The 144179-nt window shown below is 32.2% G+C and overlaps 11 protein-coding genes and 1 long non-coding RNA gene across 32 annotated transcripts; 6 read left to right on the plus strand and 6 right to left on the minus strand.

Moving 5' to 3' along the window:
• Positions 1–2475: 2475 nt before the first annotated feature.
• Positions 2476–3793, plus strand: LOC148601011 (complement C1q subcomponent subunit A-like). Its single transcript, XM_088555424.1, has 2 exons — positions 2476–2752; positions 3065–3793. Exons 1-2 carry the CDS (start codon positions 2536–2538, stop codon positions 3544–3546), a joined length of 699 nt encoding a protein of 232 aa, XP_088411550.1. The 5' UTR covers positions 2476–2535; the 3' UTR covers positions 3547–3793.
• Positions 3794–5196: 1403 nt separating this feature from the next.
• Positions 5197–8876, plus strand: LOC148601012 (uncharacterized). The gene is made up of 3 exons (XM_088555431.1): positions 5197–6200; positions 6958–7066; positions 8431–8876. The coding sequence occupies exons 1-3, from the start codon at positions 6066–6068 to the stop codon at positions 8544–8546; spliced, it is 360 nt and encodes a 119-aa protein (XP_088411557.1). The 5' UTR covers positions 5197–6065; the 3' UTR covers positions 8547–8876.
• LOC148601013 (eukaryotic translation initiation factor 4 gamma 3-like) lies at positions 8487–30806 on the minus strand. 7 transcript variants are annotated; one of them, XM_088555421.1, is made up of 14 exons: positions 22922–23151; positions 19589–20210; positions 17735–17819; positions 16411–16469; positions 15903–16011; positions 15446–15570; positions 14383–14457; positions 13675–13815; positions 13446–13505; positions 12286–12396; positions 10693–10745; positions 9998–10142; positions 9249–9363; positions 8487–8851 (listed from the first exon to the last, which is right to left on the minus strand). In XM_088555421.1, the coding sequence occupies exons 2-13, from the start codon at positions 19691–19693 to the stop codon at positions 9256–9258; spliced, it is 1176 nt and encodes a 391-aa protein (XP_088411547.1). In that variant the 5' UTR covers positions 19694–20210; positions 22922–23151; the 3' UTR covers positions 8487–8851; positions 9249–9255. The 7 variants fall into 7 exon arrangements, with proteins under 7 accessions (XP_088411547.1, XP_088411544.1, XP_088411546.1 ...); XM_088555418.1 differs by lacking the exon at positions 8487–8851 and adding an exon at positions 30700–30806 and having other exon boundaries at positions 9148–9363; positions 22922–23031; XM_088555420.1 differs by lacking the exon at positions 8487–8851 and adding an exon at positions 30700–30718 and having other exon boundaries at positions 9148–9363; positions 22922–23012.
• LOC148601014 (uncharacterized) lies at positions 27004–29064 on the plus strand. Its single transcript, XR_015917146.1, has 3 exons — positions 27004–27139; positions 27685–27780; positions 28840–29064. It is a non-coding gene; the product is annotated as an uncharacterized LOC148601014 (long non-coding RNA).
• On the plus strand, positions 30611–47639 carry LOC148601015 (uncharacterized). 4 transcript variants are annotated; one of them, XM_088555413.1, is made up of 17 exons: positions 30611–30859; positions 31757–31824; positions 33593–33818; positions 34377–34905; positions 36659–36743; positions 37736–38179; positions 39266–39769; positions 40470–40578; positions 40912–41036; positions 41672–41713; positions 42312–42386; positions 42976–43116; positions 43286–43345; positions 44376–44486; positions 46030–46061; positions 46611–46755; positions 47427–47639. In XM_088555413.1, exons 3-17 carry the CDS (start codon positions 33611–33613, stop codon positions 47532–47534), a joined length of 2718 nt encoding a protein of 905 aa, XP_088411539.1. In that variant the 5' UTR covers positions 30611–30859; positions 31757–31824; positions 33593–33610; the 3' UTR covers positions 47535–47639. The 4 variants fall into 4 exon arrangements, with proteins under 4 accessions (XP_088411539.1, XP_088411538.1, XP_088411540.1 ...); XM_088555412.1 differs by lacking the exon at positions 31757–31824; XM_088555414.1 differs by lacking the exons at positions 31757–31824; positions 41672–41713 and having other exon boundaries at positions 30710–30859.
• Positions 47640–47863: 224 nt separating this feature from the next.
• On the minus strand, positions 47864–52791 carry LOC148601016 (complement C1q tumor necrosis factor-related protein 3-like). Its single transcript, XM_088555425.1, has 4 exons — positions 52529–52791; positions 50855–50951; positions 49800–49908; positions 47864–48365 (listed from the first exon to the last, which is right to left on the minus strand). Exons 1-4 carry the CDS (start codon positions 52558–52560, stop codon positions 47944–47946), a joined length of 660 nt encoding a protein of 219 aa, XP_088411551.1. The 5' UTR covers positions 52561–52791; the 3' UTR covers positions 47864–47943.
• A 4206-nt stretch (positions 52792–56997) lies between these two features.
• Positions 56998–67435, minus strand: LOC148601017 (uncharacterized). Of its 4 annotated transcripts, XM_088555430.1 has the most exons (12): positions 67303–67435; positions 63291–63458; positions 62930–63060; positions 62580–62709; positions 61815–61983; positions 61248–61291; positions 60854–60899; positions 60416–60483; positions 59771–59822; positions 59279–59364; positions 57982–58640; positions 56998–57010 (listed from the first exon to the last, which is right to left on the minus strand). In XM_088555430.1, the coding sequence occupies exons 5-11, from the start codon at positions 61820–61822 to the stop codon at positions 58591–58593; spliced, it is 354 nt and encodes a 117-aa protein (XP_088411556.1). In that variant the 5' UTR covers positions 61823–61983; positions 62580–62709; positions 62930–63060; positions 63291–63458; positions 67303–67435; the 3' UTR covers positions 56998–57010; positions 57982–58590. The 4 variants fall into 4 exon arrangements, with proteins under 4 accessions (XP_088411556.1, XP_088411553.1, XP_088411554.1 ...); XM_088555427.1 differs by lacking the exons at positions 56998–57010; positions 57982–58640 and having other exon boundaries at positions 58647–59364; XM_088555428.1 differs by lacking the exons at positions 56998–57010; positions 57982–58640; positions 63291–63458 and having other exon boundaries at positions 58647–59364.
• A 2083-nt stretch (positions 67436–69518) lies between these two features.
• Positions 69519–83865, minus strand: LOC148601018 (uncharacterized). 6 transcript variants are annotated; one of them, XM_088554153.1, is made up of 12 exons: positions 83628–83861; positions 83408–83475; positions 79767–79938; positions 79388–79519; positions 78956–79121; positions 78409–78485; positions 77631–77670; positions 76571–76629; positions 74743–74800; positions 74325–74416; positions 72987–73190; positions 69521–72375 (listed from the first exon to the last, which is right to left on the minus strand). In XM_088554153.1, the coding sequence occupies exons 2-12, from the start codon at positions 83408–83410 to the stop codon at positions 72278–72280; spliced, it is 1101 nt and encodes a 366-aa protein (XP_088410279.1). In that variant the 5' UTR covers positions 83411–83475; positions 83628–83861; the 3' UTR covers positions 69521–72277. The 6 variants fall into 6 exon arrangements, with proteins under 6 accessions (XP_088410284.1, XP_088410283.1, XP_088410279.1 ...); XM_088554156.1 differs by lacking the exon at positions 83408–83475 and having other exon boundaries at positions 83628–83860; XM_088554152.1 differs by having other exon boundaries at positions 83408–83860.
• A 579-nt stretch (positions 83866–84444) lies between these two features.
• Positions 84445–99864, plus strand: LOC148601019 (uncharacterized). 2 transcript variants are annotated; one of them, XM_088554159.1, is made up of 19 exons: positions 84446–84592; positions 85166–85379; positions 85666–85837; positions 86765–86877; positions 87296–87508; positions 87759–87886; positions 88711–88821; positions 89353–89457; positions 89902–90112; positions 90405–90553; positions 91128–91279; positions 92809–92965; positions 93984–94144; positions 94588–94711; positions 95375–95477; positions 96336–96409; positions 96818–96969; positions 97986–98213; positions 98738–99864. In XM_088554159.1, the coding sequence occupies exons 1-19, from the start codon at positions 84590–84592 to the stop codon at positions 99150–99152; spliced, it is 2985 nt and encodes a 994-aa protein (XP_088410285.1). In that variant the 5' UTR covers positions 84446–84589; the 3' UTR covers positions 99153–99864. The 2 variants fall into 2 exon arrangements, 1 of the variants encoding a protein (XP_088410285.1); XR_015916955.1 differs by lacking the exons at positions 96818–96969; positions 97986–98213; positions 98738–99864 and having other exon boundaries at positions 84445–84592; positions 95375–95563.
• Positions 99865–100581: 717 nt separating this feature from the next.
• Positions 100582–111535, minus strand: LOC148601020 (uncharacterized). Its single transcript, XM_088554160.1, has 8 exons — positions 111461–111535; positions 110609–110692; positions 109183–109319; positions 108607–108773; positions 106258–106451; positions 104378–104422; positions 103544–103690; positions 100582–102360 (listed from the first exon to the last, which is right to left on the minus strand). Exons 1-8 carry the CDS (start codon positions 111474–111476, stop codon positions 102200–102202), a joined length of 951 nt encoding a protein of 316 aa, XP_088410286.1. The 5' UTR covers positions 111477–111535; the 3' UTR covers positions 100582–102199.
• A 3777-nt stretch (positions 111536–115312) lies between these two features.
• LOC148601021 (histone-lysine N-methyltransferase PRDM9-like) lies at positions 115313–134893 on the plus strand. 3 transcript variants are annotated; one of them, XM_088556128.1, is made up of 9 exons: positions 115313–115421; positions 121093–121152; positions 121385–121546; positions 123700–123767; positions 124099–124290; positions 124661–124964; positions 126396–126581; positions 128603–128782; positions 134622–134893. In XM_088556128.1, the coding sequence occupies exons 3-8, from the start codon at positions 121486–121488 to the stop codon at positions 128746–128748; spliced, it is 957 nt and encodes a 318-aa protein (XP_088412254.1). In that variant the 5' UTR covers positions 115313–115421; positions 121093–121152; positions 121385–121485; the 3' UTR covers positions 128749–128782; positions 134622–134893. The 3 variants fall into 3 exon arrangements, with proteins under 3 accessions (XP_088412254.1, XP_088412253.1, XP_088412255.1); XM_088556127.1 differs by lacking the exon at positions 134622–134893 and having other exon boundaries at positions 128603–128785; XM_088556129.1 differs by lacking the exons at positions 121093–121152; positions 134622–134893 and having other exon boundaries at positions 128603–128785.
• Positions 134894–136729: 1836 nt separating this feature from the next.
• On the minus strand, positions 136730–138687 carry LOC148601022 (D-serine dehydratase-like). Its single transcript, XM_088556339.1, has 4 exons — positions 138530–138687; positions 138079–138216; positions 137358–137482; positions 136730–136911 (listed from the first exon to the last, which is right to left on the minus strand). Exons 1-4 carry the CDS (start codon positions 138685–138687, stop codon positions 136730–136732), a joined length of 603 nt encoding a protein of 200 aa, XP_088412465.1.
• Positions 138688–144179: the final 5492 nt, after the last annotated feature.

Raw genomic sequence — 144179 nt, forward strand, 5'->3', positions numbered from 1 at the left:
TGTGTTATACAGAAAGAAAATAACAAACAAGTCGGAAATAAACACCTCGGGTTCCACTCATTAAATTGTTACAATATTGGTAAGTGAATGTGGCATGAGAGATCGTTTCGGCATGTATATTTATCCTCTCTTTCTTTCTTCAGTGCACGAGAATTGTGCTGAATTATAACAAATTACCAAATACCTTTGTTATCAACGACAACAACGAAAAAGAAAAGATTAACTAATACCTCATATTTATAGCTACATGTGGATCGGCCATAGTTTTGAAGATCCGATTTACGATTTCAGATGAGATTTTTTTCAAAGTAATCAGACGATCTAGATAACAGGACAGGCGACAACAGAAGCCACGTAATTGCATTACATGAAATGGACCTCTGAGCCTTGTAGTGATTTAGAACAATGTGTTCGGTCTCATTACCAAGTCATTTCAAACGTTGGTTTGTACTGTATAGGACTACCCGAAGATTCTTCGGTGCACATTGATTCGATATAATGATACATATGTAGGTGAAAGGATACCTAAATATCATAATTTTGTTGACTATAAGGAGAACACAGTTGATCTTCCAAGATCATGGGCTACTTGAAAGGAATGTTGTTATCCAGATCAATCCTGTACGTGCTTCACATAATGAGAATTCAATGTCAGTGTCGCATATAGAGAAGATATATTTATATCGTAGTATTTTAATAGTCAGTCTTTCCTCCGAAGAATATTCTTCGGTGGGATTGCGTCAAATGGAATTGTAATCAAGTCGAGTTGTTTTAGATCTTCCGGGGCTCCTTGTTTTTTAGTCACGGTAACAGACAGTAGTTTGCAGAGCTGCAGTAACCGTTCGTTTGTTATATTTGAGATGTGTACTGGTTTTGTGTCTCGCTGATTCAAATCGGAGATTGTTTGTGATGTAACAATGTCAAGGTCGGTAGGACAGAATAGTTGATTGAGTGTAATATGGCAACTGTTGTTGGATATTGGGGAATCTTATCTGTCAATCCTATGATGACCACTTCAAAGTTAGCAGGGATTGGTAACGGTTAAGTTTCTGTTTACTTCGGTTATGTTGTCTCTGTAGTTCCTTATCACGAAGAGCAATACATTTGAAGGCAAGATAGAATGGAGTCTTCAGGCAAACATCTCGTAGAAATTTATGACCTTACTCTTTCATAATTTCCTCTAGAATGTTGGTACCAGTCAGTAGTGAAACATGTTTATGGTATTCACTCTCTGATATTTCAAAGAATATACAAGGTTACGCTTTGTAGAATTATGTACTGGCTAACTGCAGGTCTGCTTCTATGCAGTTTAGATATGGTAACAGTTTCCGTCTGACAAATGGTGGTTAATTGTAGAAGCTCTCGCTGATAGTTGATACTGTGGAACCTGTTTATATAGCCAATGACTTTGCTTTTCAGCTGTAAGGCCTAATAAAACTAGTTTCACCCCCACCACAGACAAGCGCCTGTCTATAGCCAGATGTTGGCCATTAATGTGTCTTTGTTTTGTTATATTACTTTTTAGTTTAATTTTGAGGAATTGTCATCGTTCTGTTACCTAGGATTTTAATACATTTGTTATCTACTTAAAGGTGTGTTTACACTTGTTGAAGGTCTTTTGTTCTGTAATCTCTGAAAGTATTTACTATTATGTATCTAGGTTATAAGTTGGTGCATTTGTTACCATATGGGTTTTTATGTGGTATTTTACCTATTCAGATATATAAAGACAGGTTCATGGCTGCCTCAAACGAAAGTTTAAAGGGACTGAAGCAAAGTTCATATTGATTTTATTATCGACCGAGGCAATAGTGCTGTACTATCATTTCACGTTATTTTCTTCCGATTCTCATTGGCTTTTCAAAGCTCATATGTTTTGTGGGGTTTATAAACTTTTTTCTGTGGGTAATATTAATACTTTTTGTGTTACTCGATTTGTTCAACGTCAATTTTCTATTTCTAATTTAAGGTTTTAGTATGATGAAGTCAACCACATAAAAAAAACGTATAACGTAAAATAGAATTGGGAAGAGTAAACAGTCATATTATCTGATCGTAAACAATAATCAAACAAAGATAATCTAAAACTTATTTTCCAGTTAAATTGTCGTATTTTGACCACATGAAGGGGGCAGGCATAATGCCAAATATTTGTTCTTTGGTTGAACTTTTACTGATATCCTCATAGTCGATATTGGTTGATATTAAACATAGTGTTTATGTGTGTGTAAATATAAGTTTCAGTTGAACAACAAAGTAGAAATTAATGGGATATTTATTCCAGAAAAAATATAAAAATACAAGTTTTTACGTTTGTTTGGTTTTTTTTTCATTTAATTGAACGAAATATGAAGTTGATTTTTTTGTAAGTCCTGATTTTAAACTTGATTGGAATATCAATTTTGTCGCCAGATAATAATCACTTAGAATTGATGGACACATTTTGCGAAAAGGAACGAGTTGTTATCAAAGACAAGGTATGATAAGGATTGATTCTATGTCAGGTAACGATTTCAACGTAACCATCCATATAATATGTACACAAAAACAATTTCAATTCTTTTGTGTCTCTTTTATATGACGCAAAGTTCGGGTGACGAAATTAAGATATTACGCGCGACGGTGAACGCACTTGTAAATGAAAACGAATGGTACCGCTCTGAGCTTGGTCGTCTTAGTTCAAAGCTAGAAGATTTTGAAGCCAGATTTGAAACAGAACTTTCTAAGTTACGTCATCTGGATGAAACAAGCAGTAAGTTAAATCTTTTTATCAACAAGTAAGCTTTACTTTTTCTCGGACAACACAATTACTAAATTTTATAGTACATTTTCGCATAAAATTAAGTTTCCTTGTTTCATTTTTGTTTTGTTTTGGTAAATCTACATTTGTATCAGATATATGTCATATTTTATTTATAGTTGTTGAGAAAAAGAATATTATCCATCATAAAGATAGTATTGACAATGAATACATTTATTTACTGGCATCACAGCGAAACCAATCTTTTCTAGCAATTTAGTTTTTGTCCCTGCAAACAATGATACTTTTTTTCTTTCTGAACAGGCAGGAAACGTTTGCTAATGACAGATCAACCTGGACAGCCAGTCAACACAGGATATCATGTTGCCTTCAATACTCAACTGAACAAAAACCTACAACATCTGACAACAAACCAAATTGTTGTTTTTGACAGCATACATCTGAACCATGGTAATTCATACAGCTCGCTCGATGGTGAATTCGTTTGTACAATGCAGGGAACTTATTTCATGACTTGGACAATTACTTGCTCAGACAACACCGCAATAGAAACCGAACTCGTTGTTAACGGCAATGTTAAAGGACATGTTTTCACAGACGCCGGAAATCATGCGGATTACGAAACTAACTCTGGGAGCGTTGTTCTTGAACTTAATGTCGGGGACCGTGTCTGGATCAGGATAGGGAGACCTTACCACGGCCAAATAATTGGCACTGGATTAGGATCATCCACCTTTTCGGGTTTTCTTGTCAGGCCGGAAAATTATTCAAACATCAAAATCTAAAATAAAATTCATACTATGCAATTCCATGTTATTTTTAAAATCCTTATAATAATAGAAATAGAATTGTTTTTAAACCTTGAAATTGTAGGTATTTATACTAAGGAGGACGATATTCAAATAATTCAACATTCTCTTTTTCCTTTTTTCATAGTTTCTATTTTTATGCAGGTTTTCAATTTGTCAAAATTTGTACCATTGGTATGTGTTCCTAGCAAATATATTTATGATAATAAAGTTTACTTTAACAGTCTTGTTTGTACATCAGCAAAATCGATACATATGATATCAATATTTAGGGATATAAAATTTGAACTAATTTCAGAGGCTAGTCAATTGTAGACTGCGGATGTGGGTAGTTACTCATCGTTGAAGGTTCAAAGGTTTTTAGTCTTATCTAATTCAAACTTAACGTTTTTTGCCTTCAATGTTGAAAAGAGAACATCGATATAAGATCTAACTAATTTTATCTGAAATAAAGATATATTTTTTTACAAATCCTTGGTATATACGGAATGAATGTCTTTTTGTTTGTTTTCGTTTTTGTTTTTTGTTATTGTTGTTGTTATGTGTTTGTGTGAGAGATAGAAAGGGGGGGCTTTTTTCGTTGTCTTGACACACAGCGCTTATCATTCATTGATTTACGTCACGTGATCACCCCTTGTCTCTCCACAATGTACAAGTGGAAATCACAATTCAGGTCTTTCTCCTATGAGGCAATTTATTGTTATTTTATTTCTCCTGTCAATTCTTCAAATCACTAAAGCAAGGAAAGTATATGACACAGACTCCATGTTAAAACATTTCAACAAATTGATTTACATCACTGGAACTATACTTTGAGTTTTATGGGCCATCGGCACATAAACGTCATTTGAATGTTTTACTCTTAACTCTGATCTTTCCTTTTCTTATTGAACAAAGTCATCAGAGATGGGAAGGTGCATAATGTGTGCCTATATATTTGTAAAAAAGTAGAATCGTATGTCGAAGGGAACTAACTATTCTCATTATGAGATATCTTACTTCGACGAAAATCATACTCTGTTTCTTATCATCTTATAAAAACCGTAAGTCACAAGAACATAATACTTACTTTGGCAACATCCCGTCCGCACCTGCGTATGGAGTGTTCATATCACAACTCATACGTTATGCCAGAGCTTGCCGAAACTAAGCAGACTTTCTGTATCGGGCTAGAATTCTAACAAATAGGCTTCTAGAACAGGGTTATGTTGCTACAAGATTGAAATCATCACTACAGAAGTTTTATGGTCGTCATCATGAACTCGTGGATCGTTATGGTGTATCCATCTGCACCTGGTCCTAGTTTTTTGTGGAGTCCGAGTTGCCCATTTGTTTTTGTTACTTTGTATGTATAATTTTAGTTACTTCATGTTCTTTGTTGTGTATTTCTGTTTTCCATGTCTGGTCTTTGTCCCTGGATTACATTCTTTTGATAACCGCTATAATCTTGGTTCCCTTGATTATTTTTTGGGATGAACTACATTTTTAAAACTTAACTATGCTGCAATTACAGGTAGAATAAATACAGACAGAATTGTGAATGGATTTTTCAATGGTTTGGTTTCATGTAATATAGGTTAGGCATTGCCTAAATCAGCGAGCACGGTTAGCTTTACCATACATGAAAAGTCTGTGCGAGACTTGTAAAAATAAAGGACGTTACAAAAGGGGAAGGAGTCGACCCGGATGAATTTTTGCCTTGCAAGTGCAATATTATTTTATTTACATCTTAGCAGCAAGCAAAATCAATATTTCTATTTGAAAAGCTGTCTTGTTATTAATAGGGGAGTTTTTTTTTAATTAATTAATAACTTGAACAATTTCTCCTCAAAATTCCAACCCCATCCCCCTCTTCCCCTCGCTCTCAAAATGGTCAATAACTTTATAGCACTTCGCACTACTTAACATATTGTATCCTTTAAGGACATCTCTATCAACAATATATTTCAGTTTTGGCCTATCAGATCAATCTGTACAGATATCGTAAATATTACAGTTCTCCACGGATGGTGAGAATATTTTATACATATCATGTGGCGTAAACAAAATTCAGACGATAGCTGCAAATTCCAATGAAGAAAACGATTGGCTTTCCTACCTTAAAAAAGCTATGCTTCGATTTTGATAATTTAATCGGAGTTTATCTTAACCTATATTTTTTTATTTGTTTGATTGAAGGGAATGATGAATTTTCACCTTAAGGACAGTCACTTTTTTTCACTTCCGGGACATGACTTTTTTCGTCCATATATTGGGGAAATTAGAAAGTACACTTAATAACTGTAGAGTTCAAACCGCTTCGCGGCGCTCGCTATTAACATTTGTGTCTCGTTAAATGTCCAAATCGTGATGTCTATAACTGTGCCACCACTGATAACTTCCAACCAATACCATTCAATTTCCGTGTTCTTTAACCTGCAGATTTTCCTTAAAGGTGCAATCATTCTATTTATGCACATTCCTCAGATTTAGTCCAAAGAATACGTATAATCAACATGCTTATATACCTTTCAATTTTTCTTCTCTATTTCACTTTTCTGAACGGCGAGGATAGCAATGAAAGCAAAATAAATGATTTGAATGAAAGACTTTTCAGGGTTGAAGAGGAGAACAAATATTTTCGTGATGAGGTAAGCCATGCATTTCCTTTGTTGCGATGTCAAACAATTCTGAGGCCACATCTATCTAATACGACGTTACGTGTTGTTAGTTGGTTTAGACAGACCTCTAACAAATGTACATGTGTTCCCTGTTTCCACTCTATATTGATATGTTTATGAATTTTGATATCAAACTGCTAATTTATAAATTCGTTCGGGGGGCGGGGGGTCCGATTTGGAATTTTCATAATTAGATTCCTGATGAAATTTTTGAAAGATCTTTCAGCAGAATTTTTTCTCTGTTTATTTTTTGCTATATTGTGTCCAAACCAGTTGTGTCTGTAATAACTGTAATTCTCTATGCTCAAGAGTGTCAAATTCTAATATTGTGTCACCGCTTGCTCAATGTCAACATGTTGCGGTCGTATCATGGTGCGCACCTTGGAACTCTTTATTCAAGTTGTTGTACAATGTAGAGGAAAAAAAGTTTTTTTTTTTCAATGTTTTATTGTATATATAGCATGACATCAAATTGGCTTCAGAAATATAACTTTTTACTCAACCCCCTTCCCGAAATGATTTATTGGTATAAACATTAAAATGTGTCAGCTCTGATTAACTTAGAGTTATGGGGATATACATAATTATATATATCAAATAATAGACCTTGTTGAACACCGCAAATTGTTTGGTTCCTTCAGAAAGATTTGACATTAGGCTTATGTGAAAAATCTAAGATAAAATATAATATCATATTGGCGGAAATCTGCGCTTTTCTAAATTGCAGAATAATCTATATCGAGACGAAATAAAATCATCAAAGTCAAAGATTGACAAACTAGAACAGATGTGTGTTACAAGCAACGACCACAATCAGACGTTTGGAGATATTCAAAGTAAGCCTTTCATGTAACAAGGTAAAACAATTACCTATATGAATGGGACAATAACGTTTTCTCGGTACATTGTTTTTTTTTTTTTTTTTTTTTTGGGGGGGGGGGGCATCTTTGATAATTCTTTATTGAAAGTAGTCCAATATGGGAATGTTTTGCATGCGTACTTTTGGTTGCATTTTGTGGTAAATACTTAAGTTCTGAGTTCAGTACTACAAGATCACATTATGGTTTTCTCTTGCATTTTACAATTTTCGTTTTATAATAATTTAATATTATTATTGAACGTACAATCCAGTCACCTTTTCCCAAATATAAAAAAAAATGTTCAAAATATTTTCCATACTGAAGCCATTTAACCAAACTACCAGTCAAAAATAAAATAAGTAACATCATTTTTGTTACAATTCGTGTTTTCAACTGATTTCAGGAAACCGTTTTTTTTTTGTGCTATACAAATAATAAGATGCCTAACTACGCACAGCTTGACTCGACCGCAGATGTTGAACTCTATTAAATTGTGGCGCTTAAAAAAGCATCATCCAATCTAGACGCAGTTTTGCATTAAAAGTTTAAGTGGTCCAATAACTTTAAAAAATATTAAAAATGACCCTTACCTATAATAGTCCAATAGTCCAAACATATAAACACGGTTAACTAGATCCACCATACTGACAATCTTAGCTTTGTTTTGAGTGTTGAAGTCGAACAAACAAGTCCGAAGTAGAACCTTTTGTACCATCGTGTTTACCAAAATTAAATTGGGATCCTGATTTAAAATCTGAGTTCATAATTAATTTAAACTTATTCAATTATTTTTTTTAGCAAATTTTGGTACCAGTTTAGCCTCCTTATGGACAAAAATCATGATAGATCTAAGAACGTTTTTTTTTCTTTGTACATTTTGTTGTGGTTATTTCTTGTTTTTGTTATGTGTGTCTGTTTTACTGTAAAATATTTATTCTTGATATATATAATCTTTTGATATCCGCTCAAATCTTGATTACACATTCTTAATACGTGGCAAAAAACCCCGAAAATAAGGTTTATTGAAAATAATTGAATTTTAAGCCCTTTTGGCTTAACGTTTATAATGTGAACTCTATTTATAATTTGCTAAATGAAACCATCCAACTCTTTTAAAATGTGCACTTAAACTTTAAGTAAGCAAGAAAAACGAGTGACATCGTAGTGTAAAAGATTAGAATATTATAGACAAAATGATTCTTGGAAACCAAATTTGGAAGAAATTGCCATTCAACATAGCTATGCCTAAGTTAATAAATAAAGCTAATTAGATGTTTCCCAAAGAACCAAATCAAAACAAACTTTCAACATGTTTATATATTACATTTTTTTAATTGTAGGAAGTAGACGTGGGACAAATCTAGCAGCATTTTATGCTCAATTAACAGTAGATCTCGGCAGATCATCAAAATATCGTCTTTACTACCGTTCACGTGGACCATGGCCACTTGTATAGTGCTAATAGTGGTGAATTTCTTGCTCCAATCGCCGGGACTTATTTCATGTCTAAGACAATATCTACTCCTGAGTATAATGTTGTAACAACAGAACTTGTAGTAAATGGTGTTGTTAAGGCACATTATATTACAGATTCTGGATCCTATGATGATGTCGAAACTAACACTGCGAACATTATTGTGGATCTCCAAAGTTTTGATCGCGTGTGGGTGCGACTCGGTTCACCAGCATTTCAACGTACAGTATTAGGTACTGGATGGGGGTTTTCATCATTTTCCGGCCAGCTTTTGCACTGAATTACATCTGAGGAAAATATTGAATATTTGAATCCACTGGAGCGATGATACTTGCTTATATTTTTAATTAATGTAAAAGGTACATACGAGCCAACAATACAGGAAACACCAAAGGAACAAATATACAGTTGAGCCGAAAACGTGTCCAAATATATATACGTTTTAACACTCAATCATATCAGATCAAATGTATTTTTAATCTAGATATACCGGCACTTGCTTGATCCAAACAAAGTAGACATTCCAAATGGGGTTTTGTGTAGACAAGTTTCATTGTATAATGCAGTCAGTTGAACATAACTATTATATCACGACCAGTGTAAATTTATTTGTTATATGATCAATCTGTACAAAATATAATCAAGAATAACACAAAGAGTTAAAAAAAAAAACCATTTTCTTACAGTGGAATCATCTTCGCTTATTCTTTAGTTGAAGAAGTTTGTATTTAAGCGAAGTTGGATGGTCATTGCTACTGAGTTCAGCGTCAATCACACCATAGTAAAAATCTATATAATCCTGAAAAACACAAGAATTTGCTAGTAAAAAAATCATAAACCTAAAACAAATTCCATCAATTTATCGATGTGCTCATAAACCAATGAATTGTGATTTCGTCACTTCTACTACTAAAATATCCTATCAATCAATGTTTACATTTATTAATTATAAATCCCTATGTCTGCGACGTTCTTGAAAGAATCAAATTAAGAAGTTTATATCACGTTTTGTACGACTGACACCACGAATTCGTTGATCGTAAGTGTATAACAATCTAAATTAAAAGAACGGATTTGTTTCCTTCTTTCATTTGACTAGGTGGGTGATAATAAAAAGCAAAGTACGGTTACACAATCGGTTCATCTAGTACATACTCTACGTTTTAGTGGTCCGTGATGTAAATTTGTTCTTAGTTTCTTTGTGTCTTTTTCTGGAGAATGTGTGTTATTTATGATATTCGTCTGTTTTCTCTATTAAGGTTTTGTCCATGGATTATAGACATTTTTTTTAGTTCTGATCGCTCATTGTTTTCCTTACATTAACATGCAAGCTCCGGTAAAAGTCGAATTTCAATTTCGATTCTTCTGATTGACTTACGATAGAAATATGAAATACGGATTTCAAATTAACATAGTGAAAAAAATAATCTTACCTCAGATTTGTATTTTTCCATACGATTCCGAACATCAGTTAGAAGTATGCAAAAACTCTCAAGATTGCTTTGCGAAAGTTTCATCAAAATATCATGGATATCAGCGTTCTTCAGAAGCGTGTGACGGGCTATTGACCCCGTAAACCTAAATAGTAAAAAACATATACAACTGAAAAGCTCTAATTAAAATTTCTCCCGACTAGAAAACAACAAAAATCTTAATAACTTCACTAAAGCTTTCTTTAAGAAAGCGGGATTAGGTATTGGTCCGATTAATCTACAAATTCATTAAAGAACTGACTGACTCCTACATTGTAGCGTTTGTCAGAAAATCCTGACTGTGTCAAAATCCGATCAATCTTGAAATATATCAAACAGCTGTTAAAAATGAAAGCGTTGTTTAGAAGAGTTTGTTTCGCTATAGACCCCGTAAGCTTACATATATATCACACAATTGTTTTACTATGTATACATATTCAAAACAGTAAATAAAATGCGAAGCAGTAAAAGAAGAATGCTTATTGTGTAGGTCAAAGTAAATATTGTGCCAAACACCTTTAGCAGGGAACTTCTATCTGATGACACCACTTTAAAAAGTTTGGCAGAATATTTGTAAATAAAAAAACAACAATGCCAAACACATACATTTTGCAACTTTCGTTATGCTTTAATGTGTTAACATATTTAACACTTACCTTGCAATCTCTTCTACACGTTTTCTGTAGCTCTGCAAAAATACTCTAAATAACTAAAAATCAATGCAACAAAATAGAGATATCTTTAAAAAAACTATAAAATTGTCATGCTGTTCGAGAGTTGTTTTCAATAGTTTTTTTTCGTGGCGCACATTTTTGTATAATAGAATATTCTATATTTGTAACTTTGTTGACATTGGTTTGATGCTACATTGCAAGTCTAGTAAATAAATAAAGAAATCAGTATATATATAGTTTTTACACTAGCAAAAAGTGTACACGAAAATTCGTGTGACTCGAGCATCATGTGAAATTCATGTATTTATATGAAATTCAGTGACTAAACGTTTAATTCATAGATCATGAACTTCGATTGAAATATTCAAGTGAAATCTGTGGCAATGTTCATGTGTTCAATTAGGTGAAAATCACATTGAATGTGAATTCACAATGTGGAAAGTATGTATAGGATATTGGATGTTTTTTGTCATATGAACAGTTTATTTTTATTTTTATTGAAATATATATTAGAATTCAAAATCCGTTGAATATGTACTTCTAATCTATAACTTACTTAAATGCCCCCATTCATATAAAGTGGTATAGGACACAAGGTATTGACATACAACTCAGACAAAATAGCGGTAAACAAATATTAGAAATCACTTTTAAAATGTGCATTATATTGCAACTTCGAATTAATTCGTAGGCGTATGAGATATAAATCATTCAGAATAATACAACACATACTGCCGAATATATATTGTAGGGTTCAACGGCTAAAACCTCCCTCAAAAAAGGACATTTTAATCCCATATTTACTGATGTGGTAAACAAGTGTAAAAGCTGTATGTGAAATTCTACATATACATCAAAGGTAAATGGCAAATCATGATTTAAAACAGTAATCAAGGGAACCAAGGTTCTAGCGGAAATCAAAAGAAAGCAATCCAGGGACAAAGACAAATATGGAAAACAGACATACACAACAAAGAACATGAAGTAACAGAAATAATACATACAAAGTAACAAAAGCAAATGAGCAAATCGGACTCCACTAAAGATTGGGAGCATGGACCAGGTGCACCGATAGGGTAAGCGTCCTCTGCTTTTCTAGAAACACCTACCGAGTTGCTCATAAAAAATCAAGTCCGGGGTAGACGACAGAGGAAAAAAAACTATGAAAAAATTCGGTAGAGTTAAGTTTAAACATATTCGAAAATCTAACACAGAATCACAAACACGAGTCACTCAGATAAAAACAATGAACAACATAAAAAAAAAAAAACAAAGTTAAAGAAAAAAAAAAACAAATTTCAAAAAGACTTTCAGGAATGTACAAGTCAACAAAACCCATTGAGGAGATGAACCACCAGAATAAATTAGTGTTTATATTCAAACGAGTACAGTTCTTTATATATATTAGCAAACTACTCAGTTGTTGATCCTAAAATGCCAATGGGGGAGAGGACCCACTGACTGTCCTCAATAGAAAGTTGCCTTAGTGCCTAATGAATTCCATTGATTTTCACTATGAACGAGCAAGGTTTTCGGGTAATGCTCCTTCCATTCTGAATCCGTTTATATACTTGCCTCTGTTGGTCTGCTCATAATTCCATATTCAATTTCTCTTTCAGACTTCTCTCCATAAACAGACGAAAATGTTACAAGTTGATTACTATCATCCCCTTTTGGAAGTTTAATCTAATTTGAACAACAACTTATTAACATATGGATTATTCTTCTATAAAGTACCAGTCCATATAAAATTCAGACACTGTCCATAATAAAGTGATTGGTGAAGAAAAACCCACCAAAAGAATAGTGTTTTTTTTTTCGGTCTACATGTGCTATATATTTACTTAACAGTTATCCTTCTTTTCAAATTCAGATCAGTACAATTGAGAAAATCATACTTTTGTCTCCCACAAAAAAAAAAAAAAAAAAACAACCAAATCGAATAACATCAGGAATGATAACGTTTGCAAAGTGTTAATTTTTATGTACAATCCATATAATTTTTATCTCAAAAGCGCAACACCCAAATGAAAACTACGACTGGTTGTGTGGGATGTAATTGATTCTGAATAAGAAATAAAAGTAAATTCGATGGGTTATTGCACGAATCACCTCTTGTCTAACTTGTACTTAATAAAATATCCCGATATTTTTGTCATGATTCAGGAAGATATTAACAAAATCCATCTTATTTTTGTATTATTGTCAAACATGTCATTAAGTTTTCAACTTTTTTTTACCCAAAATATCTTATATTTGTCTATTTGTACTATTTGTCTGAAATGTCACTAGGTTGTCTTCAAATAATGTAAATGTTAATCTGACTGATTTTTTGTTGTTTTTTTTTAACGTCTTATTTTATAATTGTCTTTATTATAAATGTTTGTTTTTTATTATACATAATTAAGAAGTACATTTGCCACATATTATATTTTTACACCCAGACTGAAAACTTATGATAAAGATAAGGAACGAAAATACAGTAAAATCGTTTTATCTAAACAATTAAGAACAATACAAGAACCTTATACTGCATGTAATCATTTCCTGCATGCAAAACTGAAATAAAAACATTCATTATATTGAAGTAGGAAATGTGCGGATACAATTCGATATTTTGAAGAAACAAGTCCACTGGCCTCATCGGAAAATTCTGACGCCAAATACTTGACCTTATTCATTAAACGTATTCTATATTCTAAAATCACTCTATTTCAGCGCAGTAACAAACTTACCCGTGCTAGGACACGACAAATATTACAACAAGTAGACGTCAGGCTGGGATCTTCAGCAACCTGGTAAGACAAAAAATGTTAAAGTCAATTGAAAGTAACAACATAAGTATCTTTTTCATAAATAAGAAGACTGTCACATACCGTATCAACAACCAAACTAAATCATAGTCAGACTGACACTTACTGAGTCAACACATTAAATAACAAACCTGATTGGACTTATACTAACCGTATCAACAACCAAACTAACCATCCTGGTTAAACTATCCTCAGTATTTATAGGTAGGTCTGATATTTCATCAACGACCATTTTTGTGTCACCACCATGTTTCAACGTGTTGATAGCGCTGATAACCCTTTTCATAACATCCTGTAAACAAATAAACAATATAATAAAACACCACACATGCACCAGCGTAAAACTTAGTCCAAAGCAGTAAGTTAGAGAGATTACATAAGTTTGTGTAACTAAAAGAAACCAAGTACGTTCTTATTATAAGTATACAATGATTAGGGGCTATCGCAAAGGACGATTTTTGTTCTTAAATATTGGTAAATAAAATGGCGAACCATCAGCTGTGGGATGAATAACCTGGGCGGGAGCCGACGTCCCAGCCAGGATTTGCATCTTTCATGGCTTACAAAAAACCTACTAGGCTGGTGGTATCTAAAAGATATCGATTTCTGGTAATACACAAGCCTTTTTGTGGATATATCCATAAGACAGCGATTATACAGAAAATAACAGATGCCTAAAATACGTTCAAGGGAATTGACACAGAGAAAGACTTAAACTAACCGACAATTTAGCAATATTGTTGTCAATTATAAATTATTTTAGCTTTATAAAATCAAGTGGAGGTTTTTTTATATAAATGTATAAATGTTTTGTTGTCAGTTGTAGAAAACTTAAATCAGTATTTATGTTATGCCATACCTCTGTACTCATAATTTCACTTGGAACAGATTCAGGTTTTTCGTCCTCAATGGTTTTTCCAGGAGTAGTCTTTTTCTGAAAAGCAGAAGTAATAGAACATTATATTTACCCGGATTTATTGGTTCTCACCTTTACAGTGAGTCTAACTTATACGGATAACATAAACGTGCCAGTTACAAAACAAATAAAAAAAAAGTTTTTGTGCAGTAAGGATCAAATCAACTACCTTTATGTAGTTTATCTAAACTTTTCTGCATTCATTCCAATTATGATCAAGTTACTGTTTACTGAATAGCAATCATTCTTCTTCCATGCTTCTATTTTGCAGATTTGCAAAAGGCAAACTATTGTTTAAGTTCAATCGAATATAATATTCAATTTTATGAATACTTGTAACCTAATTTTCCATTCTTCTAATCGACAATACCCATCCGTACAGCATAATCCTTCCTTATTCCCAATACATCAACTCCTAAACCTTGCATCCCCGTATACTGATAGAATGTAAAGATTATCCATTTCAAAGACGCAAATACTGTGGTACGATATATTCATTTTACTTATAATTTCAATATAAGAATAACTGTAAATACTCAAGAGTTAATTTTAAAACACATGGAACCAAAATGGAAAATGATATCGTCTATACTTCAGATAGGTCCAACAAAATAAAATCGCGTACGTTTCAAAGCATAGATATTTCTAATATTTTAAGCAATGAAGGTTCGTACCTAGATGTAGTCCACGAAGAACAAAACATCGGAGCTCTAGCCAATTTCATTAGTGAACGTATGGACATATACTACAGTGTTGTGTTTCTGTTTATTAATTTGATTGTGTTTTTTTTTCATTGTTTACTTTCGTTTACAACTACTGCTTTTCTTGTCTTTTGGTTCCATGTGTTTTAAAATTGTTCATCGTGGTTATTCTTGAAATACCTCTAACACAATAATTTCATATTATCTTGATTTGAAAAAAATGAATAAATGTTAATTATTATTATTATTATTATTATTATTATTATTATTATCCTATTATTGATAGAAATAAAATTGAGACTTACATCATTTGAAGAAGTGATAATGTCAGGTATGTCAGGGAGATTCCTTGGAGTCTTTTGTGAAAATTTAGATTTTTGGAGAAACAATAAAAATCTGCCGCTGTAAACTTCCCTCTGTTTTATTATGCCTGAAATACGTTTTAATTGAAACATTGTTTTATCTTAAATGGCATTGAGATTATCAAAAACGTTTAAACTGGTTAAGTCCTTACATATGTGCATTCAGAAAAGGACAGGTAACCAAGGTTACCTAAGCAGCTTGTAGCAATGGCGAGGTTTTTTGCACACCGAGTTTGCACGATATGCAATAGGAGGCTAGAATGAAAAATCGAGTGTTATTGGTTTAGTCAATGGCTTTTTCTCTTAAAATTAGTTTCCGAATAAGTTTACCATCTGAACATTGTTACATTTTTTTTTCTTTTCTTTCTATTTTTCACATTACATAGACTTATATTAATACCTGTTCCTGGCGTTTCTAAAGGACGAATGGCTATTTCTTTTTGAGTATTAATTTCCTCAAATTCATCATTCAGTATTTTTAAATTACCATATGCATCACTTTTATTGCTCTATAAAGAAAGAAAATAATGTAAATTTGTTACTTCCGTTATCAGTTTACTCAGTATCACATAGTTCATTTTTTATGTGTATTATTTGCTTTTCCTTATTTAAGTTATTTACGTAAATTAATTTTTTTATATTAATAATGGAAAAAAGTTACGGTTTGATTAAGTAGCAATCAAGATAAAATTTAGACATTGCCTAGATATGATTAATGATTTAGGAAATGCCTCCGAACAACCTTTTTTTCTGTCTACACATGTCATGTTTTGACATTACGGTTATTGTCCTTTCTATAATCAGACTCTGACTTCTTAATCTTATCTCTCATCTCGTGATTTTCCTGTGATATCGTAAAGTATAAGAATGTGTAAAACGAACATAGCCTTGAGTAATATAGTACTTGCATGGGGTAAACTTCCTATTCTTTGGTATATTGGGGGGTCAGGAATAAGAATTGTGTGTGCTGAAGAAATAAAAACAATAAAACTCATATTTATAATGTGAATATTAGATAGAAAATCAATGGGGGAATAAATGGGCGACGATGAAATTTTCTGTTTGGAAATGGGAATGGGGGTGCTTTATAATATATTCTGTGAATTAGGAGTGAATATTATTCAATGGATGTAACAAGACGATGAACAGGTCAGACGTTACGGAAATCAGCAATACGAACGCAATATAATTCATTGGGTGCTCTTGAATGATTACAAGATCTTGTTATTTGCAGGGTACCAGATAGACGTGCAAACAACTGAATGTTAGCAGTTATGAAAGCATACCGTATGTTAATATTTTAGACATTTGTTATACTTTTGTCTATTTCTTGCTAATTTGTTATGTCGGTTAACTGTTTTTACCTAATTTGTTTAGTTATACAATTCATAATTTTCTACTGTAACATCAAATGATGATTGAGCAAATGTCCATTTTTACTTTTTTTTTCAACACCTCTATAAGATTTAACTAAATTACCAATGACATTATTTGTTATTTTATATTTTTGAGACGAAGACTAAAGGATTACATTGAAATTAACATTTTTCTAATACAAGAAATAGTTTTGTAATCATTTTAAAGAGAAATATGCTCCACAAAGGAGAAATGTACATGATTTAAATGGAGCTTTGTAAGAATCACAATATCCCTTCACCTTTCTACTTTATCAAATTGTTCATCAATCATCATGGCTCACTGACTTCTGTACAACGTAAATTCTAATTCGAAATTATTTTTAAATTATTGTATAAAAATTATTGCCCTGATGTATATAAGTTTCTCAACATCCTGATGGTCACGATTCAACGCCCAAGGCTACTGTAAAAAAATCCCATCAAAAATAAATAGGAAAATGGCTATATATTTATTAGTCGATCATGATAACAAATGGTCCACTTTCAATGATTTTTCAACGAATAAATTTCCTTTGCCGTTTCCGCCTTTTTTATGTATAAAAATTCATTACAAGGAAACGAAAAATCTTAAATTTATATCAATCGAAAGGGAGCTTATGTCAATAGATATGTACAATTCACCGAAGTTTCATAAAAGTAGGAGAAAGTGTTTTTGAGTTATTGCTCGAAGTGTAGGCAGGCGGACAACGGTATACCATAATACGTCCGGCCTAAGGCGGGCGTATAAAAATCAATATATTATTTTCTTTTCAACAATGCAACCGCATTTGTAATGTATTTTTTTATAAATACTATATAAATACGAATGACCTACCTTTGTTTTCCTGCTCACATTTGTTTTCTCGTAAGAAGCCAGGGTTAATAGAAAGGCAATCACATGTTGACAACAACCATTGTCTCTGAATTCAAAATAAAGTATTAATTTTGTTAAATAAATTGTTGATGTTCCTATATTCGTGGGTTAATTTTCGAAGAGTGTCACAGTTTTGAATTTGTGAATTTCAATTCCCGACTCAAAACAATTATAAATCGCTGTTTCTCCAAAAAAGATGGTACGCCTAGATACAAATACATAGTTCTTGGTAGAGGTTCCTCATTCTTTGTAAAAGAAATAATTCCAAATCATCTTCCAAATATACAGAAAAGATGTTTCCAAAATGCTGGGATTTTTGATCGACAAAATATTTGTCCAGTATGGTGGACGGGTTTTTTCAACAAACCGTCGGCATTCCAATGGGAAGAAATTGAGTCTTCTACTTCCTGACCTATCCCTTCACTTTTATGAGGCTGACTTTATAGCTGATCTGATCCGAAACAAAATCGTGTAGATAGATCCTTTAATATCAGTTTCTGCTGTATAGAGGACGTATTATCGTTAAACAATCCTAGTTTGGGGGATTTGATATATCGCATCTACCCCAAAGAACTTGAGATAAAGGATACTACAGACACTGTGAAGTCAACTTCGTATATTGACCTACACTTAGAGATCGATGGTAAATGAAAACTTAACCAAACTTTACAGCAAACGTGATGACTTTCATTCAAAATTGTCAATTTGCTTTTCATCTGTGGCAATATCCCTTCAGCACTTATGGAGTTTTCATATCACAAGTCATGCCAGAGTTTACCGTAACTACGCAGACTTTTTGTATCGCGCTAGACATCATACAATTAGGCTTCTGGAACAGACGTATGTTGTTACAAGATTGAAGTCATCACTACAGAAGTTTTATGGTCGTCACCATGAACTCGTGGATCGTAGCGGTGTATCCATATACACCATGAAAACTGATTTGTTCAAAGTGTCATAGTTTTTCTATCCTCTTTCGTCTACTCCGGACTTGACTTTTTATGAGCAACTCGGCGGGTGTTTCTAGAAATCAGAGGACGCTTATCCTACCGGTGCATCTGGTCCATGCCCAAAGTTTTTAGTGGAGTCCGAGTTGATCATTTACTTTTGTTACTTTGTATGTATTATTTTAGCTACTTCATTTTGTTTGTTGTTTTTGTCTGTTTTCCATGTCTGGTCTTTGTCCCTGGATTACATTCTTTAGATTCCCACCAGAATCTTGTTCCCTTAATTACTCTTAAAACAAAGCTTTCACCTAACCACACACACACACACACACACACACACACACACACACACATATACACACTTTAGAGCTGGCACTATACGATAAAAAGTTAATTATTTGTAAATGCCAAAACATGTAAAACAATGTAAAACAGTAAATGCCCGGTTAGCATAAAAATGAATAATATATTTTATACTTTAAAATTTGCTCGAATATGCTCACGGTAATACGTGTGCATAACTAAAAGATAAAAAAATAATGAAAAGAGCATAATCTGTTATTTAGAAAATTTTAAACCTATCAATACTTATTGTTTTTATCTTTGGTGCTCTTTATACGTGCTGCTTAAATAAATTTTGGATATACGTTATCAAAAGGATTTTGCAACCAACTGCTTGAAGCTTGAATCTTGATTCTTGTAAAAGGTACCCTGCGCAAAATTTAGTTCAATCTTAATATAAAATAATTTTGCCTATTGTATATAAATTTAAGTAATCAAGGTTTTGTCTTTTTCTATTGGGAAATGGGAATGATCTGCTTTATGATATATGCTGTATATGTTGGCATTCTATAGGGATTTCAAATACCTTGAACAGGAGCATCCAGCTGATTTTAGTCCTTCTATTTCGTGTAAAAGCAGCCATACTGTTTCTATATTCTTCCAATTGCTGCAGCTCGTGGAACACGAGCATGCGACATAGTAATAGTTATTTCCAAGACAATGTTGTTTTATTGAATCTATGCATTTGTCTTTATATAGTACAAAACCTGAAATCCATGTGACTGGATTGCACCTATGGGTCTATTAGGTCAAGTACCAAAACAAGGCACCTTCAATACATATAATTGAATCTGAAATTAAAAAAAAAAGAAAACAAACATCGATAAGATTTTGAAATAATTAATGTTTTGTGATATAAAATCCGAATAGAGCATTTGATTTTGTAGTTTTCGAAGCCTTCATTAAAAAGATAATTGCAACTGACTTGCGTAGGCAGATGAGCTTTGCATGGAAGAAAGCTCGGCCTCAGTCTGTTTTACTTTGGCCAGTATCTCTTTTTGCTTTCTTTTCTGTATTTGTTCTTTTTTCTCCTGTAATGTTTGAAGTCTCTGCTCTAATGCCTCTAGCGATATTTCTTCATCATCCAGGCCAACAAAATCACTACCATCAATCTCTTCCTCATTTGCCATTTCTAAAAATCTTTCAGCCTGCAAAAATTGTATAAGTCAAGACAAAAATAGTACATGTGTTTCAGCTTACGTTCTCTTAAAACTAGGGTCCATAGGTAGGTAAAACATTTCATTTTTTTTTAAAGTTATTTAAGTTTTTTCATACAGTTGTAGTCCTAATGATAGTATCAGTCCTATCAAGACCATATCATGTTAAAGAGAATTAGTTAATAAAATACTGGCCCATTAATGAAACTTTCAAAGGCCTACTGATAATTTTGCCAGCCTTTGGCTTCTAAATACTTGTTTATCGTCAAACATTTTTGCGCGTGTAGATGCTTAAAGGTTAAGTTTTTGTTAATGAAATTTTCATATGTGTCTTAATAATCATTTAGAACAAAACATAAAAAAGATATAGCATTTTATACTATTACAAATAATGCATGCAGTTTTACAATTAGTTGATTACTGACTACACCAACAAATGGAAGATCTTGACGATTATACAAAAACAAACATTAGAAATTTCCTATCAACTGCACAGTTGTGAATGGGAAATCAATTGCGATCATGACTTGAGCTAAATCCGAATCCCTATAAACAAAGGAACAAAAATGGAGAAAAGAAAGTCAGAAAAGGACAATGAACAACATAAAGAATCAAGATTAAAAAATACATACAAACGTTAAGTAATATTTGTAAAGTAAATATGAATTATAATATATCAAGTGTTTGTAATGTTGTAAGCAGTACATTTAACTTAATCAGAGTACCTTTTCGTGGTATTTTATTCATTTATCTACATATTTTACAACTAAACCGACCAAAATAATAAATTAAAAAAAAAAGAAAAGGAAACAAAATGGAAAAGAAGAAGTTATTGATGAAATAAGTAATAAGTACTCCTAAAAGTATCATTGATTGTAGAATGCAACATGTTGGAAAATGCAACAACTCCAATGTTACAATATAGTTATTACAAAATCAAGTATTGAAAATCTCACTAAACTACTTGTTTGGTGGAATGTATTAAATTAGTCAATATATATATAATGAAAGGTAGAAAATGTACATATAAAATATTAAAAAAGAATGATACATCAGTACTGGTCTCTGCGAACATTGTGCAAAATTTTGATTTAGCGATTTATTTAAAAAAAAAAAGGTCGCATATAGTTACTACTTACGTAAGTTACCTAAACGCATCATTTGATACAATGGACAATGTTTTCATATGGAGCACGCTAGAAAAGTTATAGTTATAAGGTATAAGGGTATATTTGCAATATATGAATAATTTCCCTTGAAGATAAAATGCCTTTTTTCCGCCACTGGAAGACATACCATACATTTCAATATTCTAAACATAACGAGAACGTAAATTTCGAATTCGTCGAAGAGATAACTAACGCACCGGTATAACAAATCAGCTAAATGCATTGGTCTTCAATGAAAGACGAGGAAACCCTCATACCACAAGAAAAACAGGCTCCCAAATTAACATTATACACGGGTACAGTAAAAAAGTTGCCACTACATACTCCAGCAACATAAAGGTCAACTGAAAATGAAAACGTAACAATACAAACAAAGGCCATAAATTGCTCAATTCTGGGGGGGGGGGGAAATCGCAATACAATGCAGAGTGGTTTAAGTACTTTGGCATAATCACAACCCTCCTCATTTTAAATCTGGCCACTGCGGATTTAGCAATACAAGAAACATAAAAGGTATATAATGTTTTTAAAACTATAAATCACCTCCTATATGATTCTACGAAAACATATTTTTGAAACTCTTCTTCCTTTTAATGCCTTGTAACAATAACCTTGAATAATTAATGAAGAACGTATTGATGTACTACCTAGCATACTGTGATATTTAAAGAAAATATCTTACTTGTTAAACGTAAAATCATGCCTAGCAAGATAAAGGCGATATCAATAATATTTCAAGGGAAATATACCCGAATAAAGAAAGAAGAGACAGAAACCAGTACAAGTAAATAAGCCAAGAGTCAAGTGGCAAATCTCCTGTGGTGCACAAATGGGCAAAACCCTCTGAATCAGACCCCCTTGATGCAAACGTGTGTATTCGCGCCTTGATCCAACTACAACTGAAAATTTAGTGGTAAGATAAACAATATTGCAGCATTACCATGTCTAGCAAGAGATGCTGTGTTCATCATGGCATGTTCGTCATAATACAGAAGACAAAACAGGCGCGTAGCTGCCGTTAGGCAAAAAAGCTTTTGCCTGCACTTAATTTTGATATTTTTTTTGAGATAAAAAACATCCAGGAGAGGCACAAATGATGCTCTAAAACGCTATCTCCGCGGAACTTCGCCCCCTGGACCCCCTACCAGACCCCCTGTCGGAATTTTGCCTACACTTCAATTTGGCCTCAGCAACGCGCCTGCAAAAACTTGTTTACGATATACTACCTGTCATTTAATTGACACGACTTATTTCTGTGTTGGTTCTTATATTACCTACGATAAAGTAATGTACACGGAATACAATTCTTCCTTATTACAATACTAATCCAAGATTCATAACTGAATCACATTTACATCACCTTTAACAAAAGACTTCTCGAAGTGATGAAAAAGGTGGTATGTGTTAATGATATCTAAATTCACTTCGTAAAAACCTGTATTATCGTCTGTTCGTAAATACGTGTTGCATATATATTATCGCGAACAATTTAATTGAGAAACAATAACATTTACAATGCTACTATAACCTTACCCTTCCTATTCATTCCAAATTGTGATGTGTATGAAATGAATTACATCCGTCAAGCACCATTTAAAATTCTACTTTCGTTTTGGAAATGTGACTTCCAGAAAATATAAATCCTTTGTGTATTGATGAATTGATTAATTCAATTAACAAATGAATTAATTGACACAATTTCAATCGAATTTTCACTACTTTGAAACATATCTTACATTTGCAATATTTTGAATTGTATGATTATCTTATTTCAGGTTTGATTTGTTATTTTTATGATTAATCACTTGTGTGATTACTGTACTGTCATAATTTTCTTACATATATTTTCGGTTATATTCATCTATTGTTGAAACAGGTAATAACCATGCATTGAGAATGATTTATCATTATTAATATATTTGTAGTATATTAGTAATTGTTGTTTTTTTTTCATAAACTCTCTCAAGAAATTTGTACTAGGTACACTTAACTTCATCCCGTTATCCCCAGGAAAGCATATGACACTCCTGTCGTCATCCAGAGAGACAAAGGGCTTGGTTTACTTCTGTTATCACCTAGGGGGGCATGGGGCTTGACGTACCCTATAATCCTCTTGATGAACATGGGGTTCAACTTTCTTTTCTCAAGCCCTGGAGGGACATTAAGCTTGACTTACTCCTGTTACCCATTCGATGGATAAAGAACTTGACTCACTTTTTTATTTCCTAAAGGGGCACAAGGCAACCAAACCTCAATTTGTTTGTTTTCTGGTTGTTAATTTTTAATTTTGTTTCACCCCATGATAGCCTGCACGTCATTTGCCCAGCATCTTCAGATAATTTTATTTGTGGTTGTTGAAAATTTTGTCGTTGTTTACTTTTTTCTTGTCATTGATAGTTTAAGATGTAGTAAACCTTGTAAACAATGTACTTATATAAGTATAAAAATAAAAATATCAATATTTCAATCACTGTTGTCGTTATCTAGATCTCTGATTCATGGTATGGATACTTGTACTGTTACGAACCATTACACATTTTAAACATCTTAAATGTGGTATGTCTAACCCTGATGTTGATCACTAGTACAGTTGTGAATTCAACATTTTTTTGAAGAACTCGTCGTACTGTAATCTCACTTTTTAAAGTTATTTTTTATTAAATGAATTTGCTATTGTACATCGGGCAAATTTTACCAAATATTAAAACAACTATTTAATGCTTTTCTACACTTTCAAAAAGTAGTTGACGTTTACTCTACCGGTGAATTTCTGGTCCATGCTTCCGTTTTTTTTTGTTTTTGTTTTTACAAGGTAAATGAGTACATTATTTTGATTACCTTTCGAATTTTTGTTCCCTTGATAAATCTGTCATTACAAGTTGTTATTTTTTATGCCCTATAACTAGATATGACTTATGCTTTCTACTAATTAAAATTTTCTACAAGTACTCATATATTTGAAATTTAAATAAAACATTTAATAAATATCATCGTTTATTAAAACAATAACAATATGATAAAGTATGAAGTTACGACAATTCCAATTATATCAAATAACGTTATATTTGCCCTTTTTACACAGGTAGCGATTTGAAAACGAACATTAAACCTTAAAACAAACAAGAAATAACTGTTTTTACAGGAGCATTAAAAACCGACAACTTTAGATCAAAAGTTTTATAAATTAAAGATAGTCTGTGGCTGTGTCTTATTATTTAGTAATTGGTTGTACATACACAATGACATAAACTGAAATACATGTATCAAACATTGGCTTAAATACATGTATCAAACATAGGATTAAAAACATGTATCAAACATAGGATTAAAAACATGTATCAAACATAAGATTAAATAACACGTGATAGGATATGATTAATTATTTTGTGCAGTATTAGGCTTCCATGGTCAAAAAGCAACAAATATAACGGATACTTTGCTTTAAGGAAAGTATACGAAATAGCACTATTGAATACTTATACAAAATCTTGACCAAAGAAAACTAAAACTATTTAAAAATCCACAAAATGTCCGAAATCTGTTAAAAGGATATTTATGTAATCATCCTATTTTGAAGTTAAACTGATATGCAAAATCATTGCATATCATAGTTATCAAAATTATTTTCGCAATTATTGTCGCAATGAGAAAAAAAAAACCTTATTTAAAGGTAATTGTTTAGAGTTACGAACAAGACAAACAGATAAGGCACATTCCTCACTTACAAGATACATCAAGTACTTTACTATACGTCGGGTAATACATGTGTCATGTAAAGTTTAAAATTATATAACTGTGATTCTGCAGCTAGCATAGAAATAATGCACACATACATCAAAGCAACTTTAAGATATGCGTGTCAAACCATTGTGGTAAATACACAATTAAGGTCAATAATATCACTCTTGGTCATTTACTTTTAACTCAGTAATAACCAGTAGTATTTGAGGATATGATAAAAAGCGACCAGTTCTATTTACATATACCAGGTTTCGATTTTTAAAATTTGACCTAAAAGTCGACAATTTTTCTACGTGTAAAAGACTGACACCTTTCGGCCGAATATTTCTATATGAGTACCTTCTGCCGAGTTCCGATTTTTCAGATACACAGCATAAGACAAGATACTTATCCGTGTTTGGGTTTTGTTTAAGGACATAACCCATGTCCACAACATCGAACTATAAAAACCATTCAAGCCATTGAAGAATACATATAATGGATACTAGACCTATATATATATACGCGTTTGCGTTTTACATATCGGACATTCAACTCAGCAGTAACCGATTTGTTGCAGTTGTACTGGGGTATGTCTGTAATAGTATGCATGTATGTATGAAACACAACTTTGGATCAATACTTTTATCAGAAACATTTGTCAATTGCTGCTACAAAAGAAAGTTTTATCTCTAACCCCTACCAAGCATGTGTCTTAAAGCATTTACTATAAGATTTTCATCAAATTTATGATACATGTACATGTTAGGAATGTCTTGAAACCATCAGTGACCACGGCTACGTACTTTAAAACTATCTGTTGATTCCCTTTACTAATCTGATATTATTTCACATCAATGTATTTTTAAACTTACCACTGCCAACAGGAACTAGTGAGCCATATCTTCCGAGAATGTGCTCACTCTGATTCGATGATAATCCCCGAAAAGCTTTCCCTTTTCCCTCATGGACTGGAAAGCAACACGTTTTCCTCTGCTTGAAGTCTATTCCCAGTTTGAATATGTGTGCTGAACACACTGGTAAAGATTGATTAGTAGTAAAGAGTCCAAGAGTCCAGCTCTTCTGCAGATCAAGTCTGCTTCAGTATAAATGTCATAAGTAGATGAAGTGAAGCCTGTAATTTCATCATCGCCAACCACCAGATTAAGGCTTCTCACTCCTATTCACTCAATGTAATTAATTCCACACTTTGACACCGTCCACATGTATGTTTACATGGTATATGGGAAGAATATGCATAAAAAGTGCACCGAATGCCGTCTGTTGGGTTTTGAGACATTTGATGATATATTTTATATATATCTTAACAAAAATGGTTAAGTAAAAAATACGAAAATTCAATACAAAATTTTATTATTTTAATGCTTGTTTCTTTTTTTATAGACCGATTTGTGTTCCAGCAATAGTTGTCTGTGTTTTACTTATCATATGCTACAGAAGGAGACTAAAAGCCGAAAAAAGTGAGGATTTTATGATATTTTCTTGAGAATCAAATTGAATAACGTTTAAGATAAATTGAATTTACTGCAAAGCATTGGTATGTGTTAGTTTCGACTACACATATGAGATAGCTTTTTAATGTTTATTTAACAAATTTCCAAGAGTATTCTTAACAACAGAATTTAATATCTCAAATTATAATTTCCCTTTCACAATATTCCTAATACACTGGAATCACCATACATATTTTATTATTTGCAAAATTACTATTGTTTCGACAATGCAGTTTACACATACAGTATTTACGTTACTACGCCTTGTCATCAAATATGTTGCAGAACACTTGAAGAAAAAAAGTTACAAAAAGTTACCTCTTTGTATATTTTTGCCTTTACTTGGTCTGTGGTTATAAGCACTTCACGATACGACCGGTAAGTCAAGTTACCTTTCCACGTTGTAATTTTACAGAAAACACTTCGAATGAAGTAAGAGAACCAAGTAAGAGTATTTTTCGACAAGGTGATAATGACAATGAAGCGCTATTGTTAGAGAGGCAAGACAATATAGAAGGTACGAAAATGTAGTTTTGTATTTTAAATAACAGAATAACATTAATATACATATCCGTATTATCTTATACAAGTGATTTGATATGTTGTAAGATACTATATTTTCTTTAGCTTTGATTTCAAATTTGCAAATATATTTAAGTGTCCTCCCTTTTGCTGAAATTCTTTTGTTTTTCCTATATACGCACATAGTTAAATGCAGTAAATCATTTGTGACAAGGATATGTTCAGCTTTTGTTGTTATCCGCCTTACAGTAGTTTAATGGTCAATTCATAGAGTTAGTAGTTAATTTTTCTTATCTTTACTTTGTATATGTTAGTGTATTGCAATATATATTTATAACATCAAAAGATCACATTAACATCATAACATAACATCACATTAACTTAGAAATAACTGTTTATAATCTATTTTGCTTTAATCCTACCTTTAACTACCAAAAAAGCAATCACTCACTAAATGTATCGGTCCTCATTAACACGATTGTAATTGCAGATACATATTTTTAACAACTCATGTTATGTAATATTCATATACCACAACAGTTATAGGTACGGATGATTTAGCGGATGAGCATCAGGAATTGTTACAAGTACGAACCAAACCTGTCGGCCTAGCTACACGTTTCAAGAGAATTGACGGTAGGAATCTCATTTAAAAATATGTATAATATACGGTAATGGTGTAGTAGCGCTTAGAATATTTACGAATAATATTCGTAGAGCGCAGCTTTACGTGACTGTGGCGGTCGAACCTAAAATGTAAAATATGGGCACAACATTTAAATTTAACAAAACTCTAGATTTGGATTGTGACTCAACAAATAAACTCAATAAATTTGGTAAAAAGATCGAAATTTAGAATACAGAGACGTATTCAGCATATCAAAGCTCACCAAAATATCAAAGTTGGGCAATGATATTTACCATATAGCTGAAGGGCCAAAACTAAGTACAGCTCTGCCTTAAAAACCAGGCAGATGCTTATAAAAGGTGATTCATGCATTTCATAATACCTGCAAATCTTCTGTTGGCCCTGTATTAGGATATATAAATGCTAATAAAAGTAGTCCACTATAGATATTAAAAATCAAAATTTGGTTATGTTCTACTACAGAAAAAGTACGGGAAAATTTCCCACCAGAATTTGTACACTATAACCAGTCAACAAATATATCAAGATACATAGGAAAACCAAAAGAAAATTTTTATTGGTCTTCAGTAGACCTCATAGAAAATGTACTCAAAAATAAAAGTGCAATTGAAATTGCCCACTGGAGATATTAAAACTTAAATTTTGGTTATGTTTAACTACAGAAAAAGTACAGACAAAACCTCTTGCCAGATGTTTTACACCAAAACCAGTTAAAAAAATATTGCGCGATAAGAAGCAGATCCAAAGACATGAACATAGGAAGAGTTGTTTTTAGGACCTAACAAATATATTTATAGTTCTATTGTTTATCTTAATATATGAATCCCCCTGCCTGGTTTTTAGGCAGAATCATACTTAATACTTGTTGCACACAATCAAAAACGAAATATTCACGATTGAATTAATTGGTCAAGAAATTAACAAATAGTTCAAAGTAATGAAATAGTCATATTTAAGGTACATTTTGTCCATTATTTCTTAATTCTTTTGGTGAAATTAATTTGGTTCATAATAATTTTTTTCAGAATTATATTTATCATTTTCAGAAGAAACCACAACTGTTCCAGAAACAGTGACAGAAAGAGAAGAACCAGATCTTCCAGCATTTCTCCCTTCCGGTTCGAGGAATGAATATAGAATTAATGAATGAGATCACTACAATCCGCTGTTTATTTGGATGATAAATACGCATACACGAGAATGTTTATACGACTTCAGCAGTCGTATAATGTTATACGATAATGTTAAATTAATGTGAAGTTTTTAACCAGATTTCGTACTACATATATATATTTCCTACTTATTGTTTATTTTCAGCTGCCATTTTTTCAAAGCAATTCAAATAGTTTTGATTTTTAAAGTTTATCTGGGTCTTTAATGGACAAAGACAAACTTTAATAGCTTGTTTTTTAAATGGTGGATTTATCATCGTTATAGCGTACATCAGTTGCTATGTTTTATCTTCAGTTGAATGCTTTTTTTTGTCTTGTCGTACCAGGATCCAAATCCATTATATGCTAAACAAAATGAACTCATGTGAATGAATAAGAGTTGAAACAAGTATCTGTTGTAGGTATTTTTTGTGAAAGAAAAACAATTAGTGCTTCACTGTTGATTTAACAGTATGTTTATGTAATGTGTAATATATCAAGATTGAAGTAAGTTTCAGAGGAAAGATGCTTGCACAGCGTGTAGGATATTATATCAATTAACAGTAATTGGTATTTAAAGTATCCATAATAGACACGTGGAATACGTCGATCCACCTGGTGGCCTGTAATAACCTTTAAACAGATAATAAAACAGGTCGGATATTACGAAAGAAAAAAATAGAAAATGGGTCAAAAACTGAAATGGCCAGGTTGCCCGAAAATATTGAAAACTCAGTACACAGGAAGTAGAAGTGCAAAACACCTGAATTCGTACCCCACTATATGGGACCTAATACGTAATCTAATGGTTGTGTTTCATAGTTACTTACACGCTTTATGTTTTATGGAAAACTAAAGAAAGAAACTGTCACATAATATTTCCGTGAACAAACGAAAAGCAACGCCTATCCGACTAATTACTTTTTTTTAAAGTATAAAGAAAAGCCACCAGCTGGAGGTTGGCTTGTTCGAAAACATCTTGCAAGGAAACCGGGTAGTTGTGATTATATATTAAAGACATTTTCAGGGGCGAGTTTCAGTATAATTTATCCCACGCAAATAAACTGTTAAATAAATAAAATTATCTGAAGATGCTGGGCAAATGACGTGCAGGCTATCATGTGGTGAAACAAAATTAAAAATTAACAACCAGAAAACAAACAAATTGGGATTTGGTTGCCTTGTGCCCCTTTAGGAAATAAAAAAAGTGAGTCAAGTTCTTTATCCATCGAATGGGTAACAGGAGTAAGTCAAGCTTAATGTCCCTCCAGGACTTGAGAAAAGAAAGTTGAGCCCCATGTTCATCAAGAGGATTATAGGGTACGTCAAGCCCCATGCCCCCCTGGGTGATAACAGAAGTAAGCCAAGCCCTTTGTCTCTCTGGATGACGACAGGCGTGTCATATGCTTTCCTGAAGATAACGGGATGAAGTTAAGTGTACCTAGTACAAATTTCTTGAGAGAGTTTATGAAAAAAAACAACAATTGCTAATATACTACAAATATATTAATAATGATAAATCATTCTCAATGCATGGTTATTACCTGTTTCAACAATAGATGAATATAACCGAAAATATATGTAAGAAAATTATGACAGTACAGTAATCACACAAGTGATTAATCATAAAAACAACAAATCAAACCTGAAATAAGATAATCATACAATTCAAAATATTGCAAATGTATGATATGTTTCAAAGTAGAGAAAATCCGATTGAAATTGTATCAATTAATTCATTTGTTCCATATTTACCTTTGCTCTAGATTTAAATACTTGTGAAAAATCAATACACAAAGGATTTATCGGTATATTTTCCGGAAGTCACATTTACAAAACGAAAGTAGAATTTTAAATGGTGGTTGACGGATGTAATTCATTTCCTACATATCACAATTTGGAATGAATAGGAAGGGTAAGGTTATAGTATCATCGTAAATGTTATTGTTTCTCAATTAAATTGTTCGTGATAATATATATGCAACACGTATTTACGAACAGACGATAATACAGGTTTTTACGAAGTGAATTTAAATATCATTAACACATACCACCTTTTTCATCACTTCGAGAAGTCTTTTGTTAAAGGTGATGTAAATGTGATTCAGTTATGAATCTTGGATTAGTATTGTAATAAGGAAGAATTGTATTCCGTGTACAATACTTTATCGTATGTATTATAAGAACCAACACAGAAATAAGTCGTATCAATTAAATGACAGGTAATATATCGTAAACTAGTTTTTGCAGGTGCGTTGCTGAGGCCAAATTGAAGTGTAGGCAAAATTACGGCAGGGGGTCTGGTAGGGGGTCCAGGGGGCGAAGCTCCGCGAAGATAGCGTTTTAGAGCATCATTTATGCCTCTCCTGGATGTTTTTTAACCTAAAAAAAATTATCAAAATTAAGTGCTACGCGCCTGTTTTGTCTTCTGTATTATGACGAACATGCCATGATGAACACAGCATCTCTTGCTAGACATGGTAATGCTGCAATATTGTTTATCTTACCACTAAATTTTCAGTTGTATTTGGATCAAGGGGCGAATACATACGTTTGCATCAAGGGAGTCTGATTCAGAGGGTTTTGCCCATTTGTGCATCAGAGGAGATTTGCCACTTGAATCTTGCTTTATTTACTTGTACTGGTTTCTGTCTCTTCTTTCTTTATTTGGGTATATTTCCCTTGAAATATTATTGATATCGCCTTTATCTTGCTAGGCATGATTTTACGTTTAACAAGTAAGATATTATTTTCTTTAAATATCACAGTATGCTAGGTAGTGCATCAATACGTTTTTCATTAATTATTCAAGGTTATTGTTACAAGGCATTAAAAGGAAGAAGAGTTTCGAAAATATGTTTTCTTAGAATCATATAGGAGGTAATTTATAGTTTAAAAAAAAATTATATACCTTTTATGTTTCCTGTATTGCTTTACAAAAAATTATATACCTTTTATTTTTCCGATATTGCTAAATCCGCAGTGGCCAGATTTCAAATGAGGAGGGTTGTGATTATGCCAAAGTACTTAAACCACTCTGCATTGTATTGCGATTCCCCCCCCCCAGAATTCAGCAATTTATTGCCTTTGTTTGTGTTGTTTCGTTTTCATTTTCAGTTGACCTTTATGTTGCTGGAGTATGTAGTGGCAACTTTTTTACTGTACCCGTGTATAATGTTAATTTGGGGGCCTGTTTGTCTTGTGGTACGAGGGTTTCCTCGTCTTTTATTGAAGACCAATACATTTAGCTGATTTGTTATACCGGTGCGTTAGTTATCTCTTCGACGAATTCGAAATTTACGTTCTCGTTATGTTTAGAATATTGAAATGTATGGTATGTCTTCCAGTGGCGGAAAAAAGGCATTTTTATCTTCAAGGGAAATTATTCATATATTGCAAATATACCCTTATACCTTATAACTATAACTTTTCTAGCATGCCCCATATGAAAACATTGTCCATTGTATCAAATGATGCGTTTAGGTAACTTACGTAAGTAGTAACTATATGCGACCTTTTTTTTTAAATAAATTGCTAAATCAAAATTTTGCACAATGTTCGCAGAGACCAGTACTGACGTATCATTCTTATTTATTTTTTCATATGTACATTTTCTACCTTTCATTATATATATATATATTGACTAATTTAATACATTCCACCTTCCACCAAACAAGTAGTTTAGTGAGATTTTAATACTTGATTATGTAATAACTATATTGTAACATTGGAGTTGTTGCATTTTCCAACATGTTGCATTCTACAATCAATGATACTTTTAGGAGTACTTATTACTTATTTCATCAATAACTTCTTCTTTTCCATTTTGTTTTATTTTCTTTTTTTTAATTTATTATTTTGGTCGGTTTAGTTGTAAAATATGTAGATAAATGAATAAAATACCACGAAAAGTTACTCTGATTAAGTTAAATGTACTGCTTACAACATTACAAACACTTGATATATTATAATTCATATTTACTTTACAAATATTACTTAACGTTTGTATGTATTTTTTAATCTGGTTTCTTTATGTTGTTCATTGTCCTTTTTCTGACTTTCTTTTCTCCATTTTTGTTCCTTTGTTTATAGGGATTCGGATTTAGCTCAAGTCATGATCGCAATTGATTTCCCATTCACAACTGTGCAGTTGATAGGAAATTTCTAATGTTTGTTTTTATATAATCGTCAAGATCTTCCATTTGTTGGTGTAGTCAGTAATCAACTAATTGTAAAACTGCATGCATTATTTGTAATAGTATGAAATGCTATATCTTTTTTATGTTTTGTTCTAAATGATTATTAAGACACATATGAACATTTCATTAACAAAAACTTAACCTTTAAGCATCTACACGCGCAAAAATGTTTGACAATAAACAAGTATTTAGAAGCCAAAGGCTGGCAAAATTATCAGTAGGCCTTTGAAAGTTTCATTAATGGGCCAGTATTTTATTAACTAATTCTCTTTAACATGATATGGTCTTGATAGGACTGATACTATCATTAGGACTAAAACTGTATGAAAAAACTTAAATAACTTTAAAAAAAAAATGAAATGTTTTACCTACCTATGGACCCTAGTTTTAAGAGAACGTAAGCTGAAACACATGTACTATTTTTGTCTTGACTTACACAATCTTTGCAGGCTGAAAGATTTTTAGAAATGGCAAATGAGGAAGAGATTGATGGTAGTGATTTTGTTGGCCTGGATGATGAAGAAATATCGCTAGAGGCATTAGAGCAGAGACTTCAAACATTACAGGAGAAAAAAGAACAAATACAGAAAAGAAAGCAAAAAGAAGAGATACTGGCCAAAATAAAACAGGCTGAGGCCGAGCTTTCTTCCATGCAAAGCTCATCTGCCTACGCAAGTCAGTTGCATTTATCTTTTTAATGAAGGCTTCGAAAACTACAAAATCAAATGCTCTATTCGGATTTTATATCACAAAACATTAATTATTTCAAAATTTTATCGATGTTTGTTTTCTTTTTTTTTAATTTCAGATTCAATTATATGTATTGAAGTTGCCTTGTTTTGGTACTTGACCTAATAGACCCATAGGTGCAATCCAGTCACATGGATTTCAGATTCATGCATTATGATTTTTTTCTTCAAATCATGGCTGATGTCAGTGCTACGACAACTTTTCATCGTTGAACAACATTTGTATGCTAGTTTACATGTTCTTGAACTCGTGAGGATATGGATTCTGACATTAATATAAAAATTGATATAAGCTTATGAAATTGCTAGAAATATTTTTCATTATTGAGATAGCTTTATCAAAAACTAAGATTCCACACCAGTTTACATATGTAGGTACATATAAGTGTATATAAATTGACGTCAATGCTAATATTATTTAATAGATGATCCAATGTTTAAGCATTGAATGAGATAGGTTTGATAAGAACGATTTCAATTTCAGAAAATGAAATAGACCAATGGGACCAGCAGAAACTAGAGGAATTTTTCAAAACGAAGGGAATCCGTGTCAAGAAAAAATCTCTTAATGAACTGAAATCGTTGGCAAAATCAATTTCGGAAAGTAAAATTTCGGATTATGAAGTGTCCATACCTTCTGAAGCGGAACGCCGAACTGTACAAATTGGGGAAAGTGACCAAACATTCAAAAGTGTGAATGACATTCAGACTTGGTCTAAAGATTTGACAGTATTTTCAATAGTACAACATTTCCAAGTGTATGCTTACATTCTAACGTCTTTTGAATTCTCCGATGACGTCAATCGTCTCATGAATCTTCAAAATGAGGACGGTTTTGTACTATATAAAGACAAATGCATAGATTCAATAAAACAACATTGTCTTGGAAATAACTATTACTATGTCGCATGCTCGTGTTCCACGAGCTGCAGCAATTGGAAGAATATAGAAACAGTATGGCTGCTTTTACACGAAATAGAAGGACTAAAATCAGCTGGATGCTCCTGTTCAAGGTATTTGAAATCCCTATAGAATGCCAACATATACAGCATATATCATAAAGCAGATCATTCCCATTTCCCAATAGAAAAAGACAAAACCTTGATTACTTAAATTTATATACAATAGGCAAAATTATTTTGTATTAAGATTGAACTAAATTTTGCGCAGGTTACCTTTTACAAGATTCAAGATTCAAGCTTCAAGCAGTTGGTTGCAAAATCCTTTTGATAACGTATATCCAAAATGTATTTAAGCAGCACGTATAAAGAGCACCAAAGATAAAAACAATAAGTATTGGTAGGTTTAAAATTTTCTAAATAACAGATTATGCTGTTTTCATTATTTTTTTTTTATCTTTTAGTTATGTACACGTATTACCGTGAGCATATTCGAGCAAATTTTAAAGTATAATATATATTATTCATTTTTATGCTTACCGGGCATTTACTGTTTTACATTGTTTTACATGTTCTGGCATTTACAAATATTAACTTTTTATCGTATAGTGCCAGCTCTAAAGTGTGTATGTGTGTGTGTGTGTGGTTAGGTGAAAGCTTTGTTTTAAGAGTAATTAAGGGAACAAGATTCTGGTGGGAATCTAAAGAATGTAATCCAGGGACAAAGACCAGACATGGAAAACAGACAAAAACAACAAACAAAATGAAGTAGCTAAAATAATACATACAAAGTAACAAAAGTAAATGATCAACTCGGACTCCACTAAAAACTTTGGGCATGGACCAGATGCACCGGTAGGATAAGCGTCCTCTGATTTTCTAGAAATACCCGCCGAGTTGCTCATAAAAAGTCAAGTCCGGAGTAGACGAAAGAGGATAGGAAAACTATGACACGTTGAACAAATCAGTTTTCATGGTGCATATTGATAAACCGCTACGATCCACGAGTTCATGGTGACGACCATAAAACTTCTGCAGTGATGACTTCAATCTTGTAGCAACATAAGTCTGTTCCAGAAGCGTAATTGTATGATGTCTAGCGCGATACAAAAAGTCTGCGTAGTTACGGTAAACTCTGGCATAGCGTATGACTTGTGATATGAAAACTCCATAAGTGCTGAAGGGATATTGCCACAGATGAAAAGCAAATTGACAATTCTGAATGAAAGTCATCACGTTTGTTGTAAAGTTTGGTTAAGTTTTCATTTACCATCGATCTCTAAGTGTAGGTCAATATACGAGGTTGACTTCACAGTGTCTGTAGTATCCTTTATCTCAAGTTCTTTGGGGTAGATGCAATATATCAAATCCCCCAAACTAGGATTGTTTAACGATAATACGTCATCTACACAGCGGAAACTGAGATTAAAGGATCTATCTACACGATTTTCCTTCGGATCAGATCAGCTATAAAGTCAGCATCATAAGAGTGAAGGGATAGGTCAGCAAGTAGAAGACTCAATTTCTTCCCATCGGAATGCCGACGGTTTGTTGAAAAAACCCATCCACCATACTGGACAAATATTTTGTCGATCAAAAATCCCAGCATTTTGGAAACATCTTTTCTGTATATTTGGAAGATGATTTGGAATTAATTCTTTTACAAAGAATGAGGAACCTCTACCAAGAACTATGTATTTGTATCTAGGCGTACCATCTTTTTTGGAGAGACAGCGATGTATAATTGTTTTGAGTCGGGAATTGAAATTCACAAATTCAAAACTGTGACACTCTTCGAAAATTAACCCACGAATATAGGAACATCAACAACTTATTTAACAAAATTAATACTTTATTTTGAATTCAGAGACAATGGTTGTTGTCGACATGTGATTGCCTTTCTATTAACCCTGGCTTCTTTCGAGAAAACAAATGTGAGCAGGAAAACAAGGGTAGGACATTCGTATTTATTTAGTATTTATCAAAAAATACATTACAAATGCGGTTGCATTGTTGAAAAGAAAATAATATATTGATTTTTATACGCCCGCCTTAGGCCGGACGTATTATAGTATACCGTTGTCCGTCCGCCTACACTTCGGACAATAACTCAAAAACACTTTCACCTGCTTTTATGAAACTTCGGTGAATTGTACATATCTATTGACATAAGCTCCCTTTCGATTGATATAAATTACAGATTTTTCGTTTCCTTGTAATGAATTTTTATACATAAAATAGGCGGAAACGGCAAAGGAAATTTATTCGTTGAAAAATCATTGAAAATGGACCATTTGTTATGATGATCGACTAATAAATATATAAAAGGTACTTGGTAACCTTGACAAAAATGTGTTTTGAACAAGATAGAAATAAATTGGTGAAAATCAAGACAACAAACTTATTTAAATTTGAGGTGGCCTTGATGGTGCCAATTTTTGTGCAAGTTTTATTTACTTTTTTTGAAGGGGGGATTTGACAGGGCTCACAGTATTTCTAGTTGATTGTATAAATACTTTGAAAGCATAAGGACAAGTTAAAAGGGCAACGGGTGTATCATTCGCTTAAAGCGCAGTTCTTTATTGTTTTTATTTTTTTTTTTATAGTTTTAAGCTTTATTTTGTACAAAAGTACATACAAACAGAGAAAAATTTATATACAGGCATTGTTTGTTAAACTCTAAATGTTTATATGCTCGGTGTGGACATCTCTGATTGACATTTATCTACAAGTTTGTTTTCACGAAACAAGCATAAATGATCTTCATAACGTTGTGCAGTAAAGGAAAAGTATCATTTACTGATACAATACACGTTCAAATAAACATAGGTTTGTTCAATGAAATACACCGGGATTATCTCCCCTTTACCTAAAATAATAAGCATTTTATATTCGGTGGGTAAGCAATAAACGATTATTGTCTATAAAGATATGTCTTATTTAGAAAGAAACAAGGGATCAAGGGACCCAAATTTATTCCGCTCGAGGGTCAGCCGCTTACAAAGAGAGCAATGGTCAGGTCAGTTCTGATGAAAATACGGTGAAGGTATCTACGATCTACACAGAGAAAAGTGATGACAAGGAGGACACGCATATTGATGTATGGACTCCTCCATCATTCTTAAGTAAAACCAAAGAAAACAAAATTCAGCTACCTACTGACGGCACAGATCCTGGATCCTTTCAAAGCAAAGTTTTGAAAGAAAATATTTCTCATTTGAAACCGATTGAGCAGGTCCACGACGTAACTGCTGCAGATGATCCTTTCAAACAATTACGTCAGCCATTTACGGAAAAGCTTGATACAGATACAACAAAAGGTCAGGGGGCATCTAATGATTTTCCAAAACGGCAAACAAAACAGATTATTGTTCCATTTCCGTCCTTGGTACGTATTGGATTTAATTATGACATGTCAACAGCGATTTTCCTATTTTTATGGGATTTTTTTTACAGTAGCTTTGGGCGTTGAATCGTGACCATCAGGATGTTGAGAAACTTATATACATCAGGGCAATAATTTTTATAGAATAATTTAAAAATAATTTCGAATTAGAATTTACATTGTACAGAAGTCAGTGAGCCATGATGATTGATGAACAATTTGATAAAGTAGAAAGGAGAAGGGATATTGTGATTCTTACAAAGCTCCATTTAAATCATGTACAACTCTCGAAATTAATGTACAATAGGGAATTTCAATGCTGAAATTTTAAAGATATGGAGCATATTTCTCTTTAAAATGATTACAAAACTATTTCTTGTATTAGAGAAATGTTAATTTCAATATAATCCTTTAGTCTTCGTCTCAAAAATGTAAAATAACAAATAATGTCATTGGTAATTTAGTTAAATCTTATAGAGGTGTTGAAAAAAAAAGTAAAAATGGACATTTGCTCAATCATCATTTGATGTTACAGTAGAAAATTATGAATTGTATAACTAAACAAATTAGGTAAAAACAGTTAACGGGCATAACAAATTAGCAAGAAATAGACAAAAGTATAACAAATGTCTAAAATGTTAACATACGGTATGCTTTCATAACTGCTAACATTCAGTTGTTTGCACGTCTATCTGGTACCCTGCAAATAACAAGATTTTATAATTATTTAAGAGCATCCAATGAATTATATTGCGTTCGTATTGCTCGTTTCCGTAACGTCTAACCTGTTCATTGTCTTGTTACATCCCTTGAATAATATTCACTCCCAATTTACAGAATATATTATAAAGCACCCCCATTCCCATTTCCAAACAGAAAATTTCATCGTCGCCCATTTGTTCCCCTATTGATCTTTTATCTAATATTCACACTATAAATATGAGTTTTATTGTTTTTATTTCTTCAGCACACCCAATTCTTATTCCTGACCCCCCAATATACCAAAGAATAGGAAGTTTACCCCATGCAAGTACTATATTACTCAAGGCTATGTTCGTTTTACACATTCTTATACTTTACTTTACACAGGAAAATCACGAGATGAGAGATAAGATTAAGAAGTCAGAGTCGGGAATGAATGTTACACAAACTCCATATTCTACGGAGATTGGTGTTCCAATATTACCTGAAACAAAGCCTTTGAAGCCAAACCCTGCACCATTTAGTTCAAATTATTTACAAGATATTATGAGAACAATTGAAAGTAATAATGCATCTGCTAACATTATCGGAAACTCCGTGGGACCGCTCATGTATCCAACGACGCAAGTATTTACTCCTGTGCAACCGCTTGTTTATCCTGGACAGACATTTGCAAAACCACTGATACCAGCTAAACCCGCTTCGATTTCACAGCCAGCATATATGCCTATCTTACCATATCCTGGAACTACAAATACAGTACCACCCAGAGTAATGCAGACTTCTGTACCAATTGCCAAGAGTAATGTGCAAGGTCATATTCATGCAAATTACAATCCTTCTCCTTCCATTGCTAATGCAACAGAATTAACAAAACCAACAGTACCTGTGGTATGAAATATATCATTGTAGTATGTGTACATGAAATGCTCAGTACATTACATTTCTTTAAAAATTAACGCATTTTGATAAAAGGAAGAATGGTGAAAAAATCATCTGTGTTTGAATATTTTAGTATCAGTCATTTAAAAAACAGAAAGGCCTAAGGTCGTCATTAGGTTGTTGCACTTCAATTTTCTGGATACAAAATGTACATATTGTGAATTGTCAGTATATATACGTTATTTTTCTATCTTCGGTTGATTTATGTTGGCGATGCATGCATGGTTTTCTTAAAAATACGAATCTAGGTCCAGTTTCATAAAACATCTGAAATTGAGATTATACTGAAATCCTTCCTCAACTCAAATTTCGACAAATCAGATCGCTTAATTTTTTTTTATGAAATCCAGGTCTGATTATAGAAAGGACAATAACCGTAATGTCAAAACATGACATGTGTAGACAGAAAAAAAGTTTGTTCTGAGGCATTTCCTAAATCGTTAATCATATCTAGGCAATGTCTAAATTTTATCTTGATTGCTACTTGATTAAACCGTAACTTTTTTCCATTATTAATATAAAAAAATCAATTTACGTAAATAACTTAAATAAGGAAAAGCATATAATACACATAAAAAAATGAACTATGTGATACTGAGTAAACTGATAACGGAAGTAACGTTATTTACATTACTTTCTTTCTTTATAGAGCAATCAAAGTGATGCATATGGTTTTTTAAAAATACTGAATGATGAATTTGAGGAAATTAATACTCAAAAAGAAATAGCCATTCGTCCTTTAGAAACGTCAGGAACAGGTATTAATATAAGTCTATGTAATGTGAAAAATAGAAAGAAAAGAAAAAAAAAATGTAACAATGTTCAGATGGTAAACTTATTCGGAAACTAATTTTAAGAGAAAAAGCCATTGACTAAACCAATAACACTCGATTTTTCATTCTAGCCTCCTATTGCATATCATGCAAACTCGGCGTGCAAAAAACCTCGCCATTGCTACAAGCTGCTTTGGTAATCTTGGTTACTTGTCTTTTTCTGAATGCATATATGTAAGGATTTTACCAGTTCAAACGTTTTTGATAATCTCAATGCCATTTAAGCTAAAACAATGTTTCAATTAAAACGTATTTCAGGCATTACACAACAGAGGAAAGTTTACAGCCGCAGATTTTTATTGTTTCTCCAAAAATCTAAATTTGCACAAACGACTCCTGGGAATCTCCTTGACATACCTGACATTATCATTTCTTCAAATGATGTAAGTCTCAATTTTATTTTTATCAATAATAGGATAATAATAATAATAATAATAATAATAATAATAATAATTAACATTTATTTATTTTTTCAAATCAAGATTATTGTGTTAGAGGTATTTCAAGAATAACCACGATGAACAATTTAAAACACACGGAACCAAAAGACAAGAAAAGCAGTAGTTGTAAACGAAAGTAAACAATAAAAAAAAAGTAAACAATCAAATTAATAAACAGAAACACAGCACTGTAGTAATTGTCCATACGTTCACTAATGAAATTGGCCAGAGCTCCGATGTTGTGTTCTTCGTGCTATTTTGGACTACATCTAGGTACAAACCTTCATTGCTTAAAATATTAGAAATATCTATGCTTTGAAACGTACGCGATTTTATTTTGTTGGACCTATCTGAAGTATAGACGATATCATTTTCCATAATCACACAAGATTTACAACTCCACGGAATCTTACATAAATGAATCTGTTACTGAAATAATGCAATAACTGAAATCTTGCGTTTATTTAATGAAATTGATGGATAATGCGCTGTTACATATGCATGTGCCTGAAATTGAATAACAACCTGCTATGTTGAATCTTTTCGAACTGAATAATGAGGTTTTATATCTTTTTTAGCATAAATTGGCCACTGGATACTTCAAAAGCGCCCCTTCGAAGGTGAAATATGTATAACGATTTTTTTAATGATTTTAAATCTTCAGTGCCTTTGTTTCTATCTTAGTGATATTAACTCTTGAGTATTTACAGTTATTCTTATATTGAAATTATAAATAAAATGAATATATCGTACCACAGTATTTGCGTCTTTGAAATGGATAATCTTTACATTCTATCAGTATACGGGGATGCAAGGTTTAAGAGTTGATGTATTGGGAATAAGAAAGGATTATGCTGTACGGAGATGGGTATTGTCGATTAGAAGAATAGAAAATTAGGTTACAAGTATTCATAAAATTGAATATTATATTCGATTGAACTTAAACAATAGTTTGCCTTTTGCAAATCTGCAAAATAGAAGCATGGAAAAAAATGATTGCTATTCAGTAAACAGTAACTTGATCATAATTGGTATGGATGCAGAAAAGTTTAGATCAACTACATAAAGGTAGTTGATTTGATCCTTTCTGCAAAAAAACTTTTTTTTATTTGTTTTGTAACTGGCACGTTTATGTTATCCGTATAAGTTAGACTCACTGTAAAGGTGAGAACCAATAAATCTGGGTAAATATAATGTTCTATTACTTCTGCTTTTCAGAAAAAGACTACTCCTAGAAAAACCGTTGAGGACGAAAAACCTGAATCTGTTCCAAATGAAATTATGAGTACAGAGGTATGGCATAACATAAAAACTGATTTAAGTTTTCTACAACTGACAACAAAACATTTATACATTTATATAACAAAAGCTCCACTTGATTTTATAAAGCTAAAATAATTTATAATTGACAACAATATTGCTAAATTGTCGGTTAGTTTAAGTCTTTCTCTGTGTTAAGACTTGTCAATTCCCTTCAACGTATTTTGAGCATCTGTTATTTTCTGTATATTCGCTGTCTTACGGATATATCCACAAAAAGGCTTGTGTATTACCAGAAATCAATATCTTTTAGATAACACCAGCCTAGTAGGTTTTTTGTAAGCCACGAAAGATGCAAATCCTGGCTGGGACGTCACCTCCCGCCCAGGTTATTCATCCCACAGCTGATGGTTCGCCATTTTATTTACCAATATTTAAGAACAAAAATCGTCCTTTGCGATAGCCCCTAATCATTGTATACTTATAATAAGAACGTACTTGCGCATTTATTTGGTTTCTTTTAGTTACACAAACTTATGTAATCTCTCTAACTTACTGCTTTGGACTAAGTTTTACGCTGGTGCATGTGTGGTGTTTTATTATATTGTTTATTTGTTTACAGGATGTTATGAGAAGGGTTATCAGCGCTATCAACATGTTGAAACATGGTGGTGACACAAAAATGGTTGTCAATGTAATATCAGAGCTACCTATAAATAATGAGGATAGTTTAACCAGGGTGGTTAGTTTGGTTGTTGATACAGTAAGTATAAGTCTAATCAGGTTTGTTATTTAATGTGTTGACTCAGTAAGTGTCAGTCTGACTATGGTTTAGTTTGGTTGTTGATACGGTATGTAACAGTCTTCTTATTTATGAAAAAGATATTTATGTTGTTACTTTCAATTGACTTTAACATTTTTTGTCTTACCAGGTTGCTGAAGATCCCAGCCTGACGTCTACTTGTTGTAATATTTGTCGTGTCCTAGCACGGGTAAGTTTGTTACTGCGCTAAAGTAGAGTGATTTTAGAATATAGAATACGTTTAATGAATAAGGTCAAGTATTTGGCGTCAGAATTTTCCTATGAGGCCAGTAGACTTGTTTCTTCAAAATATCGAATTGTATCCGCACATTTCCTACTTCAATATAATGAATGTTTTTATTTCAATTTTGCATGCAGGAAATGATTACATGCAGTATAACGTTCTTGTATTGTTCTTAATTGTTTAGATAAAACGATTTTACTGTGTTTTCGTTCCTTATCTTTATCATAAGTTTTCAGTCTGGGTGTAAAAATATATGTGGCAAATGTACTTATTAATTATGTATAATAAAAAAACAAACATTTATAATAAAGACAATTATAAAATAAGACGAAAAAAAAAAACCAACAAAAAATCAGTCAGATTAACATTTACATTATTTGAAGACAACCTAGTGACATTTCAGACAAATAGTACAAATAGACAAATATAAGATATTTTGGGTAAAAAAAGTTGAAAACTTAATGACATGTTTGACAATAATGCAAAAATAAGATGGGTTTTGTTAATATCTTCCTGAATCATGACAAAAATATCGGGATATTTTATTAAGTAGAAGTCAGACAAGAGGTGATTCGTGCAATAACCCGTCGAATTTACTTTTATTTCTTATTCAGAATCAATTACAGCCCACACAACCAGTTGTAGTTTTTCATTTGGGCGCTTTTGAGATAAAAATTACATAGATTGTACATAAAAATTAACACTTTGCAAGCGTTATCATTCCTGATGTTGTTCGATTTGGTTGGTTTTTTTGTGGGAGACAAAAGTATGATTTTCTCAATTGTACTGATCTGAATTTGAAAAGAAGGATAACTGTTAAGTAAATATATAGCACATGTAGACCAAAAAAAAACACTGTTCTTTTGGTGGTTTTTTTTTTACCAATCACTTTATTATGCACAGTGTCTGAATTTTATATGGACTGGTACTTTATAGAAGAATAATCCATATGTTAATAAGTTGTTGTTCAAATTAGATTAAACTTCCAAAAGGGGATGATAGTAATCAACTAGTAACATTTTCGTCTGTTTATGGAGAGAAGTTTGAAAGGGAAATTGAATATGGAATTATGAGCAGACCAACAGAGGCAAGTATATAAACGGATTCAGAAGGGAAGGAGCATTACCCGAAAACCTTGCTCGTTCATAGTGAAAATCAATGGAATTCACTAGGCACTAAGGCAACTTTCTATTGAGGACAGTCAGTGGGTCCTCTCCCCCATTGGTATTTTAGCATCAACAACTGAGTAGTTTGCTAATATAAATAAAGAACTGTACTCGTTTGAATATGAACACTAATTTATTCTGGTGGTTCATCTACTCAATGGGTTTTGTTGACTTGTACATTCCTGAAAGTCTTTTTGAAATTTGTTTTTTTTTTTTTAACTTTGTTTTTTTTTATGTTATTCATTGTTTTTATCTGAGTGACTCGTGTTTGTGATTCTGTGTTAGACTTTCGAATATGTTTAAACTTAACTCTACCGAATTTTTTCATAGTTTTTTTCCTCTGTCGTCTACCCCGGACTTGATTTTTTATGCGCAACTCGGTAGGTGTTTCTAGAAAAGCAGAGGAGGCTTACCCTACCGGTGCACCTGGTCCATGCTCCCAATGTATTATTTCAGTTACTTCATGTTCTTTGTTGTGTATGTATTATTTCAGTTCCTTCATGTTCTTTGTTGTGTATGTCTGTTTTCCATGTTTGTCTTTGTCCCTGGATTGCTTTCTTTTGATTTCCGCTAGAACCTTGGTTCCCTTGATTACTGTTTTAAATCATGATTTGCCATTTACATTTGATGTATATGTAGAATTTCACATACAGCTTTTACACTTGTTTACCACATCAGTAAATATGGGATTAAAATGTCCTTTTTTGAGGGAGGTTTTAGGCGTTGAACCTTACAATATATATTCGCAGTATGTGTTGTATTATTCTGAATGATTTATATCTCATACGCCGACGAATTAATTCGAAGTTGCAATATAATGCACATTTTAAAAGTGATTTCTAATATTTGTTTACCGCTATTTTGTCTCAGTTGTATGTCAATACCTTGTGTCCTATACCACTTTATATGAATGGGTGGCATTTAAGTAAGATATAGATTAGAAGTACATATTCAACGGATTTTGAATTCTAATATATATTTCAATAAAAATAAAAATAAACTGTTCATATGACAAAAAACATCCAATATCCTATACATACTTTCCACATTGTGAATTCACATTCAATGTGATTTTCACCTAATTGAACACATGAACTTTGCCACAGATTTCACTTGAATATTTCAATCGAAGTTCATGATCTATGAATTAAACGTTTAGTCACTGAATTTCATATAAATACATGAATTTCACATGATGCTCGAGTCACACGAATTTTCGTGTACACTTTTTGCTAGTGTAAAAACTATATATATACTGATTTTTTTATTTACTAGACTTGCAATGTAGCATCAAACCAATGTCAACAAAGGTACAAATATAGAATATTATTTTATTATACAAAAATGTGCGCCACGAAAAAAAACTACTGAAAACAACTCTCGAACAGCATGACAATTTTATAGTTTTTTTTAAAATATCTCTATTTTGTTGCATTGCTTAAGTTATTTAGAGTATTTTTGCAGAGCTACAGAAAACGTGTAGAAGAGATTGCAAGGTAAGTGTTAAATATATTAACACATTAAAGCATAAAGAAAGTTGCAAAATGTATGTGTTTGGCATTGTTGTTTTTTTATTTACAAATATTCTGCCAAACTTTTTAAAGTGGTGTCATCAGATAGAAGTTCCCTGCTAAAAGTGTTTGGCACAATATTTAATTTGACCTACACAATAAGCATTCTTATTTTACTGCTTGGCATTTTATTTACTGTTTTGAATATGTATATATAGTAAAACAACTGTGTGATATATATGTAAGCGTACGGGGTCTATAGCGAAACAAACTCTTCTAAACAACGCTTTCATTTTTAACAGCTGTTTGATATATTTCAAGATTGATCGGATTTTGACACAGTCAGGATCTTCTGACAAACGCTACAATGTAGGTGTCAGTCAGTTCTTTAATGAATTTGTAGGTTAATCGGACCAATACCTAATCCCGCTTTCTTAAAGACAGCTTTAGTGAAGTTATTCAGATTTTTGTTGTTTTCTAGTCGGGAAAAAATTAATTAGAGCTTTTCAGTTGTATATGTGTTTTACTATTTAGGTTTACGGGGTCAATAGCCCGTCACACGCTTCTGAAGAACGCTGATATCCATGATATTTTGATGAAACTTTCGCAAAGCAATCTTGAGAGTTTTTGCATACTTCTAACTGATGTTTGGGATCGTATGGAAAAATGCAAATCTGGGGTAGGATTATTTTTTTCACTATATTAATTTGAAATCCGTATTTCATATTTCTATCGTAAGTCAAGCAGAAGAATCGAAATTGAAATTCGACTTTTACCGGAGCTTGCATGTTAATGTAAGAAAAACAATGAGCGATCAGAACTAAAAACAGAATGTCTATAATCCATGGACAAAACCTTAATAGAGAAAACAGACGAAAATAATAAATAACACACATTCTCCAGACAAAGACACAAAGAAACTAATAAAGAACAAATTTACATCACGGACCACTAAAACGTAGAACATGTACTAGATGGACCGATTGTGTAACCGTACTTTGCTTTTTATTATCACCCACCTAGTCTATTTTGAGTTCAAATGAAAGAAGGAAACAAATCCGTTCTTTTAATTTAGATTGTTATACACTTACGATCAACGAATTTGTGGTGTCAGTCGTACGAAACGTGATATAAACTTCTTAATTTGATTCTTTTAAGAACGTCGCAGACATAGGGATTTATAATTAATAAATGTAAACATTGATTGATAGGATATTTTAGTAGTAGAAGTGACATTTGTTTTCATTTCTGACAAAATCACAATTCATTGGTTTATGAACACATCGATAAATTGATGAAATTTGTTTTAGGTTTATGATTTTTTTACTAGCACATTCTTGTGTTTTTCAGGATTATATAGATCTTTACTATGGTGTGATTGACGCTGAACTCAGTAGCAATGACCAACCAACTTCGCTTAAATACAAACTTCTTCAACTAAAAAATAAGCGAAGATGATTCCACTGTAAGAAAATGGTCGTCTTTTAACTCTTTGTGTCATTCTTGATTATATTTTGTACAGATTGATCATATAACAATAAATTTACACTGGTCATGATATAATAGTTTTGTTTAACTGACTGCATTATACAATGAAACTTGTCTACACAAAACCCCATTTGGAATGTCTACTTTGTTTTGGATCAAGCAAGTGCCGGTATATCTAGATTAAAAATACCTTTGATCTGATATGATTGAGTGTTAAAACGTATATATATTTGGACACGTTTTCGGCTCAACTGTATATTTGTTCTTTTGGTGTTTCCTGTATTGTTGGCTCGTATGTATCTTTTACATTAATTAAAAATATAAGCAAGTATCATCGCTCCAGTGGATTCAAATATTCAATATTTTATTCAAATGTAATTCAGTGCAAAAGATGGCCAGAAAATGATGAAAACCCCCATCCAGTACCTAATACTGTACGTTGAAATGCTGGTGAACCGAGTCGCACCCAAACGCGATCAAAACTTTGGAGATCCACAATAATGTTCGCAGTGTTAGTTTCGACATCATCATGGGATCCAGAATCTGTAATATAATGTGCCATAACAACACCATTTACTACAAGTTCTGTTGTTACAGCATTATACTCAGGGGTAGATATTGTCCAAGACATGAAATAAGTCCCGGCGATTGGAGCAACAAATTCACCACTATTAGCACTATACAAGTGGCCATGGTCCACGTGAATGGTATTAAAGACGATAGTTTGATGATATGCCAAGTTATGTAGATCTACTGTTAATTGAGCATAAAATGCTGCTAGATTTGTCCCACGTCTACTTCCTACAATTAAAAAAATGTAATATATAAACATGTTGAAAGTTTGTTTTGATTTGGTTCTTTGGAAAACATCTTATTAGCTTTATTTATTAACTTAGGCATAGCTATGTTGAATGGCAATTTCTTCCAAATTTGGTTTCCAAGAATCATTTTGTCTATAATATTCTAACTTTTTACACTACGATGTCACTCGTTTTCTTGCTTACTTAAAGTTTAAGTGCACATTTTAAAAGAGTTGGATGGTTTCATTTAGCAAATTAGAAATTAGAGTTCACATTATAAACGTTAAGCCAAAAGGGCTTAAAATTCAATTATTTTCAATAAACCTTATTTTCGGGGTTTTTTTGCCACGTATTAAGAATGTGTAATCAAGATTTGAGCGAATATCAAAAGAATATATACCAAGAATAACTATTTTACAGTAAAACAGACACACATAACAAAAACAAGAAATAACCACAACAAAATGTACAAAGAAAAAAAAACGTACTCGTTCATGAAATTTCAAGTCCAGGGTAGTCTTTGATTCTTAGATCTATCATGATTTTTGTCCATAAGGAGGCTAAACTGGTACCAAAATTTGATAAAATGATAATTAAATAAGTTTAAATTAATTATGAACTCAGATTTTAAATCAGGATCCCAATTTAATTTTGGTAAACACGATGGTACAAAAGGTTCTACTTCGGACTTGTTTGTTCGACTTCAACACTCAAAACAAAACTAAGATTGTCAGTATGGTGGATCTAGTTAACCGTGTTTATATGTTTGGACTATTGGACTATTATAGGTAAGGGTCATTTTTAATATTTTTTAAAGTTATTTGACCACTTAAACAAATTTTAATGCAAAACTGCGTCTAGATTGGATGATGTTTTTTTAAGCGCCACAATTTAATAGAGTTCAACATCTGCGGTCGAGTCAAGCTGTGCGTAGCTAGGCATCTTATTATTTGTATAGCAAATAAAACGGTTTCTTGAAATCAGTTGAAAACACGAATTATAACAAAAATGATGTTACTTATTTTATTTTTGACTTGTAGATTGGTTAAATGGCTTCAGTATGGAAAATGTTTTGAACATTTTTTTTTTATATTTGTGAAAAGGTGACTGGATCGTACGTCAATAATAATATTAAATTATTATAAAACGAAAATTGTAAAATACAAGAGAAAACCAAAATGTGATCTTGTAGTACTGAACTCAGAACTTAAGTATTTACCACAAAAAGCAACCAAAAGTACGCATGCAAAACATTCCCATATTGCACTACTTCCAATAAAGAATTATCAAAGATGCCCCCAAGAAAATAATGAATTTTAATCCAGATATCAAGCTTGCTATGCAATAATACAACATTACACAGTATTGTACCGAGAAAACGTTATTGTCCCATTCATTTAGGTACTTGTTTTACCTTGTTACATGAAAGGCTTACTTTGAATACCTCCAAATGTCTGATTGTGGTCGTTGCTTGTAACACACATCTGTTCTAGTTTGTCAATCTTTGACTTTGCTGATTTTATTTCGTCTCGATATAGATTATTCTGCAATTTAGAAAAGCACAGATTTCCGCCAATATGATGTTTTATTTAATCTTAGATTTTTCACATAAGCCTAATGTCAAATCTTTCTGAAGGAACCAAACAATTTGCGGTGTTCAACAACGTCTATTATTTGATATATATATAATTATGTATATCCCCATAACTCTAAGTTAATCATAGCTGACACATTTTAATGTTTATACCAATAAATCATTTGGGGAAGAGAGTTAAGTGAAAAGTTATATTTCTGAAGCCAATTTGATGTCATGTTATATACATGTATACAATAAAACATTGAAAAATAGCGGTGACACAATATTAGACTTTGACACACTTTAGCATAGGGAATTAAAGTTATTACAGACACAACCGATTTGGACATAATATAGCACAAAATTAAGTGAGAAAAATTTCTGCTCAAAGATCTTTCAAAAATTTGATTAAAAATTTCATCAGGAATCTAATTATGAAAATTCCAAATCGGAACCCCCGCCCTCCCCCCCCCGAAAAATGCGTTTTAATTTAAAATAAAAAATATTCAAAATGAAACATCAAAGTTTTCTTGAAATAGTACCCTAAAATGCTACATTGTATTTCTACCTCTTTAAAACATTGGTCGGTAATACGAAATAGATTAATAACAAATTTGAAATAAACGAATTTCTAAATTAGCAGTTTGATATCAAAATTCATAAACATATCAATATAGAGTGGAAACAGGGAATACATGTACATTTGTGAGAGGTTTAATTTGAATATTAAAAATATAGTTACTTTTATCGCATGTAAGATTATTAATAGAAGACAAAAAGTATCTCGAATTGAACTTATTTTCGGACTGTCCAAACCAACTAACAACACGTAACGTCGTATTAGATAGATGTGGCCACATGAATTGTGGCCCCAGAATTGTTTGACATCGCAACAAAGGAAATGCATGGCTTACCTCATCACGAAAAGATTTGTTCTCCTCTTCAACCCTGAGAAGTCTTTCATTCAAATCATTTATTTTGCTTTCAATGCTCTCCTCGCCGTTCAGAAAGCTGAAACAGAGAAAAAAATTGAAAGGTATATAAGCATGTTGATTATAGGAAATATTGATTTTGCTTGCTGCTTAAATATATATAAAAAAAATGCACTTGCGAGGCAAAAATTTCATCCGGATCGACCCCTCCCCCTTTTGTAACGTCCTTTATTATTTTGTCAAGTCTCGCACAGACTTTACATGCATGGTAAAGCTCACCGTGCTCGCTGATTTAGGCAATGCCTAACCCATATTACATGAAACTAAACCATTGAAAAATCCATTCACAATTTTGTCTGCATTTATTCTACCTATAATTGCAGCATAGTTAAGTTTTAAAAATGTAGTCCATCCCAAAAAATAATCAAGGGAATCAAGGTTATAGCGGTTATCAAAAGAATGTAATCCAGGGGCAAAGACAAGACATGGAAAACAGAAATACACAACAAAGAACATGAAGTAACTACAATCATACATACAAAGTAACAAAAGCAAATGAGCAACTCGGACTCCACTAAAAACTAGGAGCATGGACCAGGTGCAGATGGATACACCATAACGATCCACGCGTTCATGATGACGACCATAAAACTTCTGTAGTGATGATTTCAATCTTGTAGCAACATAACCCTGTTCTAGAAGCCTATTTGTTAGAATTCTAGCGCGATACAGAAAGTCTGCTCAGTTTTGGCAAGCTCTGGCATAACGTATGAGTTGTGATATGAACACTACATACGCAGGTGCTGACGGGATGTTGCCAAAGTAAGTATTATGTTCTTGTGACTTACGGTTTTTATAAGATGATAAGAAACAGAGTATGATTTTCGTCGAAGTAAGATATCTCATGATGAATATAGTTAGATCTCTTCGACATACGATTCTACTTTTTTGCAAATATATAGGCACACATTATGCACCTTCCCATCTCTGCTGACTTTGATCAATAAGAAAAGGAAAGATTAGAGTTAAGAGTAAAACATTCAAATGACGTTTATGTGCCGATGGCCCATAAAACCTCAAAGTATAGTTCCAGTGATGTAAATTAATTTGTTGAAATATTGTAACATGGAGTCTGTGTCATATACTTTCCTTGCTTTACTGATTTGAAGAATTTACAGGAGAAATAAAATAACAATAAATTGCCTCTTAGGAGAAAGACCTCCTGAATTGTGATTTCGACTTGTACATTGTGGAAAGACAAGGGGTGATCACGTGACGTAAATCAATAAATGATAAGCGCTATGTGTCCAGACAACGAAAAAAGCCCTCCCCTCTTTCCCTCTCTCTCTCTCTCCCTCTCTCTCTCTCTCTCTCTCTCTCTCTCTCTCTCTCTCTCTCTCTCTCACACACACACACACACACACACACTCACACACACACACACACACACACAAACACACACACACACACACACACAACAACAACAACAAACAAAGCGAAAACAAATAAAAAGACATGCATTCACTCCGTATATACCAAGGATTTGTTAAAAATATATCTTTATTTCAGATAAAATTAGTTAGATCTTATATCGATGTTCTCTTTTCAACATTCAAGGCAAAAGACGTTTAGTTTGAATTAGGTAAGACTAAAAACCTTTGAACCTTCAACGATGAGTAACTTCCCATATCCACAGTCTACATTTGACTCGCCTCTGAAATTAGTTCAAATTTTATATCCCTAAATATTGATATCATATGTATCGATTTTGCTGATGTACAAACAAGACTGTTAAAGTAAACTTTATTATCATAAATATAATTGACACAATTTCAATCGGATTTTCTCTACTTTGAAACATATCTTACATTTGCAATATTTTGAATTGTATGATTATCTTATTTCAGGTTTGATTTGTTGTTTTTATGATTAATCACTTTTGTGATTACTGTACTGTCATAATTTTCTTACATATATTTTCGGTTATATTCATCTATTGTTGAAACAGGTAATAACCATGCATTGAGAATGAGTTATCATTATTAATATATTTGTAGTATATTAGTAATTGTTGTTTTTTTTCATAAACTCTCTCAAGAAATTTGTACTAGGTACACTTAACTTCATCCCGTTATCTTCAGGAAAGCATATGTCACTCCTGTCGTCATCCAGAGAGACATAGGGCTTGGCTTACTTCTGTTATCACCCAGGGGGGCATGGGGCTTGACGTACCCTATAATCGTCTTGATGAACATGGGGCTCAACTTTCTTTTCTCAAGCCCTGGAGGGACATTAAGCTTGACTTACTCCTGTTACCCATTCGATGGATAAGAAACTTGACTCACTTTTTTTATTTCTTAAAGGGGCACAAGGCAACCAAACCCCAATTTGTTTGTTTTCTGGTTGTTAATTTTTAATTTTGTTTCACCCCATGATAGCCTGCACGTCATTTGCCCAGCATATTCAGATAATTTTATTTGTGGTTGTTGGAAATTTTGTCCTTGTTTATTTTTTCCTTGTCATTTATAGTTTAAGATGTAGTAAACCTTGTAAACAATATACTTATATAAGTATAAAAAATAAAAATATCAGTATTTCAATTACTGTTGTCGTTATCTAGATCTCTGATTCATGGTATGGATACTTGCACTGTTACGAACCATTACACATGTTACACATCTTAAATGTGGTATGTCTAACCCTGATGTAGCTCACTAGTACAGTTGTGAATTCAACATTTTTTTGAAGAACTCGTCGTACTGTAATCTCACTTTTTCATGTTATTTTTTATTAAATGAATTTGCTATTGCACATCGGGCAAATTTTACCAAATATTAAAACAACTATTTAATGCTTTTCTACATTTTCAATAAGTAGTTGACGTTTACTCTACCGGTGAATGCCTGGTCCATGCTTCCGTTTTTTTGTTTTTGTTTTTGTTTTTGTTTTTGTTTTTACAAGGTAAATGAGTACATTATTTTGATTACCTTTCGAATCTTGGTTCCCTTGATAAATCTGTCATTACAAGTTGTTCTTTTTCATGGCCTATAACTAGATATGACTTTTGCTTTTAACTAATTAAAATTTTCTACAAGTAATCATGCATTTGAAATTTAAATAAACTATTTAATAAATATCATCGTTTATTAAAATAATAACAATATGATTAGGTATTGTATGAAGTTACGACAATTCCAATTATATCAAATAACGTTATATTTGCCTTCTTACACAGTAAGCGATTTGAAAACGAACATTAAATCTTAAAACAAACAAAAATAACTGTTTTTACAGCAGCATCAAAAACCGACAACTTTAGATCAAAAGTTTTATACATTAAAGATAGTCTGTGGCTGCGTCTTATTATTTAGTTATTGCTTGTACATACACAATGACATAAACTGAAACACATGTATCAAACATTGGCTTAAATACATGTATCAAACATTGACTTAAATGCATGTATCAAACATTGACTTAAATACATGTATCAAACATTGACTTATTACATGTATCAAATATAGGATTAAATAACACGTGATAGGATATGATTAATTATTGTGTGCAGTATTAGGCTTCCATGGTCAAAAAGCAACACATATAACGAATACTTTGGTTTTAGGAAAGTATACGAAATAGCAGTATTGAATACTTATACAAAATCTTGACAAAAATAAAATATTTAAAAACCCACAAAATATCCGAAATCTGTTAACTGGATATTTATGTAATCATCTTGATTTGAAATTAAACTGATATGCAAAATCATTGTAGTTATAATATTGTAATTATCAATATTATTTTCATTTCTAGTCAAAACAAAAAAAAAAACTTAAAATTACGGTATATGTTTAGAGTTACGCACAAGACAAACACACAAGTCACATTCCTCATTGAAAAGATACATTATTTACTTGTACGATACGTCGGGTATTGCATGCATCATGGTACTTTCCCAATTATGTAACCGTGATTCTGCAGCTAGCATAGAAAAAATGCAGGCAACTTTCGCTAGGTCATTTACTTTTAACTCAGTACTAACCGGTAGTCATTGAGAATATGACAAAAAGTGACCATTTCTATTTACATACACCAGTTTTGGATTTTTCGAACTCAAATGAGACAAGTCTTTTACGTGTAAAAGACTGGCGCTCTGTGGCCGAAAATTTCTATATAAATAGCTTCTGCCATGCTTCACTTTTTCAGTTACACAGCATAACACAAGGATAATCATCCGTGTTTGGGTTTTGTCTAAGGACATAACCCATGTCCACAACATCTAACTATAAAAACCGTTCAAGCCATTGATTTCAATTTTTGAAGTAAAAACATTGTATTTTCTAATTGTTATTTGAATTAAAATAATACATTTAATGGATGAATATATGTCGATTTCTTTATGGAATTTTTTCTTGACAAGAGACAAATTATACATTGTCCAGATGACGAAAACAGTGTTAACAGTATGTGAATATCATCAAGAGAAGTGAATGGCTTTTCGTGGTTTTTTTTAGAAAGATATATATGTGTTGCTTGTGCTAAAAACATCTTGTATTCTACTTTCCGAAAATATTTAACTATAGATAATATAATAATGATTCTACTGGTTTTTGAAAACCAAGTACATACCTTTACACAACTTTAAAAGTATACATAGAGTAATAGGGTCTAGTTACAGCTTCGGCTATTCTAAAAGATATTTTTGTTTAAATTCCTAACATTGTGTAACAATTAGAAATAATTTTGAATCATTAACATAAACCAGAGATATTTAAAAAAAAGTTCTATTTTATTGGGGTAAATTTATAATGATACACCGCTAGTCCTACAATTTCTTTGAAGTATCAAATGACAGCTACTCGGGTATCCTTGCAAGATAAAGTAGACGGAAAATCATATCTTTTACTTTGGACAAATGACACAGCTTTCGGGTGAAAAAAAAGCTATGTTCAAGTGGTCACTACTCTACTTCCCGTACGGTGAAGTAACAGTTCTACATCTAGTTGTATCTTACATAAAATTTATTTTCCACTATATAATGAAACCCTTCGCAATGCATATTTTCTTATTCACTATTGACGCTTCAGTATTGTTTTGCCATTTAATAAGATACTTATTCCGACCTGTTATTATCTGTTTTAACGTAATTACAAGCCACCAGATGGAACAACGAAAAACACGTGTTTATGGATACTCTTATACCAATTTAACTGATATTACATCCTACACGTTTTACAAGTACTTTCTCTCTTATACTTACTTCAACTTTGAAGTATTATGAATTATATACATTTATCATTTAAATGAAAGAGTAATCAAGGGAACCAAGGTTATAGCGGTAATCAAAAGAATGTAATCCAGGGACAAAGACCAGACATGGAAAAAATACTTAATTGCACGTTAATTATATAAGGAGTTTCTGTGAAATATACGAAATATACACCACAACTGAAACCTTATTTGAATCTTTTACATTTTGGACCCAGATGAAGAACACTTATTAAAGTAAGATCAGATAGCATTCCAAGGAACGTCGTATACAGAACCTGATATGCACTATAACGATGACAAATTAATTATTATCAAGCAGCAAGCGTATAAATGTTTTGATCAATAAATACAAAAATACCAATAATATATATCTTGCAAATTTCAGTATGGTTTACTTGTGTTTCAAGGAGTAACCTCTCATCAGCAGCATTATAATCAAATATTTAGAAAGGTTTAGATGGTTAATAAGTTGACAAAATAATAAATATCAAAATTAAATGATATGAATAATTTTGGTGATAAAGTGGCGAGCAATTATAATGTCTAAAAATGGCATATGAAAAAAAATTAGTCCACAAGTCGCAAGAAGAACAGATTAACAATTACACAAATGGAGCTCAAACAACACAAGCAGCAAGACCAACGTTAAAAGCAGGAATTGAAATTTAAGTACTTCTCTTTAGATTCCTGATTGTTCTGGATAATTCAAAATTTTTTGTGTATGTTTTTTTTTTATCCAAATAAAAATGGAATCTCGATCGTCTTATTCGCTAACTCTAAATTCATTTCTCGAACCAGAAGGGGTTAAAGCTGGAGGATATGGCTCTTCTCTTTCAGTCACCGTTTCTGGAACAGTTGTGGTGTCTTCTGTATGTAGTAAAGATAAAAATCCTTATCTAAAAAGCTGAAATTGAGTTATTCCCCTTTGTACCATTTAACACTTAAGAAATTCTACTCAATGTCCTAAACAATCAGAGCTGAGCTTTGAATTCAATTAGAACCCTTAACTTGTGTAAGGTACTCAGTATATAAATTACTGATCCATCTAATGAAGAATTGAAAATAATGTTTACTCGACTCGCATTTGTGGTTATTCTCCAAGGAATTGTTTCGTACATGGCACAAGGTTTATCAAACATTTGTATTTCAAACATTCATTGGAGATAACAATAATGTAGCCCTTTAAGCATATAAGAGGGAAATGCTTAAAATTATTTGAATTAAAAATAAAAAAAAATATATCAATAAAATTTCACCACAAAATTTCGTCTGCAAAATAAAATTTGGATTACCTGTGGGTTATGACTTTTATTGTTTTGAAGTTATGGAGGGATTACAAAATTTTACTTTCTCATTACTTTGTTATAATTTTTTAATTTTGCCAAAATTCATGAATTGAATTTTTTTAATTCTTTAATTCATTGATTCTTTATTCAACCGCGTATCCAACTATGTATTTAGTTTTCTTATATTAAGCAACTAAACTAAGACACTATTGTATGTTTTTTTTTAATACTAATATTTTGTATTATTATTTTAATATTTCGCCCGTGGTCGATTTGATAAATGTTATGGTAAAACATCGAGCTTAATGGATCTTTGAAATGCTGAATCCGATCGTGCATATCTATTTTCAGTATATGACCACATTGATATTTATGTTTGATACTTCGTTGCGTCATATTTCACACGCAGAGTTGTTCTGCTGTTCATATCTGTTCCTTAATCTCTGTGATCGTACCAATCAGCGCTCAATGAATAATATTTAATCATATATATTATTAGCGCAAATTCTTTATTATTTTATGTGATATAAAATATTGATAAAAAATTCCTACCGTCAACTTTCCGGAAACATGCAGGTAGACCAATAGGTCTGATTTGTGCTTGTTACAATATCTCATCGTTTCCAGCCGCTAGAAGTTCCGTAGCTGTACCTGTTGTAGTATATGTGTATTTATGTTATATGAGTTGTTAATATATTAATCTGCAGTTACAACCGTGTTAATGATAACCATTAAGTGAATTTTAATTATAATATTCTTGTGGAAGATATGATTGAAACATTACAGAATAAAGGCGGATATACCAAGACACAAGAAGGACAATTCAATTACATCAGAATTCAAAGATATTACCAAACCATGAAGGGGAAACAGAGACGTTCTACATACATATTGTAGACAACAGAAGAAACTCCACGTACAAAACAAATACGTTATAAAAACAAGACACAACATTTAAAAATCTAAATCTAAATCTAAATCTTTTGATTTATACGTCAGAAAATCCAACAAAAACTGGAGTTACATTAAGGTGCTCCGTGAAGGTAAGTGAGTACTATTGGGTAGCCGTCAATTTCCTTGGAATGCCAGCTTGGTTAGACAAAAACTCTTACTATAGCTATCTAATCTCCTCTCTGAGATAAAATCTTTAAATTGGTCAATTCAATGGTAATAATTGCCATCTAATATTGTAGTGAAGATAGCAAAACTGCCTGAAATTACGAGTCAAAAGTTAATTATTATATTTATTTTTTGTGCATATATGAGGATAATGAATTCTTGTACTAGATAAGACATATTTCAAATTTTATATCTGAAATAATCATTATCTTTTACAGGTTTATCAATCGTTTCGTAAAAAAATACTTCAGTTGTCACGTTGTTCCTTTGCTTCTTTCGAACTACTTTCTGTAAATCACAACAACAAAAAATACGAAAGGAAATAAATTTGACGATTGTATTGTAAAATGTTTTGTTATTTAAAAAGTAAGTTAAACACAGACAAAGAGGCGACTTTATATATTTTTAATTGGCAACAAAGCATGGTGATGCAAGTCATGTAGCTGTAATCAGCAGGTTCAAAAAATTTCTTGCAAATAACTAAAATGTTAGGTGATTGAATGTAATTTTGAAACTTTCTAAAAGGAAAATCATCATTGAATCAATAAAATTATGCTTGAACTAAATTATAAAGTATACATTTAAGAGTTGGTGAAACGAGCAGCAAAATGTTGTAAATAGTATATGTGTAGTTAAGACAAAGGTGTATGAAAGACTTAACAGGTGTTAAAGTTAGTTTTATCTTTATCGTTGTGAAAAAATCTCAACGTTATATGATAAAAATCCTCACTGTTCTTTGTTTTCCGTCTCCTTTTGTAGCATATGGTAAGTATAATGGTAACAAGCAGAACACTGGTTGCTATAATACCTATCGGTCTGGAAAAAAAATCGAATACCAAAAGGACCGTTTTAGCAGTAAATAAATCTTATCAAAATAAAATTATGACATTTAGTGTTATTAACTCAAAATATTTACTAAAATACTATATAGCTGTTGCTCATGTGTTACAATTATTTCCTACAGTTTCTTCAAAACGTTATGCTTTATTGACAATGTTTAGAACCTTACAGCTAAAGGCTGGCTTAAGGTAAATAAAAATAGCCAAATTTCTATTAGTCTGTCTTCACTTTATTTAAAATAGACAACAATTGAAAAAAACTGTTTTGGTGACATCTATAATCAAACTTTGCAGATCACTTTAAACCAAAATAACTATTAATAAAAGGCGATTATTGCTGAGTTGAGTGTTAATAATATAAAGCACAGATATTGTATACTTACATTATTGTTATTTCTATTGAATCATGTCCTTTTCTTACATTTGTCTTTGATGCTTAAATATACATAGATGATTAGTTAAGCACATTTTGGCGTCAATGTGATATTATGACATAAGCATACTTTTAAAATTACATCATATATAATGTATAATTCTAAAAACCAATATCCCATTTCAATCTTTTACAAGAGACATTGCAATTAATCAAGTCTTTCAAATATACCTTTGCTACCACTAGGTATAAAAAGTTGATATTCATGAGTTTTCACCAATGTATGAACGACGATGTTTTCGATCCAGTCCATTTTAAAATTGGGTTCCAGGCTTTCATTTGCTCATTTTTACCCCAACAGGCGAAAGTGGGGGGGGGGTATTTTCTTATCGCTGGAAACCTATGCTACTATCACTGGTGCAAGATCTGTTCCCTTATATATAGTTTTGTATAACGCATAGCTCATGGTGTAAAATTAAACTTCAATACATAGTAACTTTAAAACTGAAACTTAATAATACTTGAAAGTGTAATCAAGGGAACCAACATTCAAACAAATGCTATACTGCTAGTTTCAGATAGCATTCATAATTTTTATTATACTTATGAAATATACATATGTTTTAATCAATTACTGAAAGAAAATGATACCTACTTCCGGTTGATATTCTTTGCTCAGTTTGTACACCTTGCCTGTCTTCTGTTTCTTTCTTTTTAGTTTTGCTTTATTAAAAGAATCTTTTTACACTAAAGTAGTTTTCAAGAAGATCACAAAAAATATTTGTTTTTAATTTAGTGTCAACGAATAAAACACTAACCTTAAAAGTATCTTTTGAAATATAATTTACCCAATCCATACAAATGTGACGTTAAAAATCAAAACAAACACGAGTATCTCCTCAGTCCTGGCGTATCTATAAAAGTACACGTGGCCTTGTTATACATAACAACTTTAATTTAAATTCACAAAATATAAATACATTATTGTAGTGCTGAATGGGTTCTTAAAATAAAGCTTTGTGACATACAATCTTCAATAATAAGCTTACACAGCTTATATCTGTATAGAGACTATTAACTAATGAAAACATACCTTTTTGTAGGAACAAAACCGGTTGTCGGGTGTTTTGCGGTAAATCCTAGCAAAATTTATGAAAATGTTCGGATGAATAAATATGTTTTAAATGGTAAAGAGTGAGATGTCATTTGAAGAATAAATACCGGTTGCTTTTTTCCAAAGCTAACACTTATCTAAGTAAACATTTAGATATTTTTTCTTATTACCTTGGTCGAAAAGTCTTAAGCAATTATGGTATATTAGTAAGAATAGTGACTACTAACTCAGCCTACCTTATATGTACCAACTAAGTAATTTAACCAATATACGAAGGGTAGGCATTTATATCACTGCATATGAAAGGGTAATCTATCATTTCTAAAATTGAAATAGTATCTTATATTTTGTACAACAAAGCGCAGTATCTTACCGAAAGATGAATCTGGACGTCTTGAGTAACTGACATTAAAAATGCTGTAAAATAGAATAAAAACTAAAATTATAATTCTAGAAAAAACACTTGGGAATATAAAGACATTAGTGAAATGACTTAAAATAAACAGGATAAATAGATGAAGCTTAGAAGTAGCGAAATAGTAGGAGGAATTACAAATGCATCGATTGAAGACAAATTGAAATTCTTTGTAACGAGAAAATATCGTTGCGTTTATACTGCAAAAAAATATGAAGAATGTAAACAATTTTGAATTTACAGTCAAAGCTGTCAACAACTCGGCAACTTCATCACAATATTTCGTTTGTGACGCCACAAAAGACAGTAATATGTAGTTACTTGTAAATATATAGCCTATACATGTTTATATTTATCTGACTGAGGCGAAGACTCCAAGCAATGTTGCATTTTTTTCAAACTAAAGATTCTTTAGCATTTATACGGTTAATTACATTGTGGGAAATAGGACTCCGTCGCGGTTATGAATTAAAAAAAAACAATGAAAAAGAGAACAGATCATATTGCACAATTTAACAACGCTACCTGTTCATGCTGTTTTGAAGACACCTGGAATAGAATTTATCCCATGGTTTACATTTGACCAGGATAACTTCACAATTACAGCCGTCATGACCGTAAAATCCTCTATCGTTGTCACATAAACAGGGTTTTTTGCATCCACTCTTAAGAATGTAACCAACATTTTTGCTTCCTTAAAATGGAATATAGGATTATTTAGTTTCATACATGTTTTAAAAAAAAATTGAATTAGTCTTACTTTGACAGATAAGTACATAAAAAGTTTTAAAAAATGAATAGCATTTAATTGAAAGTATATCCGAAACTCAGGCTATACCAAAAATAGGAATATAAGTTCACAGATGTGGTAAGCGCCTTCTACTTACAGTGTGGTTGTAGGGTGTTAAAACAAATAGTTTATTTTTATCTTATATAAGTTCAAATACAACACCTTATAAAGAAATGGAAAGGTGGAATGACAAAAACGAAATACTGGAATGATATCGAATAGGCAAAATGTCTTAACAGACAGACTTGATCAAGTTACTTCGAAATGAAAGGTTATCAACTGAACATCTAGGCATTGGGTTGCACTTGCAATAGTTTGTTTTAAAAACATTTCCATCGTTTGAGGTCGCAAACTCGTGTTTTGTTTTAAACATTGATTCTGTTGGGTAATAAACTAAAAAAACATCGAAAGCACCACACAATTTAAAAAAAGAGAACTAATTCTATGATCCGTTCATAATTCAGTTGATTTTTAAAGAATGTTGAACATATATTCTATACCATCTACTATTGATACAGACAAATCACCGTCCTTCCTGTCATAATAACGAGTTTACATTACTTTGTAACATAAAATCTGGTGGCATTAAATTTATCCTACACCATCCATATAATAGTATCAGCCTGGTCACTATATGGACAGAAAAAATGTATGCTTTTAGAGAATGTTAACTGACATAACCTACGAACTTAACTTAAACATTTTACTATTGTGACAAAAGAGAGACAATTTATTTCATTCAATTAACAATATGTTTCTATAGTTTGTTTTCAAATTAGCTGTATTATTTTTATTGTTGATACGATCTGCGTGGCTTAGTCATTTTTATTATGATCAGAGCGATAAATACCTAAAGGACACGAATACTCCTCGCAGTTTCCGGTATTCGTTGAATTCGTTACATCAAATAACCACGTACCATTTGGACACGGACGAATTGATCCTCACCACAATCTTGTGTACATTTATGTACAAAAAAACCTATAATATAATGTTGACATTGAACATTTTAGAGATCTTGTTGCAATTCAATTTACCAGATACAATAAATATATTCCATTGATTTGTAAGAGTTTTGTCCCTTAACCTAGGTCTACCTCCTTAAATAGAAACAAAACAATTTACACAAAAACGCAATGTGACAAAAAAAATAAGTTGCAATAAAGGAAGATTTTTTTTTCAAATGGATTAGTCAAACAAAATAGTATTACCTGGAGGACAGTTTTTTTTTTTTTTTTTTGCACCATTTACAACAGACAAGGGAACTTCAATATTCTTAAATACCCAGCAAAACATTTTTTGTTTGGTACTACAGCATTGCATGTATTGATCAAAGCATGAAATGCAAAGCCAATAAGTACTGCCGTCCGTGTCCATTTCTGCAAAAAGTAAAAAATGTACTGTAATTAAGAAGTACGCATTCTCCAGTGTCATATAAAACAATGACAAAAAAATGAACAACGGAAAACTCAATTGACAATAAAGGGAAAACATATAGCCGGGAAGGTCATATCGATCACCAGTTATAAATCACCGTGTAGCCGGATGCTCCAAAAGGCTAAGACGTTCATGAACCTTGCAAGACATCCACCATGCTGCTTGGTTGAAGCTTTGGGCAAAAGAATTAAGTGCAGCAAATTGGTTAACCATGAAAAGTTATGTTGGGAGAGCTTTCATAATCAACTTCTATTTTATTGGTTATATAGTCATTTTCTTAAAATGATGTTATTTTATTTGTTTTTTTTTTTTATTTTATAATTGTAAATTGTTTTTTCAAAGCTAACCTAAACGGCATTTTATACATGTCATTTTTAAGAACCAGAATTGGTTAACTTTTGATTTGATAACTTATAAAGAATTTGGAAAATGGAATATTGCAGAATGGTATATGGGACAATTCCGAATGGTACATGGAACACATTGGCATGGACACAAGGAATAAGTAAACAGAAAAAATCGGGTAGACATTGATAATAAATTTATACTTTTTTATGTAAAGTACTGTATGAAATGAAAAATCATAATTTGTTAATTGTTTAGATGTTGTTCATGCAGTGGATGGCACATCACAAGTTGTGTTCTCAAAATATTCATGTTTTAATCATAAATGCATCCTTTCCAAAACTTGAATGTTGGTTTTTGACGAACGACAACAACTAAAGAGAAATACATTATATATATTTTACATTGAAACAAAAAAGTCCTTGGGGTAAAATTGGGGTAATCCTGTGTCATCATTTTCATTCGATCTGCCTGATTTTTACTTGGACAGCCACTCTACAGTGTAATCAGTGTTATAATACAGGAATTGAAAGTTGAGATAGTGTGGTAACGAGTTTCTCCCAAAGAGGGACTGTTTTTATTCAAAATACGGAAATCAGTAATGAATCAAAAACCAAATGTTTTTTTACCGAACCTTTAAACATGCACTTTAACACCGATAAAAAAAACCGTTAGGGTCAATGATTTGAATAAAGATTTCTATATACAAAAATATCTTTCATTTCAATATTACATAATTCGGTATGTGTACACGTTTTTCATTGAGTAATCTCTTATCAGATGCACTTAAACAAAACACTGAGCAATATTAAAATAATAAATTATATACAAGAAGTACGTTATGTGACCTGTTAAGTTACCACTACATCAAAATAAATTAAAACAAAGTGTGCCAGAGTGTGCTTTGCTTATTTAATTACTATTGTTGTACAAGCAGATTGATCATTTTCATTAAGTAGAATGGCAATTGACGCCTATGGTTGGTAATAAGCAAGTTTCATACAGTCTTGATGTTCATATTATGCTGTACCATGGTGCAGGTGTAACCAATGAGAGGCCAAAACTGAATAATTACATTTTTTTTTAAGAATAAGCATGCCTTTTACAATCATACATTAGCTAGAATTTGTTTTTCTTCATAACTTTATAAAATTTAAACGTGTTAGCTATAAACGTTTTGATTTGTTAAAACAGGACTTTATATATACGAAAAATATATACCAATAAAAATACGAAACAAGTAAGATCCTTACTCCACATTACTGGTTGCCGGTTGGAATTTTACTACACGTACTTATTTTATCCATTTAGGTTACATTTTGTACCAGTGTACCAAATCAGACTCTCATTGCTTCCAAGATCAAAGGTTAAATTCGTATAGTTTACCATTATGCTGAATTCGACTTCTATTATTCGTGTTATAATTGCATATTGATGTCTTGATTGGCCAGTAACTTGTGTCATTGTTCTACTTATTTTGGATTTTTCAGGCAGGTGACAGTGATTTTTAGTTATATGTGGTTATGTATTTTCTACAGGTATTTTTACTCGTTGGTCATTTATGTGACATGCCTTTCTTTTGGTTGAAAAATATTTTTGTCTATTGAGCATTTTGTGAGTCGAACCTGTAGACAGAAGACATAATGATTTTTGTTTAAGATTGATAATTGACTCCATTACTTCATTCTATGTCCTGGAATCTTATATTTATTCTATTTTAGGTTTGTTACTTTATTTAAACAGCTCTCACAGCCAAATATGTCGAAACAGCAGGATATTGCAGAAGGCAATACATTTTTTGCTAGGCGTAGTCTCTTGTCTTTATATTCACAAAAAGGAAAGGTATTATATAAGAGACGCTCAAGGACGAGTCATATTACGGCTACGTTACTGGCAATTGTAATTTTGTTCCTACTACTTGTTGCTCCTTCAGAAATTCTGAAGTTTGTTTATTCTTTATACATCGATGGAACGAGAGAAAGTGCCTTTAAGTTGAAAATGATGAAAATGGTGACGAATTTGATGCAAACGATTAATTTTTCTGTCAGTTTTCTTATATATTTTGTATTTCACAAGGCCTTCCGTTTTCCGTGTCTTAAAAGTATCTCCGTGATTTAATGAACTTCAATGCTGTTTCATTCCTTTTTGTGGTCTTCTAAATGAGCAGCTGAAAGAGACAGTTTAAAACTGAATGTGGATTTGATCTCTTTGTTATTTTATTATATTTAGTTCAGTGAGATTACACTCAGTTTTAGGATTATAAATATATCAACCGATAAATAACTTATAGAATAAAATAAACTATGAGAACAGTAATAAGAATGAAAGATATTGCCTTCTATATAAATAAGATAAATAATTATTTCAATGATATGGTATATTTAACTTGGTATTGCACATATTGTAAATAGTATAAGTGTTGACTGTTCGTGTTCTTAATGTCTGTTTTGACCACAACTATGTTCAATTTATAATTTTACACTAGTTTCCCATATAATGATGACCTACTCTATGTAGATATATATCCATATATACTTTGCAAACCTATCCATCGTTTTGAATGGCAAGTAGAGTGTTGAATGTCTAACAGTTTGTTTATAAATGTTTTTTTGTTTGACTAGCCGATTTGCTAGCAAGTGATTTTGCTTTTATTTCTCTTTATCAATACATGTTCTGGTTTGTTAATATGCAACATTTTATTGGTTGTTGCCTAAGATAACTTTGAGGTTTAATTCATACATGTAGTCATGCTAAGTATGTTATAGGAAATATGATTTGTGATAGTTTATGAAGTATTTGATAGAGTGCAGGATATCATGAAAACTTCGCTGAGAATTTTTTTAAATTGCTATTGTTCAAGGGTGAACATAGACTGAAATAAAATCAATCATTTAAAGTAATGAATGATGAAAACAGAAGGACGGATTTCAAACGTTAACAAGTGGAAAACCCATTCCATGTACTAATTTGTCTAGACATTCAAAGAGCAGAATCCCACAAATATATACATATATAATGATTAAAGGATAAACGAGAAAAAAAACATTTCGAATTATATATCATACAGCCTATAAACGGTGATAAGATACAAATAATCTTTAGGGGTTTTCTGATAAGATATTTTTGTCCAATTTATTGGAAATGAAAATGAAAGTAGAAAGACTAAAATAGCATTGCCAAAGATCAATTAATCAGCATATCTAATCTTGACTCTTGTAATGTAAATTGATATAAGAACTTAATGAATAGAAATCAGTTTGCAGTTTGATTTTTATATAGATATAAGGGTCTTAAAAATTCCCAACGATGTTAGAACTGTCAAATTTGGAAAGCAAAGTTCTGGTCGTTCCCTCCGCGGGACTCGAACTTAATAATAGCGATATAATTCGTTCTATCGAATTTTTATTTTCTTCAAAGTAATATATTTTAAATGACACTTACCATTTTGTAAATATTCTCCAAATAAGCGAAAGGTATTCAATGTCAAAACCGCTCCAAGCTAACCTCCACTAATCAGTACTTTCTTGTGTACAAAATCTTGGACTGGAGACATAACTTGGAGTATTGGATCTAAAACGTAAATATAAACAAGGAATACTTTCTATCGATTGTGTGTGAGTGTGTGCTTAAACAATATCTGGTATTTTCATTTCTTAAGATACATACAAGACCTCAGTTAGGCTTACTTAATTAATCTACTTTAATTTTGGTTCATTTTGTAACGATAAGAAATGCAAGACCGTCTTTGAGAACCCGAACTACATGTGCGCGACAACTACCCTAACAAGAATAAACTCAACTAATAGGTCGTGTCAATCCAAAAATCAACAGTGTATCATGGTACACACCGTGTAAAAGCTAAAAGTAGGTGACTGAATATTGATTTTGGTGTTGGAAGACTATAATCATAGAAACCACTCATAAATTGGTAGTTGCGTTCTCTAGTTTTTGAAGAAGTCCAAGTAGCAACATCGACACTTAGACTTTCAATTGCTTCTTATGATATCAAACTAATTGTTAATTCAGAACATTTGCATGCTAACTTGTCTGCGCTTGTAAATCAAGTGTATTGATGCTATTATTTTTTCTTGTTTCGTATTGTACCATTATAGAGTAATCAAATGAGAAAAGAGAGACTTGTTCTTTTAAAAATATGTACATCTACATTTAATAGATTTATGAATAACTATCTCATGTCTATCTAATAGTAAGCCACGTTAGAGGTACTGACTTGTTCAGCAGAAGAATTAATACAAAGTAGTCCTTAGGTGTGAAGAATTATAAATACGAAATTTGAATTCAGTGTAGAGTCTTGGATATTGACAATTAGAGTTACTAGTTTTGATACCGAGTATTGCACACATACATGTGTTAAGTTTAGTCTTCTCGACGTATTGAACAAAATACTCATATAGTTCTACCGTCTTGTATTTATATCTATGGCATTTACCATCATATAAAAAATGTGTTAATATAGCATTATTATCAAGAGCGATATTTTCCCGTTTTGTAGAATATAATGCCGAAAATTAAGACAAAAAGAAATCTTCTACTTGACACAGTATGACAAACGTTTAATACAGTCTCTGGTAGAAACAAGGACGGCTCAAAATAATTATCTGGAATTTTAGTTTGCGAAATTAGATAGGGAAATTAACGCATCGTTCAACTGACCCGACATTTAGTCGTTATGATATTCAAATATTCCTTGTGTGGTATTTTCCGCATTTAATGTGCGGAAGCGCAAGCATAAAACACGAATCCCGCGGTTTTGACGTTACGACGTCTTACTTCGTTTGGGTCATCTATTTTGTCTATTACTATTCAAGGTCAGTAAATCCTAATAGGCATCTATATTCTATTATTATCTCCATTTTTGTGGAGCTTATCCTGAGTATCATTTCTATCATCAATTGTTTTGAGAAATTGGCTTATAGACAAGAACTTGTGTACATTTAAAGGGTCATTACTCTATTAATCTGTCGCTTCTCCTTCAGGTGCAAAACTAAGTACCTATTCTTTTAGTTCGCTGCACTTTTTGTACCAGTCGTTGAAGCTTAGAAAATTTTAATAGAAATCTTAAGCCAAAGACATATTGTCAGCAGTTTGTTTAAGATAATACTGCGGCAGAACCAGTAGACACATTTGGCGACTTAAATGTTATAGAGTTCATAATGAGATGAGTCATAGTTTTCCTTTCCTCGTATGTCTACCAGGGACTTGACTTTTTATGAGCAACTCGGCGGGTGTTTCTAGGAAAGCAGAGGACGATCACCCTACTGGTGCACCTGGTCCATGCTCCCAGTTTTTAGTGGAGTCCGAGTTGCTCATTTGCTTTTGTTACTTTGTATGTACGATTTTTTAGTTACTATATGTTCTTTGTTGTGTATGTCTGTTTTCCTTGTCTGGTCTTTGTCCCTGGATTACATTCTTTTGATTACCGCTATAACCTTGGTTCCCTTGATTATTCCTTTAAAGTTGAATGAATATCGCAAACTGTCAACTAAAGGTATTTAATTTCATCATTATAACAATCGAGATTCGATGAGTTCGTTATGATGTTAAAAAACAAAGCAAGTTGATTTTTTTCAACATTCAAAATAAACGAGTCATAAAACCTTTTTCTCTATGCTTCCTTTTGAATATTGGCTGCTTGACATTCAATATCTTTTAAGACGCAAGTTTTAGCGATTATCTGTCTTAGATATAGACGTCATATGTTGTTACGTAAGAAATGTAACAATGTCGTTTTCGCCCAGTTAGATTGTTATGTTACATGTAAGACATGTGGCGCAATCACACAACATCAAATCGCAACGTCATTTTTTATATTATCTATTTGTTTCACATCATCCCAGGGTGTGATATCAAACATGCTGAAACTGACAATCTGTGCCCACACACTTATAAATAAGGAAAGAAAGTAAGCCACATTATAATCTTCATCATTTTCTACTAGTGATTTGATTTGACGTTCGTCTTCGGTATAAGAAAACCATTTTTTACAACACTTAATTACAATTTATTCGAAGCAGCGTTACAAAGAACTATATCACACGAACTATATCACACGAAGAGACAAATTAATAAGCATAATACGAAATATTAACCTCACCAAAGTAGCAGCAGTGTGTTAAAATGATGAATGTGCTATATTTCTATATTATTTTATACAAAGTATATGGGTATCATATACTTCCATAGACTGAAAAACTCAGAATATATAGACCTTTTTCATGAAATTTAAAATGTTCTATTAATGATCCTTGATTATCTTATTGTTTCTATTTAAAATGATTTAAACATAAAGTGACTTATAAGTTCAAAAAGCCGTGTGTTTGCTACATACATATCTTATATAACATAAATATAATAAAACTATATAAACACAGGTCACTACAATTAAAAAACCTTTTACTTACTTAAATATTCCCCAGTTTGACTTCGATTTTTAAAGGGTATTTCTCCACACCGACAGACTGGCTTATTGTTCGATTAGAGATATTGACAGCATTAGATTTCCAGTTCCAGCTTTGATTTATTAGAACTGTAATTAGTACTTGGGTACTTTAGATAGCATTTTTCAAACAATTTAGGTACTAACCGAAGTGAAAATCATATAATTTAAAAGAAACAAATGTTTCTGTCCTTTACCCCCCAAATGAGACCGCTAACCAGGCTGTCTTGTCATGGTGGGTTATGTCCCTTTGCAAAACTTGCTTAATTGACTTCATCGTTAATATGAAAAAAAGTCTATCTTTCAACATTTCACTAGAAAATAGATATTACAAAAATAACATTGTAGGTAAAACAAGAGATCTAAAAACTTAAAACAATTCAAAGGCATTATTACATAAGTAGGTTTCAATGAGACCAACACTTCTGCAAAACTTCAATTTTGACAAAATTTTGCCGTAAATATATAAAATCACATATACATGGTTTAAAATGGATAAGAAAGTGAAAACAAAAAAAAGCAAAAAAAAAAAGATATATTACATTTATAACAAATATGTATATACATTTATAACAACAAACCAATCTTTTCGATCTGAGAGGTGAATCAGTACACGACAAATCTTTTACATATAAAAGATTGTCGACAAATCCCAAGTTCAGATCCTACAATAGGTTTACCTGTAAAATCTGCTAGACATGGGTTTTTATATTTAAGTATATTAACAAAAACATTATTGAATTAGGTCACATTTTCACTGAGTGAAAGACATTTATATTACAAAAAAAGTCGGTGAAAATTACCTCAAATAAACCCATTTCAATGCCTATTTTAAAAGATCAACCTTTCACGTTGAAAAACTGTCTTGCTTGAATCATCGATATAAAAGGGATCATATGGTTATTGTCTGGGCTTTAAATGCCCTTACATATATTTTGTTTAATTCAAAATATCTATAATATTCACTCTACATAAATATTATTTTTTTAAAATAACTTTCAGATGTATCCCCATCACTTTAGAGCAATATTTCATGCATCTAAAGAATTATTTTATTATCTTGTTTTGTATGAAGCTCAATGCTAGACAGTTTCCAACAAACAACAGTTCCCCTGACAACTTAGTCATACATTTTGTAATTAAAAAAAAGTCGGATTTTATATATAAAACAAAATGATTCCCATTTTATATTGATACGATAAATATTTTTTAAAGTATTGCAACCCGACAATCATTTAATTACGCAACATATTTAAGTAACCTGGTGAACTAATGTAACAAGTATTAATACTTGAGTGTAAGTTAGAAAATGTATGTCGGACATACGATCTAACGATAATACTTTTACTGTGTAGGAGTAAAAATAATACCTCATTGCACATATAAAATTCTGATATTTTACATGGACTTTGACATCTCCTTCCGTACATCATCATAGAATGACTCGTATATTGTATTAACGTAACTTCGTAATATTATAATAGTTGAAATTTGTAAATGTACTTTAAATATACAATTATGTAAAAAAAAATATTTCAATTCCTCAGCTTTCAGAAGTAAACTATATTATATGAGTTACGTAACAGCCTACAACCGATACTCTATATCATTGTCTGTCTCACTTTTAGTTCATCTGTTTGATAGTCAAATATTCGTTACGAAATTTAAAATAAAATTGCTTTAAAATACATAAAATGTTGAATATTTTGATATCTTCCGGTCAGCATGAACATGATAATTCACTATTCTGATTAAATAATAAGTAATATGCTCTGTTAAATACATATACTTTTTTACTAGTCTTAAATGTAAATAATTTTGAAAACTTATTTAAACATCTCTATTAAAAATGACCCTACATATATATCCGAGAATATGATTAGGTTTGCTTTTGCTTATGTGCTTCAACTTAATGACAAATTTAACCAGAAAACGAATTGGGTACTCCATCAGAACAGTTTACATCCTATATTCCTTCCTTGAACCCGAAGGTGCTAAAACTGGTTCTTCTGACTGTACTGGATTAGATACGGTTTCAGCATTACCATTATGCTCCTCTGCAAAAAATGTTGTGAACTTAAACCTTTACAGAAGAATTCAATTTAGATACTACAAACCAGGTGGTTATATTATAACTGCTGGTGTAAATACACACGAAGGTTAGTTTACATGCCTTCCAGTGTATTTACACCGGCAGTTATAAAACATAGTTTACATATAAATTGTTAAGAAATACATATGTGCTTTATGAGAAAAATTGTGACATATTGTATACATGGACAAAACATAAAGATCATACGAAGGAATACGCAAGGCATGAATTGTAGAGCTACTGTACTAAGAATGGTTAGAAAATAAGTATATACTGTAACAGTGTCGTGAGAACATATACACTGACCACTTTTTGTCTAGCTGTCATTGTCCAATAATGTTCTTGTTGATTTGAGAGCATAAATCAGTGTGACTGGTCGTGAGCTTTCAAACGATAAAACATGACATGTAGATATCATGTGAAATTTATGAAGGGAAGTTATATTAAATTGGTTTCATGATAAAGGTCCTAAATGACAATTATTTGTGGGAAAGCGTATCGAAAGAAGTCACCATGAGAAATAAGTATGAGTTATATGATATAAGATATTGAAAGAGTATACATATAACAGAATACCTTCATTTCTGATAAAACATGAAGCACGTCCTACAGGTCTGTCTTCTTTTGGTAATAATGGTTTGAATATAATACCCTCGTTCTGTTCTTCTGGAGCTGTCAATGATATTCCTGAATCCGCCAGCGTTTTCACTTCTGTCAAGGGAATGTCCTTTAATTCTGTATCGTGTTCCAATGGACAATTCTGGTAGCTTATGGTCGTCGCTAAGATAGTGTAAGCATTATGTAATATAATTTTACATTTATGTTTTCTGAAATTAATTTTAGGAGACATAAATCTAATTTGTTTTTGTGAGTTCTGATGAGAATTTTAATTTCGTATTAAATAATTACAACTACTGTTTGTTTCCTACTCAATCATATTATATTTATAGATGTCTTATTGCTCTTTTGCCTTTATCTATCACGACCTAATTGCTCATGCAATGTACGGAATTTGACAAAAAAAAAAAACCAAGGAGTTAAAAAATATTTATCACGGAACATTTAAACCATTTACCATATTTTGTGGTGGACGCGTTTGTCAACAAACGGTCGGCATTCTAATGGGAACAAATTGTGCTCCTCGACTTGCTGATCTATTCCTTCACTCTTATGAGAATTACTGTATAGCTGAACTTGCGATAAAGAATACTACAGACACTGTAAAGTCAGCCTCATATCTTGACCTACACTTAGAGATCGATGTTAAAGGAAAATTTTTAACCAAGCTTTACGACAAACGTAATGACTTTTCATTCAGAATTGTCAACTTTCTTTTCATCTGTGGCAACATCATTTCAGCAACTGCGTATGGACTTTTCATATCACAACTCATACGTTATTCCAGAGCTTGCCGTAACTACGCAGACTTTTTGTATCGCATTAGACGATTAGGCTTCTGGAACAGGATTTTGTTGCTACAAGATTGAAGTCATCACTACAGAAGTTTTGTGATCATGAACTCGTGGATCATTACGGTGTATCCATCTGCACCATGAAAATTGATGTGTTCTATGTGTCGTAGTATTCCTTTGCTCTTTTGTCTACTCCTAACTTGACTTTTTATGCGCAACTTGGCGGGTGTTTATAGAAAAGCAGAAGACACTTACCCTCCCGGTGCACCTGGTCGATGCTCCAAGTTTTTAGTGGAGTGGGAGTACCTCACTTACTTTTGTAAGTTTGTATTAATTTAGTTACTTTATGTTCTTTGTTGTTTTGTCTGTTTTTCATGTCTGGCCTTTGTCCTTGGATTACATTATTTTGATTTCCGCTAGAATCACGGTTCCCTTGATTACTCCTTCTAATGACCGATCTTAATGTTTTTCATATTTGTGTTCATAAAATGAAATAACTTACATGGAAGGGAGTTTTGATTTCTCAAGCGCACACGAATTACAAAGAAACAGGCAGGCACAATCCCAATAATTATAATGATGGTTATGGTGAGTCTTAAAAAAATAATGAAATAATTAATAGATAGTGTAACAAGTTGATTTTTATCTCAACTTTATATAAAATTATTTATTGAAAAGGAATAGTCTATAACACGGAATTTAGTAATGACTGAACTGAAGGAAAAATGTGGATTGCATAAAAAAGAAACCTGCTTTACAGTGCATTTTTAAATTGTTGGTGTGTCCGCTTCTGACACGTATATACTAAATTCACATTAGTATACAACTTAATTATATCGATACGACATGAGCATGTTTTTACTTAATTGTTCTTGTTTAAGATTGTGAACATTAGAAAATGAAAATCAATGCAGTCTTACTTTTCTTCAAACCAGCTGCGTTTTGATAATTTTGGTTTCTGTAGGTCAAAATGTTGTGCTTCAATATAAATAAAAAATAAATATACTAATATATTTTGAAGAGCATTTTTCCCATTTTTTATATCACTGCGAGAGCCCTTGCGTTTAAATACAACCATGATCTGGATTTAAATTAAGAATGACAACTGTAGAGTCCATCCATATATTGTTTGTTTTTTTACTGTACACATCCGGGGTATGACCGATACTTACAAAAATGTATTGGGATGAGTATACCATGTAACCGAACTTTTTTCAAATCATGTGGCGAAAATAGTCTATTTAAAATTCACATTAATTGTACATGAAATTAATGCTATTTTGACATGAATATTTGTCTAATATTATATTTACGCTAAAACTCAGAGGAAATTCCTGTGAAGGCTCTGCACATATTGAGTTAATGTGATCTTATATCATTGTTTTGTTCGCAGAGTTCCGGCCAAAATCATAGGAAATCGTGTGACAATAGTTTTCCTGTGTAAATGTGTGAAAAAAATTTCAGTTTATACCTAAAAGTACGAATTCTGAATTTGTTTTTGCTGCTTCAAACAGTTTAAGTTCATGACAAGAATAACCACAAAATGACTATAACTATAAGTACGCGAATAAATTGAATATTCTGGTCCAAACCAAGTTGTTTCCGAATAAAAATCGAAAATATCTTTGAGTTCAGAAGTTGCAACGATCTTATGAAGTGATAGTATTGCTTCTATGCTATTAAGCATAATTTAACCCCTTATATAAACCCATGTACAATTTGTACATTTAGTTTCTTTGTAATTTTTGAAGATACAAGCAATATGAAGATGTTAACCCTTAGAGACATGCACTTCTAATTGTCTGGCAATAAATGCATTTAAAACATTAACAAGTTGCACAAGAATATTTTTTCAAAGTATTTCGAAGTTACCAAAAAACGAGGTTAGTTTGCTTAAATTGACTTTTTAATTCTTTTAACGCCAGAGTAAAAGTCTTTTAAACGTCTGTTTTTTTTTTTTTTCTAAATTGACGGTCATTTACTAAGGAAAACGTGTGTTGCGTAAATGAATTACTCTGAAATGAACGAAAATTTTACTTATTCTCTTTAACAATATATGCATCTGCTGCTTAAAGGATCAAACTTTTAGAGTTTTCCAGTCTTTAGTGGTACAAATAGCAGATTTGTCAATGATTTGTAAAAAGTGGATGTAAACAATGCATAATGTGTCTCATTTTTTCTCTTTTGCCCATAAACGGATTGTAAGAAATCTCAAATACGTATTAGACACCCGCATAGTCCCCTCTTAGGCGGTAAAATTCTTATATTTCTCATAAATGCTTTCATAATAAGAAAATACCAAATTTCTATTCAACGCCGGTTAGGAGCGGTATCATTTCGAGACCAAAAATTTATATTAAGTAATCAAGAGTAATCAAGGGAACCAGCGGAAATCAAAAGAATGTAATCTAGGGTCAAAGATCAGACATGGAAAACAGACACACACAACAAAGAACACAAGCTAACTAAAATGATACATACAAAGTAACAAAAGTAAATGAGCAACTCGGACTCCACTGAAAACAGACTTGTTTATGTACATGTAAAATGTGTGCTTCATCGAATAAAGACTCACTCGCGAGCAACGATGTCATCAAAACAATTATTATAAATTTGGTAGTGCATTCAATGTTGTTATATGCTAAATCATGTCCTACTAATATGCGATGAATACACTTTCTCCCTTATGTTTTGTCATTATTTCAAGTAAGAATATACTGTTAATGTTATTCCAAATGATAAACTTACTAGTTGAGTTATTCTTGTTAATTGTTAATTGATTGTCTGTTTCTTCGTTTGAAGCGTCTCTACGAAAACAAATAAATTAATGACACTGCACGATTAATACACATTACTGCGTATACGCTCATGTAAGATGTTGTACGATGTCTAAAATTAAAGAATTAAAATCTAGACAATGAAAGATCTTGGGTTCACAATTGCCACAAAAAAGAAACCACAAATTTATAAGGCACATATTTGGGTAATATTATTTTTATAAATCACTTAAAGTCGATAAAACAAATTGTACTTTTTTGCAATGATATTTTATTTTGTATTTAGTTGATTGTTTTATCATTAACTTCCTACATATTCTGTTTTCAGCTGATAAGAAGCAACACCTCGAAAAACGAATGCTGCATACCAGAATTTGCCTTTATTTTCATGATTGGTAATGGTACTTTCTTTAACGTACTATAATAATTTGTTTACTTTATTTGCACATGCTTGTTTAGTTCGCTTAAGTAAAATATATATGACAAAATTCTATAAAAATCTAACCAAAAAAAAAAAGAAAAAAAAACTTGATGATCGAAACCAAACCAACCAATCTAACAAAAAAGTATTAGCTATTTTGTTTTATCAACATTAAAGTTATTTAAGGCTGTTATATTTTTTTTGGTCTAAGAAGAAATAACCTAAACTAATTTGTTTCCAATTGTGTACAAAGGACAAAAAAAATTAACTGCCCTATAATTCAATTTTCATATCAACATTTAAGGAGTAAACCATTAAAAAATGTTGATGACGTCACAGTTACAAAATTTGGTCCATTTAGAAAGTGTGTAACATCTGAAATTATTGTTTTCCCAAAATGTCTATGAAATTGTGGTAATTGAAAAAGTTGTCTGTTTTTTATCTTTAAAACTCTTTCATATGGCAGATTAAGGATCATTTTTTTATTTGAAATTTATTCTGATAATTTGTTAGAAATATCATTTTTTAAACAAACCTTGATGAAATGCATGTATGTGCATTTCAATTCTTTTAAAAGGGAGTTTTAGCAAAAGTAGAAAATATAACATACCCGAAGTTTTCTTCTTTATGTAAAGGAATGTTTACTCCAGCTACAAGGGAGAAATTGAAACATCGACACCTTTTAATTGACTTGAATTAACACTGAAATTTCAATTTGTAAGATAAAGCCTAAAATAGAAATGGTTTCATTTTTTTCCTCACTTACTTTTGTAACTTTTTCTATTCTAAAAAATGAATTACCAGATTACTAGATTTCTCAATCAAGGCATTTAAAGACTGTATTTTCAGCGCGAGAGCTGACATAAGTGTTAAATTACAGCCATTTAATTATTAAAATTTGAGAAATCTTATAATCAACGATTTTAAATGTAAGACACTCTTTCTCAAATTGCAAAGTAAAATTAATTTATGATTGAATTAGAAAAGCTCTATTGCTTAAAGCAAATCAAATTGTTTTGCATGATGCCATTACAGTGGGCTTCATATCGTTCATGTATTCGGAAAAACAAACGCAAATGCTAAATCACTAGTACTTTTACAACAGGTCAAGAGATGAATAAGTTCACTAGAAATTAGACAACATTCAGAGTACAATATGTTAGGATTAAAATGAGGATTTGAATGAAGGAAAACAGTTCCTATTACCTGTTTCTCCAAATGGGCATATATTTTACCAACTGATGTCTTTGAGGTCACAGGCATTGACCACTCAATTTGCAAAACAACAAAATACAACAAAGTTACACTTTTAACCCTTTCAATGCGTACTAAACTCCTATGATACATGTTTTACCCTTCAAAACAACAAAATGTGAATATAACCTTACCATTGGTTTTGTCTTTGATATTAGAATGAAAAGAATTCAGGATCTGAGGCTTGGCATCAATAAAAGGATCTGAAATACTTTAATTATTTTGTTTTTCTTAAAAAGATCAATGTAACAGAATAGTATTGTCCTAAAGTTTGTCAGTATCATGTAAACCCATAAACGCAACATTTTTTGTTAATTCTAAGGTTATTCCAATACTTCAAACTATACGTAGGTTCATTTGAAGAAAAAGTAAGTTTTACTAAGTCCTCCTGTGTCAGTTTTTAAATCATTTCTTTTATTTAAGTTACCTTGTATGACATTTTTCCCATGAAATTTATCGCTAAAAATCTTTAGATGTAAACTGTACATAATTAACCCAGCGGCAAATACAGAAATTCCGAAATAAAGGGACCGCTAACTGGTATAAGGTGCGCTCAATTTGTTTTCTTTGAATTGATTTTTTAGCATAATGAATTTCTAACATAAGGGTATCTCCCGCATTTTTATCCTCCTATAGAACAACATATACGTGACAGCCTCGTACGCTTCCGCTTATTTATACCTGTTATTTATGCAAGAACCATTTAAAGCTAGTTTTGTTCCATTTGGACAATTCTTCGAAACAATTTTGCAGTTGCAACTATCTAAGCCATAGAACCCAATTGATGTATCACAAAGGCAAGGTCTACTACAGCCGAAACGTGGTATGTAGTTGATCATTGTTGAACCTATAAATAAGTTTTAAGGATATCTTTATTCATTGTACATATAAAAGTGTACCAAATTTATATTCATAAGCAAAAAGATATTACCGTATTTCATGGAAGATAAGAGTGATGGTGAAAAAACTTCAAATATATCTATTATTTATAGATATCCATGTCAATTTATTCAAAGAATTAGGTACACTTTAATGGGCAAAAAGATACAGCTTTAGTAAATACCTTATACTGGTGCTCTTAAACTTCATTTATGTGCGAATGTTTGTACAAACCAGATGGACAAGTGTAGTCTATACAGGATGTTGGAAATTCGGAGTTGGTTTCATCAAAGAGCCATTTACCATTTTCACAAGGAGTACATTCATCATTATCATAGTGGCTGGTACATTTCTTCACATAATGCCCTGGAATGAAATAGCACGCCACTTTGATTTCATTAACAGATATATTCTAGGTCTTAACAGTTTCAATCTACAAAAGGAATTTAAAGCAAAAATATTGATCATATTTAACCATCATTCTCTCTCAATCAAAGAAATTAGTGAATCCATGCAGCTTTACTATCTATATGGACTATATATCATATGCCTAAGTTAAATTTAACAAATGCACATTTTTTTAAAATATTTTAAATTTAACCGGTTTCTGTACCTAAAGAGCAATTCTTTTTCACTCCTTTGCAACAAATATTTGCCATTTTATTGCCCTCCTCCCATACAATGCGTTGAATGTAACCATCTTCACAGTGTGTATCCAAAGCCAAAACTGTATATAGAATGTGACTTAGTATGGCATAGGCAAGTACTCTGTTCCTGTTTGCCCGCTGCAAAAATAGTAACAAAAAGTTATTACAAAGGCAAGTACTCTGTTCCTGTTTGCCCGCTCCAAAAATAGTAAAAAAAAGTTATTACAAAGGCAAGTACTCTGTTCCTGTTTGCCCGCTCCAAAAATAGTAAAAAAAAGTTATTACAAAGGCAAGTACTCTGTTCCTGTTTGCCCGCTGCAAAAATAGTAAAAAAAAGTTATTACAAAGGCAAGTACTCTGTTCCTGTTTGCCCGCTGCAAAAATAGTAAAAAAAAAGTTATTACAATAATAATTTGATATTATAGTTTCTTCACCCTCTCTTTGCAAGTAGAAATTAGTCAAATGTGTAGTTAAACTCATAGATACGATCAAAACACCTTAAACACTGGCTTTATTCATTCTTTAGTGCTACAGTAAGTATGCTCTTTTGACATACTATGGTAGAATTCATTGGTGCTGGTTCTCACATTTTTTTTCGATATGTTTTGCTCTTAATACTTCTTGTTTACACCTTATTTTTTTAATCTTGGAACTCTTATATCTGCAAATAAGAGGTTACTCGTTGAAATACGTGTATAGCATACCAAAATTCAAAGTATTGATTAAAACTGTATCTTCATAATTTATCAATTATTTTACATACTTGTTCCTTTAGAAATGATCTCAAGAGTTATCAATGAGTGTATTTATTCAATCTTTGTATACAAATATCTAACATAGAAATAAGGCCAATATATGTACAAGTGTAACCTAAATATAAAAAAAACCTCTTTTTCTACTATAGAATGTTTAAACAAGTTTTGGTTTACCGATGTTACAAATACCTTTAAACTTTAAGAATTTATATCAAGTGTAATAGTATGTGGTCTGAGATACCCCCGTGCACTCCCACCCAACTCATCAACCAAAATATGATTCTCAGGTACCCTTATACCTCCCATTTACGAATCTTTTTGTCGCCAAAAAATAAACTGAAGCATTTTTTTTTATTTTATACTTTGTTGAGGCAAAAATGTATTTTTAAGTATTTTTTATTATACCAACTTTTTTTCTGCAGTATGTAGTAAACTGACATATGTATATATCATCATGTAGCCAAATGTCTCAGCTTTACAACAGTACCAAGAAAGTTACGGTAACACTTAGGGGTTTGCGGTAAAATGAAGAAAGTACCCCTACCCCGCCGAAAAATCGCTTAAATTGACATATTTTTCAATGTCAAAACCCCTAGAGTATTAATTCTTTAGTAAAAAATGATTATTTTATTTTAATTTATATTAATTTTCTATTTATCATTATCACAATGTATACTTTTAAATATGCAAAAGCTTGTCTGAAGTACGGTATTAGAAAGCAATTGCCAATTATAGCTGAAATTGAAGAAAATATGAAATTCTGAAATTCCGCTTTTTATAAAAACCTCATTATTATCACATTAAAACTAAAAAATACGCCCCTGAAATGAGAGAATATGTTGAATACATCGATAATTAAAACAACAGCACCCAACATGCCTATTGTACACCGTTTTTATATTAATTATTAACATTTTAGTTCAAACTGAGGTATTTTTTATCATGGGTAGGGGTGGCAATTTTCCACTTAGCTTGACTTGGAAAAATTCAAATATTTATTACTTGATCTCATTTGGAAACTAAGATATAGTAATGAACCGTTTCATACAAAAGCTTGTTTAAACTACGGTATTCTGAAAAAAAGACAATATATCGGGTGATATAGTAGAAAATTCATAAATTCTGAAAATTCCCATTTTACCGATCTTATAGTCATGTCACTCCAAGAGGAAAATCTAAGCGCTTGAACTAATCAGATATGTTAGGTACACCATTATCTTAATTATGACTAATATATGAGTTCTACAATGTCAGTATGTTGTGAATGAGAATTTCGTTTGATAATGAGACCAATTTTCTAGGGGAACGGGTAATATTTGTAACATTTTTTTTTAAATCCTTTTCTTGAAAAATAGTTTTTCGTGGTTCATGTATGTAGACAATTTTTTGACAAATTCTGACTATGAAAATCGCCAAAATTCATCAAAAGAACTCGAGAAGTATAAACTGTGACAAAACTAAACAGAAAATAATAAATAATAAAGCAATTTTTAACTGAAGCATTAATACTCTAGAGGTTTTGACAATGAAAAATATGTCAATTTAAGCGATATTAGCAAACCCTTGATGTTACCGCAACTTTCTTGGTGCTATTGTAAACCTGAGACAGTGGGCTATACGATGATTCCTGTAGTTGTTCCGTTTATTCACACATATTATTCAAGGAAGGCTAAAACTCTCAAAAAATTGAGTCACAAAAATCTTGGCTTTTTACCCAGGGGTACAAATATAGGCTTATACTGAAAAAGAATCCGAGAATAGTCTTTGGCGACAAATTGATTCGGTAATGGTAGGTATAAATTTACCTAAAAGTCACCATGAAGTTAATGAGTGGGGGAGGGGGTGCACCGTGGACCCTCCCAACCCATGGACTACAAGTGTTTGTAAGAAACAGGCAAAATTGGTGGAAACATGCATGGCAAAACCCCACCGATCCGACAATATGATTTCACTCAAAGATACTTTCTTTATCTGAAAAGACCATTATTTGTTCTCCGCATCATTGGATTTGCTCAGAAATTGTTCAATGCAATCTTAGAAAAATGAGGTATTTGACAGAGTTATCTGCCCTTAAAATGTTCATATTCAGTGCAGTTAAATGAAACTCAATATTAATGTTCCAGCATGATGAAGAAAATCTTGTCTGTTTCCCTTTAATCTAATTGTGAAAATAATCAAATCAAACTATCAAAATGGTTTTTTTTGTATTCCATGTTTCACCCACAGTGGCACTGCCTGATTCTTACAAACACTGACACTTAAAAATGTCTGGCTAAGACGGGTTATCGGTTTATTTAGGTTTCGGTTAAGGCATGCTTTAATGCATACTAGGTTTTATACTATAGTTTAGATTATCAATGCTGCTCTAACATCATTAACCTTTGTCGTCGCATTTGATTTCATTATTTAACTAAATTTAAGTACCTTCTGTGAGAACTAAACGTTTTTATAATATGGATTTGATTATTGATACCAATTAATAACTTTATAAATGTTCTCTTACCATTGTAATAAAAAAGAAATAAAATAGCTGTAATGTGCTTTGTTTACTTTGTTTTCTCTAAATACAGACATATAATTTTCATTCTATATTTAGAAAGGTGTTTCCGATAAATATTTATAACTTGCAAAAATAGAACTCTGCAAAATTTGTTTGTTTTTTTCAACATTTTTTAAACATTTTTGTAAAACTATTCTATTGCATAAAAAAGTAAATGCAATGGAAAACATTTTTTCACAATAAAACAACAAGTCTTTATACAATTTTGTAATTTTTCAAACGACTTTGTGTTTGTTGTTTTTGTTTGTGTGTGTGTTGCTGCTGTTGTTCTTTACTAAATTAGAATACTCACCATTGCTTTTCATAATATTTTATGTAGTTCCTCACTTAGTCACTGTTGTATGCCCTAGGACACAATTCCTTGAATTGAAACAACCCTTTATAAACAATTATCCAAAATCAGATTAGCTTATAAAATTAAAGCCAAACAGTCTCTGTTAGTTTTTTTTACTATAATTACACTCTTTCGTTTATCTTAAAAAATGTCTACAAAGTTTGCATATTAGTCTTACGTAATGAATGGCGGATCGATCCAACTTTTCTACTTGGGAATTCCCCTGATATAGAACGTTTGTCGTAAAGTTTTGTCAATAGTTTTCCTCTACCATCGATTTCTAAGTGTAGGTCAAGATATGAGGTTGACTTCACACTGTGAAGTGGTTGTCATCATGAACTCGTGGATCGTTATTGTGTATCCACCTGCACCATGAAAACTGATTTATTCAACGGGTCATAGTTTACCTTTCCTCATTTGTCTACCCCAGACTTGACTTTATATGAGCAACTCGGCGGAAATGCAGAGCACGCTTATCCTACCGGTGCACCTGGTCCATGCTCCCAGTTTTTAGTGGAGTCCGAGTTGCTCATTTGCTCATTTATTTATTCATTTAATTTTTGTGGGCATAAAATAGATTTGTTTGTATCCATTTTTATTGACATGTTTATATTGTGTCACAAATATTATTTGTTACACCAAACTTAAAACTTTGTCATCCTTATGTTTGTTCGATAGAACATCAACGAATGTTATATATATATGTACGTCCAATAATGAACCCATAGTCGTTTCATAGAGAAGCACATTTTATTGATGTAACATGTGCAACGCCTCTAAGACTTTTGACATAACATATAATGTTTGTTCAATGAAACACGACTAGATTATCTCCCTTTTGTCACAAAAATTAATTTTTAAAATAAATAACGGTAATAATTCAGTAAAATCTAAAACACAGATGTGTTTGATTAATTGCTAATAAACTGCTTCAAATATAGAGTGCCATTGTTACCTCTGTATTTATATTTAAACGTTTCGTAAATGCACTCATGTATTTAACTGTTTATCATTGTATCGACATTATTTAATAACCTTATTTCTATCCCATGATCCTTTGTACTGGTGCTTGTAAATATCATAGTTTTAGTTCCTTGTTTGACCACATAAATTCGGTAATGGCATGGTAATGATAATGAAATGGTACGTAAAACGACATACATTCTTTTGTACGAACCTAACAATAAACGTTGTAAAGCATTTTACTTTCGATTTTCCTTTATTTCCCTTTTAAACTTTTAATGAACCACACATCTATTTTCGTTTTGAATATCCAATGTTTAAGCTAAAATATATACAAGATGTCGAAACCGTTATGGATAAAAAAAAAATAAAACTCGAGAACGGACTCAATTATGTCCTTCATTAAAATAAAACGTATATATGTTTTACATTTTCCGTTGAGTTAGCTATTGAAATATACTCTTTAATCGATCAAATGAAACACTTTCAATCATTTCTTTTTCTTGTTTAGGGTAGGTTTGATGACAAAGATATATAAAATACATCCCAAGAGTGTTTAAAAATGCACTTTATAGATTGCATTAGTTTAGCTGATGACTAGAAAATAAATTAGAAATACATCTTTTTGCAGATTTTGAATGAATTTGTTTACTGACATAAAATAGAAAATTGACATTATTGATTAGTTTTCAAATGTAATATGCATCAACGTGCTTTCAATTGTCCTTTGTTTCACTATGTCTTATATCGTAGATGAAGCCTGGAATTCGTGTTGTACGGGGACCAGATTGGTCTAGCGGCAAACAGGACAGCGGGGAAGGGTTTCTAGGGACTGTGGTCTACGTTCCAAAGTCGGGTTCTGATGACAAGAGTGTAACAGTTATATGGGATACAGGCAGAGAGGTTAGATACAAAGCAGGTCTGAATGGAAAATATGACTTGAGAGTATTTGACAATGCTCAAATAGGTAAGAGCTCAATGCTGCAAAAATACTATGAGTCTACTTCATTATGAAGGCACAGATGCCAAACTGAACATCAAATATTAGTTTTTTTATTAGTGAAATATTAGATTTTCAGCAAAAATTTATACAAGACAACAATAATGTTTTCAAGAATGTATTAACACTTTTAAATGTAAGATTTTAGAAATGATTGTTATGTTGACTAATGACTGTTCTAAGTACGCCCGTTCTACTTATTGCACCAAACGATCATTTTATCAAAAATGACAGATCCGCATATTTATTTTAGGCATTCAACATCTCGGTATTAACTGCAATATATGTAAAGAAAAAGGAATCTGTGGGATGAGATGGGTGTGTTGTAACTGTAAAGATACTAACCTCTGTTCTTCATGTTATATGGCTGATAAGCATGACTTAAACCATCCGTTTGAAAGATATGATACACCTAAGGCAAAAGCGTACGTGAAATTTAGTTGATTTAATAAACACTGTATACAAATTTAAAATAAAATTCAAAAAGAAACAATGATAAAAACATTGACCACTTTTCTAAGACTTTATTTGCAAAATTCAAGTTACACAAAACCGAAAAAGAAAACAAATGGAAGGTTATGTTTGCAAAATAAATTAAAATTCCGCACTATCTTTTCGCCATTTAAACCAAATATAATCCAAAACGGATTTATTTTTTAAAGTTTTGGAAAATGGTGTAACCATAGTCCTTTAATAGAGCATAACCATTTACGTAACTGATGCTTTAAAAACTAACATCTAATGGAAATAAAACACAATTATATTGTCACTCTCTCAGTAAATTATTTTCACCCTAAGAATCAGGTTTTAACCAAAACGGACATTTTGCTAGAAAATAGGTCACAATGATGACAGTGATTTTCTAATAGTCTTGAAACCTTTAAATTGAGATTTGTCATATCATTTTCACCCTTTATATTAAATTTAATCCAAATCATAACATTTGAAATTGAAAACAAAAATCGATTATCATGACAACGCTGACTAAAATTTTCTCGAAACCTAAGAATTCAGATAAAGCATTTCACGTAAAAAGAACGTTTCGGATGACTTATTAAATAAAATGTTTTGTCATATATATTTTTACATGTTCTATTCAGTCACTGCATGTAAGATCTATAAACACTTCATTCTAATTTCTGTTCAGATGACCGTTCTGATCAGCCAATCAGAATTCATCTGTTATGATTTTGAGAACATTATCAAAGGAGAAAAAAACCCAAGGATTCTGAAAAGGTCATCTGAACAGATTCTACATGTAGTGACTGGATGGAACAATTGATAATTTAATTAGATTGAGTTAAAAGATAGATTTAAGTTTTATCTCTGTACTATTTGTTTTTTTTCTTTAGCGTTAATGTTCCACTACGATCAAGAACTAATAAGTCTAAACCAACTGCTCGTGGACTTTTTCCTGGAGCGGAAGTCATGAGAGGTCCACACTGGAAATGGAGAAATGATGACGGTAGGTATTTTATTGTATAGATTTCTGGTTTGTATCGGATTATAATGTTATCGCTTACTAGAATATTAGGTATTCAAAACGCTTTTAACAACTCAATTCATACATAACTGCACTTTATTCTTATTTGTGTGTATTGTGTAGCGTTTTTTTAGGCGGTACACTTTTACTATTATTTGAATATTTCCAGTTTCGAAAAGTATACCCACTCAATGTAATAAAAGAACAGAGGTTGTTGCTATTAAAAAGTGTGTGTGTTTTAATGTGGTAACTTTTGTTCTCTATTTCTTTGCTCTTTGGCTTCATGTGTTCTATAGGTGTGTCGTTGATACTTATTATACAGATACATATTATTTCACAAACATACACACTGTAAACGTTGCAGGGGACAACTACAAGTTTACTATTTTATTTTATTCAGGTGGCGATTCAAACGCAGGAACAATAATTGAGCTTAGCACGTGGGAGTCTAAATCTTTCCGCGGTGCTGTTAAGGTGCTATGGAACGACGGTCCTGACAGATTTGTCAAGCATTACAGAGTTGGGGCTGAGGGTTGTGTTGATGTGATATTTGGTAGAATGATTGAAAACTCTAATGGGGGAACGTATTACGCGGATCACCTACCTTTAGTCAGTAAGAAATCAAAAATAAAAATCAATTTAACATTGTTCTGTATATAGAGTTACTGATGAAAGTTTCACATCGACGTTTTTATTTTAAAATAAATTTTGTAACATGTAGAATTTTCTTTCCATAGTTTTGTACATTTTGGGGGTTATTACGATAATGCCAGAGAACATTTTATTTTACAACAGTTATATATACGTACACTATGAAATTAGTTCATGCGACGATTTGAAAATACTTTAATCCTAATTTGAAGATGTTGTTGAGTCGGAAACGGTCGTCTTAAAAGCTGGAGACAAAGTTACAGTCAATATTCCTTTCGATAAATTTAAGAAACAGCAAGAAGAATCTAACACAGGTGGATGGTTAGATGAAATGAACAAGGTTTGTGTTAACTGATACTCACAGTTTTAAGATAAGAGGAAACGGACGAAGTCCTGATTCCGGTAATTAATACGAGTAAAATCTATGACCTCCGAAGCCTTGAGAGCCTCAGGCCGACAGGAAGTTAACGTGTAACTCAAATGGTAAAGGATTTTACTAGTTTCTTATATGAACAAATAGTCATAGTCATAGCTCATATCTCAAGACAAACAAATCCTATTTACTGTAAAGCTGCAAGAGAATAAAAAAACATCAATGTGTTCAATTTCGTCCCTTTCGGGTAACACGTGCTTCATTAAAAAAACAGATTTTGAAAACAACGGTAAGTTTTATTTTTATGACACTGTGTACAACCGAGATTCATTCAGCATGTTGTACTATTCAATTTCTTGAGGTTATGATGTATAAATACTTAAATAATGCAATAAAATATTTTTACTTCATATGCCACAACTTATACACATTTTGCGTAATTCTTGGACGGAGAAGTACTTAAATTCATCGAATGTTTGATATAATATTTTGCCTTCAAATGGTTAAATCGAGGGAATACACTTTCAACATTTCAAGGAAAGGGACCTCTGAATCCACCAGTACATTTTTAAACTGTTCTCTTCTTAAATATCAGAACAATTATTGGAAGATTGCATATGAAAACCCATTGCAAATTCCCCTAAATCACATTTAAATGAAAATATGTGACTATTTACAATTGAACTTTATTTTGAAATATTCTAAGATGAAAGCAACTTAAATTTACTGTTGCTCATTCAATTTTGGTTTATTGTGTGCTTTCTGTATGTTCTTATTTCTTTGTGTTGCAGTGTCTAACGGAGACTGGCACTATCATTGGGTTCTTAAATAATGGTCAAGCTGTCCGTACACAATACGAAGATGACAGCAGTTTCCTCATAAACAGAAACTCAGTCTATCGGGTAAAACATTTAATTTGAGTTGAAGAAGTGCAGTACTCTACTGATTCGGTGTGTTACAAAAACCACTTTGTACATGATTTATATTTAAAAGTTAATATTAATTTACAGAAAGTACATCACTATCGTTGTTGATACCACTGTCATATTAGTCATAAATTATCATTATGAATACAATGTATAATTCTAGCTTACATTTACAAATCGGCTTTCAAGATACATGTTACCTATGCGGTGAATTCAGTAGTGAATTTCAAGAATACAAAAAGGGGAAGGCTACTTACTGTGCCCGGCACTTTTAATTATTCGTCCAATTTCTTTTTAGCTTCTTGAATGTTTAAAATAGTTCTTTATATGTGTTTCTACTGTAATAATTACAATTGCAGTGGTCTTCAATAGTATCAGATAGTTAAATGTTAATCTGTATCAATATTTGAATGCCATTTTGTTATCAACTAATGTATACTGTAATGTTACAATTAGTTTGGTATTTGTTGTTGTGTTTTATGTGTTAATTCACCACTTTTGCTTAAGGTGCATACTTTCGTTGTGGGTGAGCCAATTAAAGTCTTGAATGACTACGAAAAAGTAAAAAGGTTACAAAGAGGGCATGGAGGTTGGAATGATGAAATGAAACCAGTAAGTGTTTTTGTATTTTTATAACAGGAATCGATGTTCGGTTAACCGTGTTTGTCTGATTTTTTTCCTGGGGCAGTAGGATGTACTTGTGCATATCTCAAAATAATGAAATCATTCAAAAAGTATGGTTTTTCAACTGATTTTTTTTTCAAATTCTGTTATATCGGTGAAGATCAGATTTAAGAAATGGTTGCTCGTAGCACGCAGTATGCAAAAGCCAAATAGATTTAAATGTGTATAAGAAAGATATGATAACATATCTATCGGTAATAATACTAGGCTGAGATAACCACAGACCCCAATCCCTTACCCCACTTCATCAATTCAGTACGATCTGTTCGGGTATTCATGTACCCTTTATACTTTGCATTTACCAATCAATTTGTAACAAGGATAAGAAATGTTTGTATTTACTTACTTATCACTATCAATATGACTCTGCAGTGCATAGGAAAAGCCGGCAACATTATCCGTATTGATGGAGATGGTGATATGAGGGTCAAAGTGGATAATAAAACATGGATATTTAACCCAACATGTCTACAACCAACTACTGGAGAAATTATGTCGAAATCAGGGTTGCAAAATGTAGCTTTCGATAGCAGCAGTGATGAAACGGACGATTCTGATTGGTCATTTGACGAAAGCTATTCAGGTCAGTGAATAGTTGCTGCTAATTATTACAAAATTTATCTTGTTACGTATTGACGATAAAGTAAGGTTGTGCAACTGGCTACTTAAATGAAGAACAAGAAACTTTCATTTGGAGGGAGGATATAAAGAAGTATACCCGCTATCATTTAACTGTAAATATTTTTCAGGTTTTGTTTTGATGGTGGACTTTTATTGCTTTTTGGAAATGGGTGGCTGTTTTTTTAAAACTATCCTAAGGAAAATTTATATCTGACTTATGACCTGTAATTCTTCATTTTGTCTTGTTATTGCAGAGGTGTCTAGAAACATTGCTGATCTTTTTACTGCCAGGAAGAAAACGCCGATACCAACAGAGGACGATATTGGAATGCTCTTGGTAAATGCTGCTGCAGACAACGATCTAGAAGCCATCAAGAATATTGTTCACCTTCATCAATCAATGGTATTATTGCTCATTTAATTTTGTTTCTTTGTAAGTGTTGTTCTTGATATTTCGTTGTCTTTGTTGTGTGTGTCTCTTTTCCCTGTCCAGTCGTCTTATATCGTTCGAGCACTGGTTTTCCTTCCATTTAAAAAGTAAAGACAGTCAATCTTTTTACTTAATTGGTCAGGTGAGCACATGTTTACATAAAGAAATACAACATAAAGTTTTATATGTTTTGAAAAACACCAGAGAAACACATATTTCTCATATTTTTCATCTATATAGGACCACAATGAACAACAAATGTTTAGCACTTACAAATTAATTCATTACAAACAAGTAAATGAAAATCATATGGTAATAATATATCTTTATTAGGAATTTAGTAAGTAAAAATAATTGCTTTCATTTAATTTTGAAAACATTTTTTTCAATGTATTTTAAAGGCAGACAATCATATTTTCCATATTGGTCGTAACATTTTTTTCCATATGTATTGAAACATATGTTAACATATGTTACAACTTTTCATCTGTACATGAAATTTGATTGTTAATTATGCTGTTTCATTGTTTACTCATTTTTATATCAGATTGATGCGAAATACGAGCAAAAAACGGCCCTGCAAGTTGCCTGTTTTGAAGGATATTATGACATTGCTGAGTTCCTTGTTAAGAATGGAGCAGATGTGAACAAACAAAATGATAAAGACGGAGAAGCTCCCATACATTTTGCAGTTACTGGGTAATAATCTGTGCAAAATATTTCATATGGTTTAAACACAAATTTATCGTGATTTTCACCTAGGTTAATGTTGGACAGAAAAACATTTTGACACACCAAATGTCATATTCTGGTGAATCAACCCTTTACCAAATATTCAAGTCAAGTTTTTACACGAAGTCAATGTTAATTGAGTTTCAAGTGAGGCTTAATTTACATGAATTTCACGTGAACAATATCGTCATGTGTAAATAGTGTAATACGCTTAATATCCGGTTTGTACTTGCATTTTCAGGAGCTGAAAAACAGCATAAGGGCAGCTTCATTTGCGTATACTTATAAATATGTGATTGAGAGCCAAACCAGTCTCAGAAAATATTTGCTAGTCTCGATAATTAAATACAAATCGAATCGTAGATTTTCCAAGATAGGGTTGGCATTATAGTCGTATAAATTACGTAATCAATATTACCCATAATTCTCGGGTCATAAAAATTGCGAAACGAAAACGAACGAAAACAAAACGAAAATAATCGACAAAAGAAAGAATCGAAACGAATCAATTCGATAAAATGAACCAAATCGTTATAAAAACATAATGTAACTATACAAAATGAAACAGAGCAAAACTAAATGCAACGAAAGAAATCTTTGAAGACGTTTCGCAAATATAAGAGCCATAATGTTAACCAGTGGCGGACAATTTCGGACCATGACAACCAATGATTCCTTATGAATGCCGGATATTTCGCCCAATAGACATATCAGACCACGACAATCAGTATAATATATCATTACAAAATTTACCATACTTGAAGGTTATAAGTATAAAATATCAAATCAGAGCTGACAAAAATTATCAAAGTTGTTTTTAATTAATGTTTTTTCGGGAGCGTTAAAAGGTTTCACCTTCATCATATTAATGTAAGGCAAAATGGCTAATATCTATATTGAGAAACTCTTGAAATTTTGCATTTTTGTGTGTATTTCTGTTGTTATCATAAAATGGTTCACAATCTTAAGCATGTCATACATAAAATACAGCCGATGTTGATAAAGCGCATATTCGAGGTCTATTGCTTATGTTCCAGAATATGTAAGAATCAGGCAGTGGATGAAACATGGAATCAGATGTTTTTTTTTTGTTTTGTTTTTTGTTTTTTGTTTTTTTTTTGTATAAATTCTATCTTTTGTAATGGCTGTTAATGAAATTTTCAAGGGCAGATAACTTAAAAAAAAACTCAATTTCCTTACATTGTAATATAAAAGTTGTATAGATATCCAGTAATACAGAGATCAATAGTATTAAATTCATCGTGTTCATAATGAGTTTATTTCTTCGAGTAAAATAATATTGTCATGTCGGTGGGTTTTTGACATGTATGTTTCAATTTAAGTTTTCCCATTTTGTCTGATTCTTGAATAAAGACATGTATTTATTTCTTATGAAATACTTTAAAAGCTTTCCAAATAGAAGTTCAAAGTATGTTTAGCATCAAACGTAAACAGATTTAGTATGACTATCTGTGCATCCAGAATTTCATTTTCAGGAAAGAAACAAAAATCATTCAGCTATTGGTAGAAAACAAAATTAATGTGAACCTGACTAATGCGAAACGTCAAACTGCACTGCACATTGCTGTGAAAAATTTAAATGGTGTAGCATGTAAAATATTTATAAATAAAGGAGCAGATCCAAGTTTGAAGGTACTTAATATAGCTATAACTCTTTATGTACCCAATCATGAATATTTTCTTCCCCATGCCCTAGGTTTTAGTGCATTCAACGTTTTCCATCCAACTTTTTCCTCAAATTAACAACACGTTTCATTATTTATAATAAAGCAAGTTCTAAAACAAATGTAAAACGTGCATGTTACTTCGGCAAACTATGGTATAATAATTGTTACGGTGTATCCATCTGCACAATGAGAACTGATTTGTTAAACATCTCATAGTTTTCCTGTCATCCTTCATCTACCCTGGACTTGAACTTTTATGAGTAACCCGGCGGATGTTTCTTGAAAATCAGAGAACGCTTATCCTACCGTTGCACCTGGTCCATGCTCCAAGTTTTTAGTGGAGTCCCAGTTGCTCATATATATTTTGTGTTTTTTGTTTTTTTTTTTTTTGTTTTTTTATATACGTATTATTTTTGTTATTTTATGTTCTTTGTTGCGTGTGTCTGTTATCCATGTATAGTCTTTGTCCCTGGGTTACATTCTTTAGATTTCCGCCATAACCTTGGTTTCCTTGATTAACCTTTGTATAAGGGTATAAAGTTGGTCATACGTTTTAATCATTTGACAATTTTAAGATAAAGATACAAAGTGTGTGAACTTCTTTCTTATGCCGTACTGATAGCTATAGTTTACAATAACCATCGATTACTCCATAACAAACAGTTGTTTTAACGGTTATTATGGTTATTTTATTTCTTAAAGCCTAATCCAAATATATGCACAAAACATTTACCGTTTGTAAGAGTCATTTGTTAGAGCAGATTTCAGTTTGCTTAAGTATGATAATTGCATGTTGATTAAAATAAACGGAAGATTGTCACATATGAATTATGAGAGAACCATGTGTAAAAAGAAATACATTATTATCATTTCAATCTTGTTTTATGTGTAATCCAAAGGTAGTATCATACATCATTGTGATACATGACGCTTTTTTGTTCAGTAAAATATCTACTTTTGAAGATCTTACTTTTCGATTCTAGGATAACAGCGGAGCAACAGCGATGCACTATGTAATTGAAAACAGGAAGTGTCCTAAAGGACTTCTTGCCGTTGTATTAGAGTCAAAGTTAGCGAAATTTGAAACAGAGAATAAAGAAGGACACAACATTTTGCACTTCGCTATCATTAAGAAAAACAAGAGGTATGCATACGGAATGTGACCTTTTATCCGACAATAATTACTAGACAAATAATAAAGTACACTGTTTTGGTTCAGATGTTTCTGCAACGTCCATCTTCCTTGATGTAATGGTAATTTTTTGTCGATATCAATTAAAACTTCAATACATGCCTTTTTTATAAAATCAAAAAAGCAGAAATGATTACAGCCAATGCAAACATGCAGGGGAATCAATGGTTACAGCCCTTGTAATCCTTACGAAAGGGGAAGCTGGTAAAAAAGAACGAAGTCAAAAACGTCATCATGAGGTAAAGGGTTGAAACCATATTTTTCTATTTCGAAACATATTCCATCAATTTGTTTTGTTGTATTGTATTGTTTTGTTTTGTTAGTTTTTTTTATTTTCTTATATTTTTATTGTTTGTATTTTTGGGTTTTTTTTTACAAAATATTGGTTCTTGTAGAGCCGTTGAGGTAATTCTAAAGAAGAATAAACGCTGTATAGACCTAAAGAAGAAAGATGGAAGAACTGCTCTACATTTGTCTGCAGAAACCGACTGTCTTGAGATATCTAACATCCTTATATCGGTTTGTTTATTTGATTTTTTTTCACTTAACTTCGAATATGGAATGTTTAGTTGAAGGCATACAATTATCAAAGAAACCAAGATGCTAGCGGAAATCAAAAGAATGTAATCCAGGGACAAAGACCAGACACGAAAAACATAAACACACAACAAAGATCATAAAATATCCAACATAATACAAAGTATCTAAATCTAATAAACTACTCAGTCTCCACTAAAAACTTGGAGCATGGACCAGGTGCACCGGTGGGATAAGCTCCTCTGCTTTTCTAGAAAAACTCGCCGATTCAAGTTTAGAGTAGACAAACGTGGAAACAAAAACTATGACACGTTGAACAAATCAGTTCTCATGGTGCAGACGGATACACCGTAACGATCTTCGAGTTAAGAAAAGTAAAATAAAATAGTAAAAATCATCACAGACTGCTACAACACACTTCTTTTTTTATATTTTTGGGAAATGCAAGACTTTGGAATTCAATGGGTCTTATGTTTAGCATTCTAGTTTTGTGTCTTCATCGACGGCTTTCATACACACGGCCGTTCTTATCGGCGAACTATGTGCATCTACGACATGATTGATTTTTGTAAAGTATTGTAGTAATTCCTTTGTCTTTTGAACTGAAATATACTTTACCATATGAAATAATTTTTACAACTTTAGGAAGGAGCTGATAAAAATGCAAAAAACAAAGACGAGAAGACTCCACTATTGTTGGCGGTCAACAGGGGTCACATAAAAACTGTTGACCTTCTTATTCAATTTGGTAATTACCGAACTTTAGTGAAACCTGTTTAAACCGAATCCTTTAAGGAAATAATAGTTTGTTTGATTTAAGGAGGTAGACCAAAGGTAAGGGACAAAACTCTTGAAATCAGTGATATGTTTGTATCAAATTCAATTTCACCACAGCGTTTCAATCAAGCTTTCAACTGAAACAGAATGAAATCAATCCAGGTTACTTTGATGCTTACATGAGATTGGTGTAAAACGCTGAATACAAACATTCCAATGATTTGTAAGAGTTATGCCACCGACCCCAGTTGGCACAATACGATTTTCAAGTTATCCCCAATGGTTGAACAGTGTTCATAGTTCTGTTTATGCTGATATTTTCATTTTGATGTGAAAAATGAGACATAGTGTCCTTTTGGTCTAATATTAGAATATTCGGCCAAGTCACATCACTGCTTTACAGCCAGACTCGACTCATAAATAATAAAATGTCGATCAATTGGTTCGGAGTCGAAATAATGTGTCCCGTTGAAATGGCATGCGTATCGATATGTTATTAATACTGTGAGCTAGCACGTTTCGGACTAATACGTTGAAATCAAGGGAAGCAGGTTTCGAACGGTCGCCAAATAGAACATAATTCAAAGATGAGAAATAGACAAAAAGCAAGAAACATAATACACTGAATAACTAATTAAATCACAGAAAAAAAATAAATAAGCAATGCAGACTCCAACTAAAAAACTTGAAGCTTGGGCCAGATGCCAGGGATAGTGAATAGGTATTTTCGAATGATCAAATGTTCCTGTTCTGAAGTTTCTGAAATCTCTATCACGAGATATGTCATAAAATCAATCAATCAATCTTTTCTGATTTCTGTATTTTTAAGGATGTGATATCAATTTGCAAGATTCCAGCGGAAACACTGCGCTCCACATCATTCAAATAAATGCAAGTGCAAAGGCAAGTACTGTATACTTTTGCTTGAATCTCATCTTTGAATTTGAATTCTTGTTTGGGATAAAAAAAAATACACTTTGCTTTATTTTTGAGTGTCAAACATCTTTGAAAGTCACAACCTGTCACAAAATGTACTTTCAATTATTTTCAGATGATTTTCGGGGGTACGGGGGTTATATTTATAAAAAAAAGTTATTACAATAAATTATCGTCTAATTCAAACTAACAATTTGAGTTATTCATATCCATTGGAGTCACATGCAGAATTGTGGCATTATCTTTTTATTTGTAAAATCTCGAAGCAGCATATTTTGTTGATATATATTAAGATAATTGCGTCTTTCAATTATGAGAACTTGGTTTTATCTTAGCTTTCTATTTTTATGGGTATAAAAGTTTGAATTTTGACAGGTAACAACAAATAGAAAAGGAAAAAGAAGAGACGATACACAAATTTTGTGTAAGCTGATTGAAATGGGTGCAAATATAGAAATAAAAAATAAGAAAGGAAAAACAGTTATAGATTTGTGTGTAAGCGAAAGAGACAGGATCTTCATTAAAACGTAAGAAAACATTAAACAGGTTGGAGGTACTTGGTTTCCCCCTTTTTTAAACCCTTTGAATGAACAATCATGTTTACTGTGTAAAAACGTCGTTATATTACACTCGGCGTCACATAAATAAGATACTGTTAAAATTTGAGTAAAAATATTTTCTGCGACTTTATTGGCACCTACCATAATTTAAATTTTCTTAAATGACTTGCTCATTCGTTAAGCCAACCGGCTTCTCCCTTAACACTGAATCGTTAAATTCCGGTGAGATTTTAATTCTCGGTCCTAATATTTACATGGTCAAAAGTCGGCCATGTTTACAGTGATCGGGTTGCTAGGAGATGTTGTTTACGTTTTTATGGTTTGTCCAAAAACCAAAGAACTGAGAATGCATTTCGGCGTTAGTTCGGATATCTCGGATTTATTCTACGCAAACAAAGTACAATACCGAGAAGTTTATCAAGCAGACGAATGTCACCGGAGTTTATTGGGTACTTACGAACTTCGTTTGTAAACAAATCGTCCCGTAGAAATCAATATGGCGGATATTAGTATGGGATTTTACCGTAAGGATTTGTTACGCACGATTGAAGCCAATAAGCGACTCGTTGGTACTAACACGTCATGCACGCACGCGAACTATCTTCAAAATAAATAAAAGAGAGACATCTCTAGCGGTAAGTCCCGACATTTGAAAAAGTAGAGCTTCAATTCGAAAATGTGCTGTATGTGACGCCGAGTATAGTTATGGGATTTTTATAATCTGCCACCGGTAAAAAAGATATGTTCAAGTCTTTCTACCGAGTATGCACAATTCACTAAATGTATAGCTTTTTACATGGAACATTTAACATATACACACTCTGTCATTGTTAGTAATGGTAAACTGAAATAGATCATCTGAAATAGACAAATAAATATATTTCAAAAAACGGTGTTCTTAATTTGTCCTAGTTTAACTTGCATTATATATTGTGTCTCAACAATTCTATTCTTAAAATTCTAGTTGTTCTTTGTTACTTCAGATTGGCGGAGAAAGTGAACAAAAAAGAGTTGCCAACATCGGAATCTGGAATTGTATTTCCTTCGTACTGGGCCCCAATGACTGAAACAATTGTAGTTGTACAATTAAAATCAATTGAAGACGCAGAATTTAAAGAAGTTAGATTTTTATTCACTAAAACCATGCCCCAAGCAACAGTAAAATCTGTCTCAAGAGTTCAGAACAAACTCAACTGGGAAATATATCAATTGTAAGTTATTTAATGTCATTAACGTACACTTCGTGCAAGAATTTAAAAACTCCTTCATGAGCTCCCGTATGACGGTTTTAGGGTTGAAATGGGGTGCGTGGTGTTTTTTATATTCAACTTTGTCTCGGGTGTAACATTTGCCTGAGAAATGCCCCACGTTTGGCAATTAAGGATTCCTCCAATTTTACAAGTGACTGAAATAATACTGTGATGTATACCAACTCAAATGTAATTTCGAAGAATTTTCCGCCCATGTGAATAAATTTTTATTCATTCAAATACACATTTTGAAGGTATTCTAGCACGGCCTTTCAAATATATCAAAAATATGATTAAGCATTTCAAGGAATGTTAGTCGGCGTGGTCGACATAATAGACTTGAAGTTTAAGTGTGTGTGTAATCTTGAGTAAAGAAAATGCTTATAAGAATTTTTCCTTCTTCGTTTCAAATACACCATTGTAGAGTAATATTTCCGTAACTAATTTATATTGGTTGATTTACTTTGGTGCTTTATTCCTTGTAGAAAAAAGAAAGGAATGGAAAAGTTATATGGAATCGGATGTTCAAATGAATTGACATTGTTTCATGGAACACAATCTGACAAAGTCGATCTAATCATAAACCAGGGCCTCGATTTTAGACTTTCTGGAAATCGTACCGGTACTCTGTTTGGAAAAGGAGCATACTTTGCATTAGAAGCAAAGTATTCCGATAACTATGCTGTATCTGATAGTGATGGATTGAAAGTGATGTTAGTTTTTGATGTTCTAGCTGGTAAATATTGTGTTGGAAGTTCCAGCTTTACGCGCCCGCCTAACGATCCCGACAATCCGGAACGTCTCCTAGACAGCTGCGTCAATGATATGAAGAAACCTACTATATATTGTTTGTTTGATAATCACCAATACTATTTAAAATATCTTATTAAATATTCATAGGACAAACGTATAATATTTTAATGGTCAATTTAATTTTATTGTCATCTACTTTGTTAAAAGCGTAGAGAATATATATCTGATTAGGTACATTTTTCGTTCTATAATCAATTAACTTTGCACTATTCAGGCAGAATCTTAAATATGATTTTCAAAACCTCCAAATTAATAATTCATTATAGGATTTATTTCAAATTGAAATGATAACTTTTTAATTTCTGTTTTACTGGAGATCTTAACGACTTTTTATTAGAAATTAGAAAATTTAAGTTTTTGACAGAGTTTTCTTCCATTGAAATGCTAAAGTGCAGTGTTTTTCGATGAATATATATATATATACATATACTACCAAAATAATATGGAAATCTTTTAAAATTGTCTTAATTTCTCGAAATTAGTCAAGTTACACTGTCAAAATAGCTGGTTATTTCGCACCATGTGTCAGCTACTGCCTGTTTCCTTCTGACATTAAAATTCGTTTTTGGGGTTATGTGCAAATTGTAAACATCGAATTAATTGCATGTATGATAGACATTGCATTCTTACAGGAAAAATTATAGGATCGAAACTCTATGTATATGATAGGATAATTGCTTAATGACATAGAATTCATGAATAAATGATGGACGATGTATTATCTCGTTTTAAGATGAATAAGTAGAAAGACTCATTTTCTATGTGTAATTAGATCATGAGAATAAAGTTGACTTTCAAATGTATGTATCTTTAATCCGTTACTTTGGGAAACCGATTTATTGTTTTCTCATTGAACAATTATACTTTAAAATTTAAATATTTTCCTACATTATTGATCCGAGTTAATTGAAATTTGATATTAAACTTTTGAAATGGAGAAATTGAGAATTGAAGCGCCATTTCTTAGTGCAAATAAGAAGTCAAAGGTCACTGAAAGACTAGGACATTAGATAGATCAAAAGTTATTTTTGTTTGATAAAGCAATGCGGTCGAGCATATACTCTATACCGTGAAATTGATTTTATATATATATTTAATTTTCGCTATGATCGTGGTGAGACTTTTTACGCGTAAATTAAACTATCGTGATTTTTTTAATTCGTAAAACATTATGAGACTTTTGGAACGATCGAATTCAGCGAAAATAAGTTGACCATCGAAACAACGAAAAATGATTGCGCGAAAATCTCATGTTTTACAGCTATCGTAATATAAGGATAAATTAATTCAATTGTCATAATTGTTTGTCTATTTACCTGTAATATCCCAAATAAGAAATTTATCGAAGTCATTTTTGATAATACTGTTGCTGTAGGCATTTCGTTACTGCTATATTTACAATCATTTTTGAAATTTATCCTCCTTTTAAACCGGTCCCAGATCATATGTAACGGCTATTTTATTTTTCGTCTTTGCGGCTTCCTGATTAATATAAATTTTAATCACCATTCCCTTATATATACTTTATTTCTGATAAACCGTTGAACAGTTGTATTCAAATTACATATTTGTTACAAAGAGTAATCAAGGGAACCAAGGTTATAGCGGTAATCAAAAGAATGCAATCCAGGGACAAAGACCAGACATGGAAAACAGACATACACAACAAAGAACATAAAGTAACTGAAATCATACATACAAAGTAACAAAGGCAAATGAGCAACACGGACTCCACTAAAAACTGGGAGCATGGACCTTGGAGCATTCATACAACATATGAAATGGCACCAAATATTAATTATATAAAGAGTGATGATTAAAATAAATTATATACAATACATACATGGGTACAGAATTTAAAAAATACATAAATTAATATAGAATAGTTCTTCGTACAGTCATCACTTTCATGTATCTGTGACACAGAAAGTCCGTTAAACTTCAAATCAAGATAATTTTTGTTTTTTATTTTAAGAAAATTTAAAAAATATTTTGGTTCCTAAACTAAAAATGAAATTCTTTTTTTACATGTATCCATAGACGTTCTAAATAATAATTCTATAAATGGACTACATGACCATGACATTTTAATTACAATTTACAATATTTTTCAAGTTACAAAGCTATAAATTCACACACAAAATATGTGCTATTTTATCTAAATGAAACTTTTTAAAGCACATAGTTGTAGAGTTTTGAAAATTGAAATTATTAACATTAAGTGCCCGTCCACATAAAATTCAGACACTGCCAATGGTAAAGTGATTCATGGTGAAAAAACCCACCAAACAAATGATGCTTTTTAGTCTACATATGCTATACTTTCACAGAACAATAGCCATTTCTTTCAGCATTCAGATCTGCACTTTCAAGAAAATCATACATTAATCTCCCACTGAAATCAACCAAATGAAGCCAAATCAAGAATGATAACTCTTCGAAAGTGCAGATTTCATGTACAATCTATATGATTTTTATCTCAATAGCGCAACAACCAAAAAACTAAGATTGGTTATGTGATCATAAATTGTTTCTCAACAAGAAATAAGACTGAATTCGGTGGGTTTTTAACATGCATGAATCACCTTCTGTCTGATTTTTAGAAAGACTGATACTTAAATTGTCAATTAAGTTGATTACTTGACAATTAATGAGATGCAAATTCACCAGTGAGATCTCCTTTATGATCTGTAGGAGACGAAAAGAAGCAAAACTTATGAATAAAAAAAATAAGTTGATATTATGATAGAATTTTTTTTTTCAATTAAAATTCCCTACAGATGGCAGTTATTTTTTTCTTTCATTTTCTCTGCTGACCCACACCATTCTTGACATTGTCAACCAATATTTACATAGACCGAACATCATTCCTTGAATTTTATATAAGTCTTTTTTAAGTAAATATGTAATTATTTATACAAAGTCTCAGAATGTGACGACTCTTTATATAACCTAGTTGGCCGAGTGGTCTAGTTCGCAGGACTTTGTACAGGCGGTGTTGCCATAGATGTCACAGCGGTACGAGATAGAGTCTCGCGGAAGGAACGACCAAACATTAGCTTCGCAAATTTGACAGTTCTAACTTCGTTGGGAATTTTTCAGACCCTTATATAATTAATTATATACATTTATTTTTACTGCTTCTGTTTGTTACCAATTATCCACTTAAGTAACGATATCACGTCAGACAGTACTAATGAATCAAAAACTAAACATAAAACGCAAACACCAACCATTCCTATGGACATGGCTGACATCCTACCGTCAGGAATGCTGATTTTCTTTCTTTTAAAACCTGAAAAGATAATAGTTATAAGTTTATTAAACAGAACTTATTTCTAGAGAAGAAACCGGAACGAGACACTCTCATGATTTGTCGAAAGTTAGGAGGTTCGGACAGAAAGACGATGAAAACCATCCAAAGACATTCTTAAAAATTGTTAAAACATAAATCAATTATAAAGCCCAGCTGTTCAGTAAAAGAGTAATCAAGGGAACCAAGATTCAAATAAAAATCAAGAGAATATAACCTAAAGACAAAGACTAGACATGGGAAACACACAAAAAGGAGCATAAAATAACCAAAATAATACATACAAAGTAACGCAAGTAAACGAGCAACTCGTATCCATAAAAAACTAGGAGCAAACTTTATGTTATTAAAACAAACAAGGAATAATTCCTCATTTGAATAACTTATTTCTTGTTCTAGGTTTCGTTTCATCGTATCGTATCGTGTTTTGTTTAAATTGGGTTAAAAGTTGTGTTGTATGTTTTTATTGTGATTATTTATTTTTGTTTGTTTCAAAGTTTTTATTTGCTTTTGAATTTAATTTTGTAGCTTTGTTTTGTTTTGTTTTATTCATTTTGTTGTTGTTGTTTTTGTTGTTGTTATTTTTTATTAATATAATAACCAAATCAAAAGTGAAATGAACCATAAAAATAAAGCAATGACAATAAAAATTATAAATATTACGCAGTAAAACAATTTAAGATGAGCAAAGCTACCAAAGGTATTATACAAGGTCAAGAGGAGATCTTGGTTGAAAGAGTAATCCAGGGAACCAAGGTTATAGCGGTAATCAAAAGAATGTAATCCAGGGACAAAAACCAGACATGGAAAACAGGCATTCACAACAAAGAACATAAAGTAACTAAAATCATACATACAAAGTAACAAAAGTAAATGAGCAACTCGGACTCCACTAAAAACTGGGAGCATGGACCAGGTGCACCGGTAGGGCAAGAGTCCTCTGCTTTTCTAGAAACACCCGCCGAGTTGCTCATAAAAAGTTAACGTAAAATACTACGCAGTAAAACAATTTAAGATGAGCAACGCTACCAAAGGTATTATACAAGGTCAAGAGGAGATCTTGGTTGACGAAACAACAGTATCGATGTTTTCCTTTATGTTGTCCCATATTAGGTCAGAGATCTAAAGCACTTGCTCCTGACTATGTAATTAGGTTGATATTTACTATTTGTGAGCTTAGGATCTACTGTTATTTCATCTTTCACTTTCTGAATACTCTCCTTGATGTCGATTATCGGTGACGTCGAAGCTGTTAAGCTAGCTGTTGTTGTCATATCACTAGGTTTTGAGGTTGAATACAATTTTGAATCGACTGGAAGAAGAACTCTTACCATAAAAATAGCTTTTTAATGATACATAATTCCACTGAAAATAACTGTTATGAAATTTTAAGGTATTCTCCATATTACCCAACCGTTCGTGATTTAAATTAAAACATCCCGCTATATGCTCTATATAAAATCATATTAATCATTGTTTTGTATCCGTACGTCCGTTTGTACGACCACAACTTTTTCGTTATCTTTCTCTGCAACTAACGTTACTAATCACATCCACTTGATATTTTGACAGAAGCTTTATTACAGTTATGTCAGATCATGTGATTTGATTTCAGACTGGCGCGACATCCACTTCCTGTTAAAAGACTTATATATGTATACTTGGAGCATCTTGTAGTAACTATTGCTTTGTTTTTGTAATTTATTTTTTTTTATTTGAATTACTTGCAGTATTGATAATTAATAATTCTCTAAATTACAGATTAATTCTTTAAATAATAAATAAATAAAGGAAATAGCACAAGTTTGATCCTTTATTTATTTATTTGTTTTTGTAATGGCAGTCACACAACATAATTTCATCTAGAATTAATTATTTTGTATTCGTTGAAGTTTTTCCGCTTTTTATTTATTCTTATTTAAACATTAGTCAACACACGCTAGAATTTACTTAATAACAAGAAATGAGTTCAGTATATTTTCTTGAATATATTACTTACATGAAACAAAAACAGACAAACTATCAGCCACCAAGTTACTGGCCTCTGAAAATATGAGGAACTGGATAAATCATTAAAATGAAATATTAATCAATTATTATTATCTGAGCACAAGTCTGTGTAATAATCAGAACGAAGAATTGATATAGTCCAAAACTTTGAAAACCCGACGATCCAACGACAGATTTTCACTAATTACTGTCCATTGTACTAATAGCCACAAAATGGCCACTAAATATCCCTATACATCAACAGAAATGGGAAAATATTTTAAGGAATGTTCGAACTTCGCTATAACCTTGGCTCCCCTGATTACTCTTCCATTTTATCAGAGTTTCAGTGGCAGATCGAGGCGGAGAGTGCATGGGGTTGGCATCCCCGTTTTTATTGGAAAATTTGTCATTTTCATGCGTAAAATTGATAAAAATAGCAAATAATGTCCTGGCACCCCCTTTTTCCGAGGAACCTCGACTGGCACATTCCCTCTTCAAAGTGTCTGGATCCACCCCTGAATTTTCTACACATGAAGCATTCTTGACAGTGATGTTTTTAGGCTGTCTGAATGACAATTTATTGTGACAATGTTTCATCCGCCACCCTCCACCCCCGTCTATTACAAAGACTTGCATTTGATAAATGCATTTAAAGTCAACAATATGGAGTATGGAATCATCTAACATGAATGAGGAATTATTTATCAGGCTTAATGTATTATATGCTATATCAACCAAAAGAAGACTTAGTTTACCCTACCGGTGCACTTGGTCCATGCTCCCAGTTTTTGGTGGGGTCCGGGTTGCTCATTTACTTTTGTTACTTTGTATGTATGATTTTAGTTACTTTATGTTCTTTGTTGTGTATGTCTGTTTTCCATGTCTGGTCTTTGTCCCTGGATTACAATCTTTTGATTACTGCTATAACCTTGGTTCCCTTGATTACTCTTAGTTACAAACCAATTGTGGATTTTTTCATTTTATTTCAACGCAGCCATTATTATTTGAGAAACATAATATTTGAACTATTCGAGTTCCTAATTTGTTCAAAGAAGTGGGGTCTTCTATATATATTTAGTTTTTTCTGGAGTTGCACTATCACTATTATTGTGTCTGTGGTCAGCACCAGTATACTGTGTCATTTATTGGCTCGATTATGAATACTACAGATAATTTTTAGTATTAAGAACCGTTGGGTCAGGGAGTTGGACCTCTCCACTTTAAAAAAAACGGGTTCATTCCCTGCAGAATATTACCACGATAAATAAAAGTCCGGAAACCCCTTCGAAACATTTCTGGATTCCCCCTGCTATAATTGTTATCAGTTTAAGTCCGATTCGCAGTTTTTAAGGGACGCCATCTAACAAAGATTGCTCATTGTAAGTAAATTGCTGTGTGTAAAACGCAACTGCTGTAATTTTCATAAAATAATAGATAATTCATCTTTATTCTCTCTTTTACATTACAACGTCCATGCAAGATAAATGTGTGAGCAAGTTTTTAAAGTTTTAAAGCTTAAAACTAAATTTTGTACCATAAAACTCATCAATGCACAATCATGCACGTCTGCACTTGAATTGAACAATATTTGGTAAATCTTAGATAATTATACACAGCTAAAAGCGATACACATAGAATCACATAGCTTGTAACATATGATAATCATATGAAACGAGCGTGATTTGATAATCATATATGTCAGTTTTCATATGATTATCACAGACATTTGTACTTATCATATGATAATAATGTTTTTTTAACCATATGATTAGCATATGTTCCATAGCGAAAATCAACATATGAAAATAACATGATAACAATATGATTAACATATGTAAATCCTCATATAACTATTATTTAAATCGAGCACGATATGCCTCTATATACCGTCTTGGTAATTGCATTTGGTTTTGCCAGGGCAAACAAGAATCACGGGCTTCGGATACATCAATTCGTATAGACACACCCCTGTCCTGTGTATGTCAAGAACCATAATCCATCCGTAGTCTTTCAGACAGCCGGCGTATATATTGTTGATATAAAAACGCCTGTCAACACCGCCCGAGCTGTCATGAATATGCCTAAAACGGGAACAGAAATCTAAACCAGAATAAAACTGTTATCTTGATAATAGAAGCACGAGTGCCCAAGAGCACCTATATATAATAAGTGTGCAGAACTTGGTGTGCAGAAAGTATCACTCCAGCTAAGAAAAATGTGATTCATGGGTGAAAAACATATATATATTTACATTTGAATTAACATTCGGTTTTCATATAACCCGTGTTCTTAGGAAATAAAAAATAAATTACATAGAATGCACTGTAAATTTCAAAATTATAGAAGATATCTCTGTAAATGACACTCAAATAGTCATAGTCCATGGGGTGGGAGGGTCCCCCCACTCATCAACGTGGTGATTTTAAGATACCTTTATACCTTCCATTGCCGCAATTGGTCACCAAAGAAAATTCTCGGATTCTTTTTCAGTATAAGCCTATATTTGTATCCTACTGGGTCAAAAAGCCAAGATTTTGTGACTCAGTTGTTTGAACGTCTAAGTCTTCCGTGGATAGCATGTGTGAACAAACTAAACATATGTAGGTATTACCATATAGCCAAATGTCTCAGCTTTACAATGATACCAAAACACGAAGTAACTAAAATCATACATACAAAGTAACAAAAGCAAATGAACCACTAAAAACTGGGAGCATGAACCAGGTGCACCGGTAGGGTTAGCATCCTCTGCTTTTCTAGAAACACCTGCCGAATTGCTCATAAAAAGTCATATTCAGGGTAGACGAAAGAGGAAAGGAAAACTATGACATGTTGAACAAATCAGTTTCCATAGCGCAGATGGATACACCGTAACGATCCACGAGTTCATGATGGCGACCATAAAACTTTTGTAGTGCTGTAGTAAATGGGAACATTTTGATCTTTCTATAATTTTCTATGTCGATGAGATGAACTCCTTGCACAAAAACTACTTTATATCACTTTAAGTTAAGATTGAGAGGACCTTGAAAAGATATTAAAGGGACGGTAAACAAAATATTTTGGAATGAAATATTTCCCTTGTTATGGTATTTTTTTAAATTACCAAGAAAAATGTGTTAGAAAATCACATTTTCGAGAAGGTAAAGAAATGAAATATGTAATACACAAAATATGAAAACTTTCCTGACCGTTACAGTTTATAACGCATTGAAGTAATTTTGATGTACAAAATGTATGTCATTGTCGACAGAACGATTTTGAACCATCCACGTTATAGACCTTTACAAATAGAGGACATCACTATTTCCTAAGTTACTCAATGTCATATATAAATAATTGTTAACTACATCAGAATGACAGTCCTACTGCAAAGGAACTAGTCAGAATTCCCTCTGTTCCTTCAACTCGACTTGTCTTTTTTATTTAAATATTGATATATCAGTTTGTGGGGTCATATGTGCCATACAAAACATACGAAATGGGGCAGGGGGAGACACGATCTGATAAAATATTACGTGTCCGCTACTGTTTCGTTCGAAAGGTAACTAGCTCTACCAACAGCCTGGCATTGCCTGATTCAAATGAAAACGGTTCAAAATGTTAATCATGATCATAACTTCAATAACAAAAAATCAAATTTCTGTAATGAATATGGTTCTAGCATCCATAATCTAGATTAGTGATATTCATGATTTCAACAAGAAAGTCGTTGGTACCGTTTATAGTGCTGTAGTCCTCGGTACCGCTTTTTGTATGACACATTGTTCTGATCCAAACTCGACATATCAATATCCAATTAGAAAAAAGAGGAGGGTTTCAGGGTCAATGACATTCAGGACTTCATAGGAACATACGTGTACATGTACATGTATACAACGCCAGTGTAAACACCGAGACATTAAACTAAAATTTTATGTTATACCTATTTCAAAACACAATATGAGGCAGGTGTAACATGTAGGGGACGAAGTTAAATTTGCCTTATAGTTTACGTCTTCTACAGGTTAATATTAACTTGGATTTATTTTTCTTCATAAATTAACAAAATTTAAAGATGTGATCTATGCATGAAAATTTTGTTTTGTTAAAGATACGAAACTATTAACGATTCTTATTCGGTATTTAAACTTCTTGTCAGATTGAAATCGAGCTTTCAGTGCTTAGAAGGTGATAGGTTAAATTCGTACTTACTCGTAAAATAACCGTTATAAGAAATCCTTCTATAATACTTACCCATCTAGTTTGAAATAATTAAAGTCCCGTTCATTTGCATTCATCAGATCTGTAAAACTTGTTTCAAGTAAATTCTTGTGAGAAAACCAGCTGTGTTTATTGCTGGCAGTACCATTGAAAACTAAGTATGTAGTCTCCTGTCCTCCTTTTTCTACGGACACTTTTACCTGAGGTATAAAACAAAAAATTAAGTTGACTTTCTGGTTAATGTTTTTTATTTTCTTTAGGAGACTTTCATTTCCTGGAACAAGTTCTTTATACTACCTTTATTTCGGAAAGAATAACAAAAATGCATACAGTTGCATATTTTTATGTGGAAGCGCAATATGATCAATAAAAAACACTAATTTGCTTCATGAAAAAGTAAGCAACACAACTCCATTTCATTCATAGCTTCTGAGTCATTTTTAGTTATTTCTTGCTTCGAAAAATAAATTTTAAGTAAAAGTAAGTATAGGATTATCGTTATGCAGAGATTACGGTTTGCCTTTTTATCATTTCATATAATTATAAAACACGTCTTAATTGTGCTTATTCGCAAAGCTCTCCAAAAATTAACAATTAATTTTGTCTTACCCTTTCTATTGGGAATAGCGTCCAGTAATTAATGATGTCGGATTTAAAATGTTCACCAACAAAGTTATTCAAGGTTTCCTGTTTTGTTAGATTTGAGGTATTGTTTCCGATATACAGGTCATAGAAACTACCTCTTCCTGAAAATGTTACACGTACAAATACATGTGCGTTGATGTTGATGCATTAGTATCTTTGGATGAAAAACATTTTGTTTTTATGAATGCACTCGAATGATTTTGTTTGTAACAATTTATTTTTGTCTCAGTCTAATATAATTCATACATTTCTTCATTGTATTTCTGTTTGCAATATAATTCTAAAATGGAAGGGAGATAATTCTGTTTGTTGTCTTATTTTATTCGCACATGGATTGTATTGTGTGTTGCATTCTGCACTCGGCGGGTGTTTCTAGAAAAGCAGAGGACACTTACCCTACCGGTGCACCTGGTACATGCTCCCAGTTTTAAGTTGAGTCCGAGTTGCTCATTTGCTTTTGTTACTTTGTACGTTTGATTTTAGTTACTCTATGTTCTTTGTTGTGTATGTCTGTTTTCCATGTCTGGTCTTTGTCCCCGGATTACATTCTTTTGATTACCGCTATAACCTTGGTTCCCTTGATTACTCTTTCATTTTTGGTTTGGTTTCTTTTGCTACATTGAATTTAATTCATATTACCTTCAGCTCTGAACTCTAAATCAGCTATTTTAAGACCGTTGTGTGATGTAGCTTTCTTAACAGCGGAATAAATTTTATCAATTAAATCAGATATTTTAGTACATTTTTAAAAATGTATTTGGGTATATATACTATGTCAACCTTTGATGAATATATTGGGCTGCAGGTCTATTGCATCAGCACACACAGCCATCCTTCTAAGGAACTTACTCTTGAATCAGGAAATCAACTCGAATACGCTTTTTGGTATTTCTAAATCAAATGAAGTAGTTAGCTTCAGGGGACAGAGTTGGTTGTCTTTTGATCAAATAATTGTAATGACTAATAAACTTTATAGTTTCAATAGACATTTTTCCCATTTTATACCATCTGAGACTGTTTAAATCTAAATCTTAATTGTCCACTAAACTAAATAAAACATTTCAGCAGGTACCCAGTTCCCTATAGTTAACTATTTTACTCGTTACAATCTATACGCCTAGAACAATTTCTTCATAAATTCGTAATGCTTGATATTCAAAGCGTCTCAAAATTGACAATCCGAACCAATCAAACGTTGAATGCTATAAAGTGTAACAAAATGGACTGAAATGAAGCAAAAACAATGAAAACTGCCAGCATATTTTACTCGTTTCATGCTGCAGTAAATGGAAAATAAATGCAACTATACGTCACTCGTTCAGTACTGCAATAAATCTGTTGTAGGAATAAAAAAAAATAATTTTTATATGGAAGTCATACTAGAACTTACCTGCAGTATTCATTTTAAAAACCAGATTCCATTCATCGACAGTGACGACAGTATGTGCTGTGAAGATCAACAGACACACACTACCTTCAAATATCGATAATTTGATTAGTTATATTCACAATAGAAATGTACATGCGTATGTAGGCAAATTAGGCAAATAAATGAACGTTAAAATAGCATTTAGTGCATGCTTGGTTGTTAGATTAAAGTATGTGTTTTTATTGGTGTATACATTTAGTATAGCCCTGGCATAACGTATGAGTTGTGATATGAACACTACATATGCAGGTGTTGAAGGGATGTTGCCACAAATGAAAGAAAAGTTGGCAATTCTGAATGAAAAGTCATCACGTTTGTCGTAAAGTTTGGTCAATAGCTTTCCTCTGCCATCAATTTCTAAGTGTAGGTCAAGATATGAGGCTGACCTCACAGTGTCAGTAGTGTCCTTTATCTCAAGTTCTTTGGGGTAGATTCGATGTATAAAATCCCCAAAATTAGGATTGTTTAAAGATAATAAGTCATCTATTAGCGGAAACTGAAATTAAAGGATATGAAATAAAATACAGAGCACCGTACAGCCAGCAACACAGAATACCTTTATATGATATGAAAACGTGACGCAATATTAATTTTAGTAACACAAGAAGTTCGAAAACATGTATAAACAATAATTGTTTTCATTAAGTATGGCAGATAATCCAGAAAATTACTTAAAACATTGTTTGCATAAATATGATCGGAACATATGCCCCTTTTACATTTCTCTATCAATGTACTCCCTCAGTCTTTGTGAAAATGTTTAGCTTAACTACTGATACTATCCAAACATTGTATTAATGAAACTTTACTTACTGCGTATTAACTTCATTTTAAATGACAGACATTAAACATAACTGCACAGAAAGATCTGCAATATATCGATAAAACTTATATCGTAGGACATTTTATATGAATAATTTATTATGTATATGGTTTTAGCATTTTAATAATTGAACAAAACGAATAGATTGTTATTAACAAATCTAAAGAATTCTCTTAGAATTACAATAGTTAATAGATTCATTGTTAAGTATGCAATATAGAATTATCGAGGGGAAACCAGATTCCAGCAGTGATGAATGTTATCCAAGGATACAAGAATCCAAGGATATGGACATGACATGAAAACAGAAAGACACAACAAAGGACATAAAATAACCAACATAATGCATACAAATAAACCAAAGAAAAAGAGCAACTCGGACTCCACTAAAAACCAGGAGCGTGGACCAGGAGCACCAGTATAAAAAGTCAAATCCAGGATAGACAAAAGAATAAGGGACACGTTGAGAAATCGGTTCTAATAGATACACCTTTACGATCCACGAGTTCATATGATGACAATCATAACACTTCTGCAGCTATGACTTCAATTTTGTAGTAACATGACCCTATTCAAGAATCTTACTTGCAAGATGCCTTAAGTGATACAAAAAGTCTGCGTAGTTACGGCAAGCTATGGTATAATGTATGAGTTGTGATATGAAAACTCCATAAGCAGGTGCTGAAGGGATGATGTCACAGATAAAAAAAAGTTGACAATATGGAATGAAAATCATCTCGTTTGTCGTATAGTTTTGTCAACAGTTTTCCTTTACCATTGATCTCTAAGTGTAGGTCAAGACATGAGGCTGATTTCACAGCGTCTGTAGCATCCTTTATCTCAAGGTTTAAGATTGTTTAACGATAACAAGTCATCTATATAGCGGAAACTGAAATCAAAGAATCTAACTAAATGATGTTTCTCCCTTTGTATCAGATCAGCTAGTCGGCCTCATAAGGCTGAAGAAAAAGGTCAGCGAGTAGAGAAGCACAATTTTTTCCAATTGGAATGCTGACTATTTAAATGAGGAATAGAAATTTAAAGAGTATATAAAATATAGGTCTAAATGCTATTATATTCTGATATTCCGAAGTGTTTAGGATCCACATTACATTAATAGAACTTCAGGAGTAACAACTGTCTTGGTAGGGCCGGAGACCCTCTTTGACAGCTGTGATAATAGAAGTTGAAAGTTTTGAAAGTCGTCTTGTAATACATGTTAGATTCAGCTATGTAGCGTTGTTTGAATGGATTCTCATGGAGTTAGAAAATCCGGTACATAGACGGTAGGTCTCAGTCTTCGTCTTTGGTAGGGGATTGTATAGATTTACAGTTTTCTACTATCTCTTCTTTGAAGAGTGTGGTCTTATTTCTGCTATTATTTTCTACGTCTACCTCTGATAATAATAATGGACGTAATGTGTTTTGAAGACAAAAAATGTTGTTTTGGGATTTGTCTGCCGGTACGATAACATATTTGTTATGTATTATGTATAGCAGACAATGCTACATCGGGCTCTTTGAAAAGTGATCTACCATTTAGACTCATTCAACTACTTGAAACTGTAATACGTTTCAAAATTAAAGACCTCGCAGCTTTTATCCTCTCCGACAGTAAATTTATGTCTTCTTGTTCTTGTTTTAATCTTTCTCTTCCGTAGTCCTTCACGGTATCAATAAGAACTTTAAAGTTATAATTCCAATTTATGGTGCGTGTTTCATGGTAAATGGGTTCTTTAAAGAATACCTTACGTGGAGATTCATTTTCTATAATTTTGACGTAATGACGTGACCGGAAGGATCATATTTGAATGGAAAGTTTTTTTTTTTTGCAAGAACAGTCAGGTGGTTTGACATTGAAGTCCTCAATGGCGAAGTCTTGCAATAGCCTTTAAAAATTTAAAATTGTTGATGCGATAGATAAAGTATAGGAATATGAAATAATCGATATTGATTTGCCATTGAAATATGAGGAATTGTTTTCGTGACGTTTTTATGATGGAGGATGTTAATCAAATTCATTGCATCTTACCTTTGTTGACAAACTGTAGTGGAAGAGATTATCGTTTTTCCCTATCTTGAACATTAACACAAAATGGTTTAAAGAGTCTTTGAAAACCAATATCCAAAATGATGGCTATAAGTTTGTATAATTGTGAGATAGGTTAAGAAACAAGAGGGTCAAGACTTGTTTTGTAAATGGTACGTAGTAAAATGAGAGGTATAGAATTTAGTTCGAATGTGATGAAAACCAAGAGGTTTTTTGTATAAGAAAGAAAAAAAGATCATATTTGGAGGCTTCGTGTAGCTTAGGTAATGTATAATGCCAATGGCCATGGTTCTTTATCCGTCTAGATATTTTTGTCAAATAAATTCATCACAATTACGTTATTGTGGTTTCCTATACGTTTGATTTTGTCATTAAAAAGCATTGTAATACTGAGAATGGTATTTATTTTATGCTGGTCTTTCGTTTACACTACTAAGGTAAATACTAATACTTCCGGTCACTACGATTGTACAAAAGGTTAAACGAAATGCCAATATAAAATAAAGAGACATAGTACCTATGATCGTATGCGATATCAGATAAATCATCGTTACTGTGTTATATTTTGATAGAGTTAACCTAATTAATTTTTAACCACATTCATTTCTTATTGTTATATTCGTATTCTTTGTTGAATAGATACCCTTTTCAATTTTACAATGCTTCATAGGTGTTGATTTTCATAGGTGTTACATGTATTTTTTGTAATTTAAGGGTATTACACATACCTTGTACAACCTTTGAAACTTCAGGTCATATTCGTCATTAGCATTAAGGTTTAAAGAAAATGTTTTTTTTTTTTTTTTTTTTTTGGTTGATCTAAAATTATGAAAAATTAAAAGTTAAATAATTTCAGGTGCTGGATGAAATTTACCTTTCTGTTTTGAAACTACTTTCACCTTATTATAAATTATTATGAGCTTTATATTGTACAATAAATTAAAGGATTTTTGCCTTCAAAAGTATATGTCTCCCTAGCTCCACAGTTCCTAAGGGTCTAACTTCCACATTATTCACTGGATCATATACTATGCTTGTAAAAAGTTTAACATCTACGTATTATATCCTTACTACCAAGTAAATTTTATGAAATTTATTGCAGTAGTTACAGAAAAGATGCGCTTAAAAAGCTTGTAGAACAGACAGGCGGACAGGATAAAGCAACATGTTTCCCCTTTAACCCCTCACCCCACGCAAGTAGTGGGGCACATAAATATGTTTAATGCACATTTTTGTTTTTCCCGGAGAAAAGTATGATTCGTGTCATATTCTATCAGATTAGTATCTGTGTGATACTTTGATATTCATGTTTGCCTATGTATTACATTACACGTATTCTTGGGATTTTTTTTAATCAATTAACCACATACTATTGTTAATGCTCATACGTGAATAACCAGCTATTACATAATCATTTGTGGATGGTATTCTGTCAATACATGTCTATGGTTCATAGTATGAAATCATTTTGTACCATAGAATATCAGTAATGATAATCATTATAAAGCGTTGTAAAGTTACTTCATGTATAAACTGTCAATACAAAATACAATGTATCAATCAACCAATATATAGCTTCTTTACCAACAGCTTGGCAGTTACATTGAGTCTTTTGTTTATAATTAACATGCATTATTTAACCTATTGTGCATTTAGAAACATACGCCTGAGAGAACGAATAAGCTTAATTTTTATTTTGTTGGAGAATTGATAATTTTGCAATTTTACACGGTATCTGAACATTAATTAATAAAGCACATTCTGTCAAATTCTTAAATCATTATAAATTTATGCGGATAATAGGTTTTACCGGCTATATACTAAGTATAATGAACGCCAATATTTAACTTTTATTTGTACGGACCACTTCAGGAGTATAATAGCTTACGCACATTGTTCAGGTTTGTAGAGGCTTTATTACACGGTGTAATATTTCTCTCTAAAGTAACAGTAATAATTTTAGATTTGTAAATAATTTTTTGTACGTTTTTTTAAGTATCAGTCTCTGTAAGAATCAGGCAGTAGTTGAAACATGGTATGAAAAAAAACAGCCATTTTAATTTGCATATTTCCACCATCATTATCAAGGAAAGCAGACAAGATTTTCCATATTATGCTGGCTCATTGAGTTACAATGTCATTGCAATGCACTGAAAATGAACATTTAAAGGGCAGATAACTTTGTCAAAAACCTCATTTTCTGAGATTCTATTGTACAATTTTCGCGCAAAGCCAGTAATGCAGAGATCAAATAATGGTCTTTTCAAAGAGAGAAAGCATCTTTGAGTGGTATTTTATTATCAGATCGGCGGGGTTTTGATATGCATGTTTCTGATTTTACCCATTTTTCCTGATTCTTACAAATACATACACTTAATCTATCTACGATATTATAGGGTTAATCATCACTGTTTTACCAGAATTCGATGTATAAAATTGGACAATTCAATAACAAACAAATAAAAGTCTCATTTTAAACCTCATTTGGTTCAACTTAAAAGTGCAAATGCTGAAGCATTCGAACAGAGAGTATCATCTGAAGTTTGACCGTGCTTATTTTTTTACAAGCGTTACCATGACAAAATAAAACGCTCGATTTATGTTGTCTTTAAATAAAATTCTAACTCTCTATATAATGCAGAAAGAGAGAAAGTGAATGAGCTATTGCATTCCATTGTAAAACTAATATTTCTAGGAACCAGAAAGCTCAACCATTACTCAAAAAAAAATATTAATTTGAGTTTCTTCAAAGTCTAGTGAAAGAGAAGGTAGTTAAAGAAGGCGACTCCATTATCAATGATTAATTTGAAGAATTTCTTCAGTGTAAAAGAATACATAGTAATACGTCTTTTTCTTTTTAGACATGAATACATGTTAACTACTACAGTACTTTTTGGTGTTTCTAGCTTACCCTATCGGTGCACCTGGTCCATGTTCCAAGTAACTAGTGGAATCCGAGTTGCTCATTTGCTTTTATGACGTTCTATGCATATTTTAGCTACTTCGTGTTCTTTGTTGTGTGTATGTCTGCTTTACATGTCTGGTCTGTCCCTTGGAATACATTCTTTTTGATTACAGCAAGAACCTTTGTTCCCTTGATTACAGTTGGGCTAAAGTTTTCTTTTTTTTTTTTTTTTTTTTTTTTTTTTGTTAATTTTAGGGGAGTATAGGGCAAGTATTTGGTTTACACAAATTCAAAACTTAATGTAATTAATATCATTATATGAGAAAATGCAACTGGCCTCAGAACAACATTATACACATGTACAGCGAAATAGTTGCACCTACATACTTCAACCGAAAGTAAAAACGAAACAATACTCACAGAGGTCAGAAATTCCTGACTTGGGACAGTCACAAATAAAAAATAAATGTGGCGGGGTTAAAGTACTTCGGCGTGATCTAAACCCTCTCCCTTTAAAAACTGGCCTTTGTGAAAAAATATCACGCAATTAAACATACCAAAAAATCAGTTCAAAAAGGTCTGAGTCCCTGGTTAAAACAGAAATTAAGAAACTGATTAAACGTTACATGAATGTACAAACAACGGACTACTAGCAGTTAACTAGCGTGCCTGTTCCTGACCAATTTGTTTGCAAAAGTTTCCGGTTTTACAAGATTTTGTTTTTTGGCAAAACTTTATTATCATGGATGTTACTTACAGATTGCGTACGTGCCCTGTGTGGTTAATGTGTATATGAATTGGAATTTCACATCTATATGTTTAAGAGATGTACAAATGTACATATGAATAAGGTGTATGTAAATGGTTTTGTTAACTAGCGTGCCTGTTCCAGACCAATTTGTTTGCAAAAGTTTCCGGTTTTACAAGATTTTGGTTTTTGCAGGTTTCACTTTATTATCATGGATGTTACTTACAGATTGCGTACGTGCCCTGTGTGGTTAATGTGTATATGAATTGGAATTTCACATCTATATGTTTAAGAGATGTACAAATGTACATATGAATAAGGTGTATGTAAATGGTTTTGTGAAGCTTTATTGGTATTGTTTTGAATCAATATTTTTTTTCCTCCAGAAAAAATACTGTATTGTTGATTTAGATTTCATTTTTGAAAAACATTAAAAAAGTAACTCAAATTGAGTTGCGTGTTCATTTCTTTCAGTTTAGTTTAAGTAAACAGTGTATTGAAGTTTTATTAAATGACGCAGTAAAAAAGGCACAATTGTTTTTAAATAAACGCTGTTTATTGATAAGTTAATATTTCTTAGCAATATATTTTCTAAATCTTTCTCAAAGATATTGTTGAATGAACATACTGGTATATTCCTGATCCACATTTGAAAATTATAGGTAGAAAAGGTAAAATATTTTGTGGGATAATGGTGAATAGGTATGTGGGACAAAGTAAAAAAAGTAACTGTTTTTGTTCATGATCTTTAACCTGATCTGTTTCCGATTATTTCCCTTGGTGTGACGTGTGTATATAATGCTTGTTGTTGATTGTGTATTATCTTTCATATAGTTTTCGAGGTATTTTTTAAAATGGTTTTAATATATTTAATACAATGTATTGAATTTTTTAACTATACAGAAGATACATTTGAACCATGTTAGATGCAGCCATGTCATAGTCATACTAAATTAAAAGTAATATTATAACAATGTAAGCATGCCACATTGTCATTGATGTATTTCTGATTCAGAAGTCCTTTTCTCAAAAAATCGTAAGTGTAAAATTAGTCGTAAGTTATGATGTCATAAAAGAGTTAAGTATTGTGACGTCACAACTTACGACTAATTTTACTCTTACGATTTTTTGACAAAAGGGCTACAGGTCTTTTCACTTAGATAACAATGAAAACGTGGTGAATCTATTGGTCTTGTAAGGATACCCCATTGTGATGAGTATCTGGAAAATGCAGGTTAAGGAGGTAGACCTAGGGTAAGGGACATTACTCTTGAAATCAGTGATATGTTTGTATCAAATTCAATTTTACCAAAGCCTTTCAAGCTTTCATTTGAAACAGAATGAAATGAATCCAAGTTATTTTGATGCTTACATGAGATTGAATACAAACGGTCCAATGATTTGTTAGAGTTGAACACCTTACCCCAGGTCTACCTCCTTAATGCAGATAAGCTTTGAGAACTGTCTAAACCGAACCCTGATTAATTTGAAAACATTTTAAAAAATCTCTCCCCAGTTTCATTGCTTTTTTTTGATCGTGTAATACCGAACACATGTCTAAACTGAACCAATCACAAATTCCAAGAGGGATTCAATTTGTACATGTTTTACTCTATCTAAACTTGAAAATATGATTTAAATGCACCAGATAAAAATTCTAGAGTTTGTTTTTAGCATTTCGGTCACATTTAGATTTTAGAATAATAAGGAAAGGGTTTTCGAACGAAATTTGTTACCTTTCACGATACAGATGTATGAGGTTTAAAATTTAAGTATCATTCTGTGTACGAATCAGGTAATGTGGCATATCATTTTTCTCAATGTCAGGATCAATGAAGGGTAATAAAATAGGAGAATAAACATCTAGGTAGTAGCCAAAACGACTAGTCAAAAGGAAAGAAAGTCTGTTTATCAAATGACAATATCTGGGTATAAACCGAAAAGTTGAAAACCATTGCAATAATCCTGACTTTTTAAGGCATTTTAAAATGAAAAGTGGGTTAAACCCAATCCCAATTCCCCATTCTTCATAAAAAGATCCCCATCCCCATAGAATCCCCATTCCATGTTTATTATCAGATGAACTTTTTCATCTATAAATTCTTCAACACTTTAACTGTTATTTTGGAGTAAATTTAAAACGTTATTTCATTATTTATTTTTTTTTCTTATTTTCAATACATAAACATTTTTAAAATTTACATTTACCATAAAACGAAAAATGAACTGTGATAAGAGATGATCATCTCTCAATTTAGAGGTCTAGCATCCTAATTTGGATTGGTACGGCACTGTCGTAAAATACACAATTTGTTTAAATTTTGACAAGAACTCTAGGTACTGCATGCCGTACCAACGACAGCTACTGGTACGCCTCTAGCTGTGCTTGCTGTACCAAGCGCTACGCCTCTGAAATTATCCCGTCTTACATTTGCGTAAATATAATATTGTATATTTAGTCCACATGTCATTTATGCTGTACATATAAGAAAGTAAAGTTTATATATGATCATGACTTAATTAACTACATGTTTACATTAGACTACACAACATAAAGTGTGAATTATACGATAATCTTATGACTATCAAATGAAAATTATTATATGGATATCATATGAATTGCGCACCATATAATTATCATATGTGGAACATTTGGCTGTCTAGAGCAAATAAAAAGCCTACAAGTCGGAAATTTCGTCTGGAAAAAGTCTTATGGTAAGTCACTTTTAGAAGAGTTGTTCCTAAGATTTGTAAAATTATAAAACCAAAACATTTTAGTCAATTAAAGTCCATTGAAAGAACTCTTTTTCCCCTTTTTATACATCATATTGACTTTATTGGGTTGTTATTTATTGGGCATAATCATAGAATGTGAATTATTAGTTTTTGTATGATTCTTCAATCCCTGGATTTCATTCCTTTAATTTGCGCTAGAATCTTGGTTCTCTTGATTCTTCAGTGTATTTGTACCATACGTTTTTGTACTTCATAAAACACTTTAGTACGATTTTGTTTGATATGCTGCTTATTTTAGTGTTTGATAATAACGGATCACCTAGTAATGCATTTAAGAGATATAAACAATCTGTTTTTTTTTATTGTCATGAATTCATTAGTATGATAAGTGACCTATCTGGACTATGGCCTTTTTAAGCCACTTTTGTGTGGTACAGATGTTATGCTTTTGTCTTATTGGGCCATTTTTCCAAAAGCTATGGTCATAATTAAAGTAAATACTTTACCCACATTTCTGTATTAGTTTCCATCAGTGTAAAAGCTAGCACAAAGTGAGCTTAACCACAACATTGTGTATGTAAACAAATGTAAAAGAACATTGGTCCCTAGTGAAAGTCAGCACTCAAACCGGAAAGGGTTCAATATAACCCACTATGGGAAGTTCCGCAGCAAGGAAATAAAACAAAATGTTACTAATCGGCATTAATAATAAGAAATTTATTAGTGTTAATTTTTTTAATCATTGGAAATGTTCACACGTTTTCGACGCATTTCTTTTTTTTTCCTGCAACATGTATACTCGAATTCACCTCAGCCTGTTTGCAGTTTTATTTTAGATTATTTTTTTTATTACTCAAAAGTTCCTTAAAACAACTTGCCATTTTATTTATGTCGTTCTGTACTACAATTCTCATACAATTATTTCTCGTTCTTACCTCCGAGATTTTTTTACGAGAATTTTGCACTTATGAATAAATTAAAAGATAATTAAGAAAAACTGCAAACAGGCTGAGGTGAATTCGAGTATATATAGAGTACATTCAAGAACAACAATTCGGAAAAATTTACATGGTACTGACACATATTTCTCCGCTATTCCTTTTGATATTCAAGAACCCATTCCGCCTTAGAAAAATACCCATCTGATTTTAAAATTCAAATTTAATAAGCTTTTCTTATATAGGAACGCAAATCATCTTTGGATTTCTGCAAAGCTGTACATGTGTATTTGTTTACGTCACAGGTAATATATATAAAATAGTCCTGCCTCCCTTTGAGAACTGATTTATATCCGAATTTAGTACATACACACAGTCAGACCCACTGAAAACTTGATCTACTCCAAAGATTAAAATTGAAAATTGTAGAATGATAAATGTTGAATGTTGCATATACCATATTAGATTAAACATCTTAAACACCATTTGACTGTTATACGTGTAGCTTTTAACTCTTGAAAATTGTTTTCGTTTTAGGACAAAATCAGTTGTGTAAGATCAGGGCATTTAAACCAAATAGAGAAGACGGTTTTCACTTTGATGATTGTTTATTTGTTGTTTACAAATGTGGAGCTAATATGCTGACCTCTGTTTCCCTGTTAGTTATATCTAAGCTTACTATTTACCTTCCATATACAGGTAATATTCTACAAATATTTAAGGCTGCTACAACTTGAATGGATTTTATCCACGCACAAAAATAACATGAACTGGCCCTTAAAATCTGTAATTTTTTTAAATTTTACAAAAATTAAGCTTATTTTCAGCTATTTATCACACAAATGTTTCATAAATTATGTGACAAGGAATGAAGTTAAACAAATCAAAATCCATACAGCAATTAACATAGTCATAATGTATTGAAGTGGAATATATTGCCAGGATTATTATTTTCCTTCGATATATACCACCATCTCCCATCTAAAAATATTTCTCTGTGAGTATTTTAAACAAAAGCTTTCCACCTGAATCAAAATCACTTTCAACGAGTAGTGGCGTCACTTGCTTATGTAGAACAGCAGTTAAAAATGCGTTTTATGCCAATTCAATTTTTATTTATAAATTTGATTTCTTTTGCATTTGATCTTAAAGTGACATAAAAGTTATTTCAAAAATAAATATTACGTCATGAAATTCCGCTGTCATCATGGTAAGTTAAAGTGAATTCCGTCTCAACTGCTTTTGTTTTCTTCGTCCCCCCGTGCATTCATTTAAAGCGTCGATGAAGAGTTATTAAGACTAATACTCATACATTTGAAACTATTTCATTATTAAAACAAATACATATGTGGTTTTAATCCGGATTGTGAAACATTTATTTCTACCATTTTGTCGCATATAAATCGACTTTTAAAGCACTGCAAAAATAAAATGTCTAAAACAAATAGAATGCAGGAGCTTCTACTAAAAGCTCATTTTACTAAAAAACAACCGAAAGAACACTGCATTATTAGCAATTTGCTGGATATTGCGGCTGTATGTTCGATGTAATGACGATTTAATAAATTTTGGAGCAATAGCCTCCATCAATGGGCAGAATAGCTATATATATATAGCTTTTTGTATGAAAAAAAATGCCTTAAACAATAAATAATTTAAAGGAATTTTCAATAGGATTTTGTATTGGATAACGGAGGCACGGAGGGAATCCTTGGTGGTATGCTCGGTAAAATTTCCTGGAGGAAATATTTTAAATCATGTATGCGTTCAGAAATATATTTAGTGGTAGAATCAATTATTAAAACATATACTTGTAATTTTGATTGATTGTTTGACAGTAATTTTCTCTTCCTAAAAGTTTTCATTTCCATAGAAAGAGTAAGAATGTAATCCAGGGACAAACACCAGACGTGGAAAAAAAGATATACACAAAAAAGAACATAAAGAAGCTAAAATAATACATACAAGGTAACAAAAGTTCTCTCCACTAGCGACTCCACTACAAACTGGTGGCATGGATCAGGTGTATAGGTAGGGTAAGCCTCCTCTGCTTTTCTAGAAATGCCCACCGAGCTGCCCGTCCGGGGTAGACGTAAGAGGAAAAGAAAGCTATGACACGTTGAACAAATCAGTTTTGATGGTGCAGATCATCATTTCCATAGAATATAGGGTGTCAAGAATATAATGTCATATTCTAAATAAAATACAAGAAGTAAACTTATACTTTTTCTTATTTTAAAACTTATTGCACTAAAGCTAAAATGACGTTTTTAAAAAAAAAATTATTCAAATTATCATTATATTATTAGTCAATATTGGCTCTATTCATATTTGAGTAATAAAATTAATTTCAAGTTCATAAATAATGCTGTACATGTACATCAGTAGCATCAGAATCAAATTTATGGATGAATATAAATCAAAATCCTAATTGTAAACAAAGAAGTTTTCAAATCCAAAACAATCGAAATATGATCAAAGTATGCAACATCAAGCCGGCGGAGTATGTAAATAGAGAAATAAAATATTTGCAATAGTTCAATAGTCTAATAGCAATTTCTAAAATCACCTCTTAAGATTTATACGTTCGATTAAGATTTTTTCACAATGGATACAGGTAATTAGGATTTATTTTTGCATGTAAGGCGAAGAATGTCATCTTTGCAATTAGTTATCAAGTCAAAATTTATTGGGGAGAAACAATTACCAAGACGAGTGAAGTTTAGGGTGATATAATCCTTATTTTCCTTCATTAACAAGGAGAACATATATTGTGTGTTGATGAGATGGGTGGTTTTTATTTTGTTTTGTTTTTGTGAGTGTGTTAATAGATGTTTTTCTTTTTATTCTAGCATGCTACGATTGCGAAAATCCGAATCTTCCGATTGAACACGGATTTTATGTCATTAAAAACGAGCAGGTGTGTTTTATTGCAATTAATGTGCAATGTGTACGATACTCAATGATTATAAAAATCTTTATGACGTTTAAATTGTCGCATATGCTAATAACGTACAACATTAGGTTTGTTTCAATTCATCTCATAAGTATGCCACATTCTTTTACATCGTCTAAATTTTGAATCGTACAAAATAGGAGCACTGCGTTGCATATATGAAAAGACAGGTATAATTTGTTTTTCCTCCAACAAAAAAACTAAACGATTTTGTTTTAAAATTCTTAGTTTTAGTTGCCGTTCGTCTTTGTTTTTTCAACAAGTTAATTATCATGATAATTTTTAACGTAATTAGCCGCAAAGTCGGAACGATGACTATGCCATTGGAACAACTCCACCTGGATTTTCAGTGAGAATGTCATCCATACCAAACGCTGGGCTTGGGGTGTTTGCTGAAACCACCATTCCTGCTAATACAAGGCTTGGTCCATACCATGGTATTATCTACAAAGAACTTACAAAAGAGGATCAGAGTTACGTTTGGACTGTAGGTGCACATTGTAAACAAATTTAGAAAGAAAATATACAACCATCGTCACGAAATATCGTTTTGTACAATGGCAAATCCAATTATCTTAGATAGCCAAAACAAAAGACAAATAAAGAAAATTAAAATTAAAATAAGATTGTGAACACTGTTTAAAGCAGTGATTTTGCTAGGAATAGTCGAAGTTGTGTACTTTTTCAATACAACACGGATAAAAGGGGCATGAAAATGCGCTTCCATGTTACGGTTAGTTATAAACTTTTATTCGTAACCGTAAGTATGACAATACGGTTAGTATAGCAACATCATGTACAATATTTTGTACTTATCTAAAGAAAATATTTTTAAATGGTTCCTTTTTTCGCCATAGAGTTACTACACTGCTGATTTCAATGACGACTTCCGATACATTGATGGAGTCTCCAAAAGTCATTCAAGTTGGATACGTTACATCAACATGGCCAACACCATTGATCAGGAAAATCTTTATGTTCATCAATATAACTATGAAATTTATTATGTGACGTATGAGTGTATAAAACCAGGAACTGAGTTACTTATATGGTACGGTGATGATTATGGTGCTGCATATGGTTTGGAACGGACGGACAAGGACTATCAAAAACGCTTTCCCACGTCCCCCGAAATATTGTATCTAGATACAGTACCGTCAGGTATACAGAAAGTTCATATTTAGGTTAAAGATATCAAAAGTCAAAAACATAAGCTATCTACATTAGTAGAAGCATAGTCATGCTTCGAGACAATTCTGACTGCATGAAAATACGCTGTGAGGTACATGAAATATTTATAAACTGCTTGAAAGTAAAATTGAATGAGCTGGTTTAAAAACAATTTCTGGAACTGCACAATGTGCATTAAATTACCATTAATTAGTTCGTTGAGTTTTGAATTCGTTGACTTGTGAATAACCACTGAGTTTACAACGAACGTTGTCAGGTTTGTTGGATATTTGATTCATGGTTTGAGCGATCCACGAAACCACAACATTTGATAACCCGTGAATAGAAGTTCTCTCACACAGTGAACTTTAAAACGCATTTTGATACAAAATTAATGCTTTTTATTAGGGGGGTAAACAATTGAAGCGGGTTTTGCTATGAGTCACAATCCAACTTAATTTTAATTTGCATGACGTAACATTTTTTAATTTACAGTAATTGAATTGATAATAAAAAAAATGCTGACTTTCTTCCTGTTATGTGCATGTCTAAGGACAGTTTTGGTGACCTTTTCTTCCTAAGAGTAAAAAAGGGAACCAAGGTTATAGCGGTAATCAAAAGAATGTAATCCAGGGACAATGACCAGACATGGAAAACAGACATACACAACAAAGAACATACAGTAACTAAAATCATACATACAAAGTAACAAAAGTAAATGAGCAATTCGGACTCCACTAAAAACTGGAGCATGGACCAGGTGCACCGGTAGGGTCCTCTGCTTTTCTAGAAACCCGCCGAGTTGGTCATAAAAAGTAAATTCCGGGGTAGACAAACGAGGAAAGGAAAACTATGACCCGTTGAATAAATCAGTTTTGATGGTGCAGATGGATAAACCATAACGATCCACGAGTTCATGATGACGACCATAAGACTTCTGTAGTGATGAGTTCAATCTTTTAGCAACATAACCCTGTTCAAGAAGCCTATTTGTTAGAGTTCTAGCGCAATACAAAAATTCTGCGTAGTTTCGGCAAACTCTGGCATGATGTATGAGTTGTGATATGAACACTCCATACGCAGGTGCCGAAGGGATGTTGCCACAGATGAAAGGAGAGTTGACAATTCTGAATAAAAAGTCATCACTTGGTCAATAGTTTTCCTTTACCATCGATTTCTAAGTGTAGGTCAAGAGGCTGACTTCACAGTGTCTGTAGTATCCTTTATTTCAAGTTTTTTTGGGTAGATACCAAATCCCCGAAATTTAGAATTTTTAAAGATAATACGTCATCCGTATAGCGGAAACTGAGATTGAAGGATCTAGCCATACGATATTCTTTATTTCTGATCAGATCAGCTATAAAGCCAGCAAGATGACTCAGATGATTAAAAATTTCTTTTTTTTTTTACTTCTTTCCATAGAAAAAGTTGTTCAATACTCGTCTACGTGCTACAAGTTTAACCGGCAGTGTCCATTTAAAAAGCCACCGAATCGAAATGGGAACTTCACTAAGACATGTCTCTTCGGAGCATACTATGATTTTTGTAAATATACAGCATGTGATATCAACCCATGCACTGGTGTAGCCGACTGTGGTTATTGTAAAGGTAGGAATTATATTTTTCATTTGACACAGTGGTGGATCCACATACTTGCGAAAGGTGCAAACCCGGAACCCAATTTTTTTCTTTAAAATATATGAAAATATATGCATCATGTATTGATATAACAATGCTAAAGGCTAAAAACCACTAATTCCACTTCCCATAGGCTTCTATGCTAATTTCACAATATTCAATGGCTTCTCTGGACTTTACCTTAACTTTAACCTGCAGAGGACTATATATCAGCATGATTCTACATATGTCAACTCACAATCCTCAGAATGGCATGTGGGGTTAGCAGACTTGCAGTGCAGTACTGGTCACCGGAAGTGAAGGGTCTATAAATAGCATGGGAAATCCCAGTGTTTTCACAAGATAGGGGTATATTTAAAAATCATTATGGAGATTAGGCTTCACATCACAAGAAGCAAAATGCACCTATAAAATGTACAGAAATGTTTTTCCTTTCAGAAACTGTTTAAATTTTTTAAATAAGATGAGAACTTTTTTCACAGCACTATGAGGAACAGGGGTAATTTCTGCGTAGGACTATTTTTGCGTACGTTCCAAATGCTCATTGGTTGAATTGGTGGTCTGTAACCTAAAGGGCCACTTTTTGTCTTAGAAAAAATAAATAACTATACAGGTATCTTCCTACACACATACTGAATGCATTTGCAAAGTTTCAGTGAAATGTGACAAGCACTTTTTTAAATATTTGATTTTTAAATATAGGGTAACCAAGTTGTGCGAGCAAAAAAGTGACAATATTCTACCATACTTAAATGCATTAAATATTTGCAAAGAACTTTTTCTGACTTTTCAAATAAAAAATATCAATTACAACTTGTTTTTTAACAATATTAATGAAGAAATAGTTTTAAAAGTAATCATTTTCTGAGAAATTGGTCTATTTTTAAAAATTTATTTCTGACATGCCTCCCCCTTTTTCTTGATCACATGTCAAAAATCCTAAATCTTTAAATTTTCACAAAAGGTGATATATTTGGCTTTAAATTTGTAAATACATTGTTTTCACATTAAAACATGACTAGTAAAGGGCACCTAAAGCAAAAAATGGCTCAATAATGGATTTTCCATGTTGCCATAGGGATATGCTTATATGGCCTTAACCGCAGTAATGAAAGTGAGTTTTTCCTCATTTCTAACCTAATTTTTGCTCAAATCTACACAAAACTTGATTTCAAGTGCTTATTACCACCATATTTAGGTAAATATAGCTCTCAAAGTTTAATATTTGATATTTTTACTACATTTTCTACACTTTTTACAAGACAGGACATAAAAATCAGCCAAAAAGACCAATTTTCCATAATTTGGACCTATAACTTAAAAAAATGCATATTTTGCAGGATTTTTGTAGTGTATTCCTCTCATGGCAAAGTTAACAAGATCTTCAAGTAGTTTAAAGCTATTTTAAGAAACTTTTCATTTTGGTTGAATTGGTGGTCTGTAATCTAAATGTCGATAACGCTGTTTTGTTTTGTTTTGGTTTTTTCCCCATATTCTTTCATATTATGCTTACGAAGTCTCAGCTTTACTATATATCATTTTTTTTTTTTTTTTTTTTTGGTTCTTTAAGTCAGTACCTTGCAACATTACTGACTTCACATAAAACCTCAAATATAAAAGCTGTGTTTTTCGTAGACAAGCCGTCATTATACAACTCCATTTACTACATAGAGGTATATTTGCTATTACAAAGCTAAACTTTGTACTTAGTGTAACTCATCTATTTATGACAATAAGTGTAGTACACTAGAAACAGCTTCGTTGATACTGGTGATGTTCATGGCTATTGAAATTTTATTATCCAATAAGACAAGAAATATGCTATTCATGTAATGTGTAGTAGATCAGGAACCGGTTAAATCCAGTAAGTCTATTATCATTTATTTACTCTGCCGTTTCATTTTAAATGTTTCTTGTGGAGATAAGGTCTTGTTTTTATTTATGTTTTTCTCAGTTTAATAAATGTACTTTTGTTTTGTTTGTGTCAACAGAATACTGCTACTACACGGGAAAGTACTTCCGACCAAATCAAGAATTTGATCACACAGATAACGTAAATGTATGTGTTTGCACTAACAATTTAGAAGTACACTGTTCTGAAGACTGGAGTACTTATATAGACATGTGTTTTTATTGAGTCCCTTATACGGACACAGTATAGCTATGAAGAGGTATTTGTATAGAGTAGTTTGTATTTGGTCCTTTTTGATAAGCATTTTGGTAAATAAAGCAAACGTGGACCTAAGTGGATAGTTCCACTTCTTTTGGTGGAAATGTGTTTGCATAATTTGGATGGACCAAATTGAACAAATTATGATCTTGAGCACCCACCAAACCATCGTAATTTCTGAATCAAAAGCAATTACCCTCACTCCTATACAAATTTCTTAATCCACCCCTGATAAAGTTGAGTTTATCATAAGTGAAAATGCAGTGATTGTTGGATCAAGTCCCTAACGATAGTAAGATACATTACAAAAACTTCATTGAATTAAAAGGGACAGAAACACACAATCTGACAGACCGACATTAACGTTGAAAACGAAACCCACAAAGGAAAAGTCACTTGTCACTAACACACAATAAAGGTAAATGCTTCAAATGAAGAGATTGATTTACGCAAACCTGTAAAAGAAGTTGAAGAGCATCATTGCCAGATACACATCTCTGTATCACTCAATATGTCAGAACTACAGTAGAGTGTGTTGAATGTAGAACATCGCATATTTTACATCAATTATAAGAGAAAGGCAACTTATGTCTGTAAAAATAGTAATCAGTGAATATGAATATTCTTGTGGTAGTCCTTTACTACCACCAACTGTTTGTACTAGAAGGTAATGTGCAGACTCAATCTTCATGACTATTTACACATTGAATTGGTTTGTAATGGGAGCGGCTAGATATCTGTTCTTTTTATTAAAAGCCAGAAGCAGAAACAATACAAAACTGTTCTTCTATTATGTAAAGCCTTTGGATCCAAAGGCATCGAGCGTCCTTACAATAAACTAAAGAAAAAATGACAATGAAAAGCATTGTAAAAATGTCAAGCTTGTTTCATTTAAAAAATGCGATTTGAGATATTCGAGACTTCAAAAATAAGATTTCTGACCAAAACAATGCAATCTGCATGTACATCAATACAACTGAATTAACACGTAAAAGCTGAGACGTAATTGTTGATATGTCTCCCCTCCCTCATCTTTGTTGGCAAATATGTTTTTTTCGTCCTGTCTGTCCGTCCGTAAAACATCTTAATTGAATTTCATGAAACGAATCATATGAAACTGTGCATATTACCAGAAGTTTTGATCTTTTGAAATTTGTAGGAGCAATATCCGGCCATTTCAAATTGAAAATATCTTGAATGATAGGGAGAGAGAGGGAGGCATTCATTTTGGGGAAAAACAAAAAAAAATATTTTTACTTTTGTCTGTATATGTGTGTTGCATTGCTCAATATTTGGATTATGTGCCAGAATTCTTGCCATCATCCCATTTCTCTTTTTTAGGCAATTCCATGCAAATTTGAAACGTATAATATGGAATGAAAAAATCAACTTTTTTTATATTTTGTACTTTTTCAAATGAAATAATGAACTGACACAAGAAGCAGTTCTTGGTTCTAATCATTCCCAGGTGAGTGACTCTAGCTATGGCTCCGATTTCTTTCTTGGAAATATGCAACCCAAATAGACCCATCATTCTGTACATAACATCTTTATTAAGGTCATTTAATGTGTTGTGTCATTAACGTTAATCTTTCTATTGCTGTCATTGGCTTTCTTGAATATACATGAAAGGTTTAGTAAGGTATATATTGCAGCCAGAAATGAATGATTGAATTGTACCAATATCAACACCTGATATGGATAATTGACAATAAGTTTAATATCTATGTATATACCACTTTTGGAAATGCAGAGGTAAGACTGGTCTTTGCTGAAATATCTATGTATATATCACTTTTGGAAATGCAAAGATAAGACTGGTCTTTGCTGAAATATCTATGTATATATCACTTTTGGAAATGCAAAGATAAGACTGGTCTTTGCTGAAATATCTATGTATATATCACTTTTGGAAATGCAGAGGTAAGACTGGTTTTTTACTGAAATATCTATGTATATATCACTTTTCGAAATGCAGAGGAAAGACTGGTCTTTGCTGAATAAATTTGACAGAAAAATCTGAAAATATGAATTCAATGAATAGAAGTGTAAAAATGGTAATTTTAAACGTTTCTTCTTGGGTATATTGTTTCATATATATGTAGCTTAGAATTGATTATATATATACACATGCATCCTTGTATTGACATTCTATGTTGATTCTCGCCGTGCATGTTATGTATCTACACAGTAATGCACTAACAAGTTAGATGGTAGAGTCACTACATTAGACTTGTTATAATTATGTATTATATACTTGGTGTGACGGTGTTTGTTTGGGTTTAACGTCCGAGCAGCTATATTCAGACAATGAACATGAAATGGATGATAAAATGAATATGAAATGAAAAAAAAAGGATGGGTCACAAGGATAATAGGGACGACAAATTTTGATTGCCACTGGAAAAAGGGGGATGGGTAAGGTCGGGCAATTTAGCCTCCTGTGGCGGAGCCCAAAGGTTCCTACTCCTATCGAATACCACAGCAGGGTTCTTTAACGTGCGAGGAACGTGGCATCTTTCCCAACACGGTGCATAACTATGGTTTGCGGTCAGGTTTTCCGTATTATAGCCTGACAACCCCAGCATGTAACACGCCAGGGGTACCCCATTCAACCACCAGGGGCACACATCCCAGTTGCTCTGTGGGCAAAGCGCCCTAGCCCCCGGCTAGGGTTCTGAGCACTATTTAGTCGCCTTTTACGACAAGCTTACCGCTGCTGCAGGCCTATTCTTTTAACACCCGGACCTGCACGGGGCTGGTGTGACGGTGTATAATGTTGCATATTCTCTATTGTCTCACCCGATTCCATCAGAGGTTGTCCTATTCAGTTTCATCATGTGCTGTTCCCACTCTAGATTCACTAGTATCGCTCGGTTAACCTAAGCTATATTTTAATATAGCCTAGATGGCCGAGTGGTCTAGAGCTTTGGACCTACTGCAGGTGGTGTTGCCATAGATGTCAAAGAAGAGGGGTTCGAATTAAGCTGAGGGAGCGACCAAATTTTCATCGCAAATTTGCAACCTTGCATCGATTCTAGAGTTGAGGTGTAGTTTAGTTACAGTTCAACGTTTAATCGGATGGATAAGACAAACACTTATCAAATGAAAGAAATCTAACATATATATAATTATCTTATTTAGTTCTGGTGGGATAGGAACATTAACACGTTGATTCTTACAACACAAACAAGAGGAACCAACACTAAAAAATTGAACAAGCTAATTAGTTTTGTGTCAACACACAATGCCAACGTACATTCCACCCTCACAAATTATCCGTTATGCAAGAAAATATGCGAACTTTATGTACCGTGCTAGACTTTTTAGAATTAGATTTTTGGGAAAGTGTTATTTTTTTTGCTACAAGTTAAAAGTCGTGACTACAAAAAAATATGATCGTCATCATGAACTTCTGATCAAAACGATGTATTTATTGCATCATCAGAACGATTTGTTCACCATGTCTTAGTTTTCATCTTTCGTCTACCTGGACGTTATATATTATGAGCAATTCAGCAATTGTTTTCTAAATGAACTGAATGACCTGCCCTACTATGCACCTGACCCTTTTTGGTTACTTCACTTTGTTGTGTTAGACTATTTATTTATTTAGTTATTATCCTTCGATTATATTTTTTTGATTGCTTTTTATTTAAATTAGACAGGGATGATAAATGAATGTAAATAACCCGCCAAATTGACTTTACTTTTTATTCAGAAACAGTTGTAGACCGACCATATAACCAGTTTTAGGTTGTAATTCGATTATTGCCCTTTTGAGTTGAAAATATAAATTGCGTATGGAACTGGCACATTTCTAGAACTTACCCCTACCCCCTCCTCCGCCATTCGATTTGAATTGTTTGATTGTAGTGCGGGATGAAAGCATACTTTTCTCAAAAATACTGATATGAATACAGAAAATCATTACGCACATGTAAATACAGAATAAATAAGTCGATTAAGCTTAGTTTGTTCAGTTGGGATTTCTTCAGCAGGAATCCTCTTCTTACTCGGACTAGTATTACATGTATAAAGCCTACGCTCATAATACCCTCTAATAGTAACCTTTGCATGGTATCTTCGGGTGTAATTTTGTAATTACGCTGTTTATTCAGACGAGTCCGGTGAACGATAAAATATTGTATGAAATATATGTATATAGCCAAAATAAATATAAATATGGACTGAATGTGAACACAGGAAATAAAGACGATTTACTTATACAATGTGGTGAACAGAATAAAATACATTACACATAAAAACTTAAAAATAAGAAGAACGCCACACAAATACTAAAACACAAATAGTATGAACTGGCACCAAACCCAAGAGTGACATTAGGTGCTCCGGAATGGTATGAATACAAATTAATGATTGTATCATTTGAGTATTTTATGGAAAATTTTTGATAAGTTCAGAGCCTTAAATTAATAATATTAAGCACTTACTATCCATGGATTAATGTACAACATAGAATGTATTGGGTAAGTATCGAAATCAATAATCTTTACAGAAATTGTCGACACCATTCCGATGTCTTCAGAAAAACTAAGTACTCTGAAAAAGTTTTGTTTGTAAATACATGACAAGGACAGATCTAGGATATTTCAAGTAAGAGATTCCAAGCCGAGCGAAAGAAGACAAGAATATATAAAGGGAGGTTTGTAGAAATTGAGATTTCGTGCAAAGAAATTTTTTTCTCAAAGTTAGAGGCGTACGCCCGTCATCCTTTTCTATGACCAATCTTTGCAAACATTTGGTATAAATAGTTAACAAATAGTTCGGGACGCTGGGGTCATATATGGGCAATGTATCGGCAGGTTGGTCGCCCAAAAAACTCATATGGATCGAAGTGTAGCTGAGATCCACTAAATCTTTTGAGGCGACCAACCGCTCTATAATATTTCCTACCGGTCAATAAGACGTTATATTACATATTGTGTTTTCTTTGTTCATTGGTTATTATTATCACGTGATGCAAAGGATATTCCGCGTACATGACACCTTGTTTCTATATTTAGATATATTGACGCTATACTTCTAAATTAAGATCCGGATATATACCGTTGCGTCCGGTAATAAATCTCAGCCAATCATGGCGGAAGCGCCGCAAACGGAACAAAAATAAAATACATTATCTATATATGTAATATATAAATTAATGACTTTCACTCCGCCAATATGTTATATATGAACCTGTTAGATTATATTGACCTCAGACTTCGTCCTCGGTCAATATAATCTCAACAGACCCATATATAACGTATTGAGTTCGTTGAAAGTCCATTGTTGATAATTTTCATATACCTCAGTAGTGCATACTTTTCTTTACAAAATTTATGTTAATAGTTTTACTATTTGATGAGTTGCGCGCCAAAAGGCCATTGACTGGTCAATAGTTCCCTAAATTATTGCGGGAAAATCAGTTATAGCAATATGCAACATTTTTTTCTAGTGCAGCATATTAAACGTTGAGATATCGGGACGGTTTGTATCCGTATATATTTTTAGAAACATATCGTCGACATAAATAAAATAGAAACATATCATCAATATACATATAATAGAAGCGCTTAATATCCTTTGAATCACTTGCCTTGATAACCAAAGAAAATAGAAGAATGAAATATTACATGTAATATATTGAAATAGGTACATGTCATGGTGCCTTGTATGTTCACAAATTACGTGGTTGCTATTCGGTCTGGGCGTCTGACAATAAATTATCCCTATGTATTGATACACTATAATTGGTCATAAACACTTTCCGTTTATGGCTGTATTCTATGAAAAGGTGCCGAATTATTTCTTATTATATCAATATCGTACTTTAGATCCGGGTTATCCTGAACAGTCACAAATTGGTCTGGCGGATCATCTTTTCCGTCATAGCTAAGAGCCAGGAACCCACAATCAATCAGCAACATGTTTTAGCGGGTTTATTTCCAGTCACACGAGTCGCCAGACGACATGCCACTTCTTCTTCAGTACAACTTCCAATTGTCCTCTGCTGTGTATCTGAAATGGGAAAAATCTCTTCATTTTGAACTGAACACGAGCTTTAAATTTAAGCGTTAACAAACACTTTACGTTGAACATGGCTTCTTCATAACATGCACAAGTAACAGAGTTCAACCTATCATTGGACTAAGCACTTTAGGGAGTAAGAATGATTTCGATTTTTAACACCGAAACATGTTTCATTTTTAACTAGTGTTATTTTAGATAAAATAGTAGAGTTTGAGAAAGTTTTCAATTTTTTTTTAATAATATAGAACAAGAAAAGAAAACTTTCCCAGTGTTCGAATAAAAGAGTAATCAAGGGAACCAATATTCTAGTGGAAATCAAAGGAATGTCATCCAGGGACAAAGACCAGACATGGAAACAGACACACATAACAAAGAACATGAAATAACCAAAATAATACATACAAAGTAACAAAGTAAATGAGCAACTGGGACTCCACTAAAAACTTTGAGTATGGATCAGGTGTACCAGTAGGGTAAGCGTCCTCTGTTTTTCTAGAAACACCCGCCGAATTGCTAATAAAAGGTCAAGTCCAGGGTAGACGAATGAGGAAGGGAAAACTATGACACATTGAACAAATCAGTTTTCGTGGTGCAGATGGATTCATCATAATGATCCACGAGTACATGATGACCACCATAAAACTTCTGTTGTGATGACTTCAATCTTGTAGCAACATACCCCTGTTCCAGAAGCCTAATCGTAAGAAGTCTACAAAAGGTATAAAAAGTCTGCGTAGTTGCAGCATGCTCTGGAATAACGTATGAGTTGTGATATGAAAACTCCATACGCATGTGCTGAAGGGATTTTGCGATAAATGAAATTTGACAAACTGAATGAAAAGTCATTCGTGTTTATCGTATTTTTTCTTTGTCATCGATCTCTAAGTGAAGGTCAAGATATGAGGCTGACTTAACAGTGTCTGTAGTACCCTTTATCTTGAGTTATGTGTATTAAGCCAATAGTATCAGATGTGTAAGAGTTATTTGTTTCTATTTGAAATGGTTTATTTTATTATTATGGCCTTTTTAATGAACACATTTATCGTTTTGTTTGTAAAAAAAAATAGGTTTACATACATGATTCATGACGAGAATGGATATAATAAATCTGTACTATATGAACAATTAGGTGTGTTACCTATGGCTTAAACGTTACACTCAACATTGTTGTCTCTAAGGCTGAAAGAAAAACATGTTTACATTGCAGTTTGTAAATTGACTACGGATTCTGAATTAAGAGATAACTGTTTGTATTTGAAGTTTTGTGGACGTCTGTCTGTAGTTTTACTGTCGTAAATTGAGTTTACCTTGGAGACGCGTATGATTTATCAACTATATTCTGATGAGATTATTTTAAATAAGGTGTGAAGCATAAAATCTTATCTTTCTTTTATTCAATCAGGGTCCTTGGTGACCCATATTATTGACCGCTCTACAAAATCCTTCCGCAAAGAAAATTATAGTTCGTTCCAAGATATATCGAGATTAGAAATTTACCTTAGAGTTTTGGCATCTTGGTTAATGGAGAATTAAAATAAGCCAGTTAGGTACTATACATTCATAAAAATAAAAACCTTTCAAAATCGTCATTGTATTTATTGTCAATGAGTAGATTAGCCAATTTAATTGTTATGCAAATTATCTTGACCGTAACATTCTTACGCACACATAATTTGTGAATTGGCTCCGACAGAATTTTGCGTTTGAGTCCAGCCAATGAAAAGCCCTGTTATATAATTATTGCTTTAGAGTTTGATTTATATATATATACGTGTCTCAATTATGTAAAAAAGTGTTATTAAGTACCAGTCCTTATTAAATCAGACAATGCCAATATTAAAGTGATTCGAAGCAAATAAATAAGTTAAAAAGAAATGAACAAATACTTGTATTTGCATTTTACATAGATTAGTTAGCAGTTCAGCTCGATCTTTACCGGCCTTCTGTACGCGACCTTTGCCAGATCCACCATAAGCGTTTTAGTGAACAAATATAGACCACAGAGGTCTGTACCAGACGCTTGAGATAGTGCTTGAGTCAGTTTTATGAAGTTTTCACTATCCCAGGGTACTCCAGCTAAAAATGATGTTATCACTTGATTTAATTTGTAATTTTGAATCACAGCCACTTGATATTTTGACAGATATAGGTTTGAGATATCATGGGATTAAATTTAAAGCGATATCTACATCCTGGTTGACAACTGTTCATATTTTAACAATATAGGTTCATGTACTTAGTTGATGAGCGTGGATTTCTTCCAATAAGCTTTGCTTACATTTTGCCAATTTGTAAATGATACAATTTAACTAAAGCTGATACGGCACGCATCTCACATTCTAGAACATGGATATCTGGTACATTTCTGTAGTAGTATTATAATTCATGAGGAATTGATATTTTCACCGCCTAAATTTCAAGTTTGAACGTATTTTTGTTATTTTAACAAATCTATACAAATTTGATTGTCGATAAAATTAATATCTTCATGATAGAAAAGAAACAAGCAAACATCATTATCAAAACACTGGACTCTCTACTTACTTCTAGGTAGACGGACCACTTCTTGTCGTCACTCAGTGGACAATCGAGTAGAGCTTTCAGTCCATGGTCGCTGTCTACCATAACGTGGAGTGAGTTTATAGACTCCGCAAGGTTTTTGCATCTAGATGGATAACAATCTTTATTTTAGCGCCTAACAGTAAAATAGGTAGACTTCGAACTATTAGGTTTTTGTTTTTGTTTTTGTTTTTGTTTTTTTGTTTTGTTTTGTTTTGTTTTTTTGTTGTTTTTTTTTTGGTTTTTTTTTTCGTCTTGGTTACCAGTTTAGCATGTTAGTTTAATACAAGATTCGTTGATAAAAGCATTGAATATTGCTGCACCGAACTGGTTCAGTTTCACAATGTAAAATGAAATATCGCCTTGATTCTGACAATTATCAAGAATTATTTGCCATTTGCTTTTAAATATACGTTCATATAAAATTCAGATATATGAACTGCCTATAGAAGGGTGATTCATGGTTGTGAAAAAAAACATGGGACAGACGAGACGTTGCTTCTTCTTTTTTTTTTTTTTTTTTTTTGGTCTACATATGCTGTATTTTTATGTGACAATAGTATTTTCTGTATTTAGATCTGTACTTTGGAGAAAACTACACTTTAACATCCCACTTAAATCAATTGAATTGAGCCAAATCAATAACAATAACTCTTTAAAAGTGCTAATTTCATGTACAATCTATGTACATTTTTACCTTACCTTTTTACATTGGATTTGATAAGAGGGTAGGCATACAGAATGTCGTCAAATCCATTTCTAGCCAAGAACTCGGCCTCTTTCATTGTCGATACCTCTATTTGTCTCTTTGGACCACTTGTCATCATCACACCGAGTTCTCTAATTAGTAGAATAATGATCAGTAGTTTTTTAATAGAATCAGAAAAAAATAATAGGTAGTTAAATCTTCAAGGTGTATAAACACGGCGCCCAGCGAGTCGTCAATACCACTTATACGATGACATTATGATGATAATAACACTATATATAAAATAAAATACTACATAACTGCACTGTTAATCAAACCTTTCCAAATCACTATGAAACTAAGGTTTTAAACGATACATAAACTTTCTTTAGTATTTCATGAATGCAAAATCGACTCTAACGGAGAATGACACTAACCAGATTCAAAAAAACGAAGAGTACTCACACGGTTTTATGGGTTTTCATATGTGGTCGAAGTTGCACTCCGAGTTTTTCACATATACTGACCATCTTCTGTGCATTCCGTTTTGCTTTGTCAATGTCTACCAGAAACGCTTGAGTCAGAACGTCTTGTATCGTTTCCGGCTTACTCACATACGCCATCATGAAACGATTGGAAAAGCTGCAGATACTCTACAGAGGAAGTTTTATTATCTATGTTTTACCTTTACATTATATAAATTACCGACAAATATTGTTAAAAAGCTTTGGATTTAAATATGACAAACTGATAATCACATACATATATATATATATATATAACTATTTGTATTCTTTAAGAATCCTCAACCTCTATCTTACCTGGACAATTAAGATTCTAAAAAATAGATAACATATGGGTTGATCAGCTTAAATGCTCTGCCTGTCAGTCTGGTTTACCCATCTACATGTACATGCATACATATGAAATATCGAAAATTGTCAGTTATTACACTAATGTATTTTGTGCGTGTGGACATAATGAATATCAAAGTACCATTGAATCTGTATATTAGTACTATATTTACAGACTCACATTAAAACTACTCACTAGCAACAAAAAAATACTATTTTTTTTATTTTTACACAATTGTCAAAGAGGTTCTGCAGTCCTGCTACGACACTTGTTACTCCCGTAGTGGTATTAATTCAATGTGGATCCTGAAAATTTCGAAAGATCTTTTGGAGACAATCTGTTCAAGACTATTATCTGAATATAATAGCATTAAAACCTATGATTTTTCAACACTGTATACTTCTATTCCCCATACTCAGTTAAAATCCAGACTTAAAAACATTATACATCGTTGTTTTTCCAAAAAAGATGGTACACCTAAATACAAATATATAGTTCTTGGCACAGATTCCTCATACTTTGTAAGAAATAATTCCAAATCATCTTCCAAATACACAGAGAAAAATGTTTACAAAATGCTGGAATTTTTAATCGACAACATATTTGTCCAGTGTGGTGGACGTGTTTTTCAACAAATGGTCGGCATTCCAATGGGAACAAATTGTGCTCCTTTACTTGCTGACCTATTCCTTCACTTTTATGAGGTTGACTTTATAGCTGATCTAATCCGAAACAAAGAATTTCGTTTGACTAGATCCTTTAATCTCGGTTTCCGCTACATAGAGACATATTATTTTTAAACAATCCTAATTTCGGGGATTTGATACATCGCATCTACCTCAAAGAACTTGAGATAAAGGATAGTACAGACACTGTGAAGTCAGCCTCATATCTTGACCTACACTTAGAAATCGATGGTAAAGGAAAACTATTGACCAAACTATTCGACAAACGTGATGACATTTCATTCAAAACTTTCCTTTCATCTGTAGATACATCCATTCAGCACCTGCGTATGGAATGTTCATATCACAACTCATACATTACGCCAGAGCTTGCCGGAACTATGCAGACTTTTTGTATCGCGCTAGAACTGTAACAAATAGGCTTCTGGAACAGGATTATGTTGCTACAAGATTGAAGTCATCACTTCAGAAGTTTTATGGTCATCATCATGAACTCGTGGATCGTTATGGTGTACCTATCTGCACCGTGAAAACTGATTTATTCGACGGTTCATAGTTTTCCTTTCCTCGTTTGTCTACCCCGGTCTTGACTTTTTAAGAGCAACTGGGCGGGTGCTTCTAGAAAAGCAGAGGACACTTACCCTACTGGTGCACCTAGTCCATGCTCTTAGTTTTTAATGGGAGTCCGAGTTGCTGATTTGCTTTTGTTACTTTGAATGTATAATTTCACTTACTTTATGTTCTTTGTTGTGTATGTCTGTTTTCCATGTCTGGTCTTTGTCCCTGGATTACATTCTTTTGATTACCGCTATAACCTGGGTTCCCTTGATTGCTCTCTCATTAACATGAACTTCAAAATTTAACTGCCTGAAACAAATAGTTTCAAAAGTTGTTCCATTCCTTAACATTACGGACTGACAACAACGGAATATATCCTGATGAATTTCTATTTTAGAAGAATAGATCTTAAATTTGAATATATCAATATGAAATGTTATTCATCCCCATACTACATTATTATTACACAGTTTACATATTCTTGCATTCTGCTTAATATTATAAAGCCTTTCGGTTTCAATAGCTAAGCTATATACTTCACAGATCTATCCAGAGAAAATTGGCAAACAAATACGCATTATTCATAAGTCTATTAAGATGACATTCAGGTGACGAGTCAAAAAATGTATACGCCTCACTTAAAAATTGATCAATAATAAATGTATACTCTTTGAGCTAAGCAATTAAACTACCAACAACAACATGTGTCAGCCATACGTAATGAAAACCATAGCCTTACAATAAATCTTGAATTTCACATAAGAAATTAATTTTATTATTTGGTTTTATGAGAATAGATTCTAGAGTATCTGCAGCTTTTCCAATCGTTTCATGATGGCGTATGTGAGTAAGCCGGAAACGATACAAGACGTTCTGACTCAAGCGTTTCTGGTAGACATTGACAAAGCAAAACGGAATGCATAGAAGATGGTCAGTATATATGAAAAACTCGGAGTGCAACTTCGACCACTTTACTTTTGTTATTGGTATTTGATCTAATACTTCATCATTCTACAATATACGTTTATATACACACATGTAGGGATTTACCTAATGCAAAATACACTTTGTAATTAATATACTTCTTCTCACATTAAAAATTCTGTAAAAAATACATAAAGATACACCGTTCAACGTCTATTACTCTATGATATCCCCAAGTTCAATATAGGTTAAACAAATTCTTTTATATTACTAAATAACTAAACACATCTTTTCTACCTTGATATGACAATATTAATTGGTTTTCATTAAAATTACTATTAAACCTCAGCAATTCTTCTCGGTGAGCAAGCTCATCACATAATGCTTTTGGATTCCCTTTATAAACTATATCTCATCTTGCATTACACCACATCTTTTTCGAAAATTTTTGATAAGTTTATACTCAAGTTATTTATACAGGAGCAAGTGTCTATAGCATCAACCATTTTTGAAGATCACTGTATCACCATGGAACATCAACAGAAAGAGATTAAGCATCAGTGGTCGTTTTCACAAAATTCGTAAGTGTAAAATTAGTCGTAAGTTATGATGTCATAATAGAGTTAAGTATTGTGACGTCACAACTTACGACTAATTTTACTCTTACGATTTTTTTGTGAAAAGGACCACTGTAATTCATAAGGGATAAACACATGCGTTATTATTTCTATTTCGACACCATTAACATATAAAGCATACAAAAAATGATACAAATTGCATAAGACCTTAATTACACTGGACAAAACTCTGACAAACAACCTTCATGTTTAAAACATACTTTTATCTGTGAATACATTGAATTCATTAGGTCTAACAACTTCCCTGATATACTACACTTGACAAGTCTAGGCCATAATGTTGAATGATTAACACTGCAAAGACTTTAACAACAGTACAGACGTTTAATATAACTCAAAGATTTCGATACGATGAAATGGAAATCAAAAGCTGCATTATGGGTTCCATAACCTGGTCTGAAGCCGAACTGGGTACGGTAAAAACACTTTTTTTCATCGCTCCATTTAGTCAGTCTTTGCATTACTAGTAGCATGACAAAAGACGAAAAGTGATGGCAATCCTATAGACGTAATTCTGTCAAATATCAGCACATATTGTGATAAACAAAACCTTTCTTGAGGCCAAACTTGGAACAAAAATGGAACACATGAATGAAATGATTGATTGATTGTTGGGGTTTAACGCTCGAGCAGCAATACTTCAGCCATATTCAGGCGATGAACATGAAAGGGATGATAAAATGCTTATGAAATGATGATGATGAAATGACAAAAAGGGATGGGTCACAAGGACAATAGGGTCGACAAATTTTGATTGCCACAAGAAAAAGGGAGAGATGGGTAGGGTCGGTCAATTTAGACACCTGTGGTGGAGCGCAAAGGTTCCTAGTCCTATCGAATACCACAGCAGGGTACTTAACCTTGCGAGGAACGTGGCATCTTTCCCAACACGGTGCACCACTATGATTTGCGGTCAGGTTTTCCGTATTATAGCCTGACAACCCTAGCATGTAACACGCCAGGGGTACCCCATTCCACCACCTGGGGCACATATCCTAGTTTCTATGTGGGCAGACCGCCTAGTCACCATTTGCGACAAGCTTAGCGCTGCAGCAGGCCTATTCTTTTGACACCCGGACCTGCACGGGACCATGAATGAAATGAGATAATGAATCAGCGATGTCGACAAAAATGAAACATACAAACTATGAAAAAAAATGTTCACCTCAAAATAAAATCCCAAGAAAGGTTAATGTTTGATATCCATGTAAACTATGATAATAATTACATGCAAGAAATTCTCAAATAATTGAAATTAAAACAGAAATCCACAACAAAAACATAAAATAACCAAAATAATACGTACAAAGTAATACAGTAAGGAATGACTGCTGTAAAGGGCTGGGTTAGGCACAATCTTAGCAATAAGTATTATTTAAGCGCAGGAACAAAGGTGTGTTAGGTTAAACATCTTATGGCTCCAGAAAAATATCAATGAAAATGCAGGGTAATGAGAAGATAGGTGATGTTATTGATCAGAAACAACCTTGAGAGCTAGAAAAAGACAAACATTGCTACCAGAATGATAGTTAATATGATGTGACCTGCTTTTTTGTTAGTGCTAGACCAGTCAAATGAAAGTTTCAAGCTTTGATTCTTAAAAAAATGCCCTTTTTTGAAAGAACTAGATTCAGTAGGAACTAAGTTCTATTTACGGCGAATCATGATTACAATGAGCATAGCTGCCAACAAGACCAATTGAAATGGTTGACACATATTCAAAAATGCATAAACTTCGAAAGCATACCAGGTGTGATTGGCAAGAGGTGTGATTTGAAGAGGGACTTTGCGTTTTAGTCCCAAAACCCAAAAACTGTGCTCTGAAATTTATATCATTATTTAAAATAAATTCAAAACCATAGCAGTTATGCAATAATTTAATACTATGCAAAAATAGATAAAGATATGAATCTGAATGAGCTGTTCTTTTCATAAATCGTTAAAATGAATTCAAAAACATGCTTGATGATGGCAAAGGTTTGAATTTAAAATATATACAAAGTAACAGATGTGCACTCCAATGTGACCTAATGTTTAACCGTTCCTTCTGTATACAGGAATCTTTGAGTATTGCTGCAAACATCTTTCAACAATTATAATACACTGATTTTACTAATCAACTTTTCATTGTCTAAAACTTCCATACAATTGCCAATGCTGATCAACTTCAAAATAGTGTTTAGGTGGGTTTTAAGGGATTAGATTTGTCTCCCTAAAATTTTTGAAAAAGTAACCCAAGCGGAACGTTCATGGTATCGACTCAAAAGATCTGAGTGCTGTTTCACAACAAATTCGTAAGTATAAAATTGGTCGTAAGATATGACGTAACAATGCTATTTCTGTTATGACGTCAATACTTACGATCAACTTTACTTTTATGACTTTTTGTGAATTCGACGCCTGGTTCTGTGTTTTCCTTAGTTGAGATATAATCACATGTCAATTCAAAAGAAG

The sequence above is a fragment of the Perna viridis genome, chromosome 12 (assembly GCF_037379345.1).
Source record: "Perna viridis isolate PV_CMFRI_1.1 ecotype Kerala chromosome 12, ASM3737934v1, whole genome shotgun sequence".
Classification (NCBI taxonomy): Eukaryota; Metazoa; Mollusca; class Bivalvia; order Mytilida; family Mytilidae; genus Perna; species Perna viridis.

Excerpts from the sequence above, each read along its gene's own strand:
- LOC148601011 (XM_088555424.1), top strand. The coding sequence starts at position 2,536 with ATGTACACAAAAACAATTTCAATTCTTTTGTGTCTCTTTTATATGACG. Across the intron at positions 2,753-3,064 it reads TCATCTGGATGAAACAAGCA|GCAGGAAACGTTTGCTAATG; the intron begins GTAAGTTAAATC and ends CTTTCTGAACAG.
- LOC148601012 (XM_088555431.1), top strand. The coding sequence starts at position 6,066 with ATGCTTATATACCTTTCAATTTTTCTTCTCTATTTCACTTTTCTGAAC. Across the intron at positions 6,201-6,957 it reads ACAAATATTTTCGTGATGAG|AATAATCTATATCGAGACGA; the intron begins GTAAGCCATGCA and ends TCTAAATTGCAG. Across the intron at positions 7,067-8,430 it reads GACGTTTGGAGATATTCAAA|GAAGTAGACGTGGGACAAAT; the intron begins GTAAGCCTTTCA and ends TTTTAATTGTAG.
- LOC148601013 (XM_088555421.1), bottom strand. The coding sequence starts at position 19,693 with ATGCTCGTGTTCCACGAGCTGCAGCAATTGGAAGAATATAGAAACAGT. Across the intron at positions 17,820-19,588 it reads GCTGGATGCTCCTGTTCAAG|AGACAATGGTTGTTGTCAAC; the intron begins GTATTTGAAATC and ends TTTTGAATTCAG. Across the intron at positions 10,746-12,285 it reads TTATGAGCAGACCAACAGAG|TTATTTAGAGTATTTTTGCA; the intron begins GCAAGTATATAA and ends ATTGATTTTTAG.
- LOC148601015 (XM_088555413.1), top strand. The coding sequence starts at position 33,611 with ATGGCAAATGAGGAAGAGATTGATGGTAGTGATTTTGTTGGCCTGGAT. Across the intron at positions 33,819-34,376 it reads AAGCTCATCTGCCTACGCAA|AAAATGAAATAGACCAATGG; the intron begins GTCAGTTGCATT and ends TTTCAATTTCAG. Across the intron at positions 43,117-43,285 it reads TTAGTTTGGTTGTTGATACA|GTTGCTGAAGATCCCAGCCT; the intron begins GTAAGTATAAGT and ends TTGTCTTACCAG.
- LOC148601016 (XM_088555425.1), bottom strand. The coding sequence starts at position 52,560 with ATGGGAAGTTACTCATCGTTGAAGGTTCAAAG. Across the intron at positions 50,952-52,528 it reads TCATCGTTGAAGGTTCAAAG|CTTTCTGAACGGCGAGGAGA; the intron begins GTTTTTAGTCTT and ends TCTCTGTTTCAG. Across the intron at positions 48,366-49,799 it reads GACATTTGGAGGTATTCAAA|GAAGTAGACGTGGGACAAAT; the intron begins GTAAGCCTTTCA and ends TTTTAATTGTAG.
- LOC148601017 (XM_088555428.1), bottom strand. Across the intron at positions 60,484-60,853 it reads GGTTTTGTTCCTACAAAAAG|CAAAACTAAAAAGAAAGAAA; the intron begins GTATGTTTTCAT and ends CTTTTAATAAAG. Across the intron at positions 59,823-60,415 it reads GCAAAGAATATCAACCGGAA|CATCAAAGACAAATGTAAGA; the intron begins GTAGGTATCATT and ends TGTATATTTAAG.
- LOC148601018 (XM_088554153.1), bottom strand. Across the intron at positions 73,191-74,324 it reads AAATCAAAACTCCCTTCCAT|CGACGACCATAAGCTACCAG; the intron begins GTAAGTTATTTC and ends ACACTATCTTAG. Across the intron at positions 72,376-72,986 it reads ATGTTTTATCAGAAATGAAG|AGGAGCATAATGGTAATGCT; the intron begins GTATTCTGTTAT and ends CATTTTTTGCAG.
- LOC148601019 (XM_088554159.1), top strand. Across the intron at positions 85,838-86,764 it reads GATACACCTAAGGCAAAAGC|CGTTAATGTTCCACTACGAT; the intron begins GTACGTGAAATT and ends TTTTTTCTTTAG. Across the intron at positions 87,509-87,758 it reads GGATCACCTACCTTTAGTCA|ATGTTGTTGAGTCGGAAACG; the intron begins GTAAGAAATCAA and ends CCTAATTTGAAG.
- LOC148601020 (XM_088554160.1), bottom strand. Across the intron at positions 109,320-110,608 it reads TTTTAAAATGAATACTGCAG|GAAGAGGTAGTTTCTATGAC; the intron begins GTAAGTTCTAGT and ends TAACATTTTCAG. Across the intron at positions 108,774-109,182 it reads CGCTATTCCCAATAGAAAGG|GTAAAAGTGTCCGTAGAAAA; the intron begins GTAAGACAAAAT and ends TTTATACCTCAG.
- LOC148601021 (XM_088556128.1), top strand. The coding sequence starts at position 121,486 with ATGCTGACCTCTGTTTCCCTGTTAGTTATATCTAAGCTTACTATTTAC. Across the intron at positions 124,291-124,660 it reads ATCAGAGTTACGTTTGGACT|AGTTACTACACTGCTGATTT; the intron begins GTAGGTGCACAT and ends TTTTCGCCATAG. Across the intron at positions 126,582-128,602 it reads CGACTGTGGTTATTGTAAAG|AATACTGCTACTACACGGGA; the intron begins GTAGGAATTATA and ends TTGTGTCAACAG.
- LOC148601022 (XM_088556339.1), bottom strand. The coding sequence starts at position 138,687 with ATGGCGTATGTGAGTAAGCCGGAAACGATACAAGACGTTCTGACTCAA. Across the intron at positions 137,483-138,078 it reads ATCAAATCCAATGTAAAAAG|ATGCAAAAACCTTGCGGAGT; the intron begins GTAAGGTAAAAA and ends TTATCCATCTAG. Across the intron at positions 136,912-137,357 it reads GTCCGTCTACCTAGAAGTAA|TGATAACATCATTTTTAGCT; the intron begins GTAGAGAGTCCA and ends AATTAAATCAAG.